At 38.1% G+C, this 113862-nt stretch overlaps 1 protein-coding gene across 1 annotated transcript; it reads right to left on the bottom strand.

Moving 5' to 3' along the window:
- Positions 1-6344: 6344 nt before the first annotated feature.
- Positions 6345-97135, bottom strand: LOC140229560 (transcriptional regulator ERG-like). The gene is made up of 6 exons (XM_072309807.1): positions 96850-97135; positions 23658-24162; positions 14050-14250; positions 8334-8411; positions 7222-7311; positions 6345-6424 (listed from the first exon to the last, which is right to left on the bottom strand). Exons 1-6 carry the CDS (start codon positions 96865-96867, stop codon positions 6345-6347), a joined length of 972 nt encoding a protein of 323 aa, XP_072165908.1. The 5' UTR covers positions 96868-97135.
- Positions 97136-113862: the final 16727 nt, after the last annotated feature.

The following is a 113862-nucleotide window of genomic DNA, read 5'->3' as shown; positions in this document are numbered from 1 at the left end:
CACATTTAACGTACAAATCATCGTTCCGTCAAAAACGATTTGAAGACAAGCTAAGTCACAGCCAGAGAGTGTGCTGGTATGTGAAGGGTTAAGACAACAATAAGCCATAATCATGACAGCTGGCTATCAGTCTCCTTCTCATAACTCGAATAAAGCTAGGCCAGTCCTATATCAGGTGAACAAGTATTTAGGTTACCTAGATTTCCAATATTAGAAGCATGGCCCGAGTACCCATATTCCCCGTCTTGTATTTCCTGGCATGGCCCCGCGTTCGCTAATATCTGCTGTCAAATCTAACGTTCTCCTACTGTCGTATTTATGTTTTCTTTTACATTATTTTGTTTTGCATTACATCTTTCATTTCTTAAAATGATCGTATAGTTTTTGGTTGAGACCTAATTTTAGGTTTCTAACATTTTTTTTTTTTTGGTGAGATAATGAGAAACCTCTTATGAAATATGAAAGAGCATGTAATTCTATGAGGAATTCAACGTTTATTTGATGAAAATTGGTTTTGAAATGGCTAAGTTATCCAAAAGAGAGCGATTCTAGGTGTGGGAAATAAAGTGTGGGACCCACACTTTATTACAATCGCTTTGTTTTACCTTGTTTTTGGATGTTTCAGTCATTCCAAACACGATTTTCATCAAATAAACTTTGAAGTCCTCTTAAAATGGTATGCTCTGTACTATATCATAAGTGTTTTCTTGGTATCTCGCAAAACGTAAAAACCCAATTCTCATCTCCACCAATACTGTACCATCCTTTTAAAGTCGTCCCCCATAATTCCACGCCCACACAGCTAATAATAATGTTGTATCATAATGTTTGCAGTGTTATTTGATGTTTATACCAGTCCCTTTTATTTCAAGTGCTGTTTACCTCAACTTAAACATCTTAAAAATTACCAGCATGAACTCTTCTAAACGTCAGTGCATTTGCCCCGGAAGGTTCTTTTATTAGAGTCTATCTAGAATATCAGCATAGTTTGATAAAGTCTGCGACAATCGTTTGTTGTGAAGCTGATGAAATGAGAGATAAAGAGAGAGGTTACGTTGATATGAGGTAGCCATGTTGACTAAAAATAGTGACTAGGCTGATAAAGTACTAAATCAGGAAGTTCCATCTAATTCTTCCTGGTTACAGTCAACGATAGACCTACCTATCAACGTGTATTTATCTGTTCTTTGATTCACTACTGATATGACGAACCTGCACAACAAGCATGATTCGAACATGACAGAAGAAGCATTGTATCCCAATGAGAAATGTATTTATCTGTGAACGGCGGTGCATCCACGGAAGAATATTATTTGCCTATACAGGCGACATTAAAGGAATGTATCACAAAAACTGCAACTGAACAACTACTTTTTGGAGCAGTTATTATAAAAAATTTTCAATATATCATATTTGATGCATACGTGTAGGTCAGTTGTATCACAAAAAATCCTACCGTATAAAAATTTTGCCATAAAGCCTAAAATATAAGGAGATATCACTATTTTTCTCATTAAACAATAACTGCAGACGGTAGTCTGAAAACATTTTTATAGCTATTGTTCACATTTTGTATATTTAATAATACTTAACATCGATTATACTGGTTCAAATTTTTGCATTGGTTGTTTCTATCCCTAACTCACATTTTAGAACTATTTTGAAGCACTAATGCTGGGTTTTTGTTTCATCTGCAAATGGTTAATTATGCCTTTGAGATATTTGTGACAAGCAAAATTACTATCAGACAGACTTTTTGAGGGAGTGATTAATTTTGGCCACATGAGAATAGTTTGATACTAAATGTTTGTCTGTCCTGAAAATATTTTGAAACTATATTCTCTCGACAGATATTCTTGTTACACAACTCTGCATGTTTCTGTCTTTTTATTGGTCAAAAAAATCTGCTGAGAGATAGGAAGCAGCAGAACAAAGAAAAACAAAGAGTGATTATATTTTCGTTTGGTACAGAGTGTGGAATCAATTGTCGTGACGTCATTGCCACGTGACTAAGACTGCTTTCCCCTATAGCCAAAGGATTTCGATTTCAAAATGACGCCATTACTTTTGTTCAAGACTTGACGAACTATTTTTTCCTGTTGGTTTTAGTCGTAACAATCTTTCTCCAAGGCAAATTTCTGTAATTATATCTACATGTCTCAAACTCTTCCGCTCGTGATGTATTTTGTTAATTCTTCCTTTGCAAATTTTGAGCACAAAACGACAGATTTCCATTGATATATTAAATGATGTGTATCTTACCAGTGGATTGCCTGAAACCTAACTTCTTCTGTGTGTGCTGCCACGAACGGACAGTTATGCGATGATACTGACATCTGTCGAATGTCACGTTTTACAATTTTATAGACAAGTATTTTCCTCAGAAAAAGAGCCACTGCCTTACTCGTATAAGAGGTATCTACCGTGCTCATTAAACTGTTTTTAAGTCTCGTAGCAGGTCACGTATTTAGCTAATTCATCATTCGCCTCCAATGTGAAACAACTCGGTCTCTCACACATATCTAAACTCAGTGTATTTTGTCATCCATCACAAGATCTCACGTCGCAATGACAGGCCAATCTCTCGCTTTGTTTTTCTCCCACCAACCCCCTCCTTTCCTCCCCGACCGAGCCGAAGTCTATAGTCACACCCCCCCCCCCCCCCCCGACACACACACACTGTCCCTCGCCCATCGCCGTTTTGGAAAGGGACAACAAAGTAATCATTGACTGTCATGATGCAGTGTCTTGCCATGTCAACACGTAGGTTCCTTCTTCTCTCCTTTTTCCCCTCTCCATCCCTTTCCCCTTTATACTTGTTTTTATTTTTAAGAGCGTTCATGAAACCTTAAAAGGCACGTAAGTTGGGCGGTGAGTAACGCTTACGCGCACGGCTCCCGCTGCGGGACTTCAGTTCGGCGCGGCAATCAATAAACCTCCTCTCTTCCCTCTCCCGTTTTTTCGTTCTCTCTCGATCTCTCGCGTTCTCCCTGCCTCTGTGTTTCACCCAGTTCTCTTCATCCAATACCCTCTATTTGTTCTGAGGTCTTAAGGCCGACCCCCGTCTACTTACGGGACTCAATTTTGACTTGCAAATTCGACATCAAGGCAGTTTGTCTGACTAGGTCGTCTAGCGGACCGTCTAGTTTTCCATTAGTACAGCTATTAGCCGTGCCCGAACAACACGACAAATACTCGACAAGACGCGCGCAAACTACGTCTCTTCGGTAACTCTATCGCAGTACAAACACCACCCGATCGAAATATACGCCCGACACTTTTTTTCTCCCCCTTACCCATCTCAATCTCGTCCTCTCCTACTCTCCCCTTTTATCTTTCCATTCTGATCTTTGCCTCTTTGTCTTTAGATTCCACCTTTTTATGCGCCTTTTCCACCTTTTTTTTTTGTTGTTGCATATTTCCCATAGCGCGTTGTTCAATCATTTTCAATCAATGCTGTAATATCTCGACATTGTTTTCCGCGCCTGCCTTTCTCTGACTTGCCCATAGCCATTGCGCGATTGCACGCTGCGAGTTTTAATCCATGCACTCCATCCTGCCCCACCCCTACCCCGTCCGCCCGAAGTCAAATTAGTTCTCTCATTATATCGAACCGGCAAAAGGGAAGGAACTTGAAAGTGCTCAAATTTTCCGCAATCAATTCTTAAAGGGGAGTTTCCTTCCTCAAATCTTGTCCCCGAAGTCGTCCCCTGAACACCACTTCTTCATCCTCTTCGATTTACCGCGGCAACTCGGCGCGGAGCGTCTTGGGAAGCCGCTGTCACCTCACGGTAGTAGGATGTATTCATGACACTCTGACGTCGGGATATCGAACTCGTGACGACACGTTGGGGAAAGAGTCTATGTCAATCGTGTCTTCAGCGAATCAATGGAGCTTTAATCATTTTGACATAATTGAGTGTACAATTCATTGTGGTTAATAAATGTTGTTTAACATTCACTGACCAAAGTCATATTTTCAAACGAGAAGATTGACTTCGAAACGAAAATCGCTAATCAAGATCCAAGCATGAAATATCAGCATATATATATATATATATATATATATATATATACATATATATCATAAATTCCTCTTTTCACTTTCTTTCTTTGACTTCACTAAAAGAAGTAGAGGGAACTATGGACATCGCATCGCCCCGCCAAATCGCGGCTATTTCCGGCGGTACGTCTTCTGCGTAACCCTAGACACCGTCGCACACTTCATAATAGATTTTTGTCCCACCAATCTCCCTCTCCTGGTCTCTTCTGGAAGGAGATACCCATTGTCAGCAGAGCGATGCATCCCAAGCAGTCAGCCACCCCTTCCTACTCTATATCCGTGCCACTTTTAATTGTTTCTTTATATTCAGGCAGGCCTAAGCCTATAGTCTGTCAAATGCCGGCAATAGTCGATGATATTTTTCAGCCTTGTCTAACATTCTGCATCGGAGTGCCTTGAGTGTATTTGGATCAGAGCTTCCATTTTAAATGTTATGTTTTCATCAGAACCTTCAAAGTAGAAGTAGATATAATTAAGTGGTTTACCTGTCACAGGAGAATAACCCCAGTTCTTAAGAATTTTCATCACAAATACAGATTAGATGTGTATAGAGACGTCTCTGATTTGTATCACTTTCCGTCATTTTCGTATAAACTACTAAATAGACTGACCCTCAAAGAGGAAAATTGTTGACAAAAATGTTAAAGTAAAATCGAACGTGCCTACTTTGTTTGCTTTTTCATATTCTACTCATTTGGGCATAGATGAGCTGCATGTTATGGTAAAACAAGTTAATACGTCTAAAAAAATTAGCTCCTGCTCAAAACGATCCAAAAAGTTTTCGAAACGAACACAAACCTTACATTGTGTAAATTTGGTGTATTTTGCCACAAAATTAGTACTGAAAAAATATGAGTCAGTATCATCACACTCTTGAGTGTTCGCTGAAGTCTTATTGGGAGGGGAATATAGGTTTGACAGAACCAGACTCTATTCTTGAATGATATCCCTAGTATTACCTTATATAAAGTTTCCAATAGTACATTAAAATTAGATGAGGAGCAGAAAATACTCAGCTTCAAGGATTTGGTTAGTTTTAGAGCCATTTTGCTTCTAGACTGACAATCGATATATATCATACGGGAATGTGAACTTCACTCAAATTCAATACAGAAATGAACATTTTTTTTCCCTCCGAGTGACAATCCAGGGCCCATGCAGGGTCAGCCCGGATCTACTAATGTTAAATGATCGCTCACCTTGCATTCGGTTCGTCAGCTTCAGAAATCAGGCTTGATTTTGTTTGTTTTTTAGCTTTCCCCTCTCTCCTCTTACCCCCCCCCCCTTCTTCCATCTCTCTCTCCCTCCCTCTCATTCCCTGTCTCTTGTTTTCTGCGAGTGACACAGGCTTACATAGTGTTAGCTTCAGTGATGCTATGAATATAGTATGGAGTGTGACGGTCAGCTAATGAAGTAGCTGCGATTCTACCGGCTTCCTTGTCACGAGCCGATATTAACTGAAACCCATTTCTACGCCTCTCTGGGCATGATCGTGCCCGAGTTGTCGCCTTTATTAGTATTTGCACTGCGTTCTCTCTCCAGCTCGAAGGGCTCGTGGAAACGCACGGGACTACGCCGGCCAATTAACGCGGCGCGTGGCCGCTACAATACCAAGCGCTGTTTGGCCCTACAAAAACATAATAGTGGCCAAATCCCCACCTCGATCGACAAAGCTAAAACTCTTCAATCCTATTCACAAGCTCGCCTTCCCTTTTCCTCTTCTTTTCTCTCAACGCAAAGCCACTGAAACGACTTACTTCCGACTCGCCAAACTTTTAATAATCACAACAAACATGGATGGCGCACGTGTCATGAGTGAGACTAAAGCATTGAGGACAGAGCGAGCTATCCACACAGTCCAATCTAAACTAAAGAGTTCATTCTTATTAGTTTCCTGTCTGAAGTTTTAAAAGGGTAGACTTTCAGGAGTAGCGGGATAATTTCTTTTAATTGACGTCGAGTCGCTCACTCTTTCCCCTTCACGCTCTCCTGCAATCACGCCTGGATGTGGAAAGAATCTCATCATGATACATACTGAGTACACACAGCAGCCAATCATCAATGTCACAACAATGACGAAGAGAGAGGTACAAGAGCTAAAAAGACTTTTTTTTTCCGGACAATACGATTCTGATTTTTCATAGAAAGACCTTTCCATTTGCGGTCCTCATTTCCAAACGAGAGAAGGTCACGATGGCCAAGGACGTGTTTAGACAATTCCTGTGACAGTTAGCAAACAAATCTCACCTAGAGCTCAAAGAATTAAAAATGATATTTTAGATCACATACCCGTGCGGGGCATTCTGGGAGCGCTGTCGACGGCTGAAGTAGTTGATGGAGGGTACGGGAAGGCAGATCCACCTGTGGAGAATGGTAGCCATGACAACTATATGAGTGACTGACAATCAAGGTCATGCTAGTACCTATGCTTTCAATCAGCGTGCACAGTGTTTCATTGTTACCTTGTTTGACACCCGATAAGATGACGTCTTCCATAGTACACACACACGTGAACACAAGATCAACGAAAAAAGGAACGGTTGATAACTTGACAAATTCTTTTTGTCATTCTACATCCAATCTCTCATTTTATTTTTATTTTTGCGACTGTCTCTTTGCATTTTTATCAAGGGAAAGTCATCTGACATGGGGATAATGATCATCATTTTTATGATGAAAGTGTAATTTATCAATCATCAATTTTACATATCTATAAAAACTGATTTCTCCGTTGGAAGAAGTCCCTCGTGTATCATTATTCATCAGAACGAATATAAATATTGCTAACATCAAGGTCATCGACAGGTGATTAAGGTGACATGACAAATTATTAGCATAAAATTCACATTTAGAAAATGACAGGCGAACGACAGATAAACACGCAATAATACATGTCACTTTGCCGGTTATTTTGTACATTGTTTGTAGATAGATCGCTTTATTGTATGAATTCCCCCCCCCCCCCCAAAAAAAAAAAAAAAAAAAGACGTGATAAACCGGATAAGTTATACTTGATTACGATCATTACATAATGTTTTTTATCTTTTTTTTTTAATTTTAATATTCAATCACTTCCCAGCGGGGAGTAACTGCAGTATGGCGTTGTTCAGGGAGATCACCAATGTATACTTGTGAACTAAAGAGGGCGCATATTATACCTGATTGGCTGGAATCCAGTGTCGTCTGGTGTTCAGCCGTGTTGTATTTCCCGCTATCACCGAGGTTGCCTTTCGCACCGGGTGTGTAGCCTGCATAGTGTGTATAGGGGGGTGGAATGTGATTAGCGGATTTGGGGACGGTTTGGAGGTGTTAGTAGTTTATATTCACGGGTGTAGAGAAGAGTTAACATATCAGGTGGGCAAGATGAGTGGGAATTTTAAGTGCTTATGATAGAGGTATATGTGTGACATTAGAAAATGTATAGTGGATCGTCAGGAATGCATAATCGAACGATATTATTCGAGGTCAGATGGCAATGTGTTTATAACAAATTGAATGGGTTTTTGTTAAGTTTTTTGAGTTCAACAATGAACAGGATTGTGTACGTGTATGTATGTGTGTATGTATAAGATAAAGAGATAGAAAGAGAGAGAGAGAGAGGGGGGGGGGGGGAGACAAAAAGAAGGTGATACAATGTTATAGTTAGACAGGCATAGATGATGATAGTATCCATAAGATAAGAAAACAAGTTACCAAACTGTTATTAACGAGGATGATAAACCAAGGTGGTACAAATGCAGAAAAAGTATAAAAATCTAACCACTGGCATAGTCCTTCACTTGGTATGTATGTTAGTCTAAACTCCAAATCATAACATGTGAGGAAATGATATATCATAACTATTTGTCAGCCGTTGATATTGAACCTTGTAATTGCATTTTTTTAAATATACATATCTTTTCTAACCGCTATATGATAAAAAAAAAAAATGTCCCGCGCTTGGAGAGTACAACCAAGAAAGATTTTGTACAGATTCAAACTGACTCTGTTGACAGCATCTGAGACAACAAGGACAAAGACGAGATCAAGGTGCAAAATTGAACCAGAGACAGGAAGAAAAGAGAGAAGCAATCCAAGGGCTAATAAAACAGACCCAAAATATTATGTTTCCTATTGGAAGAGACGTATGTACTCTTGTTGCTCAAGGTATGTTGTGGAACGATCATGCGTTTACATGTATGATAGCTATTTCCTATTGCAAATGTCACTTTTTCTCCCCCCTCCCGATTATGAATAGTCCGCTACTGCGCATGTGCAATAACCTACGTACCTTGCGAGGAGGGTGGGTGCCGAGGTGATGGCTGCAGAGCTTTGTCTATATCATCGGAGGTTAGGTTGGGCAGTGGAGCTGCAGAAAATTCAAACGGAAAAAATTCACTCGAGTTTAGTTATGCCTACGTAACTTCCTGTGGTGAGAGCAGCGTCATTTGCAAAGGAACTTTCTATCTTTACATGCTCAGTATAATGTGATGACCAAACTATCCTCCCGTATGACAAGTGGACTCTAATACCCCAAGGGAGCTTACGAGCCTGCTTTTCTTATCGATGTTATACTTATGCAAGACGTATCAATGCTCTTGTTGTAAACAGAATGAAAGTAAACAAACAGTGTCTGTTAGTGGATATTGTTCGTTATAATCTAATATGGTGTTATCCTGATTGCAAACCTTTGAAATTCATGTCTGAAGTTTTTTGTCTTTTCCGGCCTACAATCTCTTCAACCCCTCCCTCCCCAATCCATCCATCCTTGCAGCGGCAAAGAATTCTTTCATGAGAGTTAGCACCTTTTTATCCCTGATGGGGGTCCATCTTTCTCTTTTCTCCCAGTAATACCGCGGTGCCCAGCTGCCGAAGAGTACCGGCCGTTAACATTCAAGCAGTGCTTGATAAATTAGAACATAGCGCATGTCATTTCGCTGCTGTACGATATTACAACACAGGCAGCGTGACATCTTTGCTCCTCGAAAGCAGAGGAAATTGCACTCTTACGACTCTCAAAACATAGATTGCGTGTTCCTTCAACGACACGGAATCAAGAATAACTAGAATAACGAGGCCGACAAGAGCCAAGTTTAGATTCGCTCGAGATGGATTATTCCGCGAGTTCTCGACTTTCGTCCGCCCAGATTTACTCAGCCCAGTTTTATTGGGGTAAAGAGGAGATTCTGATGAAAGTAATATCAATTAATTTCTAACCACGTAGAGCAGCAGAAAGTCGTCGATTGCTGCCCGACTCAAGTACTTCTCTATGATCATGATTAATACGTAACGCCTGAAATCACCGTCACTTCGCCAAGTGCCGGTCGGCTGGCATAGGCGGAGATTGGGGGCAAAGTCCCGTTCTAATGACCATAGCCACTTGTCGGCATCACAATACGGCGTGTTCTTTCTTCCACGCAGACGATGCAGCATGTTGCAAATTCTTCAATTCCAAGAGCCAGGGACAACGAAGGCTTACAATACTTACTTAACTATCCACAGTGAGAGAAGTTATCTTGTTAACAGAACCTCACTCTGTTAATGAATTGCTGATATAACTCGCCTGGTCATGTTTGTAATTAGTGCATTATCTTAAGTGAAGCTCGAAGGAATATAATTGACCACTTTACTATGATATGACAGATGTTTTTAATTCTTGTGATTAATCCACAAAAAAACATTTAAAAGAATGTACCACAACATAATTCCCAGAACCGGCTTGCCTGTGTTTCAATATAACCTCCTGTGTGTGTGTGTGTGTGTTTTCGTGCCAGTCCAAATCCATGAATATTGATCTCGCTCACACTAGTATAGGGAAGCACTGCCCTCTAGTGGCCAGAATGAAATATACCAAAACGCAAGACTGCGCATCAAACTATATGGAGATGGAAAGGGCATGTACCTGTTCAACCTTATCCCAACCAAGAACGGAGGCAAAGAGCTGATGACCAAGTAGAGAAATAAAACTGTTGAAGGATTTCTAGTGTTTAAGAGAAAACAGATTTTGTAACATCTCTTCTCATTATTATCAATTACTTGATCTACCTATTTATCGGTTGAACTTTGCTTTATGAAAACCACCACACCTGTTATCATTCCTTGATATAGTTAAGTGCATTTAGGAGTCAATCGAAACCCACCCATAATAATTTCTCGCGAAACAGAACAGATTAAGACAGTTTTGATAGATCAATGTACTTCTTACAAGAAGTTTATTTCTATTGTACCGTTTATTCTTTAACCTCAGCAATGGTGTTTCGAAATTGACTTTAAAAATGACAATCATGACACGTTAATCGTGAGTTCTAGACCAGTGAAAAGTTATCTAAATAAAAATACCTATGTAGTGACATTAATAGTAACATCTTACAAGCACAGTGAAAATTTGATCAAAATCGGATCAAAATTTAGAGAGTTAAGACATCTCAAAGATTTGCTAATCTTTGCAAAACCGTCCTCGAAGAGTTGATAATTAATGACTGTGCAATAAGTGATGTCATCATCCCACAATATTTCATTGATCGTGCACTAAACAATGTGTTGAATTTCACTTCTTTTACTTAAAAAGTGTAAAACGTAATGTTATTGGCTGAGTAACTCTGAAATACTGAGCAGTCAGATGTCCAATATTTGAGACTGAGGCATGATTGCGTTTAAGAGACCAAGCTTTAGCTATTTATGAATGTAAAGGAAAAGCCACGTTTACGGTGGCATGTGTACATGGAACATCTGGCACTCTGGAATGCAATAATGTACTTGCGCCCTCTTTTGTTCTATTACAAGCCAACAATGTTCAGTGGTACCGCAGAACTCTAGAGTTCTGTGAGTGGTACTGACATGGGAGCTGGGAAGTGGGAGAAAGTGAGTCTTGATATTAACATCATGAGATTCCGAACGAAGTCACTGTTCCACGAAACAGGAAAAGATATGACATTTCACAATTTGGCAATTTTTAATTCGAATTCGAATGAAACTTCTATTGCTCTGCTTGTTTGATGTTATTCTCTTTATTAACTTCAATTTCAAGATGTAGTTAGTGGCACTGCACTATGTAGACATTCGCTGGAATGAGGATGTTTCGGGCTAAGAATTATGCAAAGCGTGACCACTACATGATGGTTCTTTGAAGAGTAAACCAAAGTCGATGTGGAGCTCAAAGTGTGTCAGTGGAAGATCTCAAGCTATCGAACGAGCATCTCTTGTCGGAGACTCAAGGGAAGTGCCTCGTTAGCATGGTTTTCTCTATGCATGTAACTGGGTTGAATCCCTGCCTGTACTGCGATACTGGCACTCAGTGCTAGGCCGGGGGATTCGGCCCAGACGTAAATGTCGATAGATAATGTACTTCCGGATGCTGCCATCTTGTTTTCATTTTTCGACTTTATTCTGAAGTCATGTTATAACGCGTATGTCTTAAACCTCCATAACTTGCCACAGTAGAATACAAATACAAATTGCACGCCCGTTTCCAGTATTTTAGTACAGACTCACATATCCATCTTGCCTACGATTCGATTTAATACAAAGCTGACAGTCTGATACTTCGGGATATGCACTCTAATCGTGAAGCTTAAATCATGTCTGCAAATATTTGACGTTACGAAGAATAAAGATATAGCAGATATAAAGACCGTTTTATGATAACTAATAATAATTTTGACCTTCTATAAGGAAATGATAGAATTAAATCAATCTTCAGGACCAAAATTCACCAGAGTTTAACTCATTAGTTTACAAATCTTAAGTAGGTCATTAAAAGTACGAAAAACAGGAAACATACGAACTGTTCATGGGTACAAAGAGGAAAGGAAGATAGAAAACGAAAACGAAAACAGGAATGGTTTAAGAAGAAAGCCTGAAGCAAAGTGTGGGGGAAGTAAGTATCCTCAGTATACAAAAATGAATAAATTACTGCAAGCGAAGGGATTGGAAGATATTATCAATGTCCAAAGTACAATGAATTAAAAGAGTTTATGCTATGTTGAAAATGTTCGACGGCATAAAATTTAGAAAATCGTTTATATAAAACAACGGAAAAGAGAGCTAAAGTTTGACTTCCGTGAAAGTGAACAAACTTCGTGATGACCTGAATACTGAGAGGTACCAAATGGATAAACTACAAATCTTAGTATTTAAGACTTAACACGATATCAGGTAAGATAAGAGGGGATCAGTGGTTGGTTTGGGGTTTATATTAGGTAAGAGAGAAAATAGAGAGATGAAAATGGAAAACAAAGACGCAGGGAGTGAGGCGAAGATCCGTTCCACTTTTCTTCGCGTTCTTGAGACACGTCCAACGGGTTTCAGGGCAATTACGTGCTTTCCGATTAGCGACTTCCTAATTAACCATTCACAAGCTATCGCCCCAATTATGCGGCTCTTGTAACTTTGAAAGAGCGAACAGGTGAAAAACAGGTCCCGGATCCCCCTCGTGTTCCCCTCAATGAGATTCCCTCCCCCCTCATTGCCATCATATCAAGCCTCGAAAGGCAGTCGTGTGAGGCAGATTAGGGGAATAGCAATGAGCCAGTTTAAGTTGGTAGCCATTTTCTGGCTTGCAGGTATCTCGATATCATAATATACAAGTAATAATGATGATAACAATATGAAAAATCTATATAGCGCAATATGATCTATGATGACTAATTACTTGGCGATATTTTGATACGCTAAGAGAAGAGTTTTTTTTTTTCTTTCTTGTTATAACCATGCTGCCTGCAGTTGGTAGGCATGGTGCAAAAATTGTATTCAGGAGAAGGTAAATTTATATATAGGCCAAAATACGAAAAGAAAAACAAAACAAAAGAAAACATTACAAAACGTTACGGTAAATCCTCTGTACCGGATGACCACGTTTATACAATGGGTTAGCTCTAATCACTTGTAATCAATATCGCATTTACTTCAAAGCTCAACTTATCAGATTTTTAAGAGGCAAACGCGTGAATAGCGAGATTTTTAAATATGAATATCCTGGCATTAAATACCGTCGATATTGAGACCAAACCACAGTGAGTGACATGTTGTTACTGCGTCGCAAACTTTGGTAACAACATAGCTACCATTTATCCTTCTTTGAGAGGAACAATAGAGGGCGTTTTCACCTCACTGCTTGTCCCCGCTTTGGAGTAAAGATTCTCGCGTTATCCCGATTTATCAACACTTTTGGACTTTGTCTTGGAGTTGGAATTTGCTTTGTTTTGAAACTAGAAAAACTAGAAAAGAGACAACTTCCGAAGAAGAAAGCAACCACGGGACCAACATTTTACGTCCCCCTACTGATTAACTTAGTCAACTAGGAGCACGTGTTTTGCCGAAGGACTCACCCACTGGGCTCACCTATTGCTGTCAGCGGAATATGACTTGGAAACTCAAGATTGAGAGTCCGTTGTCTGATCAACTAAGCTATATTATTAGCTCTCCAAAATCTTATTGAATTCATTTGCGGACTGACTGCGGAAATTTGTAGAAGCATCAAATATCTTTTACCCCCTCTTTCATGAGGGACTCTGTCAGGATGCACGAAGTATGACGATTGTTACGTAATAGTATTCAACCGACAACGCTTAAGTTTCTTGGATTTCCAAAGTTTTTTTGTATAATGCGTAAAAAGTTTATTAATGCGCTGCGATGATTTGATAGGATACAGGAGAAGGAAGCAGTCCTGTGGTAGATTCTGGAGTGCATCTTGAACTGTCTTTTATCCTTGGAGATAACCGATAAATGCCCCAAGCTAACTGAGAATAAAGGCTTAGAACGTAATGCAGTTGGATTTGTTACCATTAGTTATAATCTGCCTTAATTTTCATTTATCATTCTTTGACTTGTTATCATACCGTACATTAATATTTTCCTGATTTAAGTTTGGAATTTTCCACTTCAGATGGCTGAAACAAGCTCAAACAGCCTACACCTTGCACCAGGTGCCATGTTTGTAAGACCTACACTTGCCACTACAGAGTGAGAGATAGAGAGAGGGAAGGGAAACAAATGCCATCGTTTCTCACATTGTTTGAGGAAGTTGAGGTGAGAGATGAGTACATCGACGTTGAAGTTGTTGGTCAGCCGAGCGAAATCTTCCCGCGTCATCTTACAGAGGTGCTTGCCGTCCATGTTAAAGCGAGAGATCTGGACATCTTGAAGGTTGTATTCCCGCACTGCCCACTGCACCCACTGTTGCACATGTTCCGCCGTCCACATGTTAGGATCTGTTAAGGAAAGAGGTACCAAACCTAAAAGTTAACTGTGGTCCATCTACATTCATCGTCAGTTATGTCACTTTACAATGTTCTAACATAGTCAATGACAGTTTTAGGCATTCATGCACAAATATATGAATTAAGCATGATGTTATTTGACTGAATGGAAGATAAAATAAAATTATGACAACTATTAACACGGAAAGATATATCATGTTTACCCAGTTAAACTACTCGTACGACTGTATCTTTTCGTAACCGCTGAAAAACTTGCTTTGTAAAAAAAAAGAATATATCACAACCACACATTATTTCTAAATGAGCAATTCCGCGACATACCGCAGCGTATTCCTTTGCGCCGATGCTACAGCATTTACAAAGAAGAAGAAAAAAAAAATCAGCAATAAAACTGTGTTAGGGTCTTCACCAGAACTCTTTGCTATATTCTAATACCAGGGGGAAATATTGATGTCAACAAACGTGACGAGCAATTTGATTCCAGGAGCTATCAAGGTGGCTTGAAAGCAGGTGACGCGAAAGAGCTCATTCTTGTAACACGAGTTACTATTACTATCCCACCAGAACGGCGTCGGTATTCGAATCCGTTGAGAAATGCACGCAGGGCATCGTGCGAGGCTACCCTCATAATGTTCGCCCGTGCACACAACTCCCAACTCGGCACACAAAGAAGACATGCTCAACAATTGATTCTGATTTCCGTCGAACGCTCGTCGCTCAGGGACACATGTCGCAGTGGATTGCAAGAATTTTAAACGGCTATCTTAAGATGATATTGATGATACAGAAGAAAACTATTTTTTTTTTGAATTCCTGAAAGTCCTTGTTCATGATGATTTTATTGTGGTTTATTAGTACACTCTTCGTGATGTTTCAACGTTCTTCTTCTTCACTAAACTTTTACTGTTACAGCAGTTAAAGTGAAAAGCATGATAAGATGTAGAAATTCATTAATATGTATCGATTTACCGTCCTACATCTATAGTCCCTACCAGCTGATCGCTTTGTAATTAATACCACGTTCTATAGTATTCGTTTGTTCGATCTCTATTATCTCTCCGCTTGTCAATACATAATTAGTTTGCTGTAGCATATTTCTTTGTTTGCGTCATCATGAGTATTAAGCAATGAAACTAAAGTTTATGTTGGTATGTGTGTGTCCTATTTGGAAAAGACATAATAATGGTTAACTGCTGCGTCATACACACGGTCCTTGTTGATACTCATCATACAGACACTATCAGGAGAGCAGATGATAATATGCTTGATTATTATCTCCCATCGTCGGCTCAGTATACGTAGCCACAAAAATAAATGAACTCAGAAGTAAACAAAGAATGTCTTTATAATACGACAGAGGAAACGGTTGTTATTGTCCTACTCAAGTCTTGGCTATAATAACATATACGTTATTGGTTTGTGGTCATACACGCAACGCACGAAAACAGTCTAATTTAGGCAGACTTCATTACCCAAGTCAGGCTTCTTGCGTTCACGAATCATAGTCCTTATAAGAATTATACCGCGCCTCCCAAGAGAAGACTGGCCAACATGTAACCCGATACCCGCTCCTAATTTTATTGCCGAATTTCATAATTCGATCTAATTCCCCTCATTCAAAAAATATGTTGTCTGTTCTTATTCACTACGATATCAAAAGGTAAGGTTCGGGTTCTTCAATCAATATTGAGTAGAAACGGACGAGGCTGATTTAGCTGACCTGGTCACGTGACAATGTAGAACCACCTGGTAGCCATGGAAACAGCATAAATCATTCATCGCCCGAGTCGGTCACATGATAATTCTCTGCCACGACTAATTTTCGAGCTAATTTGTGAATGAGTCCCTGGAGTAAGTCTTAACTGAGCTCTACATCTTGCAAGGCTTGTATACTGTCCAAAGATTTTGGAGCAAAGACATACATTTCCCATGCATGTGACGCAAGTTTTGAATTATTCATACGACAGACATAACTTGAGAAATGGAAAAGGAAAAGCAACATCGGTGCGACAACATAAAACATTAATTCTACGGATACAAATTGTGAACGAAATCATTGTGCGTTCTATAATTATTGATATAATTGCTGGTGTGAATTCAAAATCTGATTTAATGTTATCTGTAAGATGCATAGCAGACAGACTTTAACTCAGAACATGCTAAACTGTCTCTATAAATCGAAATGACACATGTAGATAGACAGATAGATAGATAGATAAATAAACACATTGATCGCTAGATATAGGTAGAAAGATAGATTGATAAATACATGAATAAATGGGATGGTATATATAAGATAGATAGATTATGCAGATAGGCAGGGATTGATAGAAAGTGAGGGAGGGGAGAGAGGGTGTGAGAACTGAACTGCCGGGAATAGGTTGCGAGTTCAGCCTCCGTGTTTACATTTTGTCTTTTCGGGGCTGACGCTGACATCCTATTTATAACCCGTGACGGCCCGGGGGAGTTACCCTGTTTGATAGGGCACGTCGCCCCCTGGAAACTCGGCTGTGACAAACATAGTCTGCCTGCTGCACTACGCGATTTCTTTTCATAGTGAGATATACGAATGGCAATAGAATTTCAAGTTAGGCTGAGAGTAAAAAAAAAAAAAAAAGGAGAAGAAGACCAACACATTTTTTCTACTTTAATTTAGTGGATGATAAAAACTTATAGTCTACGTGAAAAAAAGTGCAGTCAGATTACATATCAAGTTCTCTTGGTTACTACAGTTTGTACTACATGTACATCCGTTATCTTTGTATCAATGGAATAAAGTTTTGTCGCTACTCTCATTGGGTAGTGTACTAGCTAGGGATTTAAAACTTTACACGTGTCTAGTCCTAAATTTATCAATAAAAGTAACTTTTGAAAGACATGAAAAGGATAAAGAAACAGAGCCGAACTGGTCGGACGATGAAGGAAGCAAACTCAAGGAAAGTGTTGGCAGCCATTTATATTATATTGTACGAGTTTGAGCGCTGCTGTTGTTTGTTTGTTCGTGAGTTGCTTTTTCTGAGGTCTGTTCATCGTGATAGTCTTGGAAATCAAACGCCGGTGTAGCGTTTTAAACCATGTATGTCGTTACCTGGTTTAGTCAGACCAGTGCAGTGGGTACCAAATACCAGGAGTCAAGTCCATTTCAGGACGGGTTAACAGAGACACTACAAAGCTAACGGAGTTAAGTAGGGTATACACCATTGCAGCGTATAATGAAAAAGTGAAAATTCATCTTCATCTTCTCGTAAAAGTACCAGCATTGCTTCTAATGTATCTGCTCGTTGCGTCCAACCTCAATTCTATTTCATCTCATTTTATCACATCGCCAGAATACGTCTAGGCACCGAACTGGATGCTCCATTTCCTATTTCCCCGACCAGAAAACCGGGCCCCAGGCGGAAAGTGATTGAGAGAGAGAGAAAAAAAAAGCGTCTATGGAACCAAGAAAGAGAAAACAGATTGTGAACTTATTAATACGTTTAAATGTTGGTTTCGAATCTGTGGCAATGGAACTTGGCTGTTAGGTCGCTGCCATTTCAGCCCGCATATCGGATGAAAAAAAAAGTGTTGGTCATTTTTTCTTTCATCCCACAAAATGGAAAACTTCAAGTTGAAATGATATCGAGGACAGCGAAGATCAATCCAAAAGCGATATAAAGCTGTGCTGGATAAATCTTTACTTAACTCGTCTCTAAATTATTGAGACAAATCCCCAAGGCCAAGTATTAGGCAAAACACCGATTTGGCTTAGCACTTAGGCACAAAGGACGGGGGTGTTAGGGTTTGTTTAGACGTCTGCCCAAACAGAGTAAAGTATTTCGACTTTTGATGTACATCACCGGCGAACTCTTTCTTTCTCGGACAACTTAAAAGCCACCATGGATACACGGGGCTCTCAGAGCTGCTCTCGTCAATCCCTTTGACCGTGCTCCACCGGCCTGGCTAGCGCAGGCACCTCGTCGCGGCTTCGAAGGAAGATAGTATTTCATATATCTTATTAGTGGGTTTCCGCTGGCGAGCTCCCTCTTCTCGGGCCTGATGCTTATCTAAGCGACTGGGGGCTAGCCGTTTCCCGTTCGCGTCACATCGAATAGGCCTCAGCGCCCAGACATACGGGCCAGCCCTGGCCCGGCAAAATCTGGCAAAGGCCATTTTTTTTTAGGGAGGTAAACGACTTTCTCTTGACACAGAAAGAAAGAACAAACTACGTGCGGGGAAAGAGAAGACGAATTAGTACATGGTGATCATGACAAGGCCCCATTAACACTAAACAGAGGGAGCTACGAACAGTAACCCGTGGGAGTCTACATCATTCTCAATCAGACGTCACACTGTATGTTTTGATTCAGTCAGAGTGCAATACACTTCATCCTGGTTGGCTGTCAGCACTCCTCCCAAAAGATCAAACCTACACAGCAGTTATGTTCAACATTCTCCTTTTCAAGCTTTCTTTATAATTACGTTTTAAAGACTATGATTCGGTGCCAATTTAAAAAAAAAGATACACGAACATAGTCTGCAACTTTTGTATTGATCTGAATTCCTTCGTTAACAACAATAAGTGAAGAACCATTGTGACACTGACACAATGTATTGAGCAAAGAAACAAACTATTCAGTACTATGACGGATATGCTGTACCAGATTAGAGAACTTAGTTTTAGCTTCCTCTGTCAGGAGAACAGCAAAGGAATGAACAGAGATTGAAGTGCAAAATATACTTCATTCTAACAAACAAAGCGAGTAGAAAAAAAAAACTGAAAGATTTGCGAGAGACAGGTAAGAATAATTGAGCGTAATGTAAAGAAACAAAAACGGTGACACGATGTGATAACAGTGTTAATTTGACTGCATTGAACGCCACGTGTTCACAACAACTGTAGGAATATTGTGAGTACAAAAATATCCACGATGAAGACATGGTCACACTGCAATGTGTCTCACATTGTGCGTAAAGTACACACAGCGTGTGTCGAGCGAGCTTGATGTTCGCGGAGGCGCCACTTTCTCCCAACCCAGCAACAATAATACTTTACACGGAGCAGGTGTTTTACCCGACATACCAACACCCTCGTGTCACGTGACTTCATCTCTCTACGCCACCGTCTCCCAAGCTAACGATCCTATCCCTTTGTTCGTTTCTCTACGAGTCAAATCTGACAGATTCCCAATCGATGCCGTGCAATAACTTGGTGGAAAGAGAATAACACTCTCCCTCCACAGCCGCTGCTGAGCCATCAGATCGACTCTAAGAAGTGCCCATATAGTGCCAGCAGGGCTGTACAGTAAATGTCTCCCAAACATTATTCTATATTAATAACCACATTCTGTCGCGAGAATGAAATGTTACGTGCACAAAGTGAAGCTGTCCGTGAAATCTCTTTATGTGTTATGATTTTTCAGCACTAAAAGCTGTAGAATAACTTTCATTTGAATGTCAAGTATATATTACTTACTCCATGTACCCAAAACCAACAGTAGAGCGGGGGACAATGCTTTTGTGACGGCTGCACGGTGATTGTGGAACGATCTACCTCGGTTCGTCCGCATTTCCCCATCCCTTGATGTCTTCAAGAAGAATCTTAAGACTTTCCGTTTTGATGCTAATCTGTGACTGAATTTTGTTGTGAAGTGCACGCTGTGAAACCAGTCATTGACTGTGTAAGGGCGCTATATAAATGATCCGATTGTATTGTATTGTATATTAACGAATAACATAATTATATCGACATATTCATATTTGCATATCTTACACATACGTACATTGCTGTGGAAAACCTCGGGTTAGTGGATATACGAAGGTCCAGAGAAAATCTGTTCACTTTAACATACGTGAATCATACATAAATGGGTATACATGTATTTAAGTACTTAGTAACACAAAAAGAGATGATAGACTCACGTCATACATTGCAGATAGCGATAAAAGAATAAGATTGAAGACAGTAAAAAGCACGGACATTTACGTTGTAGATAGCCCCACTTCTATCTGCATTCAAGTTAAGTAGATGCCAGCTGGATGACCAGCACATTATTGCGTGTTCTAAAATTCCCGTCAGACTGTAATGACGCTATGGAAGTTTATATGAGTGGGAGGTGGCTATTAAAAGACCATCCCAAGACAATCGACTGTTTGGCGAGATTATATCGGGACCATCTCAACGCCATTTCGCTACCCGGAAAGTTTCCGAAATTGATTAATCATCTCGAAAGTCCTCCTGCATGGTCTCCAGATTTAGATCATACTTTCTGCATGTAAGTTACAGAGCGCTAGTTGCTTTCTTTCCCTATTGTATTTTCTCTGCATCAAACGCCAAACATGATTAACTGCTGCCTAATAGCTCATACTCAGGAGAAGGATTCTTAAATGCTGATTGTGTTAGTCTTTACAGCTGTGGCACGCGGATGTGATTTACGCCCTGCTGGGATGGAAGTCCTATCACTTTGTAGACAAGCTGTTTATGAGATATGGGTGTGTCTCTGGCTAACTTTCCAAGTGTTATGAGAAAGGCTGTGTCTCCTAGCAACACAACATGCTTCTCTCCACCCTCATTGTCAAGTCAAGTTTCTGTTCGAAGTTAGTACAATCTATTGTAGCGGTAGACTGTGCTCTGTATGTATATCTGACTCCTGTTGTACAAAATTGACGCAAAAAAAAAAATGAAATGAAAACAAATTTGATAATTTGTCAACCTGCTTTCTGTTGCGCGTTTAGCTTCTGTACATAATGTCTGTCGTCAAAATCTATTTTATTTTAGTATCTGTTATTTTAATATCTTTTATCTTAAAATCTATCTATTTTAATAATAGTGCGATTAAAGTACTCACCGAAGATATTTCAGTGTCATTTACTTGGAAGAAAATGAAGCAAACAAATAATAATGTAAACAAACAATACTGTGGTGAGAGAGTTTCTTGCGCAAGTTGACATATTACTTCAATAATGAGAGAGTACGTGCTCATACATGTTTCAAAAATACATTGGCCTACTGTAATGATGCTTCATGACATTTAATCATTAGTCGTCATTTACTCGTCAGTCAGCCGGTAGGATATCAAGATTTTAACAATTTTATGAATTCTTATTGGACAAAGAGGCGGATATACTTTCAAAGTTTGTGTATTTTTTTTTTTATCAATAAGAAGTCATTTATAGACTGAGACATAAGGTAATATACACTGTATCAACCACATAGCAGGACATTCAGTCTGCACAGTACAGAATGAGTTTTCGTTATTCAGCATTTGAAAATATTTGCCGACCTGAATGCTAGAGGCAGCTATTACATATCTGAATAAGAGAAAAAAAAAATAATGAAAGTATCAATATATCTAGAAAAAGTCACATATTATCAGTGTTAGAAATTTTAGCCAAACAAAAACACATTTATTTCACTCTAAAGTACCATTACTTTCAGATATTCAGACGGCGTGTCAATATAGCTGAAAATCCCCAAACAGTGTCCAACTCACTCGTTACTTTCTGACTGTCTATCCCTGCAGTCCCACGTGCATGCAAATGAATGGTATAATCTTTCGTCACGTTTACTTAAACTTTTTGATTTACATTATTGACTGAAAAACAAATGAGAACGATTTTTTTAGTGCTTTCATTTACATGCAAACATGCAGTTTGACTAAATCACAGTCTATTCACTTTGACATTATGGCATTTCAGCCAGTAACGTAAAAAGCCGAGCAGTTGCATCTGTGTATATGGCATGAAGTGCCATCACACTGAATAAATCTAGATCTTTTCTCATTATCATCTTCCTTCAAGTGTCTGATTCTGACCGTGATCGTTTTTTAGAGTGGTGTGCGCAGATAATCGAGTAACGCCACGATCTGCCTAACTAATTGACACAATTGTTATCATTGCTGGTTTGATTTGAAGGTGATGCGATTTCATCTAATTAGTCGATGAATGAATCTTCCTATCCTCTCCCTAGTCTGTCCTCCCTCCTCCTTCAAGAGTCCCTTGCTGCCGGCGAAGGATGCCGAGAAGGGTTTCTGGTCTTCTATCAGGTAGCGATGAGCTAATTAAACGTTTCCCTTCCCCCTTATCATTCATAGACCGTGGTATTAAGCGATGCTGTAGTGAGAGTATGTCATGGAACGCTCATTCCGAGATCGGGCGGGCTTTTTGCGGTTTTGAAGAGAGATGCATTTGAGTGACATGATTATGGCATGATGTCAAATCGGCAACCCGTAAAGGAAGACGACTATTCAAGCGTCGTTCATCATTTGATCGATCCTGATCGAGCGCGCCATTTTGTCAAAGGACGCAAGTCGGCATAACACTATGAAATCTTAAGGGCCTACATGATGATAAAATACTGAGAAGCAGACGTCCCAAAGCATTGACTAGGATAGAATGTCAAAAATTCTAACATGGACAATCAATTGAGACACAAAGGCGTTAGTCAATGTTTGATCCCTTTCTAATGACCAGAACACTGTATTTTTCCTGAACTAAGTGTTATTAAAGTTAGCAATTGACTTCCAACAAAATGATCCATCGCGAGTCTTGATCAATTCGTCAGGTTAATTGTAAATGATTGGAAGTGGACTAAAGTTGCAGCCTTTGCAGCCTTTGATTCTAATAAAATTAGTAATAAAGCTGTTGTAAAGAGCTTCTTACCCCGTATTAACAGTGCAAACATACTTTATCAAACCAGCTATGATGATGTTGATAATACTAATAGATAATGAAATAAGATTGATGATAACATAAAGAATAGTAATGGTAATAGTAATTATGATATCTAGAAAATTGATGAGACAAAAAGATTTCACTACTATAATTACTACTGTTAGTAGTAGTTGTAGTTATAATAATGAAAGTAGAAGTAGATGAAGATGAAGTAAGTAAATATCACGAAGTAGCAACACTATTAACCATGAAAATATGGTAATAATTATGTCTGGGGGCATGGATTTGGAAAAGGTTCAATCACTCATCTTGTTTGTATCTTACAGTCTTCTCTTTATAAAATGGTCAGCATTATATTTCGTCACCTTGTTACGATAGCGTGTTGTCTACATTCCTAGTAGCCGTGTAGTCACTGTCTCAATCTTATTAAACCGTTCTGCCCTCTATCGATTCGACTTTCCCAATCTTTTCCCGCCAAGAGTTGATTGTCCGTGGAGCGGTGTATCCATGACAACTTCTATACCCTCCCCGAATTTGTGTCTGCGACTTACAAATTATCATGGGCAATGGCAGGATTTTACTGGTTGTCATTACCAATTCCACAGCCAGCTGGTCACCTTGGAACTTGGCAGCTGGCGTGAGGAATTAAGGACAGAAAAAACGCTTGTGTCAAATCATTTATGATGCTGGTATTTATGAGAACACAGAGGTCAATGAGACAAGACGTGATTTTTCTTTCGGCTCACCTGCAGGTACGATGACTCTTTTTTCACTGGTGGTGACGTTTGGTGGCGGGGAGCGCCCCGTGGTACCCGCCGACGCCGACCGTTCCTCTGGTGTGGAACCCGTGGTACCAATATATGCTTGAGGAGGACATGGGTACGGGGGAGCAGCCTGAGATGGTTCTGCATTGATGGCGCCAGCTGCACCACCGTGAGGTGGTTGGCGTGGCTTGGCCACACTACAGTCCAAAGGGGATTCGGGCTCACCCCGGGTGACCTGTGGTGCAGGCAGCCCATCGTGGCCGCCTGCCGATGGCTGCTCGATCTCCTGCTTCATTCTCTGTTCCTGCACACACGAACTCCAGATGGGGGCCTCGTTGGTCGGAGACGCGATGACGGCGTGTTTAGGCTTCTGACCAGACGTTACGAGGATGCTGCTGGTCGGCGGTGAAGCAACGATTGTGTTTGTCTTTGTCACGTATGTGTTATCAAACATCGACTGGTCATCCGAGACTACGTTGAGTGCTTCCTGCATACATGAACACAAACAAAAAGAAAATATTAATATTTGCTTGGTGTCAAGATGAAGTCCAGAAATCACAAACGAAATCTAATTATTTTGCGAATAATCCGTATTTCCAAAGAATTGTAAAATAAGACTGATTTCCCAATTTGTTCTTGTGAATGCAACCTTTGTATATTGATCCAATTGACCCCACTAATTCCTCGCGGAATAAGGCAAGGCGAGACTGCAGTAACCGCTTCCGGGTTAAATTAGCTCGATTTGAGACGTGACGTCAGACATAAGTGGGCTACCTTGCACCGCAGCAACCGACAGTGAATCTCACACAAAATCATGTGCTAGATCTTTCGGCACCAAATATCACACTTTCTTGGTGACTGGCTGAATGCATAGCTCGATGAAAATAGTTTCGAGCAGTGGAGCATGCGCATAGAATGAATTTAGCTAAAACCATTTTGGTTTGTGATCATGGCAAACAGTGGAAGGATAGGGTCCCGCGGCCATAGAGGCTATTCAGGTTTATCTTCCGAAGAAAGACACTACCATGGCATGTTAAAATGTACGGAAATATTTCAGTGCTTCAGGTTTTGCCATTACAGAAAATACATCTACTTGTTCAACACCTAAAGCAAGGCTTACAAAAAAACAAGTCTCTCTGTCGCCGCAGTCTGCAAAGCTGTTGGGATGACCAAATAGTAAAGACAGCATGTTTTCCGTAAAAATCCACAAATGACTAATGTCAAGGTAATTTCAAATCACAATGCTCCAGAAAACCGTGACGTCCTGCTACCACGAAGGATTCTCGAAAAGATATTGAGTCGCGTAAGGATCCGGCCTGTGGCCTACATGAATCGAGTTAAGTTGTTTGCAGTTTGAATTTCCCATTTATAATGGGCCCAATCAACTGATTCCACCCTTTAATACCCAACTTTTTGCGTATGTGTGTGTGTGTGTGTGTGTGTGTGAATGTGTGCCAAACATCCAGATGTGTTCAATGGTGCATATACACAGACCACGATACTGAGATATGCCTCTAGACGGAAGTTAAACATGTCACTTTATTTCCTCCATACTCCACTGCCTGCTACCATAATCTGTGTTAGAGGCAAAAGTTCCTCCTTCGAAGGGGCGTGTAAAGATAGATAATTGCATTTTTATCGATCTGTGCAATCTCTTCCTCCTGATATCACATTATTTATCACAGAGATTTGGTCGAGTTTTCCTTTAGCACTCAACAAACTTTATTCTCAATTTCTCGGTAGAGAGGAAAACCGCATAAACCCAAGAAAAACAAACCCCAAAACGTGTCTGTATGTAGTCATCTGTGCCATTATTTCTCCTTTTGTTTCATTTGATGCAATTAATATAATATCCATGTTTTCATTTCTGAATCATTGTACATGAAAACGATAAGATAGACTAGTCTATATACAACCCTATTAATATACGTTTGGCCTTTTCCCCTATATCATTATAACTTTTGCTCCTTATCTCGAATGCTGATTTTACGCTCGGAAAAAAAAAATCCAGCTTACATAACCTTCAACAGGAAAACAGTAGTACACTATTACGTATTGGGTTTTACCATATCAAAGTACAATATCTAACGTATTTATGATAAGAAAGACATCAAAATATCGAACTATCAATATATCATATAAAGTAGGTACGCGACCTGGGAAGTGGTGTACAGAGAGAGGTCAAGACGAACCTCAGAAATAAAACAGCTTTCAGACAACGGAATGTCAGTCTGTTCAAAGTCTATGAAATATTTTGAATTATCAATTTGATATTCCATTTTGAGCTTTTTGCTGTTTTTTTCTACTCGCACTTTTTCTTGATCCTTTCAGGCAATCTTTTTGTAATGTATGCAATGACACCAAATAATACCTCTCGTTAGTTTCAATAAGTCTGTAAGAAGCCTACGATAAATCATTCTCAAACTATGGCAAATTCAGAGTTTACGTGAAACCCTAAAATCGTTAACAAGTAAACGAAACACGGGATACATTTCATGAACATGATGAAAAAAATATGCTCCTTTGTGTGTGTGTGTGTGTGGGGGGGGGGGGGGGATACAAAAACACTGGTTCAAAGTTCCCATAATGGTTGGATAGAATCAACGTGTGCCATTTGAGTTCTGCTAAAGCTTTAGTCCGTGGAATCGATGACAGAGGTCCCGCAAACCATAGCAGATTTCGCGAAAACAAATCAGGCCGGAAAACTATCATAAAGTCGGCACGCGACCTGGGAATTGGTGTACAGAGCGAGGCCAAGACGAACCTCAGAAAAAAAAAAGAAATAAAATCAAAGGGGAATCCAACATTCCGTGGCAGACTCGTTTTTTTTTTCTCTCTCTTAGTTCTCCCCTTTCTGTCTCTATCTCTCTTATGTTCTTTCTGGTTTACTTTTCCTGTTTGACGCGCTGTGTTTAACATTACCGAATTCGGCTAAAATTCATGCCAGCCATTACTGTCATGTCAAAGCCCACTTTCGTCTCCGCAATAAACCTTAAGATACATCAGACAGGGGACTTCTTTTACTTTATTTTGGGCGAGAAACATCGAGGAGACTTATGGGCAGCTTCAGACCCATTGTTGGCAATGGTTTCGACAATCTGAATATAATAACGAATAGTGGAACTCGACACATAGTGACGTTCTGGTGAGCGATGTGTCATCACCATGCAGACTTAAAGTGAATTGCCTCTCTACTCTCCCTTTGCTTGATACAAAAATCTAGCATCAAGGCCCGTATGAATAGTGTAATCAGTGGGGGCACTATGGCATAGTGGATAAGACTCTCGACTCTCAACTGGAGGTCCCAAGTTCGAATCCTTTCAAGTGCCTATAGGTCCTTGGGCAAGATGTTTTTACCCACCATGTCCCTCTCGACCTAGGCGTATAAATGGGTACCTGGCAACGCTAATAGGCTAATTACAATGACATGGCTCTCTGGTAGAGCAGTGGCAACACTGAAGAGGCTACCCTGGATTGAGATGACCATTTCAATCATGATGATGATGCTGATGATAATAATAATATTAATAATAATAATAATAATAATAATAATAATAATAATAATAATAATAATAATAATAATAATAATAATAATAACGGCTAATTGCATGGCGCCCAGAGGTCAACCTTTCGGTTGACAAAATGAAAAGATAGGGTATTTTATATATGTATATATATATATATGTATATATATATATATATATATATATATATATATATATACACATACATACATATATATATATACATATATATATATATATACATACATACATATATATATATATATATATATATATATATATATATATATATATATATATATATAATATATATATATATATATATCATATACAATGTCAAACATGACAACAGAGAAGAAAATGGCAAACAAACACATACCAGATAAAGAACACCATTGTTTTGACCATTATGGATTACAGTTATAGACTTCAGTGTGAAAGGATTAGATACGTTTTGAGTTTGGATTTGAATGTTTCTGTAGATGACAGTTGCCTTAACTTTATTATTATAACTTATTGTTGTTTGCTATTAATGATATTATCACGAAAACTCTGTAACATTAAAATGATTTGAATAGAAGGGTTCAATGTGTATTCTCGTATTTGAAGGTACTACAGAAGAGAGAAAGTTTTGCGAGATTTGAATGCAGGAAGAGAGAAACTTGTGAGGCAGTGACGTCATCATCTCATCTCATCTTATATTAGGCGAGAAGTGAGTTTGACCAATGTCTTCTGTTTCATGAAATCTGCTGAACTTCCATTTTCTACAGTCTCTTCCTTATTTCGACTTCAGTAAAACTTCTTCCTTTCTAATTGTTTATTTCATTATATTCCTTAAAAATAAATGTAGAGTGGAGTTGCATTTTATGGTAACTTATGAGATTATCTTTATTGTACTGTTCTTCTTGTTACTTCTATGCTAATAATGATGATAGTAACAACAACAACATAACAATGATAATGATAGTTAATGTTATTATTGTTATGATGATGACGATGATTATCATTATTATTATTATTGTCATCGTCATCATTATCATTATCATTACCACTATTCGTAGCAGAATCATATATAGTTACAATTCATATAATTGCTAATAAAATCATCGTCATTAATTGTTTTCATGTCGCCATTAAGACTTAGTGGATGTAATCTCATTGCTACAGAAACCGTCATGCTGTTGTTGTATAGAAATGTTCTGCTTCTGGCATTAAAAACCGTAACATCCGTCTCCAGAATTACTCCAGGCTTAGATTCCCTTGGGTGATAAATGTCTTTTGTGAGCTGTGGTCAGGAAAGGGGGAATTTATGACGTAGTGACGTTGAACCTAATCCAAGAAAACTTGACTTTTCTATGATTTGTAGTTTATGTGTGTACGTATGGGTTTTCTGGTATTCGTCTCTCCTTCACTTTACGATAGATGATTTTAAGAATCTTTTGAAAACGTATTTCTTTAACATGTGAGTGGATTAAGCTTTGCGCTGTATGTCAAAATTTCGTCGCTTTTCATTTCAACTTGTCTCCTCTTCTCTCCCTTATATCTATTTTCCTTTACTTTTATATTTCTCTCCTTTAATGTGTATCGAGACATTAAAACATTTTTCCTTTGATATGCGCGATATAAGAATGGTTTGTAATCATCATTATTACATATCCATGCGAAACCTTGATATAGGCCTGCTAAATGTTTTGAATAAGTGATGGAAAGATATCATGTAAAAATCATGAATAAAATACTTCGAAAGTATCTTAAGTTTACAGAATACATGAAAACGTATAAACAGTATATTACAAGCCTTCAAAGATTTAAACTTACAGTATATTGAGGAATCTGATCAATTAGTATTTGGTGCAATTATTTCACATAAACGCATGAGTGGTCTTGTACAAGACAATAAAGGTATGAATTTCATACCTGTGACTAAACTAAAGTTTCAGGAAACCGATTCTGCCTTTGAGAAAGCTATCTATTCATGTCTACCATCCTTCCGGTTCTATTTTTCACTAATGGTGATTTCCAAAAGTAGGGCTGTTTCACCTCTACAAACTTCAATCAACTTCTTTTTCTTCACTTTCTTTTTTTCTTGTTTTCCTTTCGTTGATATTTTGCGGGCTCATTTAAATCGATTTTTAATTATCTATCTTTTCATTCATTGGTTAGGCGACTAGCCAGCAAAAAGCTTGGCATTTGAGAATACATTTAGTCAACCTGTCTATCAGATGACTTTTATCCTCTGTATTATGAGGTTGTTGTTTGAATATCAGTCTATCAATTACAAGCAGAACATGGATTAAGTAAAGGGTACAGATAAGCAGTTGCGGATAGATTGATCCCCTTAATCCAGATCAACGCCCGGAGGATGTTTGAGGATTAGCGGGTAACAGTTCGAATTAGACGACTGGTTTGCAACAGGCCCGAGATCATCGCACCTGTCCACGTCAGCTCGGATTGATGGAACGGCCTCTGATTGATGTCTTTGTCTCGACCCCTATTGTCTCTCTCGGCCAGCCATACAGACATGCTGTATTTAGCACAGCCATGACATCGTATCAGACAGCCTGTGGTATAGTATCATAGCAGAGTGCGGCTACCTTCTAGCAATAAACACAACTCCCGTCGAGTTGTCCTTAACAAGTCGTCAGAATTACTGGAAACGAATCTTAACTCATTATTTACATGTGCTGGAAAGAAATCAACAAAAGACTTCGAACAGCTTATAAGTTTTTTATAAATCCCATCTTGCCAAAAGATCGATAACTTTCACCTACAAGATAATGAATGAACAATACCATGCAAATTTTATAATAATGATATACATCTCAGACAAGTGAAAGTAACACGTCCGAATATGACGAACAAATCTTAAGTTTGCAAGACACTACCCCCGACACACTCATTTTAGATTTATAAACACAATACGTATGTTGTTATCAACGTGAGAAATTGAAAATTCCTCATCAATTCCAAAATACAATGTCTCGTTTATCAAGTACTCCTATAATACAGGGATCGTACGGGGACGAAGTTGTATACAATTGTTTTATATGTTAGTAAATGTATAATTATAATATATATCTATTATATTATATATACGTATATATGTACTTCTTTTCAATAGAAAAATCACATTTACTTGTTGCTTTTGGAGATGGGAATTAAATGAATGTATTAATGTGCAATTTTTCCATTATATCACTTTTCTCGTTGATCACTTTAATACCATCAAGGAAAGGAGTAGAGTGTATCACCATCACGTGTTTCACATTGACAAGAAAATTACATCTATATTCAAAGTAGCTGTAATTTGCTTTGTCTTGCTGGTTTTATGGTCTTAAACTTTCCAATGATTTTAGCCATGACAATGAGAAAAATAATCAAATATTCTTGGAGTTCATTTAATCCACCAGGAGTCTTGGGAAAATACAGGCAATGCAAGATAATTATCACGTCGAAGTTCGTGAATGCTATTTTGTGGATTTATTGCATGAGCTGGTACAATAATGACCGCATTTCAACAAATGGTAAAATGCAAATAATTACACAAAGTGATACGACCATGTCTTGTAAGAAATATATTGACAGTTCATGGTGTATAAATAGATTGTGTAACCCATGTTCTGAGTCATTGGGAGTTATTAAGAGGTTAAGAATCCTCTCAACGTGACAGCGCACTCTAATACGTCCGTTTTGATTCTGTGTATTGTTTGAATTTGTAATCAAAATTAAATCTTTTGGGAGATTAAACACTCGCTGGTTTTAATGCTCGCACAATAACGCTTCTTACATGCCTTACTGAAATGAAAGTTACCAAAAAGATACGTAATCATCTGCTCTGTTTCAAAGGATCTAGCACGAAATCATTTCAACTTCATTTGTACCTCATTTGAATATTAACATACTCATCTTCCGCATCTTACAAGCTCTGCTTTTTCAGGTCACTCTTTTCCACCGCGATATCAACTTCGCTGTCATCCTTGCAATGTATACATTGTTTCTCCCATGATGCATTCATTTGCACATACATTTTATGAAAGTGAGAAATGATTAATCAGAGAGGCGAAGATATTGTATGATTTTCTTCAATTTGTCTCCCTCTGCATAAATGAAATTTGTAAGATCACAACTGCTTATCTGTATTTTAACAAACATGTCGGAAAAAGGAACAAGCGGGAATCGAACCTGTCATCTAGGGCCTACTGCTTTCCGGGCAGCGACACTACCACGAGGCTACATATATTTTGTACTATAGTTTATGACGTGAACTTCTTACAAATTGTTAAAACAATACAAGTTGTCAAATTTATACCTCATAATATGCACTACTTTTCGTCGAATGGAAATGAAATATAGTTAAATTGAAATCTGTTATAATTATCCATAATGATATCATGTTATTTGATAAATGCCGTTTGCATTCTTTTACTCTGTAAACACTATGTATCGATGCTATTTGGAAGACGCTCTGAGAGACATTGATGTCAGTGATGCAGCCGTGTTATAGTGTTATAATTCTATCTAGTTAATTAATTTTGTTTATTAATTTGTTCACAATTATATACACACAACTTCCTATGGTTCCATGCGTATATAAATTTTATCCCTCCCCAGTTCTATTCGGGAAGGTAATGCTCTTTCATTTTCCCTTGCTAAAAGATTGGAGTAGTCACCTCCTAGCACCTTAGACTCTGATTCTATTGATGTAATAGTGTAATCCAGTAATCATTTTCATTTCATGTGCCGTCATTTGCACTCCATAGCACGCAAGACCGTGATAGGGTAAATGCTGATTACTTCTTCGCACTGGATGAGTTTCTACAGCACAGGTCCCAGTAAACTGTGCAGGTACACAGAATAGCTTGGTGCACGTCATCACCTGCGAAGCTTTACGACGCTACGAGTGTGCGAGGAATGTTGCCTCGCTCGTAGACCTTCAACCTGATAATTGACACCTGAAAATGGCACTTCCGGTCATTTATACTCAATTAATAAGTCCGGCCCGGATGTCTCAGTTTTAGGGGAATGAGAAACAAAGGAAGTAGGTATTTGCCAGGATGGTGCAAACAACAATTTCGAGTAACAAAACCCTCCTCACATTCTCCGAGCCAGATGACTTATTCTTTTTAAACACAATCGGAAATTCAATCGAAAAAAAGAAGAGAGGACAAAAAAAGAACATGTTTTACCCGGGTATACATTGCGTACTCCGTGTTTACTTATGTATGTATGATAAAACCAGTAAATGGAATATTTTGAATTCAAACCAGGATAATCAAATACACTTGTAGTTCTTTGTGTCATCGCGTTACAAAGCAGCAAGTGGAAAATTATTTTGTTTTAAATACTGGAAACAGAAACACCCACAAATGTGATTTTTCGAAATACATCCCTTCAGAAACTTGCGTGCTGATTATAATAGTGTATCTACTGGTGTTCAGTTACCATGTTTAACGTTACCATTCATCCTAGTTAGTAACTGCAGTCTAACGATCGATTGTGGATACAACCCAATATAATATTCACTATGAGTTGACTAACCTTGATAAGGACGGATAAGTGACCCTATAATGGTCAATGCTTCTCAGCATACATAGCTAAAGGGTGACCATTCACTCCTGCGACAATTGCTCTTATTTCCTCTAAGGACAATAGGGTTAGGGCTATGAGAGGGTTTTAGGTTTAGTTTGATGTGAGGATCAGGATTAGGGATAGGGTTTTGTTTGTAGGTATAGAAGTTATGTTTGGCTTAGCGTGCAGATATTTCATGGAAGCAATTGTTGCAGGAGCAAATGTTATGGAACCAACTAAAGCGTCAAATCTTAACAGAACTACTGATGAAAGATTCTGATTGAATCTGGTCAAGACCAATATTCAATACCATTGGTACTGTGATCACGGGGGATATGCATCGACGTGCTGATGTCAAACACGCAGACTATAATTACATGATAATATCTTAATTCTATGTACACCCATTCTCTTCTGATGCCGATTGTGTGTGTATGTGTGTGTGTTTTGCTTGTTAAGTGAGCCGTTACAGCATCCCTAAAATTCCACAAGGTGTAACAGTCAGCAAACAAAATTCTTCTAGGCAGTAACCTGAAATAGTTATAACTAAAGCCGATATCGTAGGGCAAACTATGCATGGGAGGTATACAATACCATGGCTCGCTGTGCGACACACGCAAAGTAAATGGTACACTGATGCACCTGCTCTGTGCACGTTCAGTTAGCGCATTCGGTTTCCATGGAAAATAAACTCGAATAGAGAAGCCGTTATCCCCTACCACTTTTGATTAAAATTGAAGCAAGTAACTATACATTAAATGCGCAGAGATTCTTTTGTCTTACCTGAACGAGAATAAAGCAAATGCTGGAGTAAGATCTAAGATCTTAAGTAAGGATGGGGGAGATAAAAAAAAAAATGGGTATTTTGGAAGAGCTTGGTAAAACGGTGGCAATATTGTGCCATTATTTTGTTCTTAATTTCTCCACAGAAACATCAGATCAACGGATCTTAGCTTAAGATATCTAATCTTCTTTACAAACAAAATAAGATTTAGTACTATATTACCTAATGAGGTAATTGTTGGCTCTTGTGTTATCCAAATCCAGATCGTATCGACAAAAGATATGGTGCAACATGATACCATTCGAAAGTGAAAACAAGCAAAAGGTGTAATATGTACAAACACACTTGATCGCGTGCTTACACCATCGTAAATGAAAGGCTACTAATTCCATGGCACATGAAGAAACAGGTTTCCACTCACCCCTCCTTTGTAAATGCTCCAATGCAGATGCATAAAAAATCCATAAATATTGCATAAGTAATCACAAGGCACTGCTCTGACGGACAGCCCACGCAGCTTGTAGACGAAATATTGCACACACCCCGGCGGCCACACGTATGACAGCCGATTCGACCTCCACAGACGGGAACCCCCTCCAACGGACAAACCGTTTACGACGGGAAAGTTTGAACCAAGTCCGAAGTTCACAATCAAGCAGTCACTCAAAACAAAAGAAACAAAAAGGAAAGAAACGCGTTACTTCTCTCGGTGTATTTTGACCGGACGCGCCTTAAGTGGACGGCGGGGTGTGTAGCGTCCCCGGTTGTCTTAGAATAAGCGCGCGTGCGAAGTGAAGTTCTCACAACGGCGTGCGCACAGATAAAAGCTTGTCACACGTTTCTAAAAAGGACACTGAGTGCAACAAGTTGATAAGTCGAAGTTCAAATTTGACACTGTCTACCGCCACTGTCGAGTACCCTAAACCCTTCCCTACCATTCTTCTTTCTTTTTCTTCTTTCTCTGCTGCTCATTCACTGTTTTTCATTCTCTCCTTGACGTCTCTCGAATTTTTGTCCCTGCCCCTCCTTTTCAAGGAAAGAGTTTCTGCTGGTTTTCCTTGCTATCCGTTGTTGTCGTTTTCCCCCTTTTTGGGTCGCCCTGACTCTGGACCGCGGAGGGACAACGGCGGAAATCGTCACTTCTTATCAGGGCGAGCAGCGTTTCTCGACTGCAACAGGAAGCTACATGGCAAATGACGTATTATCCCTGTTTAGGTGTAACGGGGGGGGGGGGGGTGAGGAGGAGGAGGGGGAGGGAGATGGGGGTAAGAGATCTTGGGTAAAGAAGATTGTTCGGACTGAAGAATCGAGAAACTTATCGATAAAAAGTATCGATACCTCGACCAGTTTGACCAGTGTGACGAGATGGACAAAATGTGCAAAAGTGTCTGACGTTTTTGACAAGGGGAAGATTAACATAGAAAGAGAGAGAGAGAGGGGGGGGGGGGAGGATTCAGATTAAAAAGGAATGCTATAAAGTCGTTTCTGTCCTGGATGTTAAACTGAATTCCCTGTTGTTTAACTTTGCTTTCGCTTATTTCATTTCAAGCTATAATTATTTATGTGTGTGTGCAGTCGATGATTCAAGAAGCAATGTTAACATATGAAAGATGAAGGTTCCTTATGACAGAAACTATAAGATAAAGGAAAATGGGGAGGATAAATTATGATCGAATAATACGACACTAGAGAAGGCAAAGTTTGATATAAGCAACTTCATCGTTCCAGTGCAGTTTGTATGTCATAAAATGTCAGGTTATCTTCAGTTGTATGTTGCATCCTTTTCCTCCATATTTCCTTCTCGTTATTTCTTTCTCTCCTTCTTCCTGCCTTCTATAATGCCGCGTCACCTATGCTTGTACATTTTCCTTTTTCAGCTTAAATAAATAACACATAAAAGTGGGTATATATTATATATATATATATATATATATACACTATATATCAGTCTTTTAAGTGAGAAAGTTTTCTAAAAAAATAACTTGAATAATAAACTTATCTGGATTTAAGATATGTCTAAAAGAAGTTTCAATTTGTGTGCATGTATCAGCCAGTTCTAACAATTCTAACCATTCCCTTTAAGGCTTAGCACGGCAAACCTCTCTAAATTTGGTTTCGCCATGAATATGAAGTACAGTCCGTTAACAAATATAGTTCGTTTCTCCCAACAACTCGCCCACGACGCAGGTGCATTGCTGGCGCGCTATTCATCCCGATTTGCGCGCCAAACAAAAGGCGGGCAGGTGAAAACTGCAAGGCAAACTTGCGGATCCCTCACTGACAAATTAAAGAGAGGGTGGACAGACAGTGTCATCTTATTTTTTTGGATGCACATATTCATAGGTTTTTATGTAGCAATAACATACTGGGAAAATGTCAACCCTCCGTACGAAAGAACTATTTAAAAACCTACCACAGCGGACAAACAAGTACACACAATTTTAGTGCATTAAGTGTAATGGCAAAGCGGCAAAATCGCTTTTATACTGAATTATACTGGTTCATCAACATTTTCTCCGAGCGTTGCATACATTTAACATCAGTTTTTACGTGATCAAGAGAAGCATTCACAGCTGAGTTGTTTGTTGGAATGGGATGTTGTCATTCTTAGGGTTTGTGTCTGGTAAGCGTGGATGTCAGGGAAGGTGAAGTTTGTAAATCAATGATTCGTAGATTCTAAAATGCAGCGCGTTTACTGTAACAATGATCCTTAATTATGTAGGACCTAATGCTTCATAGGGCCATAATGATAAGAGACGTTGACCTGGTTAATGATTGGTCAGAACGGCAAAGGGTACGTAAACAGGAATGTAAGCAAAGTGAAACCGAATTGATCACTGGATCAGGCTTTTTGTTAAAATCGCTTAAAATTATCATGATTTAGATGCTTACATCAGTAGATTATGTTGCAATTTGATATGGGGGACGAAATATCATCAAGATTTGCTGCCGAAATTAATTAGCTGAAACTTAATACAATCGAGTCAGCAATAAATACTTGTTTCTTTTTATTTAACTTGCACCTCCATCAAGCCAATAAACATTTTTTAAGACACAGGAGACCGCTTGGAAATATAATTATAAGGTCTATTACATGACAACTGCAGAGAACTAGAATTATATCATTCGTCTTCAGGAATGCGTAGCATTATAGGATTGTTCAATTCACGAAGCGTAACTCCACGTTCAGACATATAGCTTGTACCGATTCGGTGAATGCATGGATCAAGTGTAACCGACTTTTATCTTTCTTTGCGAGTTTGAGGAGTTAAAAGGCGAGTTAAAGAGATGCTAAGGAGCGATAGCAACAGCAGAAAAGGCAGGGACGAAGCCAGCACTTCTCCTCACACCTGTACCTGTAAGCCGGTGGAGCCGGGTACTAACCCCGTCTTAAGACGAAGCTCACCGTCTCTCTAAGCCAGGATGTTCAGCTTAGCTAAATTTCCGACTAACTTTCACCTCTAAAAAGAGTGGAAGAGAAAGTCTCCCTTTTCCTCCAGGCAGGGACATAATTAGAGCAGATTATTTATACTCACCTCATAGTTTGTCTAAACTTGGCATATTTTCCATTCTATATAAAATTATTACCAAATTATACTCCATTTCTATCATGAATATAGAAATACAATAACATTTGCCCCAAATAATGACAGAAAGACAATGTACTCTTCCCTGTTTTCTGGCCTGTCAAAGTGATCACGAAATATTGAGAAATTGACATTAAAATGTAAAATTCCAAATTTTAAAAAGCCTAGCGATTGTGATAATAATATACTACTAAGATATATAATAGGCCTATCTCCCTTTTTTTTTTTTTGCAATGATAAAATGAGGAACATAACCCCCTGGTGCATAAAAAAAAAAAACCCAATAACAAAACAAGCAATGTATTTGTGTCAATATCTTTTGCATACACAGTTTCAAGCAGATACTTGAGTGCTCTGATTTGCCTATAAAATTCTGTATTAACATTTGAGTTCTTACGGATTCCTATCGCACTAATGTTTTCTATCAAAAAGAATTAGAAGGGCTTGTAACCCCAAGATTTGTATGACTTGTTTACTGCTGAACGATGCGACTTACAGAGCAGCAGCAATAATGAATACAAACACACGCTTAACAACATTTCTGTTCATTGCCTGCCGTACTATGAAGATTATAAGCACAACGTCTAAGAATTTTTCCTCATTCTCTTCTAATCGACGATGAAAAACTTTGACCTTGGCAAATATCTTGTAGAGTGTCTCTTCCCTATAAAGAAAAAAAAACTCTTAACACTGTTTAATAATGTTTTACTGTCCGTATATTCATCAGCGCACTGTTAAGTCTAGCGCTGCGTTTGAGCGAAACCGTATCGTGTACTTTCCCTGCCTTAGACTTCGGCGGCTCGAGGACGTCAAATTCCGGTGAGTAGAGTTTGCTGCGGGTCGTCGCAGAATTCTGCCGAACAACATCCAGCGGAATCTACGTCAACGACCCCAGCCCTCTCCCGTTACTCACCCTCAGTCAACAGACTCCCAAATCGGGGTATTAAATCATTATTTCCACCAGTCTTGCTCAGCAATTTTTTGCTATTCCTCCATCGGTGATGAGAAGCATGGATTAGGGAAAGTGACGATAATAGCTGAAAAATAACATCCCCATAATCTCCGGTTGTGAAATCCGACATACTTCCATCGCAATATGCCAGTATATGAAAGGTTGGATTTCAAAAGTCGTTTGAAATAGATGACAAATATCATTACAACAGGAGCATGAAGATAATGTTAGAACTAGAAAAGCTAAAAAGATTTAAACCTAATTATCTAACAGGCAAAGCGTCATCTGTATTCCCATAGCCGTTTTCTTGATTTTATTGTGTTTCTACCTTGAAGGTATAGTGACATTTTCAGAAACATAACTCTCACTTTTATTACGCTTTATTCTACGTGTTTGCCTACATTCACTGGAATTTGATTGCAACAGTTTGTATCTTTGCACTCATCTAAAGTTTGACGATGTTTTGATTCACTCGATCGCCCACGGCCGGAATAATATTCTAGATTTGTGTTGTTTGCGCGATTAAATATCATTCAGCGCGAGCGACTAACTCGGGTAATAACGCGACTTCCTCTTACAGCTGACCTCCCGAATGCCTTTTAACGAACGAGCCTAATTGATGTGATTAGGAGTGACGGGACGAGACTGAAAAGGTAAGCTAGGCTCCCTCCCAGACATTTTGAGACGTTTTATTTTTAATCCCCAATATTTTTTTTTCCTTTTCTGCTGTATACAAATTATCGTAATTGGAATGTCATAATATAGATAGCTGATTGCTAAAAGACAAAGCGTTAAAAAGAGTATAACGTTTTGAATTTTAAATTGCAATAATCAGAGCATATCATGATATTACACCTTCCGGGGCTAGATCGCAGAGCCAGATGTTAGTGAGGCACATACACTGCCGTTTGCATCGGCACTTCCTTATTGCAGAGTGTGGAGCTAGGAAGAAATGTGTAAACTAATCTTTCTCGAGCTCCAACCACTATTTCACCAAGCCCATGGTCGACCAGAAATCGGGCGGCAAACTTGCCAAAACTGATGCAATGAAGCGATGAAGCAGTACGGTCTCTGACCCTGTATAGACCCTTCGATTGAGTGCCATCACTTATTCTTTATTCTTTTTTGAAGTCTTACACAGATATTCTGGGAGTCATTTGCAATCGATCTGTCATCTGCAAGGAGTGCGTCCATGCGATGCGATGTCTGAAGATTGTCTATCTTTGATCAAAGTGCAGAGAAAGTGCCATGCCTGGCGCAACATGCTATAGCCACACGCCTCGCTGACTGCCGGGAAAATATCATAAATATCAGCTCTGAAAGACAGACAGGGGGGGGGGGAGCGGGAGGGGAGAGGGAGAGACATACATTCAGAGAGAAGAGAAAGGGATAGAGATTTGAGAGGTGTTAGGCAAAAACCGCTTCCAAAGAGTAATAGTAATATGACTTAACATGTTATAAGTAAGGAGCTGAGCGGCTTAAGGTGGACCTTTTACCTTATCATTAAAAGTTGTCAAGGTTTGTAAAACCGCCTCAAATAATCGCATTTGTCAGGTACGTAGGATAAATCTAACGCGAATCTAATCATTTCAACTTCTTTGAGTCGTTCCATTGCAAATGACAATGATAATAAGATGTCAAAAACTGATATCATATGTGGTATGAGATGACAATTAAAGTTTTATTATGACAAATGATAAGAATTATGGCATCTTAAATGATGGCAGCGATCATAAATCAAACGCGTATATCATATGTGATAAAAAGTGTTGATAAATAAAGTTATTCTGACAATGATAAGAATATAGGTGTATGTCTTTTCTTTATAGAGATTAAAACTTATATAGGCCTATCGCATTATTTAAACTCATTTGTGTGGCCTGCTGATATATATGTATACATAATATTTTTTTTTCTTTTTGCCCAGGAGTTGCCCAAAATCGTTTCGTTTAATAGCAATTCTACGGAGAATTCTATTTTTTCTGGGCAAAAGTGTTTTAATTAGAAGTCACGCGTAGGCTGGCTGTGACAGCAGGGTAAACTCGAGTTGACATCCGACAAATTACAGCTCCCCATACACTTCCAGAAATAATTGTATGATTTACGATTCTCGGTCACTCAACTTCCATCGCGCCCGTCAGCTAATTCTCTTCAATGACAAAAGGAAACCATAACGTATTTAATTCTCCGTCTCTTTTTCGCTTCAGGTTTTCTTTACCATAGCAGCGCCAATATTTTTGGAGCAAATATGACAAGAAAAAAAGGCCGATCAGTTGATTGTGACCTTTTGGGGGATGAACCGTACCTAGTCTAACAATTTTCCTTTCGATTTCATGAAAAACAGACGCCGTGATTAGAAACAGTGTTTTATCTTACTTTCTTTGTTCTCTCTGGTGGTTGCAGGCGACAAGGCAATTGTTTACGTCTTCAAGCTATATCAGATATAATATGTCTCCATCTCTCGCACACAACTCTCACAAGAAGAGGATGGTGAGTTTGACGTTCGGACTGATGTATTGATAACTTGATCTGTCTCCTAATTATCCATGACAACATGACAGCCAATGCTTTACATGAAAAGCAAAAAAACAAAAATTGCTTCTCAACGATCTTGAGATTACGGCACTTTAACCCCCAGGAGTATATAAGGCATATCAAGCACACTCATTTACAAAAATATTTTTACTTTTAATGTCAATACGAAAGGAAACGATAATACAAAGGCTAAGTATCATATGTTTCTCAAGATAGTATTATTCACCAAAAAAATAACGAAAGTGACAAATGTAAATGCTCTTTGCACATCTTTGTAGTCTGGTGTAATTAAAGACCATCCTCAGGTAGATTTTAATGAATAAAGTAAATAAAAAATGAGCCAGGTTTCATCTAAGTTAACCCAAACATAAAGTTGAAGAATTGCATAGTTTTACACGCTTTGTGTGAAGTAATTATGTCATTATGGTAACCACGTATTCAAATTACGTAGGGTGAGGATGCCATGGCCTAAGAAGCTTCCCAATGACATACACACAACTCTTTACCCGGTTTTCTATCTTGACATAAATAAGAGAAAAAAACCCCACTTGTAGCTTTTTTCTCATTTGCTTTGCTTTGTTACATTAATTTAGTATAGGTGACCTTTAAATAAAAAGTGTTTGGAGGTGCTGAATTGTCTACCAAACCATAATCTATGGTATTTTTGTTAAACCAGTGGGAGTTGTGATGTGAGTTGATGACGTCATTAATTCCATTAATTTGAATCTGAGTTGCAAACAACAGCATTAATCAGTGAAAATGTGTGAAAGTTTATAACTGTCTTATTTCATGTCTGACTTTGAAGAATTTTCTACTCTTTCGTTTGTCATATTTTGAACATGGCATATAAGAATTGCACTTTAATTTTGTTTCATTTATCGAATCCTATGATATTCAATGTTAGTTTCCTGCAGTACTTCTCTACTTTTTCTTGTTTTATTTGTCTTTCAAAGCGTTTTCAGACCTTTTCTTTTCCTTTTCGTAGCTGCTTTGTATAGAGTTTATACTCAAACATCCGATATGATAACATCTTTGCAGTTTCAAGATAATTTCTTTGCAATGTAATGCTTCAAAATGGTAAGCTTACTAATATGCACTAGCCAACGTCTGTTTTCCTCTCTGGTCATTTTGACTAGCTAATTTTCAGTGATTTGTAATTTCTGTTAGTCTCATAAGTGTTCTTCAATCATCGTTTTGCCTTCCGCTTTTAATAGGCATGCTTATTGATTTATTTTACGTCTTTTTGAGAGAAACCTTCCTTTCTTGTTCAATTTTCCTTTGCTCTTATTGCAGAACTCTTCCTACTATTCCCTCCCCCTCCTCCTCCTTCTCCTCCTAGTTCTGTTACTTTTTTCTGCGCCTCCTTTCACTTCATTTTATTCTTTATTTTTTTCTTTTTTCTCCTCCTTGTTTTTTTTTATTGGTCTATTTTGTCTTTAATTTGTTCTTAAATTGTTGATGTTCATTCCCTCCGCCATAACATCCTAGTATAAGCTAGTCTTCCTTTTCCTCTAGTTTGTCTTTTCATCATTGTTTCATGATGTCCCCTTCACCTCAGTCTTGCCTACTTCTGGTCATCGAGCCAATTATGAGCTGAGGCCTTCTCTCTTTATCACCCCCGTCCCAGATGGAATAGGAGCACCTTTCTATAGACTGCACTTTATCTCCTATCGAATCTCAACTCGGTCTCACGCAGCATTATAGTGCACAAAGACAAGAGGAGACAGAGGTTTATGTCCCCGAACCTTTGAAGCCCCTCGATAAGACATCTCCAACATGAGCGTCTGGAGGAAAAGGAGTGAAAACTAAATATAGCTGTGAGAAGGAGAGAGGCAGAGGAGGAGATGGGAGCGTTATTTTGACATGGACATGGAATGAAATCTACACCCTTCTAATAAAAGACAGATTGTGCCACATTTCCATTGTAATTTCCCCGAATATCCTCTCTTCTCCATTTTGGGTTTTGCCGAGCCGTGGGAGAGGAAGGCTCAGGGTAGGTCTTCACACATCGAAGGAAGTATTAAACTCGGGGCTTTCCATATGCTGTCTTCGAGCGCCAAACTCGCGCGGTCCGCTCTGAATGCACGCACACACTGTCTCCGTGCATTGGGAGGTACAGTAACAAACATTGACTTCGGTGTTCTGTTTTCTCCTGATTTTCAGGAGAAAGATGGTTAGAAACGCTACTTTGTTTGAAAAACAGTACTTGAAGGAGAAAACAACTCTAGAAAGGTAGAGTTGCTTATGACCTCTTTAATTCTGAGTGCCAGAAGATCTATTAGAAAAGGACACAAGACTTGAGAAGAGAAGTAATGATAGCCCTATGGGTCACATGGACATGCACCTATCTCATAGAGTCTCATGTGCAACCGACCTTATCACCCCATGGACATGCTACTCTACTCTCCGAAGTGCACAATCCCGGAAATGACGTGTAGAATCGTTAGCCATGACCCTAACTTCCTTGTTTAGCGACAGAATGGTTATCTCGCAGTGAACTCAACTGATATCTTAGCTACATTCTCCAGTCTTTACAGGTCATTGTGTGATCCAGCAGTGATATTATGAGTATATGATGTGCAACCACATAGTTTACATAGGGTATTTTCCAGAAAGATTACATTCGTACCACAACATATTGTAACAAATAAAATGCATCTTTTAGCCCTAGTGGTGGACTCTTTGAAAGCCACAAAACATAACATTCATACCGTGTGAATCGCTGACAATCGTTTATTGGTGTCTAATACAGGAAGGCTTTGCTCATGAAACTCAATAATTATCATAATTGACTGACTTGCTATGCGCAACACTTGATATGATACAAAAAGCTAGTCAGTACGCATCGGAGACACTGATACCTATCACTCCAAGGGTCTTGGACAGTCTCCATCTGTTGATTTTTTTTTTTCATCAAAGGATTTTTTTTCCCTTCTTGATTGAATTCGCACGATGTATACATGTACATCAGAAACACCTTTTAAGAACACAGTTTCATATACTCTCTTGACTTCCGCTTCAAGAAAAAAAAAAATGACGTTAATTTTTTCTTCATGTCAATATTCATTAATATCCTTACGTCATGCCAAAGTAAGTATATCCAGTAGATTGTCACAATGCTGTGATTTTGTTTCATGACACGTTATTTGCCTGCAATCGGTGTGACAAAATGAAGTCTACAGCTAAGCGACAAGGTCGATGGGTAACCTTTGGGAAACACATGATTACAAACAAGAATACATCAGGGTGGAAAGTTATCTGCGACGAAATTTTCTGTTGCTAAATCCTTCACTGTCTCTTTTCACAATTGATCAAAACGTTTTTTTTCTATCATTTGTTTCATCTGCAAACATTATGTAAAGACACCGAAAACTCGCTGACTGCAAACGACACAAAAATCCTCATATGGACAAATTTTCGAAGGGTTAATTTGCCTGCCTGACCCAAATTCAGACGAGGTCTACAACAAATTACTCTTTGACGTTTCTTATTTTCACGAACTCTCATCAGCATTGACATGTCCACTCAGAGTATCATCAAGGCTATCAGGGTTACCATGGAAACGTTACCGTAGTGCCATTGTATACAAAGGAAATTATAACCGTAGGAAAAATGTGTAAACATGAGATCAAACTAAAAACCTCGCGATCACAATGAGCTGTCATTTTAAATCGAGATGTCATCCCATCTTCGCGGAAAGGTCATTTCGACCCAAGCGAAGCTCGACGACAGGTAAAACAAGGACATTATATCGAGAAAACATAGCAACCACGTCCCCTCTCAGACGGCTACTCTTTCCGGATCACTGACGTCATCGCTGTGACCTTTGACAGTCCCGACCGGAAATGGGTGTGCCGCCACTTTGCCTAGCCTGTAGACATGCGCAATTTTTTTTCCTCTCTCCCTCCCTCTTCCCCCTCTCTCTCTCCCTCACTATCCATCTCTGTCCTTTTTTCTATCATCTTACTGCCGAGGACCAAAATAAAAATGTCAGTTATGTTAATAATTCGAACCTAAATTGGTCTCAACATCTGGTTTCTGAAGCTGTCAAGTGAAGGTGTTTCTATTTGGAAAAAGTTCTGAGCTAAGAAGTGCTAAATGTTGCACGTGTCATATACATTATGCATCTTGAAAGTTTGATATCGTTTCTCAACATTTATCTAAGTTTACTGACAACGAAGAGTAATCAAATACTTTTACAATGAACTGCACACCAGCCTGAACTTGATATGATGTGATTAAACTGATTCCCAGTGGAGTCAATTTGGTTGGAGGCATGACGTGAATTAAAAGATGTGAGTAAAAAGGAACCACATGATAACAATGCAAGCAACATCACAGACAAAATATGATCTATTCTCCTGCATCACCCTTACGAGTTCACTGCTAACGAATCGTCACTGACAACGAACCCGTAATCGATCATTCGTTGATCTCTCTATCTCGTCTGGCACCTGTCCCGTGTGTTCTCTACCGAGGGACTGCATTTATTGTTGTATGGATGGAGAGCTAGACATAAAGTAGGGAGTGGGGATGGGGGATGATGCCTCTCGAAGAATTTTATGGCGTTTTTCCTCATCATTCATCATCATTGGAGGAAGATAAGTGATCGCTTCCTGTGGAGGGAAAGTGAGCACCGGTATAGTACCCCGAGGTATTGTAATGCAGTTTAAAACTCCATGAAAGAGGGGAAAGTACATTTCCTCCACACACACATACATACAAAGGAAAAAAAAAATGGCGCTCGCTTTTTTTTTTCCTTTGGCAAAAGACGTGTTTGGCGTTATTGGTGCAGAATTTGCGGATATCTTTATAATATTTTATGCCGGTGTTGTCAAAATTTAAACAACTTATTATCAAACATATCTTAAGAAGATTCAACACGAATATGATACTAACAGACAGCTGGTGAAAAGATAAAGGTAAATCGGATGGTGAGTTGAATACAAACTGATTTTGATATTAGACATAATCGATATCTCGACCCTGCCAAAGTGCACTTTTAGAGTGAAAAAATAGTGTTTAAGTACAAATGTCGAGTGTTAATTCGAGAAAAGATGCCAACGACCAGAGCTAAGACTACCCATGGTCTCGAATTCATGATGGTACTTAATGTATACATGGAGGTACCGCACAAGGAGCGTATTTCTCAACAGAGCGCGTTCTCGATTTTGTGGTGAGTGAGACCAAACTACGGAAATTTGGCCAAATAGAAAACGGGATCCAGAATCATGTGGCTGATGTTTGCCCGGGACGACTTGACAACACTTTTTTTTTTTGCTATCGATGAAAAAAGAATTATAGTAAGAAGAAAAAAATCACCGATTTAAGGGCAATGAAGAAATTTGTTTTCAAGATTGAGTTAAGCTTCCCGCGAGAGTGGTACATCCTCTTTCAACCGCGGCTGGAGATGACAGAAATACCCGGGCGAGCTTTCCGCACCATCGGTTGTGAAAGTATGTGCCTCGAATATACGGGCTAGTTTGACTATCTTGCCCGAGTTCGTCCTGACATTTCAGTTAAAGTCAATCAAAAAGGTCTGGAAAAGAGTCTAGTCACCTTTGTTTGAGTATGATGTCATGTCACGCAGGGGGACTCGCTAGAAGGATGGGTTCGGCTTGACAATGGGTGCTGCCAGATATTATACAGTTATCATGATATTATTGCCATCGATGTGATCATTACTATCTAAACTGGCGGGAAAAGAAGAGGATGTTTCTGATTGTCATCGTCTGCGCCACATTTCCAAGTTATCTGGAACAAGGAGTAACTGTCATGATGAAAGCAATATGAAATTTTAAATCCAAACCAGAATTACTGCTGACGTAATAATGCTTTCGGACTGTTTGCGTCATCAAAGAAGACGAGGCACTAATGTAAACATGCCTTATCGAGGATCACACGATAGCAAGACAGTAAGATATCACAGTGGTGATAAGTTTTCATCTCTAAATCAACCTCAACCAAAGGAAATATTTGACCCGAAAGCCAAGAACAAACAAAATAAACAATCAACCATCATGCACGCTCCTCATCTTTTCGACACTGTCACATTATTATGCTCTAAAAGTTGTTAAAGTCGATATGCTCTTAGTAAAGGGCATTCTATACAGTGTATTATTTTTGGCCAAAGAGACGACTTGATTTGCATATCTCAAAGCAGGTGGCTCTCGCATGTCAAAGTCTTGAAGAAACAAAAAGTAACTGATAATGAAAATCCATAACTGACCACATTGCAGGAACGTGACCTACCCCCTCCCATCATTATATTCACCTTGTTTTTCCTCTGTTATGATATTGAGATTGAAACCATCATACACTCGACCTGGATTTCTGTCATTCACTTTTCTCTTTGAGTCCGTTGAGTCTTCTTTGTAGCCTGGCAGCTAATTGGAGCCCAAGTGGCGGGTTCGAAGCCCTCGAAACCTGCTTCCGATCTAGACCGATCGTGTGATCGGCTGGTAAACCACAATGACCCCTACGTGTCCCACGATGCCCCAAATCTACCTGTGTATCTTAACTTGGTACCAATTGAGCACATTACATGGTGGATTAGAACATCGAGACTCGGGGATAAGACGGTTTTCCGTTGATAGGACCCGGCAGGAACGTATCTCTGCACCAGCTTGACTGAATTATGACCGGCTATAAACGGCTGCTTCTTGACGTAATGTGGAATCGAGCTGTCTGGAAGTGTTATGTCTTCTGACAGATGATTTGGAGGGGAAAGGTACGAAGGACGAAAGAGGAATCCGTTTCATATTTACAAGAACATGTCAAGAATTCTTCCACACTTCCAGTCCATCATAATTTTTAATGCCGTCGGTTTCATGCCTCAAAATGAGAAGACAGAAAGGGCTGTAGCGGTGTGGTGACGAAGGCGAGACGGGTGGCTTCCCGAGGAAAACGTGTCTGCTCCCGGCTCGGGACCTATCCTCGCTACTCAGCTGACAAGTCTATGTCGAGTTAATTAACTTTGTCTTATGTTAGGAAATGTTCACTGAAGAATTAACTCGGTGTCAAACATGTTGTTATGGCGCACCAACAAATAAACATTGGACAACAACATTAACGGTATAGATTGAATAGAGGTTGAAAGAATGGGTGGGTTGAACAACACATACATATCAAAATACTGCAAATACATAACTCTATCTAATCAGGTCACCTGTTCAGGCACGTGACACGTCACTGACTACAGTATGTCTTGCCTTAAGTTGTTTCTCATCACTATTAGTCAAGGCAAATAAGTACAGGTCGAACCATTTATCATCAAGACAGCAAAGGAAACATAGAATTATTTCGTAATACAAAGAATTCCACTGCGTGTTTAGCAAGATATATAGTTCTACACGTTGTATGTTAATTATAGAAGACATAAGTCAGTTGGTTAGTGTAACTCTGGCAGTGCAGATTTTAAATGGTTACGATAACGGATAAACTACAACATAGAGAGTTAAAGTGATCATGTCAATTTACGAATGTTAATCATTTGATGACTTGACTAGAAAAAAAAAAATAATCTATCCACCATCAGATGAAGACAAAGATCCTAACAGAAGTGGCGATGTTAGCACGGGATGTACCGGTAGTGGGTTGGGGCGAGTGTAGGCGAGTCGAACTAGATCTCTAGAGGTGGAGGAGGAGTCTGGAATGCTAAACGATGGTCCTTGCGGATTAGGATCGAAGTCAGACGAGCTTGACTCGCCCCAAGGTACGTGCTAACTCGGCCCCGCAGAGGATCTGTGTCGTCCTGAGTCTAATTGGAGGAAGCAGAGCTGACAGTCCCGATCGGCTGAGACATGGAGTAGAACTACTTCTAGGATTCCTCCAAGGTGTCTCGTGAGGTCTCAGTCCTGATCTTTCTTATCATAATTATCTCCTTCTTTCTTTATCGCGGTGCTCTTCAAAACAATAATTCTTACCTCTGCTGACATAATCAAATTGGATGTTTACATTTCTCTTTGTTTTGGTTTGGTTTTGAGTGTCGTTAAAAGATCTAGGATGAAATAGCAAAATTGATATAAATGTGATGTGAAAGCTTCGAATTTTATTGCGATGAAGTTTCGGTTAAGAATAGTGCTATAAAAGAGATTTTGTTTTACTTTTTCTTATGAAATCCAAATAGCTGTGTTTGAAAATTACATCAGTTGATTTTTCTGAAATCATCGGTTCTGAAACCGTGAGGTTGATATACCTTATATGTATTACGAATAGCAAGATTTCGAATTCGATGACAGACATATAGAATTTACGTCATTTAATTTGAAAATGCAATCTTTTTCTTTTAAATGTGATTTGTATCGTTATGTGTTTTTAGTGGTACTGTTTGTGCTATGTGTCTCCCAACTATCAAGTATTTCTTTTAGCTCATTCATTAATTTGTTTTCTTTTCATAATGAGGGAAATATTCCCAACATATTTCTAAGCTTTTTTTCTTGTCTGTCGCACTTTCACTTTCCCAGGTTACGTGTTTCAATAATACTTGAATTAATATCTTTGATTTTTTTAATGTGAGTTTTCATTTGTTTGTGAAACTTTATTATCTCAATTGGCATCTCCATTTCTTTGTTCTCAGAACTTCGACTTCATTAGTCTCCACGTACTGTGACGCTCGACTTCCTTATTTATTAAAATGATTTATAATTGTTCGAATGGAAAGTAAGCCTACTGGGTTAAATAATTAATTTGACATCAAACCTTCCCCTCCCAGACGTACCTATCCAAAAGTTAATTTTCTTGATTGACTATTATTCTTTGCAATTATTTTCATTTTCATTTTCTAGATCATTGAACATAGTAAGTTCTTTATTGTCGATTGGATACTCGAAAATGAAATATGGATGGAAAAAAATGGTCAAATAGTAAGTTTAACTCGGTCAGCAGTCTGCTGATCATATAGGTGACTTCCTTCTAAATTAATGGAACTTTTGTATTTTCTACATCACATACTCTTCTCTTTCTTGCATTCTGTACGTCTTTCATCCTCGTGATTGGGTAAAAGTTGCCCCCCTCTTCCACCCCTCACCAACCTGTTGTCTAGGCGTGCGTTGCCAGTTCGATCAACTCTGCTCTACAGACACGACACATGACAGAGGCCTATGATCGTTAGATGACAACCCTGCATGTGATGCAAGGAACAGGTGCCTAGTATGTGGTTGGCAGGCGCGCTCATTGGGGGCAATCCATAATCTGACTATTGCACCTATCTGCATTCCTTGTCTGCTGCTAAGGCTAAGGAGAGAAAACGGAGGAAGATGAGTTAAAGACCTGTTAACGTTGTTCGCACTAACAACTTGTGATTACTTAGTGTGTGCCTGAGAGAGAAGGGGGGGGGGGGGAGTTAAAATGACAGAGGCTCAGCCGAGTTCAAGGTATGTACCATTGGTTTAGGATAAGCCAGCTGTTAACAAAGTATCCAATGTTAATAATGTGTTCGTAACAAGAGAACATCGGTATAGACTCAACGACATTATGTAGAAATCCGACGAGGACTACACGTATCTAATGGTGAGAAGCTCAATAGGATATATCAGTGTCGGTTGCCTGTCTATACTAGTGCGTTTGTTGGTCATATTCCTTTGTTTTAATCTGATTTGATAGAGTCTTTAGTGATCTACATGAGAATGATGATCCAAATCATAACATGAATTCCGCAAACAGTGCCCCACTTTGATGTAAATAAATTGGCGATGAATTGGCGGTGAGGGTGACAAAATACTTACTTTCTCACAAAAATCCCATAAACGATTGGTAAAATTTTTGGTTCAGTCGCTGATTCCTTCTTTAGTGAACAAAATATCCTCGATAGTAATTTTGAGTAATATATACACTGCATATATATATATATATATATATATATATATATATATATATACAATGTCCATGAGAGCGTAATACAAAATATCAGTTATGATAGCTGCCGACGGTTTGACACATACAAAAAAAAAAAAAAAAGGATAGGAAAGTGACATCCGTCTACGACATTATCATGTAGGGTGGGGGCGGTCAGATATTTAATTGTAGACTCCGATAGACAAGGTCATAATAGGTCAGATGAACGCCGTGCCAACTCAACGACCCGCTTGTCATAAAGAGGGTGCCCACAAGCGGCTAGACCGAGCACCCTGGCCTTAGTCACACGTCTGTCATGTTCACATCGGGTAACGTGAAGAATCACGAAGCTGCCATGTTTCTCATTTCACCATGAAAATAATCAAATGCTCTTCTCTTTGGATCCTCGATCGTAGTACACGTCGCATGATTCAGACCTATCCAATTAATGCTGACGCAATACCCTCAGTGCGCCTAGCCAAATGCCACTTCGAGTCAAAAATTTTGGCGGGATACTTCGCGCATCAGTCATCGTAATCGTCTGCCCAAAACAGGTGAACAATTTTCCTCTATAATTAATCGTCAACAGGCACTGTTAGCTATTAGTTGTATTAATCAAGTCTTACGTAATACGTCTGGAAAACTACCATTATCTGGACACATTAATTCATGTGGGAAGAGATAAAAATCATCATGCCGGCCGCTCAATATCCCAATCATCAGTAATTGTGTCTAATGCTGGATGAGTAAGATAACTTTTTCTTCAGTCGCGAAGAAAGCCAAGATTTCGATAGATGATCGAATTTGGCATCTTCTTTTTTATTTTGGTGGGAACGTCTTGAAGGATTCTGTGCCTACTGCACAAGCCACTTCCCACGAGCTGGAACTCTACCACAAGTCAGCCATGCTAAAAAGCAACATCCGAAAACCCGTTTTCCCCCATAATCTATTGAACGGAGATGGCGCTAGACATATTAAAATATAGTGGGGATCTCCTCAGTGTGTGCCAACGGTTCCATGACATTTGCTCCTGCGACAATTGTTCCTACAATAATTATATCTGTACGCTAAGCCAAACATGAATCATGCCCATAAACATAACCCTAACCCTAACCCTCACCCTCACATCAAACTGAACCTAAAACTCTAACACAACCCTAATCTTAAGTCCTTGGAGAAAATAAAACCGGAGCAACTGTCTCAGGAGCAAATGTCGTGTCACCCTGCCAGCAATCAGAACATGGAGCTACAATAAGAGCATGGAGCTACAATCACAGTGAATTTTCAAGCAAACGAATGAGTGGGAAGCATTATTTCTCCCTATCTAAGAAATACAAAAACAAGTAAGAACTTCTAAAAGTTAATGGTATCCATTTTGAATCGATTATGAAAAAAATATTAACACCAGATTCTTTAGAAAGAAATGCAAACGAAAAAGGTGAAGACACAATGGAAGAGACAATACCTTTTAATATCTAAAGCTTTTTCTCTCTCCCTCTCTATCACAGTTTTTTTCTTAGTTATAAGTTCTTTTCTCACAAAAAGTGTTTCCATTTTCTCTTTTTCTATTGCTTTCTTAATTGTATCCGAATTGTTTTACGCCGTCTTCATTCATGCACTTATATTAAGTGCTATTAAACCGTTCCTTTCGCTTCCTCTGCTTAGCCTCACCAGTCCAATACAAAACAAGAAATGTGCCTTTGTTGCTGTTTTTTTCTCAACAAGAAATAAATAAGCCTACATGAGGAGACAAACACTACCTCCGCTTTCAACAAATGCGCGTTATTTACAACCCTAACAAAGTTTTTTTTTTTTCTGTTACACTATAAGACTGCACGACTCAATAAACACATTTCGTACGATGTACAACCACAGCTCGTGATTCAATAATGTCTCTATTATTCAGTGTCATTCGTTTCAAGTTCATTCGGGTGACCATTGTCAAAGAGAATATGAGCAAGATGCACGTTTTTGTTGTCCCTTAGTATTCTATTATATTATTCATGCCTCTATCTCCCCTCTCTCTCTCTTTCGTTTAAACGTTTAATCTGATAAAACTGCGCAGTTCAACTGAAACGACACGGTTCCCTGGCTCCGCTGGCGTCGCAGCGGGATTTTGCTAGTTACCAACATCTCCCTGCGACGATACACATGTTTGGGTGTGCGTGTGCGTTTGCGTATGTGTGCGTGAGGCAAGTAATCAACCCTAGCGAGGTGATCTCGGCTAGGCTGAGAAATGCGACTGAATCATAACATTTTCTCTGAAGTATATTCGGACAAAAATCGATCAGCGCGGAAGAGACAGGTGCACGGTGGTAGCTAGTATTGACCGAGGCAGCGGCGCGGCGTCTTACTGAACTCTGGTGGGGCAGTCTACCATGTCTCCTCCGGGAGAACAATGCCACCTTGTCACTCGGATTGAAGTGTTGATGTTGGCCATGTAGGGATAGGAGGTTCTAGCAGCAGCCTTATTCTGCCAGCCACTGCCTCTACCCTGCTTTTCCCTCCAAACTATTCATGCTGCCAAGGGAGAAAAATTCATTGAATTTCACTAATAAGTGTCCCTGCATTGCTCCACGCGTCTCTCTTTCTTCTATCTATGAACACACAGGCACGAAGACACACACACACATACACACGATCATGTACATATATATATATATATATATATATATATATATATATATATATATATATATATATATATATAATCGCCGTTACGTGATTTTCCACTAGTTGTCTATGCTCTTACCACAGATTCAGTGATATTAATCTGTTTTCAAAACAAAGCTTCCTTTGTACTTGATTAACTAAGAGTTCATTTTCAAATCTACGCCGATTCTTAGTAATGGTGGCGTCATCTACCTCTGATATGGACTTAGAGAAATCAAGGTGATGTTCGTTGCTATTTACTCTGAATACCAAAGAAACAAGGCGAATAAACAACAGCAACACAAACACCCACAATACGGGATGGCGCTGGTCGGTGAGGAAAGAGCAGGCATAAATAGTAGTAGATGAAGTGATGTGCTCACAGCACTATACATTTGGCGGAAAATCCATTATCTAGTTAAGACGAAGTGATTTCTAAAAGAAATGTTTTATCTTTGAGATGATGATGATGATGATGATGATGATGATGATGATAACATGTAAAGCGAAAGAAAATCTTTATTAAAAAAAAATGGAAGAGTGTTATGAAAGATCGTGCCCTTCACATAGCCCACCTCCTCCTTGGCTTGGTTGTTGTTGTTGTTTTTTCTTTCATCACGCTGCTGTATCTGTCAGACAAAAATTCATTTTTTTTTTCTTTTTCTTGTAAGTCATCACTTCCACTTTATGAGAGATGTTGGATCTGGTTTTTTCCAAACTGTCAAAGTGACGAAGGAATCGACAAAGTATCGTGTACTTCCTGTCATGATCAGTTTGCCGACGAGGCTGCCAACGAACCGCGCGGCTGTCGGGAATGACGCGTTATAACGCTTCTTCTATCAGTAACGCGCAGATCACGATCACTTGTCGAGAGCTGCGAGAGAGGACGCGTGCCACGTGAAGCAGCGATTCACGAAACGCCGAGTGACACTTGCCCAAACCGATCGCGGGGTAGGAGGTCTGAAAAGAGCGCACCAGCGCGCGCGACCAATCACAACTTCATTCTTGCCAACCATTCTCGACGTACTGAATCATTTAGCGCAAACAATACTTAGATACCCATCAACATTACGTCCGTCGTCTTTCAGGAGGAGGAAATTAAAGTGAAACACGTTTGTTGCTTGTTTATGTTACCATCGACACGGTATGTGACGTGACTGTCTCGAGTCCCTTTAAAGAATTCCGTTGAATTTCTGCTGATAGACAAATATATATATCACCTCACACTTTATGTGTTGTAAATTCAAGAATGACATTCGTAACAAGAAGGAAAAGTCCGACCTCATACTACAGTCAGACAAACCGAGGGAACTTCGTGTAAATAATGACATATCATGTTCTGTTGAACTAGTCACGTGATAAATTCCATTTTAATATTTCAAGAGAAAACTCCCCATGAAACATTCCTAACTCAGACTGCATGCAAATTGAGGGATACTCATAGCGATGTGATGCCAACAAAACAGCTCCAAGCTCCAGTCGTGAATCTCCGCAATTCCAGTGCATGAGAGTAAATCTGACTTTCTATTAACTTTTCTCTGGTACAACACTTACACAGTGGCGGATCGCAGGGGGATCGCACCGGGCGCCCCCCCCCCCCTCCATCCGCCACTGCTTACAGCTCAACAACAGGCAACATAGCACTGGAAGTCAACATCTTCGCAGGTGATTGATGACTGATTTTCTTTTTATATCCCAACTTATTGATTACATAACAATATTCAAAGGTATAACATTATAATACTTGTGGTATGATCCGATGAATGTATCACACCAGTATCACATATTATAGGTAGATCATTAAAGTAATCTAGAGAAATTTGCCTTTCTTCATTTTTTTTTTTTTTTTGCTGTCCAACATGTCAGTGTGATTGACAAGAAATTAGTCGGCTTATGTACTATTCAAATTAGCATTACACAATAGATTAAATAACCTTTGCAGCACACGAATATGCATGTTTTGGCTAATAAAGAATGTAGTGTTCAGTGATATTCATTTCACAGATTGATTTTTATACTGGCTCAATAAAAACAGGTAAATCATTTTGTTGATGTAGCTACAAGTATTCCAGAAAACATACAATTATCAAAATTATCACACTATTGCAACGATGATGATGATGATAATGATAATAATGATAATGATAATGATAATGATGATGATAATAATAATAATAATAATAACAGTAATAATAATAATAATAATAATAATAATAATAATAATAATAATAATAATAATAATAATAATAATAATGATAATAACAATAATAATAATAACAATGTTGATGATAATAGTAATAGTAATAATACAAAAATTACCTTTTGTGAGAAGCAAACTTGAGCTACATGCCCAATGGGACCATCAGCCCAGTCAAGCCATGACGTTCTCCTGCTTCCTTGTTGAATTAAATGTATTGCCTTTTTTCTCTAACTACATGCAACCATAGATGTTTAAGAATGACTTTGTTATACATGTAGTATAGACTGCACTTATGTATCATTCGTTTGTCATTTGGTTAATTTCAATTTAAGATTTTCACAACCATGAAATTTATTTTGATTTGATATGAGAAGCAAAAATATATTTGAGCGAACTATGTGTGACATACTTATATTGTAGATTTTCTCCACAAACTTTGCTGAAGCTCTTCTGAATTGCATGTCTCCGTCAATATAAATGTAACTTAATGCTGATAGATTTCGAGAGATGGGTAAGTCTATTAGGTAGCAGCAGTCATGTCATACATGCTACACCTGTTAGACATTAGTCTTTATGAACAGGCGTTTTATTCATTTCGATAAATATTAACAAAATGACTATGTTTCACACAAAACAGGGTTAGATTTAGTTAAATCTAAATATGTTCAATATTTTATCTAGAAGCGCTAACGAAACAACTTGATGCAATAGTTACTGTCACTTTACTTTGCTTGAACAGGAGAAAGCTTCTCATAAGTTTGAAGTTTCATATTATCAATCTGTCCAGGCTACAGAGCAGAGACTAGCGATTCATTGGCAATTACGTGTTGCACCAGAAATCGCTTTTCATAACACGAGGAGCAATGAAAACAAACTCGTAGCTAACGCGCGCAGTGCTGATAAGAAATCATCGTAATATGAAAATTAGATTTCCCGTAAACGAATTATTAGCAGGTAATCCAGAGAGCGATATGCATGAAATCCACGAGTGCTAATGGAGTCATCGTCATTTTCCTATCGAGAGGAAAAAATCTTGTCTGTTAATGGCAAGTATTAAAATCTGATGCCATGTGATTGTACTTATGTACATGATAACACCATGTCATTCTTGTCCTTTTCCTGTCATTCTTCTCCTTTCCCACCACCATCATCATCATCGCTATGACAACCATTGTCACCATTCTTCTATGTCGGTTTCTTCTTATTATTCATATTTTTCCTATTATTCTGCTTTTTCTGTCTCCACCTTCTTGTTCTGCATCATCATCATATTCATCATCATCATCATCATCGTCATCTTCTTATTCTGGTCCTTTTCATGTGACAAATATGTTATTCTATTCCTCGGAAGTCATTCATATGTTGCCTTTCTTGATCTAGCCAAAAATTATTCTTTATTGTGTTTAGTCATTAGGGTAAGGTGTATCTGGACATTGTCCCTGGCTACAAAGGTCCTTTCATTCATTCATTCATTCATTCATTCATTCATTCATTTATTCATTCATTCACTCACTCGTTTACTTTTCTATTCAAACAGAAACATATGTTTTTTTCTTTCGTTTTTTACAGAAGTTGAATTCCTGAATTACATAATAATGTACAATAAACGAAATTTATAATAGTTTGCAAAATATCTAAAGTATAATATACGGATATGCTGGAAAAGTGCAGGAATGGTAAATAGTAATACTTTAATTGTAGGGTGCATTATCTTCCCCCACCCCCCCCCCACGTAATACAACAAGTTACATGATTGATATTGTTATACATAAAAAGCGGAATTACAAAACAAACTAACTACGCCCTCTCTCTGTAATAATCATATTTAAAAAAAAAAGAAAAAAACTTATTTGCATTAACCTTTGACAGTATAGCCGTAGAACTTATGTCATTCTCTTAAACAGTGGAATACAAAGTACTAGTATGAAGCGTGAAGCACTTTCCAACATCTCTCTCCAAAAACTACATCTCATTCTTCAGTATCATTTCATTTCGTTTGGTTTGTTGGTTCGTCGGTCTCAAACGAAGTACGAAGCTAGAAACGTACTTGCAGCCCATACTCTAACGAGTTAAATCTCTCGGCAGCTAGGCGTTGTGGTGTCAACCTCTTTCCCCTTCATTATCTTGTTTAGATGGTGCCCCCATACCGACTCGCAGAGAGCTACAGGAAAGCCATTCGTGTTACTGGAAATTGTCCATCAGATTCTAGTGATTTCATGAGGGGGTTCCTTGTTTTGGCTCTGACAGCCTGATTCTCGTTAGCCCAATTACTCCTTTAAATTCTTTGCAGATCCCGAGGAAGGCTCTCCCCGTAGACAGGAATCTAAGGGGACATTGCTTGATGCGAATTAATACTGCCACGCGCTACCGATGCATTACTTTTCCTAGAGTAGTATACGCACTCTTATGCTTGCAAACTTCTTCCATTTCTCTTCTTTACTTCCTTGTTCTTTCTTTCTTCCTTCCTTCCTTCCTTTTTCTTTCGATTTCCCTCGTCCTCTTCCTTTTCTTCTTCTTCCTCTTTTTCTTCATCTTCTTCTTCTTTCCTTATACTTGTCCCATTTGTGTGTATAGCGTAACAGTTCTAAATGATATGCTATAAGACTTTCGTGATATTAGACAAAGATCGTGGTCGTATTCTCGATCTTTGACCCCTGACCGTGTCACTTTCGAATTCATCCAAGTTTAGATTTCACGACCTGAAGAGTGTAAAATGTTAAAGTCTCACAAATTGTGTTCAGTGTTATTCTATGATTGAAAGCACGACTTTGTTTTTTTTTAAAGTGTTTTCTTCAGCTTCCTAATGTATGATTCTTAATGATACATTTGGGTTTACAAACTTGCGGAAGACATTCTTGGAGTAGAGACCGTTTGTAAAGTATTCTATTGCAGAAATTGACAGAAGCTGTAGCCAAGTATTCTGTCCTCTCTCTGTCAATCAGGTAAAGAACTGTCGTTGTATTCTGATGATTTACTGACAAAAAGGAAAACTACTAATCCCAAATTGGAGTTTGTCCAAGGAGGCGAGCCAAAAAGGCCCCAGAAATCCTACGTTGATATTGGCGACTTAATTTCGAGAAGACGACTGGCTCTCTTATATTCTTGTGTGCGTGTGTGTGCTGTGTGTCTGTCTGTGTGTGTGTCTGTGTGTGTGTCTGTGTGTTTGTGATATGGTTCTATGGTAATGCTGGCCGTTGAGTTTTATAGTTCTATTTAATTGCTCACCATTACATGGTTCCCATAAAATCGAAACTCAGAAGCAGTAGTTTGGAGGTCCCTCTTTGTTGGAACAACTTAAGACATCTTGCGAGTGAACGAAAGACAAGTTTTTATGTAAGTGGCTTCCAAGCGCATGAATTGCATGATATGACAGTTATCAATTTTTGATACTATCGCACAATATGAGAAATCATTAGAGATAAAGCTGATCAGTTAATAATAAAATGGCAAGAAAATACGGATTGCCAGAGAGAAATAGATTTAGAACGATTGTCCAATATATGAGGAGATGTCACTTTTATGAACCCCTGCCATGATATCTCACCGAGTAGGCCTATATGGTTAAAGTTTTATTCCTCATTCGTCATTCTAGGATCCACCCATTCATCATTTCAGTACTATCTATCAATACGCAACGGGAGTATGCACTTCCGGTATCAGATGCATTGTTGATGGACGTTTAGATGGGCAGCTCGTCATATCTTTGACAAGCACGCCTTGTAAAGAGAGATCCAACCATTATGGAGGTGAGTAACGAGTAGTGCGATATTCAGTGGCTCTGCCTGCCACGAGGCTCGTCAGAGTGTGCTTGTTTTGTCAGACGAGAAGTGGGGAGGAGATAGCGCCTGATTGGTGGGAAGTAGTTGGTCTATCGAGGTGCGAGGTGGAAGGATGCTTTGTAATGGCTTGGAGGAACCGCCTGTCACGTACCTGCATCCTAAACCAACACAAGAGACTCTGCTCATTTCACGTACATGCTAACGGCTTGGCACGTTCGAGGAAACTGTATTCCTCCAGCTAAGTGTTAAATGAATTACAACTTGCTGATTAAATGATACTAAAAACAAAAACAAAAACGGGAAGATGTGCTCCTATAGGAAAAACCTGTAGCTTCTCATCTATTCTCTGCACAGCGATAGGAATTATCAAATACATATCATCTACTAAGTCAGCTAATTACAACAAATTGGTAACCAGGGAATCTACTGGTCTCTGATGCCACTGAAGCGGCGATCAAACTTTGTAGCGGTTGGCATAATTACTTTATCGTATTTCAAGTTGATCGATATTTATGATTGATTTTAGATTTTCTATAACAGTACATTTCATCTTTATGGAAATTCCTGGTCTAAACTAACAGTTCGAACAGTGGTCATCATTACTATTCCTTGATTTGTTTTCATGTTGTAGGAGTAAAATCTGTTTTGATTTGTGTGTAGGAACTATGTAGTAAAGGACAGTCCTTTCATATCAGTTCCACCGAGGAAGAGGAGATTAATGTTTTTGTTTAAGTATGGAATACCAGCGTACATGTCGATCTCCTGTCTTGTCGAAGGTCTTTGAGCAACAGTCAAGGTCTTCCATCAGGCTAAACACATATCCTGGGACATTATTCGGAATAGATTATGAATGCAATGCTGTTTAAATGATCCAGAATAAACAACTTCGAGTGCTTTTAGGCAGCATGGCCTATCGGCCCTAGACGTGCCGAATGGGTACCGTGTCGTGCCCCTCTACACAGTGGCGCTCGACTGTCCGAAGGAGGCCAGCGTTAAATGATGATAATTGGCTAAATTCCGCTGATCATGAGGAGAAATGTACGCATCCTGTCCAGTCGCACTGACCATTTCTACACGTCTTCTTTCAAGAACATTAGCCAGCCACAAGAAGTCTTGGGATTCAGACCCCCGATCCACGCTAATGTCATCTGCTACTCCACACCCACCACCTGAGCAACCTGTCAACGTGCACTGAGTGCAGGACAAGAATCAACAAACCATTTGTTTTCAGACTATGACATGTTATTCCCATGGAAATATTAACAACCTGACAATGTTTATGAATAGCCTTGTCTGTGTGTCACTAATTGGGTTACATTCCCCTTAACATCGCTCTAAAGAAAATATTGGATGGAATATAATCATTGGAAGTCCTAACGACAATAACGAAACCTTGATGAAGTTGAGTCACTGTCCACACCATCGATATTATTTGCCCCTCCCACACCAACCCCTTCGTCTCGCTACTCCGAACTCAATCTTCGTAAACACCAGAAGTCCGAGTATTTCCTGCAACCAACATGAATAAAGCAAGACTTTGCTCCCGACTTTTATTAGCTGGAAGAGAAAGACCGAATGCAGGATTACAATCTCCTTTGTACAGGGTTATCTCATTTATACCATCGAAATGTTCTTCCCTATTTTTTTTTCATACGAGTTTATTATGATTGTCTGATGTGCTCAGAAAAATACCTATAGAAACGTCGAAAAATTTATATTTCGACTATGATCTTAAAGGGGATGGCTAGTAACTGATCAATTGGAATCAGTGGGAATGCTGGAGGATGATTGTTCAAATCCTTGTGGGATTCATTTAAGAGTACATTATACATCTATTGTTCTGTGAAAATTATTTGCTTCAGAATGGTCGCATATTTAAGTAATGTGCAGTTTAATGTTTCCAAGTTAGCATGCCTGTACAGTGACGGGGCATTAAACTGCACATTACTTGAATATGAGGCAGTTCTAAAGCAAATAATTTTCACACAACAATAGGTATATTATAATGAACTCTTAAATGAATCGTTCAAGCATTGGAACAATCATCCCCCAGCATTCCCACTGATTCCCACTAATCAGTTACTAGCCATCCCCTTTAACTTATGATCTGGTTCAATTAAAACGTACACTTCTTATCAGACAGTACGGATACTGCTTTCTCTTTCCAGTCATTAATCGTTTTACGAGTAAACTATTCCACTTGTAGATTTAGAAATGTTTGGAGAACAGTGCACCAATGTTCACGCTATAGAGACCTGAAAAGAAAAGAGAGTTTTTACAAGAATAATACGATAGCATAAGTCCTGCAGTGGTTTCTACCTACTTGCTGACAATATCATGAGTACTCCCGTAAAGACATCATGAAGTGAGATCAAACCGTGTGTGGGGTACGAAATTAGTTCAAATCTGAGACGAATGAACTGATCATTATATCTACAGGTCAAAACGATCGCGTGGTTTCATGTTAACATGGAGTAAAAGTTGCCAACCACCATTAATGTTCTCTCTTTCCCCTTCAATTCATGAGAAATGTACTCCTCCTTTCTCTTCGTTCTCACATGAATGCAATACTGGTGCCTTGATCTCCTGGTTTCAAACGACTGTTGCTGGAACTCAGAAAATAATGAAGTATGATGCTGTGTAGTACTGATTAAGATTAGATCAATATTAGGAGGACAGTAGTAATTACTCGGCCTTCAGATGTCTTCATTTATATGGCACTTTGTAGTCTTCGACAGAAATAATCAGGCGGTTGATGAATATGGCAACCAATCAAGCAAAAATATCGTGGCATTCACTATTTGAGTTCATTTTGGTTTCCAGGCCTGTTGAGCTATACCCAGTACCACTAAGACAACAAAGAGTTACTTGAACAAGGAATAAATTAGAAGATTCTACAGCAAAGGGATACAATGATAGAGAACATTGTATCCAACCTCATGAAACACTAGTAATGAACAGTAAACATTATAAGAGAGAGATACAGCACCAAATCACATAAATGAGTTTCGTGGGGTTTGATGGGTTAAAGTTCACCTTGATCATGATCTCACAGTATTGGTGACAAAGCGTGACCCGGGTAAGAGTCGCTCTGGTAACATTCTTATTTTGCATGGGGCCATGACTCGACAGAATTGTCTATTAATAACCTGTGGATGAGGTAACCCCGGTAATGTCTGGAAAATGATACCTTCCACACACATCCTCCATGGGTCTGGATGGAGAGGAGGGGTGATAGATGAGGTGGTGTCAACCTGGGGGAGTACACTAAGAGTTCCCCCCCCCTCTCTCTCTGCCTTTCTCTTGTGGCAACCTCAAACCCCGTTTCTACTACACACGTATCCCATAACGTATTCTCATTGCAGCTGAATAAGTTATATATATCATAAGTATCCATTCACGCCTCGAATAACTAAAATTTTCTTAAATTTGTAAATCTCATCAAAATTTGTGACCTCTTTGAAGTGCGTTCATACATTATTCCATATTTTTGAAAGTTGAAACAAGCATTTTGGCTGGCAAAATGCCCTTTCTGCTCACAATCACATGGATGCTGATTCTCGTGCCGAGGTAAAGTGTCAAAATACGATCTACGACGTTCCCTACCAGACTCTTGGCTGCTCGTGGACTTTGTACGGACTCCACTCGGTATCTGCTGGCTTTGGGTTAGTGCGTACTTTGCGTGGAGATCCTAGAAACTCAAAGGATGTCATTATACATCCTCCATGCAAAGAAATTCTTCCGATGTAAGATTAAGATTTGTTTTTCTCATGTCCCAGAAATCCTCGCCATATTGACGAATAACTTTAGTCCCTGTCGATATACACTCTCATGGTCAATTTACACAAAGGCATTCAGAAATCGCTGTCCATCGTTACGATGTGACTCCAGACTGCTGACCTATGGGAGTAACTAGAGAAGTAAGTGCTTGCCATGATCATTCTTTTTGTTATTGTAAGTCCACAATGTGGAAAACTACAACTTTCAAGCTAAAAATGATACATTTTGAGGTGAAATTGTTGCAGAAAAAAAAGTTCACGAAAGTAGCATCTATAGAGAGCATAATTCTCTACTCCCGAAAAATTAAAGGCAGAGACAAAATGGTGATCAACTTCCGATTCGAAATCACCGAAATGAGTAGCTTGTGATGAACATCAGTTCTTAGATATGGTATATTTTCATTCTTATTTCAGTACCTTTAAGTTATCAATCACGTGAATTAAAAAACAAAAAAATACTTCAGCAGGATCCAACTGATGGAGACCAGGATATAGCTGGAAAGGAAACCTGGTCCACTGGATTGCTACCTAGATTCTTAGAATTTGAGATCGCTTTATCCGAATTTGATCTTGCACATCTGCAATTTATTGACCCTCCTGAAATGAAAAATTATTTGTTCCATAGTGAACAAGCAAGGCAGTTTAAATCTGATAATCCCGAAAATGATTTACATGCGCCAAACCCAGGTCTTCTCAGACTTGTAATGAGAACACTGCTCGAGGCTGTACTTGCTTCAAGGGGTTTTTCTGACACCAGAAAAAAGAGCGGGAAATAGCCAATTTCTGTTGCCGTGCCAGAGAGCCGTCCATGCTCCATCGAGCGAGGCAGAGGGGTAACTCACCCGATTTAGATCTCAAGACAATATTTGATCAAGCCCGCGAGACGGAGCAAGAAAGGAGCACAGTCTGGCGTGCACGTAGGTGTGGGGAAGTATTAATTTGACTCCTCGAGTGCCGAGGTGTGTTTAAACCCCCTAAATGCACGGACTGTCAAAGCAAAGATCGCTCACTAGGGTGTCTCTGTCTTCCTACCTAATGTAACAGTGTTTCTCCTAGTTTCACGCCATGGTAACTGGTAAATCGTTTCTTTTAACTCATCGCTGAATGCCAACGAACCCGAGGACACACTCCCTCGGAGACCGTGGGGTCAACGATCGCTTCCTAAATTCTCGAAAATTTCAGCCTCAAACACAAAAAAACCCTTCTCAGACCGATGGACCACGCTGATTGCACACACAACACCACATTACCCACAGGACTTATTCATATTTCGCTCTATGTCTTTTTCTATATGCATGCGTGCATGTTTGACTTGAAAAGCCAACCAAAGGATAAGCCGCCAACGAAGCACAAAATGCCGTCATAGAACAAAGATTCGTAAGAGGGCGACATTCAATTTCCCTTCAACATCCGTTGATGGCAGCAGGCAGACGTACTGTTGGGAACACAGAGTCAAAAGGGAAAAACTTAGCTCGTATAATGTTTGATTTTGCGCCTGAATGTGTAATGATTTGACTACAAAGTCCAAGGACTTATCTGCTAAGTAATGTACAAATAGTGATTTGAAATGAGAGAACAATTAAGTGTCTAAGTAGGCCTTCTTCTTTCGACAGTATCTTGCCACAATTTTAAACATGATTGTGCATATCATTATCATTATTATAATTCATTCGGCATTTTAGATAACGTTTCTATAAAGAAAGTCACAAAGCATTTTCAATTCAACAGAACAATGAAAAAAAAATGAAGCGATTCAGTTGTGGAAAAGTAGATTGCCACATAATCAATTGGGTTGCCAGAGGCAGACATGAATAAGACGGAACTGAATAGTTGCACCATTATCTTGAAAAGGACACTTCATGTTCTCGTATTGGTTTGATGATATTATATATATTCCTATTCCGTGTTCATAAGAGGAATAAACTAACCACACTGATAAGCTGAACTCCTTCGATGTTTACCTCAAAGTGGTAATCAACGAAGGGTGTGGTGTTTACTTAGAAAAAAAAGTATATAAACAACAGCTTATTGATGAACCCAAAACAACAACAACAACAACAACAACAACAACAACAACAACAACAACAACAACAACAAGCAAAAAACGAGCGGTTAAACCAGGGAGGTGGAACAGTGTTTCACCTCCCTGGTTAAACTTTCTTTACATAGTTGAATTTAGTTACACTTTTCTTTCCATGATTACATGGCATGTGAAATTAACGAAATCATCCATTTTTTTCTAGTTTTGACCTGAAAAGAACATTCTGGAAAATTAGATTTATCATTTAGTATTGTTTTTGAAGCAAAGAAAACAAATAATTGTACGAGTTTCATATACCTTCAGTTGCATTGTAATAGTTTAATCGAACTAGTTGTAAACATTTGTTTAAGACTTTCTTTGATAAATTTATATAGATTTGCATATAAACGGATATTCTCGATATTAATCATTAAGAATATAACTTACCAGTTTCACTAGAACTGATTCTTCACTTTTAAATAATGTTAGGAAAGGGGGAAAAGTAATATTTCATTTTTTAAATGAAAATATGTTATTTTCACGCTGTGTGAATGGCATTCTGTCGCAAATTAATGAACACCTCGTGAAGAAAAGTATTACTGCTGAATGTGTTGAAACAGACATACAAACAAACCAAAGATTGGAAAAAGTTACATTTGCACGAAATCAGCAAAACAATATACAGATGTCCGTTTTTTAATGTGATTTTTCGGCATTTAATTGATTTTACGTCAGCAAATGATATCGGAGTCGTCAGTAAGAAAGGCGGCAGTCGTAGTGATGGTATACGAACGGATGATCAGTGGAAACAGGCAAGTAATTGATTGATTGATTGATTTGTTTGTAATTGATTCGAATTGTAATTGTCACAATATCAGTGATAGGTGCACTCACTGTGTTCAACAAATAATCAGTTGCGCTCACAGTATCAAGCAATGTAAACTCAAGCGACCCAAGAATTTGCCAAGAGTAATTTCACATGACGGCTTCTTCCCCTTGTGAATATGGCAGGGAATTGACACTACAGCTCAAAATTTAGAGGGTGGGGCGGCACCGGCAACTTTGAATGGTCTTTGTGGCAGCTACCTGAGCCAGCCTGACACCCAGGTACACCTGACCACCTCTCCCCCATCCATCCCTGTTTTCATCCCTCCCGTCCCTCCCCCTCCCCCTTCCCCTACACACCTTCCTCTGCTGATTTTGGAGCCTAGCTTTCAGGCACACCGTATCTTTGCTCGCCGCGATAACGTCAAAACGCGAACGCGGCCTAGAGGAAGCCTCAATTTAGGAAATAAATGTCTAAAAATAATCGTTTTTCAGACCCGAAGATGGAGGCGATTAGAGACTACGACCACCTGATGTCAGGCACTCGCACGAAGTTCCACCGTACTTCATCTACCATCACAAAGACTCGCTTTCGTCCGATCCTGTCACACCTAAAAATTAACCTATACCTCCACAGGGGATGTATACTCCTTGTAATCTGTTGAGTAAGCCCGCGATGAAAGTGAAATGACGAACGAGGCTAAATTTTTACATTTTGAACAGATGAATAGACAGAATCTTGTTTAGAGAATACTTCAGAATATGTCTCAGAAAAAATATCTTTACAGTCATCATGCATTACTAATGTACGTATATCCTCGTTAACAACTAAAAATTGTTAGTATCTAATCTGTGAAAATAGCTATATATTCTCATTGTTTGTTAAATTGCCCTTTTATGTGAACTCATTTACTATTGTTTGCCATTTCAGCTTTGCACAGTTTTCTGTTCGTGTCTGATTTTAGTTGATTAAAATCTTTAAGAAGCGATAGTTTTGTCAATAAACTAGGGTGATTCCCACGTCAAACTGATATTAGTAAAGACCATCACAATATAAACGTACAAAACATTGGACATGTGTGTTGGAGGCAATTACAGTACTTGTACTGTTAAATTGAATCAGTTTCGATGTGTTTTGTCAAATTGACAAGCACAATTAACGACAATTAGTGGTAAACCTTGTCATGGTTAGTCAGTATGTGAATTGCAAAAATAACCTGAACAATCAATACAGCAACGAAGGAAATGGCAGAAGCAACATAGTACTGGCTGCAAATCTATACACAATTACGTTTCCTGGAGTAAAACATTGCGTACGGAAATAAATATCGGGAACTCATTAGCTTTACCATGATTTTGTACTATATCAACGTATCAAATTTACCGTAATGTAAGCTTCCCTCTGATGTGAGCATTTCAATTGTTTTGAAAACGAAATAAAAAGATGAAAGATAAGAAAATAGCAAGATAAACAATGATTATTACCTGGCTAGGAGTTTAGGGCAAGGGAGGGATAGGCTTTGTTATCATTATCTTATATCATTGTGGTGTTGGAAATGAAACAAAATGAAATAAATTGTTGATGAGGAAAAAGAAGACAAAGAGATGACAAGAATGGAGGATAGAATAACAGTGAATTGAGAAGAGATATTTTTATTAGGGCACTTGAAGAAAAAACCACCGGATCTAAAATAATTTTGCTTTCATTTTGCCTTCATAGCATAGGTGGTCCTTGTAGAGATTTTTTAGTATGTGAAGAATAAGTAGGCGGATGTGGCCATACCAGGCAAGACAATAACCTTAGGGTCGATGGAGTTAACACCAGCCACAATTTCGATGTATGAAATCGTACTGGGGTGACGATCAGCACTAAACCAGTCCCCTGCGGCATGAATTTCTGATATGAACAGGGCAGGTTGACTTTGGAGAATTAAAGGAAAAGCTATTCGAGCTTGTTCTCTACGTTTTCATTCAGCCATGAATTGTTAAATGAACAATTCATTCTGCATTCTCATTCCATCTGCTACTTTGAATATAAGCGACGGTCTTAATGCGATATTGTTTGACAAGAGTGTCCTCTCCACCATGATTTTTGAAGTATTTTTATGTGCTTAACATGATTTTAGTAGTAAGGCAATGTATACAACATTGGAAAGAATACTTCTGGAAGGGAACGCTAAAACATAAATTCTTATTCATAAGAGAATATGTATGATACAATCAATAAAATTTCTCTCACACTTGTGAAAATCATGCACGCATCCGAGAAAAGGAAAAAATAGCTGAATTATTTTTTCCCCTATTTTTTCGGTACTTTGCCGGGTTTGATTGTACATGTGTTTTGTTACTATTTCAGCAGACGATCAGAGATTTAATTCTTTGATGCGAAGTGGTCTCAAGCGGAGTTACAGCTGATTGAACTTCAGAGACGGTGTGATGAAAGGAACAAGATTCGCTCTTGAAGGTTAGCTTGGCTACCCTTCATGCCCTTATATGCTAGAACTTGAGATGGAGGGGGCGACAAGGTGGGGGGGGGGGGGGGAGGGTAAGTCTGCATTTCATTCCAAGAAGAGAATCGTGCATAATAGACGGCGATAAATGAGATCCTAGTTTTGGAGAATTAGCAGGTTGGAGGATATTTTGAGAGCTCCACTGATTGACGCCACTCTGGCTGATTTGAAGTCTAATAGCAGAGTGATGATTTTTATCTCTGGCTCCATCAGGAGAGACAAGCACGTTGTGGTTTCTCGCTTTCTTTTCAATGTTATGAGTGAAAATGATAGACTACTTTTGGACTGCTGACACGTCAATTCGAGGTATGAATGCTCCATTTCGTGGGTGAAAATATTAGCGGAGTTTTCTGCCCATGTAACCTACGGTTACAGCTCGTTATTCCGAAGGTTCGTTATTCCGAAGGCTCTTCAGTCCGAAGATCCCTTATTCCGAAGGTTCGTTTTTCCGAATTTCATTTTCGGATGAACAAATCTTCGGAATAACGAACCTTCGGAATAACGCTACAAAATAATGTTCGGATTACCGAACCCTTTTTCATTTTCGGATTAACGAACCTCTAGGTATAGGGAATTTGCGAGTTTCGGATTAACGAACCTTCGGAATAACCGAACCTTCGGAATAACGAACCTTCGGAATATCGAACCTTCGGAATAACGAACAGCACCCGTAACCTACATATATGTTACTTTGAATACACGATGTACGTTTCGCACTCCCTTCTTTTCCGTTTTCGCCTTTCCACCACAGAAATTATATGAATAGACCAAACCAAAAAATAGAGTGTGGACACGTTTTCAGCAAAATGCATAATAATGAGGTATTACAAGGCGTTTGCTTATTGTGTGTTTTATTTTTGGATGTACCAACTTGGATTACATAAAATCTCTTGATTCAAACTGACCTTAATCGAAAGCATATACCAAATGTCTTTCGCTGCAATACTTTTCCCCCTCTCCTACACTTGAGATGTGTGATTGTGGTCTATTGAGGAGGACCAGTCATTAGAAACTTGACTCAATCCCACTGACTCTAAGACCATCCAAAACCGATTAGTGCCATGGCAACAACCACTGAAAGTCAGTGCCGTTTAATATCCCTTACATTATTCCACGTTTAACGATGGCACATTATCACAAGATATAGTCTAGGCGTCTGGCAATAAACAATCTAGAGCACTCATCGTGAGAGTTATTTCAAATTTCAACAGCATATATTATGGCGCGTGCCTTCTTAAAGGGGGAAATTCTACCTCAAGGTCAAGTGGACTTCAGCAATAAGAGGGATTTTGACACGGAGAATGATTTAAATGTCGTAAGATTCAGGACAAGGGTAAGTAAATGACTTAAAAAGTTTCGCAGGAAATCGTGATGTAAATCACAGTCATATATACGCACATTAGGCAAATAATGATTCCACAGCTTCGCATGACTCACAGTCGCTTGCACACAAACCTCCTCAAAGATTCTTTCTTTGATCAAAATCTAACAAGAAGACATGAATTTATTTGCATCAAACTATTTCATGATGTAGCAGTGATCGTTAAGTTTGTAAACTTGTAAATATAAGGGGTTTGAGTTCAAAACTTTTAACAAGAATTCTTTTCCTACCTACGTACAAAACAATGGTTGATTTGCACTTAAAATGTGGTTTACGTGTTGTCGTTAAGCTCCCGAAGGAATAAAGACTAATACTGAAAATAATTCGAGAACGTAAATAAGAAAGACGTCACATATTATTTGTTGTTAATGTAGTATCAACCGAGCTACGGATTTCTGTTTTTCTCACCTCAGCAGGGGAGAATAGTCGCTATAAAGTAAGGTAAATGTCTGTGAAGTATAATTGTGTTGAATTATATATCTTGGTGTGTGTTGGTGTGTCTAATGAAAAGAGGCTCATGCTGCATTCACAGCGCTAATTTACAACTACACGAACTTTGTAATGTTAGGCAAATGTCTCCACATCAGGGTTATTCATTTCGTTTGGCATATAATCTGATAACACGACTAAAAACATATGTTTGGTAGTTTGGTAGAGCAATACGGAAATATACGAAAGCGAACGATTGTTACTGACAATATCGCTCGTATATACACAGAGAAGCCATTACCATTCTACCAACATTTTAGACACTGATAATTTGGAGGAAAGCAGAAAAGTTCCAGGAGTTCGGTGCGTTGAACGTGATTGGCAATGCAGTGGATCTTTGATTTTTCAAACTTTCTTGTTCAAACAATCTCTTCACACATTTTCAGCAAGCAATTTGATATGACTTAGATTCACTCCACTCCCTTTAATGACCTGTTTGATCGCTTAATGTATTTCAGATACCGTTAAGACCGTGCCACAGTGTGGTTCCTCGTCGTTAAAAACCATAGAAAGCTTATAAAAACGTTGGAAGGCACTTCCGGCCTTTGTTCCCTACGGGTTTCCGTTCGAGTTTCCGGGATGCTTCGAAAAGATAATGTCAAAGTTTAAACCTCCAAATACAAGCTGAAATCGCACTGCATACTCCGAGATTGCCCTGAAACACACACACTTCAGTTGGCACAGATTTGGGAACGTAAATGGAGTGAGAGTGAGTTAGGAGAAAAATTGGAGAGAATACAAAAATCAGAAAGGCAAAGTATAGAAAGTTCAAGGATGAATGTTTATCAATTCATCTGTTAGAGGCCATTTTCAGTTTCGGTTGATCAATATTTGTTTGATTGTGGCCTGGTTGCATCTGCCATAACACAAATCTATTTTTCACTGTGTGTATGGATGGTTCATATCAATTAACATCAACTGGTCCGGTATGTAAATCTTCCATTTGGCGTATGAAGAGATATTTCAAAGTACACACCATGATTACGTGACTATAGCTTTAAGAATATTCCAGCTTGTGATACATGCTACCTTTGCAGATAGTAGGGAATAGATTATTAACTTTTTATGTTATATTGAAGAGACATGCAGTATCCATCAAAGCAAAGCATGATGGTGGAAACCAGTACTAATTACGTAAACCGCCGGCTGCTCGCTACATAGATGTAGGAAGACGAGCTACATTTGGCTCTTCTCGATAAGCAATCCAATGGAATAATTTTGATTTACGAGCTTTTTTTTTTTTCGAGTTTCCTGCGAGACAGATTCTGTTTAATATCGAGCAAGGAAGTTTCTGTGAACGGATAAGATACTCCAACTGTGGTTCGTTACGTAATAATGTAGGAATGAAAAGACATTGATAAAGCACAAGACTCTCTCTATTATATTTCTTTCTTTTACGGTTTGGCGCCACAGTCGTCTGCACACAGACTCATGCCAACTTTATTTTGAAAGCCCCTTCACTGCATGATGTTGGTTTGCTGATGCATGACAGGTTTGTCAGGAACTAGAGTTTTATGTTTTCCAGCATTCTGCCTCAGTTTTACCCTTTTAAGTTGTTGTAAAGATTATGTTTTGTTTCGTAATTGGGAGAATGCTCTTTTATATCTTTCAGTAAATGAAACATAGAGAGTAGTCCTTGATTCAACTTGGGCAAATTCCATTTAAATGCAAATTAAATATCTAACTTAAAATTTCACTTAAAGCTGAAATGTTGCCTGAAAAAGCTTTCCCAGTTGACTCGACCTGCCAAGAGGTAGAAAACAAAATGGTCGTGTTAAACTGGCTCCTTAAGCTGACTAGTATATATTTATCCATGTTTATCTGCAGGCTGTATGTTTATATCTAAGCATGGTATGCCGACCATATTCATCTTGCAGGAAGTCTATTTTCTGATGCGCGCTCTTGCCTAAAAACCGCGCAAGGCTTTTGTTGATTGCCGTGGCGGAGAAGATCGGCTCGGAAGTCATTCTCAACACTCGTCAAAGCGTTGTAGGAACAGGTCCAGAGTGAGATAAGATGTTCTCCATTCTGAACCTCCAAATTAGACGGTGAGCTGGCAGAACACTGTCTGTACGGCGGCCCCGAACTCGTGACTGACTTTGGCAATGGCACTTGTGTGCTACTCTTTTTTTTTTCTCTCTCTCTCTTTCCCTCCACCGTTCTTTGGAAGATTTCACTTGTGGTAATTTCCCTAAATTAGATTGGGAATCTCCGTTCTGATGGGGAAGCAGTTCCTGGCTCTTTCACGATAAGGCAGGAATTAGGAGGGAAATTCCATCGGACGTTAGCTACCAGGCTCAGACGAGTTCAAGCAAGTGTCAGTCAGATTCAGGCGCGGCCGTGACAGGCGAGGACCGCGAGCCCACACCGTTCGCTATACTCGCCGCGACTGTCACGGCAGTTAGCACGGTAGTCATGATTGTATTCAGGCTACACAGCATACAAGGTCGAAACCACGTTTGTTGTTTGTTGCTATTCATCGCTGGATTTTCGTACTAAAATAGTTCAATGTCTCTCGCAATTCCATCTCCACTATGTTAAGTTTTTTTACAACATTTGATTTACGACTAAAATTTAATTAGAAATCCGCAAACAGGTTATACTCTCTCACCTCAGACTGAAAATCATTCCACTATGCCATACTTATTGATTTTTCTTTCTTTTTTTCTCTTTTTTTTTTCTTCTGAAGTTAAGACGCACATCGCTGTACCTAGTATCAAACGCCTACATACGTGGAGCAGTGAAAGTCTGAAAGGGTTCAACATAACATCTTGAATAAGCAATCTCACGCTACTGAAAGTCTGTCTGATTTGAAAAACAATGCTCTCCTAAGTATTTGAATTTTTCCACAAGTTGCCAAGTAAAAGAGAAGTTGGAATGCATCATAAATCACGGGTACTCAGACAGTGTTTACAGGGCATGTTGACAATAGACCATTCCAGCAAGAACAATCGCCCATGATGACAGTATTTGATAACAACTAACCAACAGAAATAAGTTACTTTCACAGAAAAGTATGAGAGTATGTTTAGCCAAGTTTAAACAAATAGAAAACAAACAAAGCAAGCCAAACACATTGTGTCACTCTGAGGGCAGGGAATCTCTTTTAGTTCGCAATTCTGATTTTACATGAACAACAATTTATGTTATCATATCTACAGCTGGAATCCATTTCTATCAAGGCAGATGCTAAATTGCTTTCAGTGATTATCAGGGAGTGGCTAATTTCACGAGATACGTATATTTATGCTTGATCTCCAAACACAAATTTAATGTAAAGTACTTCTTTACACAGAAAGGTTTAGCATAAAACAAAGGGATGCGTCAAGGTAAAAAGATATTGAAATAAACCGTTTTCGAAGTAATGTTACTTTGTATGGACATTCTTCACAGGTTCGTGGTAGAGAAGATATACTAAGGAATACACATCTATGAGAAATTTATGGTGGCCTGACACTAGCCCTTTAAGATGAGAGTGCCGGAGCATTGTCCCGTCAAAAAGAGCGGTAGTGTCAAAATGACAAAAGGATACGGGTGCGTAGAAGCCAGGTTTAAACTGCACTTGTTAACTATGTTTCCTGATTGAGGTGGATCGTGGGGGGAGAGCGGGGAAGGCTCGGCTAGCCAGCGGTTCAGCTCACCGGAGAACCCCGATGAGTTCTACTCGTTCCGCTGTGACGGGAAGAGATTTGATTGTGTGGGCCTTCCTCCCTGTTCCGTTGTTGTGACTGGAGTGGATATGAGCACCTTCCTACTCTTTCTCTCTATCTCGCTATCTATCTATCTATCTATCTATCTATCTATCTATCTACCTACCTGTCTATCTCTCTCTCTCTCTATTTATCTATATATCTATATGTCTATCTATCTATCTATTTATATGTTTATTTTGTTTCTGTATCATTGTGAACAAAGATAATTAAATTAACGAGATTATTTCAAACTATAACCATTGCCAAAAATACAGAATTAATTAATTAATTCATTCATTCATTTATTTATTCATTTATTTATTTATTTATTCATCTATCTATCTATCTATCCATATGTTTATCATTTTGTTTGGGTATATCATTTTGAATAATAATAATTGAATTAGCGAGATTATTTCAAACTAAAGGTAATCATCACCAAAAATACAGAATATATAAACTGAAGGTGTTCGACCTTCATGAATTGTCGATATTGATGTGCACAGGTATCAGGTATCTGTGTGTGTCTTTGTAAGTGTGATTCTATTTTCTTTTGAGTCTTTCTCTCAGAGCAACTTAAATCAAGATTATCACCGTCCTCTCAATCTTTTTGTAATCACCTCTACCACCACCACCATCATCATCATCAATACATTGTACCACAATTTCAATGATACTAGTGATAGCAGTTCTGGTCATGATGATAATGATGATGACGATGATGATGACTGTTATGATGATGATGATAATGATAATGATACTGATGATGATGATGATTAAAATGTTGAAAGTACTGACAACAATAATGATAACAATAATTGTATCCTTTTTATAATTGTCTTCTAGATTCTGATCATTAAGATAACCGTAATCACTACCACCTTCACGATACACAATATCTTGAAAATTCCTTAAACGTACTTGAGGTGTCTCTGTTGTGGATATCATCCTCAATATGAAATTTATCGTTACTAGTTTATTCGTTTTGATCTAGTGCTTTTAATACAATACACAATTATTGCTTAATAATGATCTTTTGATGATGAATTTCTTTTCCTTTTCTTTTCTTTTACCTGAAGCTAACGTGTGTTTGCCTACCCCTTCCCATGTCGACAAGACTTTTGGCTGTGCTACAGACCGTCAATTATAAAGCGAAACAGCCTTCGCTGAAGTTTCAATAATTTAACGGTATGTTACTCTTGAACGTTACTAATGATGTTTATGGATTCCCCTCTTTATCTGGTTGTGCTGTTTTAGCACTTTAACACAAGTGAAGGAAACAAAGGCTTGTGACTTTGTTTTGTCATCAACATCGTCGCAATTACTCTATTTGAAGTACCGTAGAGACATGCGTTTCTACTGTTCCGCTTATTCCTGCAGACAATACGTTCCGACTGAAAATAACTTACACAAGACCAAACATAACTTAAACAGGAGAGGAAGTAATTGCTATTGAGTCTTGTATAAATTTTCAAATGAAGATAAGGGCACACGTAATCGGCAATGCGGTAACTCTGTAGAGAAGGTAAACAGAATAAATGATTCTATGAAAATCAATGTTTACAGCTATAGCATTTTATCGAAGGATCTGTAGCGCAACTTTTACAGGAGACTTTCAAGCGTGCTTTCTCAGAATTCACTTGGAATTGGGATTAGTACTAAGATATAGCAGGACAATGAGGATACCACCTTCGAAATATGACTTAACATTTTGCTGAATATTCATTTTCCTTCCTATTTCATCAATCCGACTTTGCTTTTTGTTTTTGTTTTTGTTTTTAGGCAAGAAATATGAAACTGTAGCAAGAATCCCTGCTTATTTACGTGGAAGGTGCGTGCAAGAGAGGTACATTGTACCATTTGTTACGAAAAAAAAAAGTGTATTAATAGGCAATTGAGTTCTATGCTGTCGATTGGTGAAAAAAAGATGCAATAGTAAGTGGTGAGCGTCGGGGCGCTCAGCTCTTACTGCATTGCAGGCAAATTCAAATCTGTTGCTTTATTATTTTCGAAAATTATTTTGTCTCTGGAAAGTACTTCATATGTAAAAGTCCTTGAGGCTTAAAAATCATGAAAAGAATTGCAGGGGAAAATCCCACTGTCGCTCCGGCGTCTGACATTCTACCGATCACACAAGACGGAAGTTTCAACTGAAAATTTGTCGAGAACAAACCGCTATGTCATGTGCCCATTTCCCGCTACCTATGCAGAATTCAGGAAGATACAACAGATCATAGCATGATAAACATTAGTAACAGTCTATGTTGACAAAGATGACGCCAACATCGATCTTTTTGTTTTACTTTAAAATTGTAACTCATGATTATCATGTAGTTAAATAAAAAAATAAATAAATAATGGTATTGTTAACGTCCTGTGGCTGTTCATCGATAGCATTTCAATAAATTTCCACAGATTATAAGGGGAAGAGACAACTATTATATAGAATCACGACACCCTAACATTAAATACCCGGAATATTATATTCAGTAATTTGCACATAACAAAAGAATGAAAGAAAATAGATAGCTACAAAAGACAGAGTTAAAGATAGCCAGTGAGATAGAGATAGATATGGAGATAAATAGATAGAGAGAGAGAGAGAGAGAGGGGGAGAGAGAGGAGGGAGAGACAGACAGACAGACAGACAGAGAGAGACAAAAGTTCGTCAGAAATGACAGGGGCTAGCATGATGAAATGAATATCAAGAGCGAGTTAAAAAGAGAAGAAAACACAAAAATTTATGAATCAAATAAGGAGAGATGTGGATTATAAGCTAATAATGTAATGAGGGTGCTGCGGAATACAAAAATTGAAGAATGCAAGCAGTGTAAACTAGGTGGAAAGAAAGAATGAATCATCATGCAGATCGAATGAACGCAAAAGGAAAAGATAGAAAGAAGGAGTTAGGAGAAGGGAGAGAGAGAGAGGGAGGAAGAGAGGAAGGTGTGTTGGTAGTGGATGGTTCCGAAAGGGAAGACACAGTGGATGTTGTAGTATCCCGAGAGGAAGGACAGGATTCTCATCTATTGTTACCGTTGCTCTATGACGTCACCAACAATCTCCCCTCAGTACAAAGTAACTGTCAGGTTCTTTTCTCTCCCCCCCCCCCCATTCTAAACTATGTAGACTGAGCTCCACCCACATACATTTCGTCACCTATCAAAGCAGTAGCCTTGAAAAAGGGGGAGTCTTTTTTTTTTTTTTTTGGTCTCGTATTGTTACAGGAAAATGTATCTGAGACCATTCTTTCTTGTCGAGACATCATCATTCAACATTTACACGAACACAAACATGTTATTGGTTCGATATGATCCTTAAGAAATGTTTCCTGCTTGCAACAGTCAAAACATAATATAGGCGATTAATGGAACTGCGTCTTAGTCTCTCGTTACTTTCGTTAATGATCATTAAATTCATAATTACTTTCAAGACGCATTCGTCTCTTATTGATGGTCGGACTCTCTTTATGCCTTTATTCATGTTTTGTTATTGTTATATTCGTTATCTTTCCACTTTGCATTGGTAACCTGGATACGATGAGATAGAACACATTTTCATTGTCACAGCCTCGATGTATGAAACTACGCAAAACCAGGTAACTAGCGTATATCATTGATATCAAAACGCCTTGATTGTCCAGCTACAGAACAACTGCATGTACCATAATCTTATCATTCTACAAAATAAATTTAATGCAATCTATATGTATTTGCATACATATCTATCTATCTATCTATCTATCTATCTATCTATCTATCTATCTATCTATCTGTCTGTCTGTCTATCTATCTATTTATGATCATGCGGAAAATTTATATAGCGCCGATGAAGAAAATATTTGTAAGCGCTTTGCAATTAACAAAAGAGAACAAACATATAAATCGACTATTAGTACAGATAATCCACATCTATATAATCATCTTTTCTGTTCTTGAAATAAATGGGTTTTGAGTTTCTTTTTTAAACATAATGTATATAAACTTATATGTAGCCTATATGTATATGTATATGTATATGTATATGTGCATGTATATGTATAATATCATATAATTATGTGGGTGTATGTGTGCATGTGCAGCAAGGCAGGGGGTGTCATAATTGTGGAGATGGCTATACAGGAACCAGTGGTTTACACAGAGGTCACACCAACGCTTTCACGCAAACTGACAATTATACAAACATTCGACCAGCTCTCACTTCCGTTTTGTCGTAAACATTGTTATCACTGTTTATGCAAAGCCTGACCCCAATACAAAAAAATGCTACATCTTTTCGAGAAACGCATCAACTCATACACAGTCAACATCTTTTCAAAGGCCATCAAGAGGGATCTGTGAGTTGTGTTCGACTTTTTCCGCTCTGTTGACTGCATTATTATTTGTAATACAGTAACCATATCGGAAAAGACTCTACTTTACTGTGAACTCAATCTTCTGCAAATAATTCCAACTGAGACTTGTCAGTAGTAAGCCAGACAAACCGAGAGAATGATGATAGCCCATTGATTTATGTTGGACGGAAATTAACACTTATCCATCACTTGACTTTATCGAAAGAACGTAGAGTGTGCCTTGAACTATTATTCCTGATAACGGCAATCCGATAAAGCCTTGTGTAGAAGAAATCGAGGGCAGTGTCATTGTAAAGTGGGAGTAAGGTGCATGTTAGCAGACAAATTCATTCCATTAAACAAAGGTTATTACATGGCTCCATGTTGATATGGCACTTTCCAAAGTAAAAATTTCATAGTCAGTCCAAACACATGTGATATAAGTAGGTAGATCTGAAAACTAAGGTAGATATGTACATAATATGTATATGTATTATTATGTTCAAGGTGTTCAAGATGTTAAAATTGGTACGAAGATTATTACTATATCACTTGATTATGTTGAGGATATATAAATTTATTTCTTGACTACATGTTCCATGTTGCTGTACTTGTTATCAATGCAATGAATATAAACTTCGTTTCCTTAGAATGTTCAATTCCTCGCACTCTATTACTATCAAAATGACTATTGTTTTCATACAATGACACTGAGAATCAATATTGCTCCATTTCTGTCACCAATGCAGCTACAACTGTTGACTAATCGAAGGATTCCCCCCCCCCAAAAAAAAAAAAGAAAAAAAAAGAGAAGATCTTTAGAGAAAAAGACATCACACTTTTGATCAAACTCATCCCAGTCCCCATCGCTTTCCAATGTTCATGTAAGATCTCATCCTACAATGTGAACCGGGTAAAGGTTCCCCTTGTGTGCTGTGCAGTATTTTTCATTATTCTAGGACTTAAAAAAACTTCGATACCTATCATGAAATTAACTTAATCTGCAAATTTTTGTATAATGACGAACAAAAATGGTGGAAAGTGTGGTCAAAGAGAGTTTTGTTATCAAAGCGGGTATCAATACTTGCTGGGTCACAAAAGAATCTATTGGTTAATCAGCTGATCCAGCAACAAGCGAAAGATGTGAAAACACACACACACACACGCACACACACACACACACACACACACACACACGCACACACACACACACACACGCACACACACACATATAAAGACGCAGAGTTCTTACTCTCTTTTTCATGCAATCTTCTTCCTTCTCTTTCTTTTTCTCTTTAAATAAACTGAGTGGGAAGTTTGACGCTGCTTATCTCAAAGTCAAGTTCTCGATATTAAATCACTCATGCTGCCTAATTGAGTGAGCCAAACCTGTTCCCCAAGAAGCCAAAATTGAAAATATCCTACTTTATTGCAACTTTAGTGACAAAGTGAATTGCCCATGGCCAAGGTGAACGGTATGGGAAAGCTGTACACGTTGTACTAGAATTAAACTACTCTATAATATGATTGTCAGTGTTGATGTATTAATCAGACCATGTCTATCTTATGTTTTCAAAGGATCCTTAACTAATCGTCAAGGGCACGAACGAACTTGAAATATTGTTTGCATAAATCTTTCACATCAATGCATTTCTTTTATAATAAGTGTGCATTCGCAGTAAATCTGGTAGAGGTTAGAGGACGAGCGGCTTTAAAGAAAAAAAAAAAGATGGAAAAAGAACCTGATCATGTCAGTGAGTCAGGTGCACATTGTTTACCTGTGTGGTATTGAACAGTTGGTATCAATGACCAGACATCTTACACCATGCAATCTCGATACCTCATTGCCAATTAAAGCACAAAATAGCCTTTCTTTGGGCGATATGATTTCCAGCAATTTCCTTCGAAAATGCCTACCAGAAAGCTCCACACGGCTTTCCGTTCAGATCAACCGCTCTTCATTCGCTTCGAGAATTTCTCTACCATTTCCTTCCTTGTTCTGCGGTGTGGGTTTAAAGGAGGTCGATCTTCTTTGCTACCTATTCATTTTCCAGAATATTCAATTCTTACACGACCTTGGACAAAGTGTGATTTGATATTGTTCGTTCTTCACCGTGGTATGTTTTGATTGGTATTATCGCTATTTTGTAATAATTTGGCTTTATTTACGGGGGTATAAAAAATAAATGAAATGACTTCAAATGAAAATGTAAATAAAAAAGAATAAAATCCTTTTTTTTTGTAATTGTGAAACTATCTTTCAAGGTTTTAAATCTTCGTCCTTTGATCGCAATAGGAACAGTGTAAACACTTTATAGCTACATGACTGGCATACGTGCACTTTATCATTCACCAAAATTGAACCAAGTGCTCCAAAAGCATTTTCGTGCTATTTTTACAAGCAATAAAAACAACATTTATGGCGAAGAATATTAGGCCGAAGTAGGGAGAAATTACCCTAGAATAAATCAAGATCACATTGTTCTAAAAGAAAAAATACCATACCTTGTCTCAACCATTTCATCAACATGTTCGTTTGTTGAACAAACATAGCTATTTCTCTCTTTCAGATCTCGGAAGATGATTTTTGCTATTAATTTTCATGTGATTTTCTTGATGTCCTTTTACAATATGGATGGCTAAGAAAAATGATCACTTGAACATACGGTCTGCGGTGCTCTTTAGCTTAAATTGTGGCAAAAATGTGTCATCAAAGCGATTCATTGTCAATGTCATTTATATCAACTCGGAGAATTCCCAAGTTCAGATGAACTGATTTTTATGAAGGTTTCTCATTGCACTTAAACATTCGCTTCAGGGGTATGATGAGTGTTTGTGTGTTTGTGTGTGCTTTCGTTTTCATACTTAGAAAAAAAAAGTAATGTCAGCCCTCATTGAGACTGAAAGAAATTTCTGGTATATAATTCTTATCATGGAGCTACAACACATGCTCTTACTTTATATCACTACATCCCAAATCGATCACGTGATACTATGTTCTCAACTATGTTCCGCTTTGGGAGACAACGATATCATATCTTGTGAAATCAACGTACCATCAACGCCGATTACCAAGTGACAGAGGTCACTGGATCTATTCTTGCAACCCTCATTGGCTAGCAAATTGACTTAAATATTCTCCTTACAACAGATCTTCCAGACCATCAGTGTTCAGTGTGTGCTAAGAATGAATGAACTCTTTTTTTCCTCAAGGTGGCCGACTGTGAAAGGCCTTAAATCACTCTCTTGCATGACTAACGCTATCCAGTAATCCGCTGCTATATGATATGTTTCGGATACAAGTCATTACTGGTCATTATTTGGAACTCATGTGAAATATTCTCTCTTATTCGCTCATCCTACCTTCAATAAGATTCCACAGGTAGATTACACTCATGAATGATCAAGTACTACAGTCTCCATTCTTTCCATCTGGTCAAACCAACCTTATTTATCTACTCTTAGAGCCTCTCGAAATTCCCTGGTTATTGCATTCGAATAGATGACTTTGTAAGTACTTACAATTTGATTTAAAAAAAAAAATCATATTCTGTACATGAACTTGTAAATCTCTGCAAAAGGAGGAATATGGGGTATCTAGTTTTGATATTTTTTTTATTTTTTTTTATTTTTTTTTTGAGAGAGAGGCACAAGCATAGTTTCATTTTCGATATTTTGAAGTGTCTTCCTGGCAAACGTAAACAACAGATTATAAGTGAGCATACTTGTTTATGAAACTCACAGAACCCGCTACTCATTCACAATAACATGTATGTTTCATGACAATGACATACAAGAAAATCTTGCTCGTGTATTGGCTATATATGTTTGAGTATCTGTAGCGAGTCAATATGTCACCACACTTGACTGAAGTACTTGCTATTAGATTGGAATTGGGCACAGTTCCTCTTATGTTCCGTTGGGATTCTAAATTGATTTATCAATAATGGCGGTGAGAACACTTTGTTTTGAGGCATGAAAACCTCCCCTATAATAGACATACAGGGTAACTTGTGGAGGAGTGGTAATAGAACCAAAATAAAGCTTTCACTCGGATTACGAGCATCCTTAACATACCCACGAAATGCGAGACAGGATCATGGAACCATTGCAAGACAGTAATGTATAGATCAAAGAAATATACCAATGTGACGTATGAACACATAAATAGATGTATCGTATATAGATGTATAGATGTATAGATAGATAGATAAAGAGATTGAGAGACAGAAAAAGAGAGTAAAAGATGATTTACAGATCCCGCTAAGTTTAAAGGAGCACACTACAGACTGTTCGTGAAAGGCGATTTAAAGGCAGAGACCCTTATTTGCAAATCGTTGGTAAGATTCGAATGGAATCGAGTTCTGGGTAGATCCAGGTAACAGCAGTGCATCACGTAATGCAATAGGTGGGTCACAGAGCAGTAATTTCCTACATTGCATACACTGCAATACAAATGGATGGGATGTTACGCCTTTAGGAATCTCATAGATCGCTTCCTCTCTCCCCTCCTAAACTCGGCGGCAATTTCAGCTGAAAATTGATTTATGCTTTTTCATCAATGTCGAATGATTTTTTTGGGGGGAAAAGAACTTGGAGAAATCGTGATGATTGAAAACAAGGGACGCTATATACTGCTTTGAAAAGGCTTGATGTTGCTTGTTTATTTAGGTTTTTGCGAATGGAAGTCTAGATTCGCTATCTGATTACAAAGCTAGGTGAGATTCTGGGAGAAGGTGACTCGACTGGCTGTGATTCTTGGAATACACTTAAGCTTAAAGATAGAGAGAACAGCAACACGTTGGGAAGGAAACATCGGCCAGTGGCAGTATTAATACATAGAGGAAGTATAATTCAACTTGCGGGCTCCAGTAAGGAAATTCAGGGAGAATAGAAACTATTCTGCGAGAGTGTCATCTTCTCCGTGTCACATGGACATCGTCTCAGATTGCCGAGAATGGAGCGATACGATACAACCACAAGCAATCACGTTCACTCACAGTACTGCTTGGATTCAATGCGGCAGACAAAACTGAACAGAGCAAACGACCCCCCTTGCCCAGAGTATCGGCCAGAGACGGACATATAAGAGACAGCGATGGTCAATCTGACCACCAATGATAGATCAGAAAGAGAGAGAGACAGACAGTGATACAAACATATAAATTTGACATATCGTGTATACATACACATGTATGTAATATATGTGATATGATAGAAATATGCATATGATTATGTATATTTATATATAAGATATATGTATATTCAAATATGTGGATGTATATATATATATATATATATATATATATAGAGAGAGAGAGAGAGAGAGAGAGAGAGAGAGAGAGAAGAGAGAGAGAGAGAGAGGGAGAGATGGAGAGAAGAAAGAAAGAACCAAGAAATAAGAAACCGTACAATATTTGTTGTGGGGTTTTTTTTTTTTTTTTGGCAGAGAAGAAACAATCAGAAATGCACATTCAGGAAACGCAGTGCCTTACTTAATGGCCAAAACACTTGTGCGGAGTCAAATGTTTTAGGCACACTTATCACGAACTCTGCATATATTTTACGATGATATCAGCATCAGACACGACACATACACACTCCTAAACCTCTTGTGTGTGTTTGTTTTTTGCCACAGCTATTTCCTCCTAGTGATCAAATGACAAACTTCTACCCCGAACCATGTGTCACATAATAGGTCGACATACGAGACGACGGGTCCGATCTAATGACTGTGGATCTTTTCTTGTCGCCAATCACAGTATGTGAACTCTGATCGAAAACATCAACAACAACAAGAACAACATCTCTGTTCCACACTTTGACCTGAATCAATTCGTGGTCATACATGAGCCCTAGTCTTCAGGGAGTCGTTTTCAGACTACAATAAATGTTTGATACTATGATGATTAATTTTAATGTATAAGAACGTGGTATTTCTTCATTGACCTGTTGCATTGTAATGATTTATCAACCCCTTCCTAGCTGTATCAAGGGTGATGGCAACACAAAAGGAATCTATAGATGCCGCAATCTTTGAAAAGTTTATATGTAATCATGACATGTTTTCAACTAATATAAAAATGTACGAGTGGGGACACTGACAAAAAAAAAGCCTGCTTCAATAGCTAACATGGCATCCTGGAAAGCCCAGACACATGTTGTAACAAGACGAACATTCTACCTTTTTCTTTCTCACACAGCTACACTGTCTTTGCACAAGAAAGCAAACTTTGGATAATCATAGCAATAATCTATGCCGAATATTTCCATCAACAGATATCATCTGTCTTGTGGAATTTGCAAACACATCTTCAAAACCAGGAAATAATAGACTTCTGCTCTTTTTCCTGTAAAGATATGGTTCCATTACCAAGGCAACATGACCAAATAACATTTACTCATCTTTCAAGCAGGAAGGGTAGGTAAAAGACATAAACTGACTACTGAGTTGCAAATTTCGTGTTCTCTTTTCTTTCAAAAAGAAATCATTTACAGTACCATATTTCATTTCCTGATGATTATCATTAGCATTGAAATAACTGTATGTTTTTCTTCGAGACTCTAAAATAAATCTTTGAGGACTGAACACTTGTTTGGACAGGGGGGGGGGGGTAGAGGTCTGGAACCCACGCACTATCTCAACAAAAATATTCGCGCAGCGTGCAGAGAACATTTGGATCTCTTAAGAAACCCGAGACGTCTTATTTTTGTCTCGGACTCGCAAGGAGCTCACTTAGCGTTGATTTTATCCTGCATTGTAATGGATGGGCTAAAAATTATGTCCATGTTCAAGGCAGACAAATTCCATAAGCTTCATGGAACCAATAAATGTTGCCTCTGGTGGAAATGAAGTGTTGGAATCTGTTCGGACTTAATACCTAGCAATCAATGAATATATGAATCACGAGTATAGCCCTATTTTTCGTGAGCGGGCCTGATAAAACATTGTTTTAAGGTGCATGATTCATGCTATCTCTTGGCAGAATGATATACGAATGATGTTTGTATCCGCTTAATATCACTCATGAGTCTACTAGAGGGGCTGACCAGACCTGTAGTAGAAAAAGAAAGCAGAAGAGGAGGGAAGTCGCCTCGATCTAACTTCTGAACTCTTTGCACAGTCTCCATCATAAATGTTAATTTTGAGAGAGTGGGCTGCAGTATCCAAGGACGAAAGTCATTCATCGCAAGAACTTTGCATGTCCGGCATTCTTGATTTACGGCAGGAAACTATTGCGATTCCTCCCTTTTGTCATTTCCGGGTAGCATTACATGTGCAAACTCGGACATCGACTAAACGATATGCTTATTGGGCAGTGGGCTAATTTGGAGGTAGTATCACACTATGAGGGTTTCCATTAAATCGATAACACTTTTCTCTCAGAGCTCAGATGGCAACATTTTTTGCTTGCTGTGGGACTAAAGGAACAAATCAGCGTAATGATTTAGACAGGTTTGGTATAATGATTATGTCAGAAAATTACCTTCTCCTGCTCAGGGTAGATTCTTATTTGAATCTCTCAAACGCTTTTTATCTTACAAGTAAAAATTCATTCTATGGGAAAGCTGACGTGATTTCGTACCATTTGGTGAAGTATAAGGATATCCAAATCTCCTTTGATTACCCAATTTTTTTTGCCATCAGTATAACACTGAAAGTCTACATTAAAACTAAACACTGCATGTTTCGCCTTGGTATCTGGAAACACACAGGGCTGCAAGATATAACATGAATATGGATGATATGATTATGAAGAATGCGTATGGTAATATGATCATGCTTTTTCCTTCATTTACTATTCTATTCATAATTCGTTCACTCCGTTCATACCACCCAAACTGAGCACGCTTTTGATTAGAAGATTCCAAGCGTTTTGTACATTTTGCTTCATCCGGACAAATTTGAGAATGCCTCATATGCATTATTATCATGCGGCTATGTATAAATGGGCAAATTTTTATAGCCATGCTATGATAACATAGTTGTATTGCAGTGTGCAGTTTCGACCGCTTCTAAGAGATTTTTCACAATATTTTGCACGTTGCATTCATCGTTTAGTTCCACAAAGACTAAAAATATGCTCCTAAGCAGCGTAGGCGGTGTGGTGTCTGCTAACACATGGCTCTGCTATTGACAGAACGAAACACGACATAGTCATGAATGCTTTGCCTATCATTCTAGGCTCTCGAACGTAACATGGCGTTCACAAGCAAGGGTGATGAATTGTGTTTGAGCTATTCGAACTCATAAGAAACAACATTTTGTTCAATACGAAACAGAACAACACATTGTCTCTGGTTGGCTATATACGTGTTCATTTTGAATTGAATGAGAAGAAAGGAAAAAGGCTTCCAAAGACAGAAAACAAAGGCAATGTCATGAAGAAACCAGAAGCATTGTCTGCATTCACTGTGTAGGGAATTGATGGCATTGTAGTCAGCGTGTGCATTTTGTTGCTAATCTGGTTGCTGAAACAAAATCATAGATAGTAAAGTAAATCTTCGTAGAGTGGATTTCTTGGTACAACACCTGATTGAAACTAGAGCTTATGAAAGTGTTCATATAGATTATAATTTAAGTGTCGGTAGATGGTGGCAGTGGCGACTAAATATGTGATACCACCACGACTCCACCAGATATAACACAGGATAGGACGGGGTCAAACACGGTGGATATCATTTCATTCTCGTCTCGTTATGCATCCTTCGCCAAATTACCATAGCATATTCACATTAAAGCCGAGAACGGCTTGCGCTTTCGTTGTCAACAAAAGCCATATGAATATCAGGAGCTTTTCAAGTACGAGTTCGACAGTTTCTGATCGAACCCCAGAGGTGGTAAGTTAAGAAACAAGGTATCAATTAAACAACAATATTCATTATCACCTGACTTATAGGTAGATACACTGCTTAGTAGTGTGATGTTTCATTTTCAATAATTGTTCGACTTTGCTAGCTGACTGAGCTTTACATGTAGGATGATGTTGAAATGCATGAAAGAAAACGAACACTCTAGCGCACACATGCTTTGAGAAATATGCTGACACTATACCATGAGATCTTTTAACAAATATCAACATGGAGATCTTTTAACAAATATCAACATGGAGATCACCCATTTACTGATGGTTTATTCTAATACTGCGTGCATGAAATTTTAAACCTAGCAAATTCGGTCACTTATTTACGTTTTTAAAGTACATTTAGCGTTTGCTTAAGCTCATTTCATGGCTTCAAATTCATACAAAACCAAAGAGTCAATGCAGTTCAGATTTTCCATACTAGAAATTTGGTTAAACAACGCACTTATGCGCGTGCATCTAACGGTCTATTGGTATTTGCAAATCCAGCACGTAGGGAGCCTAACTGAAGAACCATCCTCGCAGATAGTATCGTCAACTATTTGAAAACAAAATTTGCTTGGAGAAAAGAGTCTTTCGCCGATATTCTACGGCGAATTAAAGAGAAAATATTTCAGAAATGTTATATGAAAACACATTTAGCGGTCAAAAGAGAAGATAAGTTTAATATCACAACTCTAAGTGACTACGGTGGAGTTATGACAACTTTGCATGTTTTCAGTGATAGATAAGATTTAATTAAATATACGAATTTCATTCGAAATAGAGGAATTATTCAAATATAGATGCAGGTCTCCAGTGTGACGACATAATCACAGCATTTAATTTCCAAATGTAATTGTGGCCAATATGACATTTTATGAAAACATGTGAATCTTTCGAATTTTGATACTAATAACTTTTCGTTATAGTTGTCTTCATGTGACTTTACTGCAAGTGATAAGATTTTTGCATTCACGTAAAAATGTGAAGACAGAGCATATATTGTGTTCAGTATGAAGTATTTAGATTGGATTGACAAAAGAGATTGTAAAAAAAAAAAAAGGAAAGGAAAGGTTTCGTTTTGGTAAAACAGGTTAGGCGAGAGTAAACCGTGTGTTTATCCCGGAAAACGCCATTTCCGAGACAGGAAACGCCTCGCTGGCTGATTAGGTTTTCAGACGGAGTTTTTTGGGGGAGGCGCGAGGTCTACATTGGTTTGTTGAAATAATAACGCGCCTATTGTATGATAACGCAACAATGTAAAATCACAGCGCTGGGGTGAGAAGGAGCACAGAATCGTACGATTTGCTGAACTTTTCTGCATTTATAAAAACGAAACAGTTACATTTTTCCTAGACCTACGACTCCCAGGATGGCGTCATGGAGTTGATGTGGCCAGATGAGAAGTGTTCCATGAGATCACCTTTTTGAGTGAAATAACTGGGAAAGTGTATCTTATGTAGGGAACTCTTCCCCATGGTTCTATTTCATGTTTTATCCTATCTTAAATCAGTCAATATGGGCATCCATTGATATAAAGTAGAGAACGTCGCAAAAAGAGTTACAAATGACCCCAAAATATAGAGATGATCAAAGATGCGATGAATATTGGAGATGATAATTTCTGAGTTTCGCACTTGTCATGCTCTGAGATCAGGAAACAGACGTAAAGTCTAGTCGAATGAGGGACTGGTTCTACTGAGAAATCAGGCAAACGGCCTCATTAGGTATGTATCACCAAGTAGGCATCTAGGTTGTAGAACGCGATCCACATGTCAGTCTAAACCAATCGTTACCACCCACACAACACCCTACGTTGATGTTGACCCGTGAAATAATTCCTGAACAGAGACAATTTACTCAGTTTGCATCAGCGGTTTCACGAGTCGTGAAAGAGTGTTGTCAGTAGGGTTCATAGTGAAAGGAGCTTAGCAAGTAGTGTCTGTGTTGGTGTGTTTCAGTGGTTTCTGCCAACTGATGGAATATTGATGCTCATGTCGGGATTATATGTCGCCACTATATCTTACAGGGAGACAATCCGTTGTAGACTAAACAACAGTTTCACTTTGAACGTGGCAACCTCTTTCCTAAACATAAGGTAAACAGAGCATATTCCATATCTAGCCTGTGGTACAGTCGTGAAAGCAAAAAGGGTCGTTAACCCGTAGTCTCCAAGCAAAGTCGTCAAGCAGGCCAGAGGATTGCAGGTTGGGCGAGTTTAATGTGTCAAGCTGCTCATACACCAGAAAGTTTTCGGACTTTTCACTTACTGTATTTTTGGTTCTTTAAGATGCTGTCACAATAGCAAGACAATCTACAACTCAATTAAACAGATCTTCATTCCTGTAAAATTTAAGAATTCAAACATCCACAAAAACGTTCCAAACAAAGATTCTGCCCTTGACATTATCTGACAATCATTGCTAAAGTGCAAATATTATTAGCAAAAGATATTTGAATGCATATATCCTAGACTGAGCATAACTTGTGTAATTACTATTATGTTCGTTACTATGATTAACGAAAGAAAGTGCAGGGAAAGTTATAAACCTATTTGATATTCTACCTAAGTTACAGAACAAATAAAGGCATGGGCGGTCTCTGGAAGTGAAAATTTATCCTCAACTCATGTTAGCTGCCCATTGCTAGGTGAAACAATTAACAGATATCATACGCATGTTCCATGTACGAGTTTCAATCGGTGTCTATTACGAAATCAAGACGCAATACCCTATCGATATCATGCACAAGATATGTGGTCAAAACATTCACGACAACATGAGATCCTTTCATTAAACTTGAACATGTTGACCCACACTCATACTGAAAGTCAATACCCCTCTACTTCTTTTTGGATTCACCGCAAGCATGTTAGAAAAAATTATTAGAACTCTAGAGACGATCCAGCTTAAACTTTTGAATAGTTCTGCTTTCATGGAGGTCCTAAATTACGCGTATGAAGACAAAGCGAGACAAATAAAAATAGGAGATTAATTTAATGTGGTTTATATGATGAAAGAAAATAAACTTCATTCGAAATCCTCTGCCTACATTAGACCCAGGGCTTGTTTGTTTATTTGTTTGAATTCATAAACAAGACGAGAACCTTTGGTTTGTATGCATATTTCTCAAGAGAAATTTTGCTCTTGTCTTTCGAATCAATGTCAATTCAAAGAAAAAATAAACGAAGATATGTCTTTGATATAGAATCAAAACATTACCAACCCCTCGAAGGGGTGATTTACATTGACCTCTATCACTGCCTATCAATAACTGCTTTTCAATTTCAGTGACATTTCTCATCTTTTATGATTTTGTACGATTTATTTCAGCATCTTGAGAAAAGAAGTTTGATATCAAAATGATATGTTCACTTTTTCCTAACCGTTGAAAATTTATTAAAATCAAATTGATTATGCCAGTTATTTACTTAATAGTATGAAATATGACAAACTTTGATATACAAAACAATTACGGGACATGGTAAATGTAGATGTAGAATTCTACAGTGACGGCCAGTTCCTTATATAAACTCCTCAAAATAAGTTCTGCAATTAAAGTTCGGTATATCATACTTCTCTAATACCCACATTATCTTCATTAAATATGATATCATAAGAAAGCCTTATTAATTATAACAATGATGACAACCATGTGGTGTGGTTCAGTGATCTATATTTTCTCATAAAGTGAACAAATGAGGATTCCTTCTTTAGTGACATGGCTGATGTTGGTACTTGACTCGACACGGGTCGCTGATGTCCCTCGCTGTAGGATTGAGGTGGGCTCTACTCGTATACTGCCCCTGTGCTGTCAGGACAGGAAGCTTGCGAGAAGACGAAAGTCACACATTTTTCCACTCCTTTTCCTCCCCTAATCGTCACCAAAAATCAGGAGCTGAAGAAGACAGATTAATTTGTGACTTTACGTTGCTCCGATATCAGCTACCGAGAGTGTACAACGAGTGCAGAACAGCAAAGATCGGTATCAAGCATAGTTGTTGTTTTTTATTTATCTATTTATATTTTCCCTTTTCTGTCGGCTGTGAGGCACGCGCTGGGATAGAGACAAGGGATCAAATCCGGGTTTGATTTAAGGCAATCTGGATTATCGTCTCATGAAATAGGTCAATAGGATGAACCCCGTCTGATCCCTTGCTTCTCTAAACAATGTTAAAGTTTGAAATAAACCATAACTATTTGATCATTATCAAAATTCCGGAGGTCATAACCTAATTTTCTTGTAATCGCTTGAGCACGAGCTCGCAAGAAGTGACATCAATGTAAGTCTAGAATAGCTTCTGTGAATATCTTTATGGACTGTTATGCATTTCAAAACACTTAGAAGGGCAAGAGATTTACCACTGGGGGATAATCATACAAACAACATGTTTGTAATAATACTTAGTGGATGAATAAACGGGAAAACAGGGAGTATGAAGAAAATATATATTTATACTAAAAGCGGATAAGGACCAACGACAGCGCAGGATTTATTAACCCATCAAAAGGCAACGCAAGCAGATAAGAAAATAGAGTGAGATTGGATGAGTTAAGGATGCACGAACACGGCTAAGGCACGATTCTTTTTTTTCTGAGCTCTGTTGAGCTCGTTTGCACCCTGACGACAGGACTGCAAGAGATACCTGTGAGAGGTGCTGATCAGCCTGTCGTGGGTTGTCGACGGGTGCTAGACAGGTGCACTGATAGAAGGAACAAATTAATTACACAAACAAGGCACTGGAAAATTGCGTCGAACGCCGAAACGATGAATCCTTATCCGTGACACGGGAGTGCATACCGATAAGTCGATATTCTAATTCCAGAGTCAGGTGATGGAATACACCGTGCCCTGAAGTAACTCAAGAATCTAATTGCCGTCAATGTCATAGAAACTGCTCATAAATGGCTCTTAGCAATCTCAAATGGAAAAGTGATATTCAGCTTTACCATTTATAGCTCTCCTCTTTATTTTCCGAAAGTGATAAAGTGTTATGTAGGTTGTAACAAATAAAAGCACTTGTGCTTATAGACTCGAGAGGAAAGTTAATGACAACTATAAGTGTTGCCAAGATTGAGCACTAAAAGCTTGAAGGATTCATATACAACGGATCAACATTTGCTACTCACCCTTGATGTGACATGAAATATTGAAATATTTACCAGTCATTTTCACAATGAGGGGTATGATAAGTAACGTCGTAAAGTAAGTTGAGTCAATGTAGCCCATTAAACCAATAACGCATCACAATACCATTTTTGTATCCATGTTGAAATGTTAATCTGAGTATTCAACATGTGAAAGTAATCTAATGATTTCATACTATATTGTTGAAAGGAACCACCAAAGGTCCGTTTAAACGCATATTTCACTTTCATGTGCCATTTAATCATGAAATGTAACCTAACACAGGATTTCTTAGAAAGTTTGGGGGCCTATTCCTGAGAACTATGTACAGTAGCTTCCAAGCTCGGGAGATAATTATATCATTAATTATGCCCGTGACGCAGCTTAAAGAACCGCTTTTGTGGGCAAACTTATAATATTAGAGCATATAGTTCAGTAAAATAAATGCAACCGTTTACGGGATACTTTGGTGCACTGTCATAGGGCGTCTGAAAACCCCTTCAATATAGTTCTACAAACATAAAATCTAAACTTTCGTGCCTCAATAGTACTGTACCGACTGCTGACTAGAGGTCCAATTTGAGACATTGGATTCTGATTTCCAATCCAATATCCAGACTTAATGACGTAGATGTAGAGAGATCTTATTTAAGAGTATTATAACCACAGGGTGGGGATTTTATATCCCATCGCCGGTCAGTATAACGCAATCCTTCAAGACACAATAATTGAAAGTGATCTTTTTGGGAGACTATTATCTTAAAATGGCAGGAGGTAACCTAAAGCGTTACCTTACCAAATACCACTGACAACAGAAAAGATTTTCAGAACGTCAAATGTCTTTGACTTTATGACATTTAATAGCAAGATTTGCATACAAGGAAATTTCTCTGCAGTATTGGAACAGCATACTCTTTAGGATTTTTAAGAAACTGACCTGTTTCTGTTGTCAAAAACAGCTATAGACAATTCTGTTACCTTCCTGTCTGGATGTAGCTACCAAACTGTTTGTCTCTATAAATTATCAACTTCGAGCATTTAACATTCAAATTTAATATTTGATCGTATTTCAAAACAGCTACAGAAAATATCAATTTGAATGCAAAAGTAAGCGGTGTGAAAAGAGAAGAAATATTTGTTACTTAATTAAACAGAAGGGTTTGCGTACAGTCAAAATCTATGATCACTATTCAAGTCGGCAACGCACCAAATCGGTGTCATGAACTCGAAAACCCTGCAACTCGAGAGTGAGAGAGAGAGAGAAAAAAAGTCGTTAGCCAAACATTGAGGCATCTTCAGCTATTAAGTATCTTACCGATGCATTGAGTTCTAATGTGTTTTAAAGACAAATTTACCCGTTATCACTGTTTGCACACGTTTGAAGTTACTTCCCCTGGTTCCGGAGTACGCATAGGCTCGAAGGCTATCACTGGGAAAAACACAAATGCCAAGACTTTTTTTTTTTGCCTTTTTTTTTTTTTTTTTTGGTTGAGTTTTCAGTGGTTTTTGAAAGAGGAAGACAATCCGGAGAGTAAATGCTTCTTCTTCAAATAAGTTTTACTTAAAAAGGGAAATAGCGACGGAAATTCAATCTGCTCATTTCTTCTTCTTTTTTAATGTACATGTACGAAGTTATCACAAATGTATTGATATGATATAGTGGAAGAACGAAATTTGGAAGAACGAAATTGTCAAACTTTTAGCTTAAAAAATAGAATTATTAATACTTCAGTTTAGACAGAGGGTCTTATAGATTTTCGCAAGGCCATTTGGAAAATAAATTTTGGTTGCTAATGGCTCATTATTTTTGTTTCTTTGATTTTAACTATAAGAAAACTATTTGGGGTCACTTTTCTTAGGACTACTTTTCACACGTGGAGAGAGATCAATTCTCAGGAAATGTATCAGATTGATAAGTCACACAGCGAATGTAGATGTGTTGATATTAATTGGATTAAGCCAACAAACATTTAGATGATTTAGATTCAGCTACAATGGTTTCGATTTCTATACTACCTGTTGAATGACCCCAGTGAAACTTGTACAGGTGATTGCTCAAAGAATTTGTTGGTGTTTTTTAATGCTTGATTGTCTATCTTGGAGAATTTAAGGACAACGGTTAAACAGACTGTAAAATTAAGGTGGAATAACATACCGGCATAAAGAGGGAAAGATGTAGAAAAACTCTGCTTTGACCAAGACCAATTTGCATGTTGCAATGGTGATATGAATTTTATGAAGCATGTATTCTTTTTACATGGAGAATGTTTTGCTTGAAACGTGTCCATGAAATTAATTATTTCTACATTAATCGTATGCATTATGCAATTGGGATTTATTATGTATTCAACAGCGACTGTATATTCAAAAGAGAGAAAAACAAAAGAGGACTCGTAGTAACTTACGCAAAATACCACTTCTAGTGATTTTGATCATGCTTTCTGATTCTGCCAAAGTCTAGTTAGAGAAGCGATGTTTTAAGCCCGCATACTGTCCATATTTCTGTTATTTTACAGTCTATGTAGCATGCTCATTTTCGGTCAGATAAACTAGTATAGTTTCACAGCTAGATACATTCACTTCCTGCCAGTAAGAGCAGCGTAGATAAAACGAGACATAATTTTATACACATATTTCCTCTTATGACAGCTAGCGCTCACTTACGACTGGTGCCAACGAGAACTGAGTGATAAAGGCTTGGGAGCTACGCGCAGACGGTTCGCGATAGCTAACATGACCAGCGCGGCGTATGGCGTTCAGCGCCCGTCCGCTTGCCCGAAGTGTTTGGACAGCGGAACGGGTTATTCAGGTCATGTATATTATAGACAGTCATGACGAGCATTAGAGTCATTGTTGTACCATGTTGAATTATTCTTCGCATTACCAGAGGTGCATCGAACATGTTTAAATTACATTAGACAAGATGACAAGAAAGGCATTGTTATGGGATTATCTCTCGATGAAGATTAGTCGCTGTTACATTTTAACCTATTTAACGGAGTGTAAAATGCATAATATTTTCACCCAAGTCTTCTGCGAGAACAACTAGCTAACATAAACAGCAGCCATGAAATTCACTGCGTTTGATGTGTAAAAAAAAACACCTAACAATCCTTTCTAGTCAAATAAACGTGTTGCATTCCACGGAAGTAACACTGTTGAAAGAGTAGAAGGTAATTGGGTATAGTGTCGAGTGACAAAACAGAAATGTTCTAATCTACAAAATAGGAACATAATTATATAGGAACATATCCTACAATGACATATTCACTGAAATGTCTACAGTCTTTCATAATTCAATTAATCTATTTGAATGTAAAGACGATCGTAACTGTCTCTTGAATGTCTTTCTTTCGTAAGAAATTCAGAGTAATAAACTCTCACTTATCGTGTAATTATATGGCAAGGTAATTTTAACAAAATTACTTAAACAGACTCTATATCATATTTGAAGGCTCAAGAATATCACCACAGAGCAGATTTTATTTGTTCGATTTTGGTCCTGCTTGTACATTTAAAACTTTGTTTTATGTGATAGGTTTTTTTTTTTTTCAAAATTGTTTTCAGCATTTTTTTTTTCAAAGTAGGAACGTGCGATGACTAAATAACGTAGGTATTTCATTTTAGCAAAGATACTAATTAAGGAGGGAAAAAAAAACTGATCCGAAATGACACACTCGGTTTGCTGTTTTGCATTAATGTCCCGTTGAGCATCAAGATTTGAAAATGACTAATTACTTAAAATGAGATTTCAATTCCTGAATATGGTAATTTGATTAAGTAGTAATGTATGAGCTTTAAACGTTGACAAATGAGCCAGGTAGTCACTCTTTTATCAGGTAGCAAGGAAAAAATGAAGCCTATTGTTTTGGCCGGACCTTGGCATATCCCCACCGGTACTCATTGAAGAGTTTTTGTCACCAGTTTGCACGCAGTAATTATGGGCTCGTACTGCGAAGGGAAACAAGCCATGTCCGTCGCGACAGCCAGCCACCACCGGGGAAGCTCCCCGGGCCTGGCGCTTATCGGAAGCGGCTGGTAGAGTTAAATTTCCGCTCGGGTTTGTGGAGAGGAAAGCCTCTCTCAAGTAGCAGAGCAGGGCAGCCCGGCAACGTGCTGGCCTGGTCTGGCCTGGCCCAGGCGCTGGCTCGCTGACAGCCCGGTCTCCGGCTATGCGTGCACAGGATATCTCCTGAATTGTGACGCAGTAGAGAGTTTTATGAATGGATACCACTCAAACCACTCTCCTTAATGTCTTTCAAAAAGAATCCAAACATGACTTATCTACAACAGCAACAAGGAGACATATAAATACATGTTTTTCTACTTTTTCTTCCTAAAGAAAAAGAATCTGATGTTTATGATTTTGTCACGCACATTATGGTCATAAAGTTGCTCATAGATATTATTTACTCATTAAAAAGAGACATTAAATGGCTGTCAGTAGTTCCTAGCATCCTAAACGTAACAAGAATCGATAAATGAGTAGTAAATTTGCCACCCACAAAATCTGGTTTATCACACTGTAAAAATGACAATCTTCTCATGAACGAACAATCCTGCTTGTTTAAAATAAAAATCAATTTGCAGCAGGAATGACAGCTTCATCACCGATAATAGTCGCTTTGTTTACACTGTTAGATTCATATGAAGCAGATCATATATATGGCTTACGCTGTATTATCTGTCTCTAAATAATGAGTGTATTCGGGTATAAAATACACCGATGAGTTTAAAGACTGTCTAATGAGACTTACCTTAACGACAGTATCCATCGTAGACTAGTGACGGTGGCTCAACTCCGGAATTTCTTGGGATTTGTTTCTGCGGGGATCTGTCAGTGCGAACAAAGATTTTCTCTGCCAAAAGCTGCTAAAAGTAATTTCTCCTCGCGAAGTATTAATGCTCTTTGAAAATGGTATAGCGACTTGAGACGGACCAAGTTTTGTCCTTGTTTTGCCTCCTTCAGGATTGTCTCTGGCAGGCAATCCGACTCGACTGTTTTGGGAGGAAGGTAGTGTTCTCCCCGTTCCTCTTTCTTCTCTTCTAGCCCTCTCTTCTTTCCTTCTTCCTTTTCTTCTAATAGTGACAGAAGTCAGCTGATAAAGACACGCGAAAAGCGGTAAACGAGCACAGCGTACGTTCCCCTACGTACGAGCAGCGAGCAGGCGCGCAAACTTTTATTACCAATACAACCACTTGATGCAGCTTTGGTATGTTGAAGTGTATTACGTGCGTATGAGTGTGTGCGTATTGGTGTGGGTGTGTGTTGGTGCTGATGTTGGAGTCACTCTGGATGTTGAGTATGTGTGTGTACGCATTATGTGTATTGTGCTCCTAAGGGGCCACAAGTTGGTTAAGTTTCTGGTCGATCTGTGATAGAAAGATTTTATACTTTTGCACCACACCTAATTGTGAGAGTCTTTGGAAGTCTAAAAGGAGTTACGCCAAACTCCTGCAAGTTTGCTACCATTGTTAAGAAAAAAAAAGCATTATATCTTGTTTTTGATGTTGTTGTTCGATTGCATTGAGTATTGTTTGTTTGTAAGTTTATTTTCCCTTAAGTTCATGAGTTTAGATCATAGTACTTCAATGAGGAAAACAACATGGAATTATATTTATAATTAGACAACTTGTGCCTATAGACAAATCTTACAGTGGTTATACAACACTCTTATACTTCCATATATCACTTATGGTCTAGAAGTTTACATGCTTACATGCTTACACTGTATTTTTGTTACAAAAGAAATTAGTACGTGTGATCTGCTTCAAAGGACATAGAGAGCATGCTCGTCCTTTATCTTACAATGTACAAATGCTAGACATTCATAGATTGTACAAATTTGTAATTGGATCTGTAATGTTTGACTTAATTCATCGCATTCTGCCCCACGATGTGTCTGATTATTGTTTTAAAATTGAGCATGGCATAGTTATGATACAAGACTAAAACAAAATTTAATTTTTGGATCCAGCAAGAATCTAATCTGAAATTGCTAAAAAATGTATGCCATGTGCAGGTAGTATAATTTGGAGAGGTTTTCCAAATGGTCTACAAAATGATATAAAAATTCACATTAACACTTTTCGCATATCATAACGAAAATATATCTTAGCGAATACCGTTTAAACGACTCCCCATAATAATCTGTAACTACGTATATTGAAGCATTACTTCTGTAAATATTGCAAAATACGTTCTAAAAATTGTAAATAGTGAAATTCGTTCTGTAAAGTGTATTGTGAAAAGACTAGCCTCGACTAGCCTGCTTGCTATTACTGGTTTTTTTTTTATTATTATTTTTATTTTATGAGTTATATCGTGTTTGTTATCGATGTTATTGTTTGGCAAATAAATTACATTTCATTTCATTTCATTTCTTTCATTTCATTTCATTTCATAACATTATGCATTATGACATTATTACTTTGTGATTAATCCCAATGCAGGGGGTTGGGGGGTTGGGAAGCTTATCAAGTTCTTGTGTATATTCCATGGAGGGTATTTCTGGTTCCCCTGCTCTTCTTACCAGCAGGAATCTCTCCATCAAGGAAAATATGGTTTATTTTTCATCGCAGTGAAATTGTTTCCTTCGTGACTTTGAACCTTGTATTATCAACATTGAACTAATGCATGTTTCAAGTACATGTAGCTTCAGTCGGTCAGTTTATGTGCGATCAATGCATGATTCCCTTTCAAAATCACATGTATTGTGTGCTTGCTGCATTCAACTGTCGCGTTCCACGATCAAGTGCAAGAATAAGTGATGCAATTAATTTAAGGTTAAAAAATAATGTGCTACATGACTTTCCTTTTTGACACAGATTGTCATTGATATCTGGTTTGTCCCTCTTTGAAGAAGCAGCTCGGTGTTTTCCAATAATATACATAATGTACGCCTATATGTAGATATTTAGGCCTATAAAACAGAGAGAGAAAAATGTATTTCAACATTACTCATTTCAGCAGTTTCTCCCGCTTATATCCTGGTTAATCTATTCCAGTGTTTATAAGATGGCGGTCTCCTTGTGTCTTTGTTCTTATGATTGTCATGTGTTTATAAAATGCAATGAATTTCTTATGACATTGAATCAAGAATTCATCTGAGCAAATTCAGATCATCATTGCTTCATGAATGTCTTTACTCTCATGTCCACTTTCGACGTCACTTCATTGTAATATGAATTATACGTTAGTGTGTTTTGTTTAGTAAAATATACATTTTCCTCCTAGAGTGATTTTTTAATTTTTTATTAATGACGATGTCAACATTCTCCGAAATCATTTTCCGCTATACTTTCAGTACCATTAGGTCAGTCCTAATAGTGATTCATTTCCTCTATCCAATATAATACATTGTTAATGATAGATAACTATTTTTCTTTAATTTTACATTCAATGGTTCCTACTTTCAAGCCAAGGAAATGTTCCAGATATACCTTTCGTCGTTTCCAACTAACATCACGTCAGTCAGTTGACTAATGCAGTGTGAAAAAAAAAATGATCGCGATGATCGATATTTCTTACATCCTATTGCGGAGGAACTGAGATGGCCTCGGGCTCTTCTTGAATAATTTTCGTAATCAGGTTACGCCCACACTTTACCTTAAGCTACATAACAAACCATTGCATCAGGAACATTAGCGGGAGATACACTTTAATAATGACTTACATCTTTAAGTTGAAGTTTTAAATACCGAGAAAGTGAACTTATAAAACTGATGGAGTGACCAAACATCATAGAACATGATGTGACACGTTCTGCAATATTAAAATATTTCTACCATATTAGTCTTATATAATGTAATAATAATGTATCCTTGTTTTGTACAGGCATAGGATATCGTCCCTATAGTGTGCTGGAAAAAAAATCGTTTAAAAAGATTATGACGAATGTTGTAAGAACAGAATGAAGGTACAGGGGGAAAAGACAACATTGATTGATTTTGGCGGTCCAGTATTGCTGAACTTTCTATCAAGCGGAGTGACTATGAGGAATAGAAGCAGGAAAGAATGGGAATGATTAAAGAATTAATAAGCGAAAGGATTAGAAATATCACATTTAAACGTGTATGTGTGTGTGTGTGTTGGGGTAATAGTAGGGAAAACTGAAGAAAAAGTGTGTTGTTTTTAATGTAAAATCAACCGTTAGAATCAAACAAAGATGAATTCAAAAAACCACAGTCATAAACAAGCATTCACATAAACGAATTTTTAATGCTTCTTTAAATAAACTCTTTCTTGGTAAAGCGGATGACTCGGTGATTTCTTCTTTTTTTTTTTTAGAACTGACGAATTGACAGATTTACAGGATATCAGTTAAAATGCTCAATGCTATTGAAGTAGTAGCTACAGAAGTAATAATGTTGATTGTGTTTGTAACTGGAGAAGTGGTGAAATAATTCTTAGCGCTTGATAATGTAGTGTAACTCATCTCAAATCTGGAGGTATACTGAGTGCCCTTCGCTATGCTCTACCTCTATAATGTTGCTATGTAATGAAAGTTGAGTGAAAATTCCTTGCAGCCGCTCACTTGTCGCCCCATCACACGATTGTCGGTGCGTATCATGTTCAAGTTACATGACACTTGCTGCCATTAAGTTTTATTGAAAAACAGCGTGATGGTTCCTGTGCGCTATATCCAGCGCGCTAATCCAGGGACACACCATTATTTCTCTTTACTAACCTTGTCTAAAGTTATATGATATCAACAACAAAAATCTTCAGTGTATAATGTAACTATCATCTCGCTATACGCTGACTATACTTTCTCTCTCCCTCTCTCTCTCATAACTTGTGTTACCAAGAGGAGACAGTAAATAGTCAACTAATTTGCTTGTGAACAAGTCATTGTAAGTCGACTAAGTATCTGAAAAAGCTTGCTAGTTGGATTATCTTTACAAGCGCTGTTCATATGCTATTTATTCAAAATATGAAGGCATAATAATAATAATAGTAATAATAACAGTAGTCACAATATGATAATGATAATAATAATAGTAATAGTAATAGTAATAATAATAATAATATATATTTTTTTCATTTCGTTTCATTTAATTTATTTCCATCATCCAACAAGGATAAAAAAACACATATAATGTACATATATAACATGCAAATGAAACAACGATAACACAGGTATTGATACATGTACTATACAAATCAGCACGAAGTACACATTTGTACATAACTGTAATGATGCAAAATGGCTTGTAAGACTGTACATACCTAATAGTGCACAAAAACAGATTTGAACTGAAAAAACAAACAAAACAGAAACAAACAAACAAACAAACAAATTGACATAGTCAAAATACATACGTGTATATCACATAAAATCTAAAGCCAATACTTTCACAGAACTTCAGTATGAACTCAAAAGAACCTTTTTATACTGTTTTTAAAGAATATTATTAAATTGTAGATTAAAAACATGGTTCACGTTCAAATCATTTCACAATACAGGTCCAGTATACCGTAGTGAATATTTGGACTTATCATTTAAAAAGGACCATCGGTGAAACTGGTAACATGATCTAGTATAATGAGTGTGAACATCAGCATTGATTACATCAACATAATTAATTATGTTCATAAAATACGGAGGAAGAGTTTTTGAATGATAACGTTGCATCAACGAAGCAATTTGCAATCTATTAACTTCAAAGTTTTTAATGATTTGAATAATTGAGATGTGGGTGCTTGATATGAAGAGTCAGTGCAGATACGTACAAATTGCCTTCTTTTGTAAAACTATCAACTTTTGCAAATGGGAAGAGTATGTGTTCCCCAGATAGAGTTACAGTAAGTCAGATGTGATAGAACATAAGAATTGTATAAAATAAATAATATAATAATAAAAATAACAATGATAACAATAATAATAGAAAGAAGAACAATAATATTAATGATAATGATAATACCCAAATAATACCCAAATAATACACAAAGTGGAGAACGGCGCTATAGAAATTGTATGTATTATTATAATTATTATTACCCTCGAATGCTCTGCGATGATAAAGGTTAAAAAAGTTTAGACTCTCCCGTTAATTTATCTCATGAAGTTTTCTTGCATTTTAAAAAACAAATCAAGAAATCCATCCTTTTGGAGATATTTTCTATATTCCACTTCTTAATACATTAGAAAATTTAATTTTGGTTTGTATTATCATGTATTTATATCTTTACATTGCGTTATATAGAATTCATATACATGTCGGCGAGTCCAAAATACTTTCTGTTCGGGGAAAGTCCTGTTTACATCTGGGAACTATAAAGCAATTAAAATATCGGCTATTTATGACAATGTTTATCATCGAGTTGGCTGGGATAATTGCTGTCAGGACTGAATGCACCATAATGCACCATAACAATCGCCAGACACACAGCAGACGACACGCGGCCCGACTCCCGCCAGAAGGCAGCCAGACTGTGCTGACGTGTCTTCATTTCACTCACGGGCTACCTTCAAATTAGACATGACATTAATGGGACTGAAATGCAAGATGCCAATTAGAAGACTAATCGGTCGTCCGGCTACTCTCCATTCTAACTCCTCTGCTTCTGTTTCGTCCCGAAGAGAAGAGCCGACGATAGACCCCCACCCCACCCTCTTATTTATGTCACATGACATACTGAAACTAACTCCTCTTTTGATTGACCTCACGTGCCGAGAAGGCGAGTCCAAATTTCTCTAAGGAAACGTCTAATTTTTCTAAATTTTTTTAATCTTCCGAATAATTCAGGATTTTTCCTCTTTTTTTTTGGCAAATACTGTGGGAGGTGTGGAGTCGTCTGGAATTGTTAGAAAATTCGTATTCGCTCTTAACCCCTAACTCATCAACCTGTGTATTGAAAAGTCTCCGTAAATTTTTTTTTTAATAAATAGGTTACAGTATATCCGCGCTTAATTTGATAAAAGAATAGTAAAGCAAGTTACAAACGCACATTGTTAGCTCAAATTATGTCATCTATGTTTTGACAATGCTCTTTGATCTTCAATGCACAGTGTCAGTAGTCAGTAGCCAAACCTGAGACAATTGATTACGATGATTATGATTAATAGTTTAACGGCATGATGACACTAAATAAAGCAAAAGTAATGTTAGATACACCGTGCGATGTTCGTTAACAAACCTCTTTTTTTTCGGATTAACGAACCATCGGAATAACGAACTGTACCTATTACAGCATTATATCACATATTATCTCTATGTTGTCGCATGCCAAATGCCTAGCATATTTGTATAGCTACATTACCTTTATGCATGTACTTGTTCAAGTTGCAAATAAGTTTATACGTTAACGTATTACATCGTTCTGCACTGTATTCAAATACACTCATGAATACATACCATACTAATAAATGTAACCATATTTCAATGCACAATGTATTGACTATAATACTCACTTCATGCTACATAACATGGACCTTAATGACACTTTAATGTATTTTACAACGTGTTCTTGTTTTGTTGCTTTTTTATGTTGTTGTGTGAATTGAGGCGGAAGAAAGACCATATGAATGACATTATTTTCAATTTTCAAACAGAAAATAACGTACTGGACAAACGTCAACTGCAAGGGGAATTACAGAAAGTAAGTGCATTCAGTCATTTACAATTGTTATATATTTTTTTTGACAGATAGTAAATATCGCGAGTCTTTACCACTCTTGATTTACAATTCAATTCAATTCAAATTTCATTTCCTTTCTTTAACAAAACATAATTATATACTTCACTTCTTTTTGTGACAAGATGAATAATGTAGACGATACATTGTAAGATGAGTAGAGTATAACGACAGCGGCAAAATATTGTACCGTGAAACCTCACATAAAAAAATGAAAAATTAAAATACCCAAAGATTCCAATACTTTAGAGCTAATTTGGCTGGCATGGTGTGACAAACTTCCAAATTAACTTTGTATTTTCTTGACAATCATAGCACTATTCGGCCGCTGCTGATTCCCTTAAATAAATTTATAATCAATCACAGACTATTTCATTCATTGTTTAGTGTGACATTCCGATCATAACTATGTATTGAAACTATACTTGACTAGCTTGAAATGTCCCTTCTTTAACGTACAGTCGTTTTCAAAGTTGTCGATCAATGCATAATTAGAAAAACACCAGACACAGAGTGAGAGCTTCCATACTTATATATGTATAACTTGCACCATTTCTCATGTTTAACTTCCACGTATATATTTAATATTATGACTTCTGATTTAAGTCATAAAAAATATCATGACTAAATTCTGTTTACATTTTCTTATTTCGTTATCATGGAAATACACGAACATGAACTATTGTAGAGCGTTGAGGACTATAGACCAATTTTTAGAGCCTGTATGGATGTATCATATCCGCACGCCAGGTATTAGGTAGTGTCATTGTGTAATATCACATGACCTTGAATGAATATCGGCAAATATTGCCTCATCAAACACACGACTGCGCACGTCATAACCAAGTAAAAAGACGATCCAATAGAGGGCGATATTTGCAAACCACTTTTTATTAAAAAAAAAAAAAATGAGGAAAAAAGTTTATTCATACTATACCCTCTCAAGAAACATGTGAAAATAATGGGTAGGAAAATACAGTGTACGCCATGGATGGCGCCTTACTCTCCCCTCCCCCCATGTCCATGTTAATGAGATGTATATGAAGTGATACATGAGCCAGTGCTCACAAAAGTAAAATTCTTTACTGCCACCAGGGGGCATATGGGCTCTCTTCTACTTCGGGGTTGTTGTTGTTTTCTGTTCAAACTTCAAGGATTCAGACATTACTCATTCATCATTTCTTCTTCTTCTTCTGTTTTTAATGATTTATGATAAACATCATTGGAAGTAAATAATATGAGAAAGATTTAATCACTTTTTGTTCTCCTTCTACACTGATTTTTTTTTTTTTTTTATTCAGCAAAAGTGTAATACGGCCTACCGCGAAACGGCGGGTGCTTGCAGAAGCTTTCGTCTTGTTATGTTTTCCTTCATTTCTCACAGACCTACCTTTGTTCCTGTGATCAATTAGAAATGATCTGGAGAGAATGCCAAAGTCAAAACTGTTTACTGCGATTCTTTCGTTCAGGCGTGTAAGAGTTCAAAATGTGATATGACAACGGACACATGTTTCTTTCATATCGTTGTACGAGGGACATTAAAAAAATTATCACACATTACGTGTGTTCGGCAAGGGATCTTCACAAGATTTGATACGTAACGTAACCATGGAAACTGCCCTCACGTTGTCTCGTAATGAGGTACAGACATTTTGCACGTGCCAATGAGAGAAGCGTGTGAAAGGTTAATTCACTGAGTTCGAGAGAAACCGTCGAAAAAAAAAAAAAAAAAAACAACTCACCGGTCGATTTGAGACACGTGTCTTTTACAACACACTTAGGATCGAGTCAATATTATCGGGTTTGGCACCATATTTCAAATGCGATATGACTGCGAGACCAATTACTAGTTGGTTTCCAAGCGGAAGAGTGTACCATTTAGAATGCCGTTGGCTTTCATACCGACACATATGAATTGAACTCTGCAGCATGTCTTCCGCAGCACGACAAAACATCTGGTGATCGTGAGTTCACGAAAGAGGGACAGTATATCAGATTTCAAAGTGAAACGCCACCCCATGTTCAAGTTAAAATAAATCAGTATCGTAAACTCGACCAATCAGAAGGCATAGTTTCAAGAGCAAGTAAGCAAGTTTCATTTTTAAAGTTACTTGCATCCCTATGTATTACACATATACACATCATTGCTTTTTAACATGATATGACTTATTACTAGCATGTCACATTACTGTTAACCATATAATGTGAAACGGAGGATGTAATCCGTTACTAATTTTCCTTTTATTAAAAAAGAATATTATTTGCATATAAGTTAAAGTAGGCATGGGTCGATTACTGGTACATTGTCATTTAATCTGAATTGGACATAGTGTGTTGACTTTCACTATTTCATAAAGATATATGTGATTCTTACAAAAGAAAAATGGCCCAAAGTCAAACAGAAATGATAGAAGTTTCATAAAAAACCAAATATGAAATAAAATCATTAACGAAAATTAAGGTTCAAATATTTGCACGCAACAGTCAACAGTGAATGGCATTACATTCTTCTTCGTTGTTCAATTTCCTTTCTCTTGTACTATATAGTGTTTCAGAATTACACACACACACACACACACCCATACACACAAATGAAGCGTAATTATTAGGCACAGCTTTAATATTTTATATGAAAAACAAAAAAACCTACTTTTAAAGCTACTGCAAACGGATAGTGACAAAATTGAGCATGCTTCTAACATTTCCGTTTGATGGCTGAAAATAATGCTTCGGTTTCGCTTGCTTAAACAAAGGCCGTCGTCTTTTAGCACAAATCATGCTTATAATCATTAATGAAAAATGAATATAGCTCTTAAAGATAGTTTTCTATGTATTCAAGACGATGAGGTGTAACCTATAACGAATATTAATTCTATGTCGTGTTTTATATAAAGTACTTTTTCACATGATTACATGGTTACATGGTTACATACTTTCAATGTTGACACAACATTTGCTCCTGCGACAATTATTGCTCCGGTCTTATTTTCTTTAAGGACTTAGGGTTGGGGTTAGGGTTGTGATTGGGTCTTAGGTTTAGTTTGATGAGAGGATTAGGATTAGGGTATTTCATGAGAGCAATTGTCGCAGGAGCAAATGTCATTGAACCGCTTTCAATAGGCAACCAATAATAAATGTTGCACAGTATGCAACATTTTTGTTGATGAATGTATATTCAACATTGTATATGTTATGATACAGGCAGGTATAATCGAATGACTATTCAATTCAATTCAATTCATTTACTTTCATTCTTTTTTTTCCAACAAAACATAACACAGAATAAATCAGGAATTACATCATAAACATAAACATCCGACTTTGCAAAAGATAAATGATACAGATAAACATAAAAATGCATACTAGCGAAAAATACAAAGTTATGCTTCAGTTGAAAAAAAAAAAGAATTGAGAAGTCCACTAAAAAGCAAGCTTGTATATTGTGAACCACTCAAACAAAAAAACAAACCCCGTTATGAATTAGTTATTTACAAACAATTACCACAAATATAATTTATAATATCATATTGAATATAGGTCGCGATGTTGTGTGTAAAAATGACGTAGAGTGTGGCTTGTCTTCTCGTTAGACTTCAACCCTGCTATCCGGTCATCATCGGACCTCTTATTTGATGGCTCCAGTAAAGTTTGTCTCCTCACAGATTCATAGTATGGTGTAGCTGCAGTGGGTAAGGCTATTCCGACGGGGGAGCTTCCCCCGCTTAGTCCCGGCTGCTCACCGCATCACCTTAAGGAGTCAGCTGTGCTCAGCATGCCATCTCAAACAGCTACTCGTATTCGCCATGATGTCACAGATAGCTCGGAGTTCCAAAGCACCTTCCTACATTCTTTCACAATCATCATTCATATGTAATCTCATCAAGCATCAAGCATCAATATTCATTATGACGGTCCCCGCAACATCCATGTCATGGAAGAGAAAATGCAACAATTTACTGCACTTTGTGTCTCAAAGATTTATTGAATCTGTTTACCAACTGAATTTTTTCAAAATTTTACCAAAACCTTTGTATTTTTGTATTTTCGTTCTTATAGATTTCTTGAGGAAAACTGAGGAAACTGAAATCGAAAATTGAAAATCATCACAGAAAATTTGGCATCTATAAGCAATGATTTCCGTTCACGTCGGGTTAATTTCGTGTGAAGCATCAACGGTCAATCGCTAGTTGCGAAAATTCTGTTAACACGGAACCATCTGGTGGATATTTTCAGTTGCCAAAGGTTTAGGTACATGTGTAGGTGTAGATGTATATGTAGGTGAAGGTGTAGGTGTTTGTGTAGGTGTAGGTGAAGGGGTAAGTGTAGGTGTAGGTGTAGGTCAAAGTGATAGGCTGTTGGAACTCTCTTCCGTCGTCGAACGCCAGAAAGTTTTTTTTTTCCACGAAAAGAAGCAGGAAATCATCACATGATACACACGATTTGATTACAGCTATGAACTTTGACCTCCTGACAAGAGGGATATTTAAGGACAGAAAAGAGAAAGAAGGATCCTGTCATCACTTATCTTGATAGAATCGCACTGAATCTCTCATGAGGAATTGAAATAGAATATTTAAACGGCAATTGCTGTATCTATTTCAACAACAGAATAAGATGGTACAATACGATGTAGTGATTTTTAAAAATAATTTGGAAGAATGTATAAGGCAGGCACAAATTAAAACACGTAATGAAAAAAAAAAATCAATGGCTATGCAGTGAAGATTTCTCCGTATTTTTTATTTGAATTTTTCATTGATATTTGATTTGATTTGAATTGATTTATTGGTTCTTGCATTGTCATCGAATATAAGTTGTTAAATCATATTAGCAGAAAACAGTTACGCAGACAAAGACATTCAGTGTTCCACTCTTTAATGCTACCTCATTACATACATACATAAAATGTAAAGAAAAAAATCATACCAACACATATCAAAAATATATTATGGAAATGCATACACCATATTATATGTGTGCGTGTGTAAGCATATTATTTACAATAACGCATAACATAATTGACATGTCACTTCCTAGTTCAACTTGATCAACTTGGGCGTGTGTGTGTGTGTTTTTTTTTTTTTTGAATGTGTGTGTTTGTGTGTGTGTGTGTATGTGTGTGTGTGTGTGTGTGTGTGTGTTATGGTCATTTGCTGCGTTAACAGATGGAATGCCCATATCCCATATCCCCTCCCCAAAGCTTGCCCGTGACCCTTCTCTCATCCTATAACCACACCTCTCACGCCTCCAGCCTGCAACAACCGCACAAACGGTTCACGCATACTATACACAAGATTTGTAAAACAGCAACAACAGCAGCAGCAGCAACACACACACACACACACACATAAAGTGAAGTAGCACATCTACTCACATAATAGAACATAACAGACATAGAAATGAATGATAGGAGCTTAGTGTAATGTGTCGCTATAACCACACTGAACAACTGTATTTTATACTATACAGATATTTTCATGGGGTACAACACTGTCACAGGATCGACACCCCTGCTACTAGTATATAGTACCAACCTAAGGTAAAGATTACACGAAGAGGAACAAAGATGAAAGCTGGGTGTGTGAGAAAATGCCATAATTATTCGCTCCTGGACAGATAACTCAGATGCAGGAACATCATAATTATTGAAAACTTTTTTGTTGTTGTTGTTTTTTTTTTTAAGGAACGAATCAGTGCTTTGAGGCAGATATCATGATATGAAACCTTCATATTTCATATTCTCTATATATTCAACATTTTTTTTTAATTCATTTCTATCTGACATTGAAATAAACATCAAATCCTGGAAGAAGAGCTAGTTGCAAGATTCAGTTTAGCTGTGATTTAAATGTACTTGCTCATTAGACGGTATTAAAGTCTTTAAAGTGTATTGAATTTCTTCTTTGTAACGAGCACGTGCCATTGTTTTTACCTGAAACTCGTGCTTGAGATTGTTGTCAGATTTCTGCTGTTTGTTATTATTCTCTAAGCTCCAGAAGGACCCGGGCGTTGATCCTCGAGGAGTCAATTCGTGTCAAGTTTTCACGCTGATTTTTGCGTCATTTATGTTCTCCCCTGAAACCACATGGAATTTCTCCTTAATTTGGAACTTGACTTTTATCCGAAAGACCAGCTAGACAACGCACCAGGAGCTCCGGTGAGGCCACAGCGCCCCGTCGCTCGGATCCCTAGTAAACAGACGAATGGATTGTCACACATGTCTTCATCAATTTCAATCTCAAGTCGGAGCGATTTATTGACGTGGACAACATTTCTAGTCTTTCTCAAGGGAGCACAAGTCTGCCTGGAAAGCCAGGGCACGCAGGTTGGAAATTGACTGAGAAAAGTTAATCTATCTTTCCAGGAAGGACATAAATAATAGTCCTATGCCAGAGTAGTATACTGTCTGCTTTCACATGGTATTAGCCCTGCTAAATTGCTGAGATTTCAAAAGGAGGCATCTACGTTGACAGAAAGAAACAACGATATTAATATGACCTGCTTAAATCAATCAATCTGACACAAGATATGAAAATATCAAGAAAATAAAAACCAAGTCTACGTCAATTTTGTTGCCGCTCTTAGAGACTGCGAATCAAGCGAGCATCATTGTAAGAAAACGATATCAAGGGAGACAAGAGGAGGAAAGTTGCCTGTAGCAATCTTGAACAACAAATTTTACTCTCGTGACGTTTATAGAGAAGATTTGGTGTAATCGGCAGATCATGCAGTCGACTCTAGGTAATTTTAAGAGACTCTCTTTTGGGGCTTCTTCGCTATCGAGCACATGAAATTTTGACAGGAATCTAACCTGTAGGTGCATGAGAAATTCATCAGGAAACTTTTGTTGTTGTTGTCATGATTGTCATTGTCTTGCTCTATTAATTCATGAAATCAGCGGGTAGAAGTATAAAACGATATGGATGATAGAGATTGTGTACCATGGTGTATATTTATGTTGTTAGTGAATTACATTCTGCGGAAATACATTTATAATAGTGATTATGATCATAGTCTAATCTAAGATCAAATAGAGTAAAGGATATTAACCCGTTGAGGACGGATTACTTTGAAGGGCCGTCCTATCTCAAAGGACACTAAATAAAGTCTGATGTCACTGTCTGACGTCAGGAAGATAGTGGTTGTGTTTACTTGCCTTGGAAGAACCAAAATCATGTTACCATCAATTCCGAAAAATTCGGCACATCATTAGAACAATTTTTCTTGACTGTTGTCAAGGCGTGATGGATGACATTCCTACAGCAATATCTTGTGACGAAACATATCTGATGCTGGGATCTTTCTAGAGTTTTCATAAGCTTTTTGTCTTGATGATTTCATTTGACTTTCCGTCCATCATAAGAAACACTGCATGCGATATGTTATAAAAATGCATTAACAATACAAAATACGTATGATCTAAAACGATGAAAAAACGATCTAAATCATCTAAAAAGTACAGAGTATTCACAGGCAGAAAACCATACATTTTGTATACATAATTCTCTTCTCTCTCTCTCTCTCTCTCTCTCTCTCTTTATATATATATATTATATATATACACACAATTTGGCATTATATCATAAGTGAAATCATCGGTGATTAATAAAGTACGTTATTCCGTAGGTCTGTTAATTCTGAAATGATATAAAGTTCGTTAGCCTATAAGGATTGTTAATCCGGAAATTATATAAAAGGTTGGTTACTCCGAAGGTTCGGTAATCGAACAACGAAATAAGGTTCGTTAATCCGAAAATCAAAATAGGGTTTGTTATTCCGAAGGTTCGTTATTCTGAAACACACAAATCCCTATACCTAGATGTTCGTTAATCGAAAATTTGAGACGTCATTCCGAAGGTTCGTTATTGCGAAGGTTTGTTCTCCGATAGTGAAATGAGGTTCAATATTCAGAAGGTTCGTTAGTCGGAAATTGATGTACGGTTCGTTAATCCGAAGATGAAAAGAAGGTGCGTATTATAACCGTCGAAATTATGTATCTTAATTTGTTATCGGATTAAAGAACCTTCGGAATAACCATCCTTATTTCATTTTCTGATTAACGAACCTTCGAAATAGCGAACTGTAACCGAAATAATTGCTGTTTGATCGCCGATAGTGAAATAAGGTTCAATATTCAGAAGGTTCGCTAGTCGGAAATTGATGTAAGGTGAATTCGTTAATCCGAAGATGAAAAGAATGTGCGCACTATAACCTTCGTAATTACGAATCTTAATTCGTTATCGGATTAAAGAACCTTCGGAATAACCATCCTTGCTTTATTATCTGATGAACTGTAGCGGACTGTAACCGAAATCACTACTGTAGATAAATCTGTTCATGATACTGGTCCAGAGTGAGGCAACGAGTACCTTTGTCATTCAAACAGGCACTATGGTGAAATTGATGGCATGATTCTTAGGTGAAAAGACTGAATATCAAAATTTATGGAAAACATTTCCATCAAAGATGGGGAAAAAGCTCGCAAGCAGACGGGCTCGATGATATTACCATTGGTGGATACATATCACAAACTCAGGCATAATGAATGGAGTCGGTACTATCCAGTAATAATTTATTAATGAGTTTGTGTTTGTATATGCCTTACCTGCTATCTGTATTGCATATTGCATTACTAAAGTTTGTTTTTGATGAATTACAATAATGTTGTATTCATGTGGAAGACTTGGTGTCTACATTGCATGTCGAGATGATTTAGAACAAAAATACAAAACAACAACAAAATATAAACAGGCAACAAGCTGGAACATAAACGAAAAGCTTTATGTTTTTCCTCAGCTCTTACAACTTTGTAAAGCATTAAAGTTTATACTTAATATTGCAGGCTTTAGTCACATAAGTGCAAGAATTAGAGCCCGATGGCATTAATTCAAATCGACAACAAAAGACTGGCCTGGCAGCCTTTCCCACCCTTCTTAAACAACAACATCAACAAAAATAGAAAGAAAGAAATCTACCCTAATCTTTATTATAATCTTCACTTGTCGAATCCCTCGCACGAGATTCACGAACACATTTGATTCGAATTGACAAGACTAAGTGTGAATACTGTAGATGATCCTGAAACCGGTTGGCAATAAAACGATAAAGACAGAAATGGAACACAAAGAAGTCAGGTGGACGTGTATTTTTGCCTCAGGAGTGTCTTTTATTCTGCGATCTCGGATACTCTCTAAGGCCTCTAAACTTTGCCCCACTCGGTTCCCCTCTACCCGTTATCACATGGCCGAGGTGAGGGCTAAATTGGGCGACCGTTTTGAAGGGGGAGCAGTGCGCCGGATACCAGGGGCTATGTCGAATTTACGCTACCTTCAGCTCTCTATCATTAACCCCTTGAGAATTTTCCTCGAAAAGAGAGGGGGAGGTAGGAGGGGACAGGACTGACAGATTGGGAAGATACAAACTTAAAGAGGTACTAAGTTTGTGAGTGGGTGGAAGAATTTATCCATGTAAATCATGTACCGAAATAAAGATCAAGATACCGACGACAGGGACAGAAAGAAGCTTCTTCCTGGTTTGGGTGCCTGCTTCAGATTTCATATCGTCGGATGGAATGCAGAAGAATATTTTACCATGGACTTCTTATTGTGTCAGCCAAATGATGGTTCTCAACTTACGATCAATGTATATTTACAACCTAAAAGCTGTGAGAAAGAACTCTTCCCATCGCATTGTGTATACAAACCACACAGGATCACAAATGATAAAAATATAGTGTATTAATTTCAGACTCTGAATAATTGTGGTAACACCCTTCCTTCAAGATAGTCTTGGCGAATGACCGGCAAAATCAGTGTGAAAATTTGGCTTTGAAGTCGTTATCGCGGCAATCACTGATAAATAATGATTAGATGGGTATTCCCAGCACTATCCCACGTATTCAAGTTCGTGTCAGAATAATCTATGACTATACAGTCATGTGTACGATATAACGAGCCATCGTCTACAGCGAAAAATGAAATAAAACAAAACAACAGCAACAATAATTAAAAACAAAATACATCCACAGATAAACGAGAAAATTCCACCAAATAAACGTGTATAGGAAGGATATACGATCTGAAGATAATCTACGAATATGATAAACAGGCGAACCATAAAAATTGGTCAT

This window comes from Diadema setosum, chromosome 6, assembly GCF_964275005.1.
Source record: "Diadema setosum chromosome 6, eeDiaSeto1, whole genome shotgun sequence".
In the NCBI taxonomy this organism is placed as follows: domain Eukaryota; kingdom Metazoa; phylum Echinodermata; class Echinoidea; order Diadematoida; family Diadematidae; genus Diadema; species Diadema setosum.
This window is presented reverse-complemented; position numbering and strand designations above follow the sequence as displayed.

Excerpts from the sequence above, each read along its gene's own strand:
- LOC140229560 (XM_072309807.1), bottom strand. Across the intron at positions 8,412-14,049 it reads CCTCAACTTCCTCAAACAAT|CTCCACTGCCCAACCTAACC; the intron begins GTGAGAAACGAT and ends AATTTTCTGCAG. Across the intron at positions 7,312-8,333 it reads GCACCCACCCTCCTCGCAAG|GCTACACACCCGGTGCGAAA; the intron begins GTACGTAGGTTA and ends CACACTATGCAG.